The 114,312-nt window shown below is 42.4% G+C and overlaps 7 protein-coding genes and 1 long non-coding RNA gene across 19 annotated transcripts; 5 read left to right on the top strand and 3 right to left on the bottom strand.

Annotated features, from left to right (window-relative positions):
* Window positions 1-9,059: 9,059 nt before the first annotated feature.
* On the bottom strand, window positions 9,060-22,820 carry LOC117424648 (glucose-fructose oxidoreductase domain-containing protein 2-like). 6 transcript variants are annotated; one of them, XR_009307803.1, is made up of 4 exons: window positions 21,824-22,820; window positions 19,691-20,027; window positions 10,663-14,640; window positions 9,078-10,246 (listed from the first exon to the last, which is right to left on the bottom strand). XR_009307803.1 is itself a non-coding variant. In XM_034041238.3 (3 exons), the coding sequence occupies exons 2-3, from the start codon at window positions 19,941-19,943 to the stop codon at window positions 13,745-13,747; spliced, it is 1,149 nt and encodes a 382-aa protein (XP_033897129.1). In that variant the 5' UTR covers window positions 19,944-20,027; window positions 21,824-22,820; the 3' UTR covers window positions 9,062-13,744. The 6 variants fall into 6 exon arrangements, 3 of the variants coding, with proteins under 3 accessions (XP_058848782.1, XP_033897129.1, XP_033897127.1); XR_009307804.1 differs by having other exon boundaries at window positions 10,681-14,640; XR_009307805.1 differs by having other exon boundaries at window positions 9,085-10,246; window positions 10,951-14,640.
* A 760-nt stretch (window positions 22,821-23,580) lies between these two features.
* On the bottom strand, window positions 23,581-46,351 carry LOC117424551 (ran-binding protein 10-like). The gene is made up of 15 exons (XM_034040987.3): window positions 45,992-46,351; window positions 41,827-41,938; window positions 41,523-41,575; window positions 35,751-35,918; window positions 35,371-35,393; window positions 33,891-34,075; window positions 33,239-33,351; window positions 31,845-31,953; window positions 30,220-30,368; window positions 29,495-29,690; window positions 28,874-29,013; window positions 28,341-28,486; window positions 28,130-28,241; window positions 27,458-27,599; window positions 23,581-26,602 (listed from the first exon to the last, which is right to left on the bottom strand). The coding sequence occupies exons 1-14, from the start codon at window positions 46,188-46,190 to the stop codon at window positions 27,469-27,471; spliced, it is 1,836 nt and encodes a 611-aa protein (XP_033896878.3). The 5' UTR covers window positions 46,191-46,351; the 3' UTR covers window positions 23,581-26,602; window positions 27,458-27,468.
* An 86-nt stretch (window positions 46,352-46,437) lies between these two features.
* Window positions 46,438-54,981, top strand: LOC117424761 (translin-associated factor X-interacting protein 1-like). 4 transcript variants are annotated; one of them, XM_058992797.1, is made up of 17 exons: window positions 46,438-46,769; window positions 47,141-47,208; window positions 48,057-48,144; window positions 48,766-48,872; window positions 49,713-49,839; window positions 49,950-50,043; window positions 50,502-50,698; window positions 50,902-51,037; window positions 51,254-51,423; window positions 51,947-52,106; window positions 52,481-52,611; window positions 52,869-52,979; window positions 53,160-53,318; window positions 53,454-53,563; window positions 53,773-53,902; window positions 54,206-54,312; window positions 54,534-54,981. In XM_058992797.1, exons 1-17 carry the CDS (start codon window positions 46,734-46,736, stop codon window positions 54,739-54,741), a joined length of 2,139 nt encoding a protein of 712 aa, XP_058848780.1. In that variant the 5' UTR covers window positions 46,438-46,733; the 3' UTR covers window positions 54,742-54,981. The 4 variants fall into 4 exon arrangements, with proteins under 4 accessions (XP_058848780.1, XP_033897346.2, XP_033897345.2 ...); XM_034041455.3 differs by having other exon boundaries at window positions 46,440-46,769; window positions 47,141-47,193; window positions 52,869-52,997; XM_034041454.3 differs by having other exon boundaries at window positions 46,440-46,769; window positions 52,869-52,997.
* A 43-nt stretch (window positions 54,982-55,024) lies between these two features.
* LOC117424172 (uncharacterized) lies at window positions 55,025-56,794 on the bottom strand. The gene is made up of 4 exons (XR_004547873.3): window positions 56,676-56,794; window positions 56,236-56,341; window positions 55,952-56,057; window positions 55,025-55,285 (listed from the first exon to the last, which is right to left on the bottom strand). It is a non-coding gene; the product is annotated as an uncharacterized LOC117424172 (long non-coding RNA).
* Window positions 56,795-57,228: 434 nt separating this feature from the next.
* Window positions 57,229-60,565, top strand: LOC117424337 (THAP domain-containing protein 11-like). The gene has a single exon (XM_034040578.3). It carries the CDS (start codon window positions 57,610-57,612, stop codon window positions 58,468-58,470), a length of 861 nt encoding a protein of 286 aa, XP_033896469.1. The 5' UTR covers window positions 57,229-57,609; the 3' UTR covers window positions 58,471-60,565.
* A 1,755-nt stretch (window positions 60,566-62,320) lies between these two features.
* On the top strand, window positions 62,321-68,841 carry LOC117424228 (nuclear transport factor 2). Its single transcript, XM_034040404.3, has 5 exons — window positions 62,321-62,433; window positions 65,219-65,340; window positions 66,425-66,496; window positions 66,932-67,030; window positions 68,291-68,841. The coding sequence occupies exons 2-5, from the start codon at window positions 65,242-65,244 to the stop codon at window positions 68,402-68,404; spliced, it is 384 nt and encodes a 127-aa protein (XP_033896295.1). The 5' UTR covers window positions 62,321-62,433; window positions 65,219-65,241; the 3' UTR covers window positions 68,405-68,841.
* A 3,227-nt stretch (window positions 68,842-72,068) lies between these two features.
* LOC117424625 (enhancer of mRNA-decapping protein 4-like) lies at window positions 72,069-92,400 on the top strand. Of its 4 annotated transcripts, none has more exons than XM_034041177.3 (29): window positions 72,069-72,495; window positions 73,270-73,426; window positions 73,963-74,074; window positions 74,179-74,278; window positions 74,903-75,089; window positions 75,267-75,414; window positions 75,704-75,808; window positions 76,058-76,167; window positions 76,606-76,689; window positions 76,992-77,087; window positions 77,233-77,332; window positions 77,452-77,632; window positions 78,066-78,132; window positions 78,394-78,485; window positions 78,938-79,134; window positions 79,279-79,367; window positions 80,574-80,712; window positions 82,772-83,256; window positions 83,427-83,528; window positions 83,710-83,850; window positions 84,000-84,033; window positions 84,425-84,605; window positions 85,290-85,445; window positions 85,915-86,030; window positions 86,384-86,549; window positions 86,812-86,998; window positions 87,182-87,401; window positions 87,846-88,009; window positions 88,567-92,400. In XM_034041177.3, the coding sequence occupies exons 1-29, from the start codon at window positions 72,330-72,332 to the stop codon at window positions 88,757-88,759; spliced, it is 4,275 nt and encodes a 1,424-aa protein (XP_033897068.3). In that variant the 5' UTR covers window positions 72,069-72,329; the 3' UTR covers window positions 88,760-92,400. The 4 variants fall into 4 exon arrangements, with proteins under 4 accessions (XP_033897068.3, XP_033897067.3, XP_033897070.3 ...); XM_034041176.3 differs by having other exon boundaries at window positions 79,276-79,367; XM_034041179.3 differs by having other exon boundaries at window positions 72,070-72,414.
* A 1,109-nt stretch (window positions 92,401-93,509) lies between these two features.
* LOC117424400 (neuritin-like protein) lies at window positions 93,510-111,786 on the top strand. Its single transcript, XM_034040697.3, has 3 exons — window positions 93,510-93,783; window positions 105,298-105,448; window positions 108,389-111,786. The coding sequence occupies exons 1-3, from the start codon at window positions 93,723-93,725 to the stop codon at window positions 108,663-108,665; spliced, it is 489 nt and encodes a 162-aa protein (XP_033896588.2). The 5' UTR covers window positions 93,510-93,722; the 3' UTR covers window positions 108,666-111,786.
* Window positions 111,787-114,312: the final 2,526 nt, after the last annotated feature.

Genomic DNA, 114,312 nt, shown 5'->3' with positions numbered 1-114,312 from the left:
ATTCTTAATGACACGTGAGGAAAGTAAGGGGGTGCGATATTCACAGCCTCCACTCGGACTCACAGTGGGAGACACCTGTCCCCCGTCCCCCGTCCAAGAAGAGCCATGAAACTGAGCTGGAAAAAAAGGTCCCTGCGGAGCTCGAATGAGACGGATGGGAGCAGCTTCCAGACAGGCAGGTGGCCCACTCGAGAGCCCTGGTCTGACCTGAGTCCAGCCCAGGGCCAGAGAACAATGTGAATAAATCCAGCTAGGGAATCTGCAGGTTTACTGCTCGGTTCAGAGTGACAGACCGATCTATGAAACAAAGATGGGCTCAGTGCTGTCAGGATATCCCGATACCAGTCTACAGTATTGTCCTACTGCTGAGAAACTGTTCAAATACATCAGCACTGACATCATGGGCATATTTTACAGGGTTTACTCCAATCTGTAATTAACCTTTTTTTTTCTTCTTTTTTTAAAGTGGTAAAACACCTGTTCATTTTACAAAACTAGAAATAAACTTGGTTACATATTTCATGTCCCCTTAAGCACTCTGAATATGTTTATGTTTTTTATATTGTAACATTAACATGTTTTCTCCTTTCAAATTGTAGGAGTTAATTAAAAGAATGGATGAAATGCTTTGAAAATCTGGACTTTGCCATAAAACGCCTGTGAAGTCCACAGTCTCTCGTTAGTCATACAGGAACACAATTTTAAACTCGTGGATGGAGCTGGTGATATTAATGTGAGGGTCTCCTGCTACACTTTAGTCTATTCACTGCATGCACTGCACCCGGGCACTTTGCTTCCTAAATATACTGTTGCCCCCTGATCTTATCATCTCCTTGTCAAATACTGTGCCTGTTATGCCAATCTCAAACAACTGTGTGGCTCATTCTTTCATTTTACCCCTTCGATACGGTACTTGCAAAAGTTGTGTTGTATTTCTGCGGTGTCAGTCACAGTAAAGTTACTGTGTGTCATTCTTTCTAACACTGTACAGCACGCGACTACGCCTGATCCTCACGGGCTGCCTCCCCGGGGAAATCAGGCAGTGTCAGCTGAAGCAGCCCAGAGAGAGCCTTCAAGCACAGGGTGCCTCTCTGAGATCAGACACCAGACCGGGGGGTTGATCCTCAGCAGCTCTTTCTGTTCACGCAGATCCCCAGACAGGGCACTTATTTATACTAAGACCGCATGCTGGCAGGAATGAATCCCTGGAATTGCTTTATGATTTATTTATTTCTTTGAAGTCTTATTTATTTCAATTCTGTTTATCCAGGGGTTTGTCCCCCGGAGTTGGCAGCTTCTTTCCAAGGGACACCTGGTTTAGATTTGAGGCATTTTGCAGCATGCCTTGGAGTTTAGTATGATGTTTATGCATGGTATGATGAACATGCTTTAATATTAATATTAATAATAATAATAATAATAATAATAATAATAATAATAATAATAATAATAATAATAATAATAATAATAATAATAATAATAATAATAATAATTATTATTATTTTGTATTCCTAGCAGTCATCGATGATGATAGTCTCTCTTTGGGTCTGCACTACTCCACACACACAGGAGAGAAGGTCTGTGTCGTGTGGGGAGTTGTGAGGTGGGCTTGATTAGGAAGAGGTTTGATCATTTAGTGCCAGTAGGCTCCCTGGTGCTAAACTTTCAAAACAGTTTAACACAGATTTTCAAAACGATGTGTACCCCTGGTCTGTGCAGTGTGTCGAATGAATGCGGTCCCCTGAGGGCGTGTCTCTGTGTGAAACAGGTAGATTTCATTTAGGAAATCTAGTAATAGAAACTGGAAAATGCATGTTCTTCCATGGAAGTGAGATGGCACAGTGGGCTAATTCACTAACATGCTATATTGTTCACCTTTGGGTACTGGGTTCAAATCCAGCTGTCTCCTTCCTTGTTTCAAAGAATTGGTTACATGACTTTATAATCATATGTGAAACAAATGATTCCTGTGGGAGCTGGTGGTGCAGTGGGCTAATCCCATGGCTGTGTCTCTCTGAAGACAGTGGTTCAAATCCTGCTTCTGGAGGTGGGTTTGTGAGGTAAGAAATGATCTTGGATATAAGTAATGATGTTGGTTGTGTTTCCACAGATGGAGGAGGTAGAAGATGATGAAGGGTAAGTAGGAGAGGATAGAAGGGGGGGGGTCTGGCCCCCCCCCCAGCAGGTAGAAGAGTGGAAGGTGGTGGTGGTGTTGCTGCTTGAGAGATGAGGAATGATGAACCTGTACTTGTCTCTTAAAGATTATTTTTGTGTATAAAAGTATTGCACTGTACAAAAGACAAATCTTTTAAAGAAACATACAGGCTGTCATTCCTCTTTGATCAGACAGCAACACCAGCATCTTCCTCCTCCCTCCACAGGGTTGGTTGTCTCCTCCTCCATCTGTGGAAACACAACCAACATCATTATTTACAACAAACACCATTACTTACCTCAGGAAGCTGGATTTGAACCGCTGTCTTCAGCAGAGAGGTCGCAGGATTAGCCCACTGCACCACCAGCTCCCACAGAAAATCTTTGTTTCACATATAATTATAAGGCCATTTAACCAGTTATTTGAAAATAAAGGAAGGAGACAGCTGGATTTGAACCCAGTACCTCAAGGGCAACACTATAGCATGTTAGTGAATTAACCCACTGTGTCATCTCACTTCCATGGAAAAACATTCTTTATCCTTGTCTATAAAGGACATGATCCACTTTGAAAATAAATGAAAGAATCAGCTGGGTTTGAACTCAGTCCTCCAAGGAGAGACAGCACAGCCTACGAGTGAGTTAGCCCACTGTGCCATGCTTTTCATTGTCTATAAGGTAAATTAACCGTCTTTGCAAATAAAGAGAGGAGCGCCCTGGTTTCAAACTCAGTCCCACCAAAAGGACCAGCACAGCATGGCAGTGAATTAGCCCACTGCACCACCTACATCCTTGTGGCAGTCTAGCACTCTAACCTTGTATATGAGGTTAACTTCCCTTTTCAATTGAGTTTCCTGCCACAAAAGAGGAGAGATGATCAAACCTTTCACACAGTAGGTCTATGAGGTAAATGCAATAAAAGCTAACAATTCTTATTTTTATTCAGGACTTTTATTCTAATAGATATAGATGTCAAACACACAGAATACAGAATTACTGGTGGTGGGACAGATCTTGTCCACTTATCGCACGCAACACCCCTATTTACTGAATATCTTGGTAAAAACGTTTTAACAATTAAGCCATCTTACAAGTGCAGTGATATTCCTAAATGTTATCCATTTTTAAGAATGTCGAAGGAGCAGGGCGCTGCTTTTTCTGATGTCTTCTAAATATACAGATCTTAAATAATTCATGTTACTTCTTCTATTCAATTGGTGATTTTGTATTATTTTATGTACTGATCTCTCCCCCATGTTTTATTTCATTACATTTTGGTATGCTATTCTTGCATGACACTTTCTGAACTCCTGTATTGTTTTTCCCATTGTATTTTTACATACAACTAAATAAACACCAGAGTAGTGGTTCAGACCTTGTCTGTGTTGAAAATACTATCCAGCCAAGCTCCACCTACATTTTGTACAAATAATGAATTCAAGTACTAGTTGGCATTTTACAGGGGCTTTAATCAGTTCTCTGGCTGGTTCAGTTGGTAGAGCATTGGACTCGGAAGTGTAAGTTAGTGGGTTCAACCCCCATGTTAGGGGCATGCGTCTTCCTTTCTTTTTCAAAGACCCTGTTTGATAGACATAGTTTTACAAAACGGGACACGGAGTTAGAGGTCTGAAGCTTAAAAATAATATAAAGAGGTTGATATAAGATCTTATATGCAATGCATATACAGTTTGTAGCCAAAACTAAGATTTACATCCAATTTACATTTGTGTTCTGTGAATAAAAATGGATTTGGCATGCATCAAGTGACATAAATATAGACCTTGTGTTCTGATTATTTCAAAACTAAAATGGATGTTGCACAGAATGAGTTAACCTGGCTCTGTGCTTTGCTAGCACCTTCATCATTTCTCTCAAAATATGTTACAATATTAGCTTTCAACTGTGCTCGCTCTCTGAGCTGACACATGCATTAGAGGGCACAATAGGAAGGTCATATTGCCACAGGATTTGAATGGAATGAGACGGTACTCAAAGCAGAAAAAAAAGGCATCATAAAACAGAGGGAAATAAAAAAAAAAAAAAACAAGAACAACTTCAATGACATCTGAGGTTACTTTATCTAAGATAGAAGGATAATGCAGGATCACTCTGCGAGAGAAGATCGAAGACACTGAAGTTAACAGCACAACTAGCGACCGGCTGTCGCGTTGTAATTAATAAGGGAAAACTAATCTACCTAGATTACAATCTTTTTTTCTTTAATTACTTCTGTTTTCAAGATAACATCATTCTTAACCCATCGATTCAGATACATTGATAGACGCTGCAGGTAGTTACCGTATTCCTACAAAACACAAAAGCTACAAAAAGATCCCTCAATGTGTAGTGTACTGCTCACTAATATTAATTTAACATCTGATTGGAATACACCCAGTAGGTACAGAACAGCAGCTTTAATTAAATATGCAGTGGGTTGTTGTTTGCTGTTCCCATCCAGTACTGGCCAGGCAAAAGACCTATGACATCATAGAACACAGACATGACCTCAGACCCTGACCGCCCCTCAGCTACAATTCTGAGGGACGCTCGGAGTTTCAGAAGCAAGGTGGAGACGTGTGATTGGCCAGGACTTACCCCTCAGGGAGAGAAAGAGTGGGAGGTTTCCTGTCAAGCATTCCAATATGATCTTGGGCACTGTTCAATTATTAATAAAACTGTGACAGTCCCAAAATAGCCCTCTGAGCCTAGACAGGGAATGCAGTGCCACAGAGATGTCTATCACACACTAACACGCAGTAAAGGCTCATAGGAGCATCACTTAGACACCAGGGCTATAAAAATAGCTAAGAGATTCCCCCAGGCACATATTGCTTTTCTACAAAATCAAGTAGACCAGCTTTTACATACAGTGCTGCAGTTAGCTCTGTGTACATTCAAGAAAGGACTCTTATCATCAGCAAGGTCGTGCTTCAGAACACGTTGAAAGGTGTCTTTCAGATTGCTTCCTTGGGGTGATGCTATAGTAACTGCGCTGAACAGGTGTTGCACAGAAACCTTTCGAGTTTGTATAACAGAACAACTGTAGCTCCCGTAGTGCAGCCAGGCTTGACTTGAAGAGTGCATTGCAGCAATGCTGAAGTTTCACATCCAGCCCTTCTTGCGGACATTAGAATAATCAATCTCTCTAACCTCGGAACAAGATTCATGCACTTAACTAAAAAAACATGAGTATTTAGAATGCTTCCCAGCACACTCTCAGCAGAATGCTTCTTAGTGAAATCTCATTGAAATGCAGACTCGAGGCTCCGCACACTGAAGAGGAAACAACTTAGAGCCACTCAGCCAGCTTGAGCATCACTGCATTTGCATGCACTCCTTAACCTGCTCGTCCCCGTGCAGAGTGAAGTGTGCTCGACAGGGCCAGTCAGGGGGAAGTGCAGCTCTGCCATATGGAAGGGTCATTGTACATAAGATATGTTGCATTCATATACATTGTGTCCTAAATGAACCAGTTGCATTTAAATTATATATATATATATATATATATATATATATATATATATATATATATATATATATATAATTATATATATATATATATATATAAATAAAATCATCTGCAATTCACTGTGCAACTTTCAAGCTTAAACACCAACATTAGTCTACCTAGCTACAGTATTTCTACCACACTACCTGAAGTTTACAGTTTATTATTAAGCTGCTCAAGATCAAAAGCAGTATCCAAACGACACAGTGCCTTAGCAACAGTGTTGAGGCATGCTGAAGTAGAATGAGTTGCAAGTGCAGTAACTACTCAGTCAATAAAGCAAGTGTCCTCTGAAAGGTCAATGCGCTAGTGTGCCTCCCAGGATGACTGTAGCAGTGAATCAGAAACGTAATCAACGCTTTCCTTCTTTAAAAGCTTTAAGAAGTCTCGGACAATCGTCATTAAAACAAAAACAAACAAAAAAAGCGTCAAACGTTGAGTCACGCATTTATTTATCATTTCCTTTCTCACTCCCCCCCCCTCGCTGTGACTTAAATAGAGAAAGCTGTGCAGTGCAGAGTGCAGAGGCGTCGCTCAGGAGCAGAGAAATCCTCCCGAGCGAAAAGGCCTGTCGGTTCACATTGAGCACAGCAGCCAAACAGCGGCCCACCAACCAGCGAGTGCTGGGGGCGCCACTCTATTATGGCTCCGGACAAAGCATGCAGATTACAAAACAACACGGCCCTATCTCCCAGACTTGATTCATCAGCGTGACGGTATGCAGACGTCACCCGCTCGCAGATTCTAGTTTTGGTAGCTAAGGTGTGTGTGGGGGGGGGGGGGGTTCTGGTTTAAAAAACAAAAAAACATAAAAACAAACCCTTAAAGCTGCACCTACTAGTCAACACCATGACAGGGTCAATAGTATCCAAACTATTTCTCCAATGAAATGCCTGAGTTTCTTCTCCAGTTTGACATCTTTATGGGGTGTGTTTTTGCTGGAAAATGTGCTAATGATGATCGGGAGGTACTAGCTTTGAGAATGCAGCCCTTGATTCATTTAAATTATTTTTTACATCTGTTCTGGAGTATGCTGTTTACAGTAGCATTCAGCGTATTCAGTTAGCTGCCAAGCTTTCAAAATCAGTCTTTTTGTACATGAGCACCACAACAGCAATTTCCAGTCATGAAGGGAGCTCATGTATGCAATTACTGTGTTGTCTAAATATACATCAATCAAAGACTTTCTGGCAGTACGCTGGCCCTGCAAAAGTAAAAGCCTGCTGAGTCCATAAGCTCTTTGTCACAATTTAACTAAATATCTGCCATTCACAGTGCAGCTGCAGAACACTTTCTCATTAATACAATGTGACTCACCAGCTTCTAAAAGGGTAACAGCCAGAACCCCCTGACAAGCTAAAAGGAAGCACTCCACAATGCATTACAAACAGACATCACTACTGCACAAGCATTTGTTGGGGGGGTAATACCCTCTAGAAAGACAGAAAGGCCTTACACCACAACCCTTGCCTGGGACACTGCCAGCAGGATCCCTCGAGTTGTCTTGTGAGGGTTCACCTCTAGGTCGAGACCTCCAGAACCTATTGCACATGCTGTAGGTCCACACACTTTCTCCTGCTAATCCATGGCTAATGGCATGCAGCGAGCATGGGGAAAGCACTGTGAACTGCAGCATGATAATACAGTCATGTGCATCCTGAATGTGATAAGTGCAGGGGCTGCCCACATAAATGGGCAGATCAGTTCATTGTTTGAAAACAATTCCAGCTTCTACAGGTTAGTAAGATAATATTTAGTATTAACCTAGCAATCCTTTAACTAAAATAGTTTGATATTCTCATTTGAATGCTAATAACCATCAATTCCAAACATATCAAATGGAAAACATGCAATAATAAAACGGCAGTTTATTACAATTATATAATTTAATTGTAATGTTTTAAAAATAAGTTCATGTAAGCTTCTCTTAGTTCACAAAGCAGTTACTGGTAAATCACGCATTTTGGCATGTGCTGCCCCCTGATGGTATACCTTTAGTATAACAGGTCAATAAAACCAATCAAAAACACACGTGATACTCATTATAACGGGACAAGGGGAGAGGGGGATACGGACAAAGTCATTTTAACCATTGCAAAAAAAAAAAAAAAAATGCTAATAACAATTAAATGTTTTTTTTCCCTTTCTTGAGTTTATTAAGTATGAGAATATACAACTCCTGTTCCCACAAAAATCAAGCTAACGATAATAGCAGCAGTGTGGAGCAGTGGTTAGGGCTCTGGACTCTTGACCAGAGGGTTGTGGGTTCAATCCCAGGTAGGGGACACTGCTGCTGTATCCTTGAGCAACTTTACATAGATTGCTCCAGTAAAAACCCAACCATAATAAATGTGGTAATTGTATGTAAAAATATTATGATATCTTGTAACACTTGTAAGTTGCCCTGAATAAGGGTGTCTGCTAAGAAATAAATAATTCTATGAATGAATCGATTCCCCAATGATACATTCTAATTGATCCAATCAATCCATGCATCCAGAAATAACTATTGCATTAATACAATAGTTAAGAGTCCAGTTACTGAGCTTCCTCTAGATATTCTGTACAAGGGATGCAATTTGAGTGAAGTTTGGATAAGCAAAGGTTACACAGAACATACAGTAATATACAGCCTGAGACTACTAGGAGGTGAATCACAAGCTAGCTCTCATTAGGAGCCTGCAGTTCAGTGCTGGATCCTGACAGGCAAGCTTCAGTTTTTATGTATTTTGTTACTCCTCAAAATATATATTTATTTACGTGCCTGATACATACCTCAATTAAAATATTAAAATGATCTTTTTTATGATCTACCAAACTGTCACAGAACCATCATGTATGCAACATGGAACAACAGATAGATTTTCTTGGTCTGCTGAATGATCATGGTAATCTCTGAAGTTGATGATTTTGTTAAGTATTTTCATCATTCAGATATCATTTCCCCGTCCTTCCCAGACGATATACTACTGTATTGAGTATCTATAAATATATCTCATTAAAGGAGTGGTGTACGATCCAATCTTTACCTTTAATCAGGGTGTCAAAGACTTCGTAGTGTACAGAGAGGCTGCAATAACACATAGAACAGACTTACTTATTAAAACTGCTGTACAGTATTCAGATGTTCCGAATATAATGTCTAGCAGCCCAGTCCTGGGTTTGTCAATTACAGATGATGTTTCTCTGTACTTGCTGATTATGCTTCGGATACCACACCTTGAAAATCAAGTGATGCAAACTATTTCACTCAATGTGTTTCCTTCTTAATGCAAGTCAAGCTTGTTATAATAGTATAAAACACTAGTGGAGACTTTGAGTATATTGTTGATGCTCATAATGCATTAGAGTAGAAAAATGCAACATGTCTAAGACTTTTGCACAGCAGTGTGTGCAGTGTGGAGTAGTGGTTAGGGCTCTGGACTCTTGACCGGAGGGTCATGGGTTCAATCCCCAGTGGGGGACACTGCTGTTGTACCCTTGAGGAAGGTACTTTACCTAGATTGCTCCAGTAAAAACCCAACTGTATAAATGGGTAATTGTATGTAAAAAATAATGTGATGTCTGTATAATGTGAAATAATGTATAATGTGATATCTTGTAACAATTGTAAGTTGCCCTGGATAAGGGCGTCTGCTAAGAAATAAATAATAATATATATATATATATATTTTATTTAACAAAGTTAGACTAATTTGCATTTGTGCTTTATATTTCTGACCCCATCATGATAATGTATTTTATCTTTGAACCAAGGTTGTGGTTTGTAAAAAAACACAATACAGTACTGTGGTTTTCAAAGCCATTTCTTTGTGCGTTTACAGCTCCTGTTTTGCCTTGATTAAATATGCATGTCCAGGAATGCCATTTTCTTGTTTATTTTGAGCCATGACTTCCCACTGAAAAGATACCAGGATATTTGCATGGGTTTGAGTTTGACTATCTTTATCTGCAGACAGGTAGGGTTAATGTTACAGCTCTATAAAACGGGTGATTTTAAAACGAGAAACAACAGAGGAAAGGTCTCTCGTGTAAAACAACACAGATAATTAACGCACCAGAAGTGGGCTTTCACAGGTGTGCTGATAGCAAGGCCTTTAAGATGCTTGCAGACAATCTTATACATTAAAAATGTCACGTACAGCACAGTTTGTATTTCTTGTTTGCGAGTGCTTTTCTGTGATTAACTATGCTTGCTTGTGCTTTTACTTTGTCTTCACTGTGACATGTTCAGTACTGGTCTTGTCCCAGGTTGTGCCAGAATTCGGAGTCTCTGTCTTTGAGAAGCTTTCTCAGCCCTTGCAGGTTTATGTATTGAACTTGCTGATGCTGTGTCCAGTGACATCCCAGTGTCGAACCTCCGCCTCATTTGCACTTACGGAATAGTCCTTGATATCTTACGTTGATACACTCAGACTCCCTTCCATTGTAAAATTGTATTTTTAGACCAAGCTTAACTCTTCTCTTTCTCTCCTTTTCTACAAAGTGTTGATTATTGTGATTTTGTCCTAAATGGTTCTCTCTCATCTTTTGTGTTGTTTGTTCCAGGGGATTGTCTTAATGGCTTTACCCTGAATGGCCATACTGAAAATAAAGGCACAATGGTTTATTTAAATGTTGGTTCTGGTACATGGATAATCAGATACAACAGTGCACAAGTGTCTATCTATGTTGGCATTCCATTTAAAACAAATCAGAAATCAGACTATTCCATAAGTGGAGATAGATTCCCCATGACATGGGACACAGAATATCTAAACATTTACCTGAATGATCATCTCGCAGCTAATCATACATATAATATGACTGAATGCTGTACAGATTTTAACATTGTAAACTTGGAGTCACAACTAAAAATATCAAGTGATGGCACAGCTAAAAATATCGGAAATGGGACAAAAATAAACTGTGTTACGCAACCAGCCTCTTCCATTTATTGCAGATAGACTTCAAAGCGTAAACAGGTAAACAGACAGGTTCACCTGTCCGCTGGGCATCACCTGAGGGCTGGGGTTCACCTGTCTGCTGGGCATCACCTGAGGGCTGGGGTTCACCTGTCTGCTGGGCATCACCTGAGGGCTGGGGTTCACCTGTCTGCTGGGCATCACCTGGGGGCTGGGGTTCACCTGTCTGCTGGGCATCACCTGAGGGCTGGGGTTCACCTGTCTGCTGGGCATCACCTGGGGGCTGGGGTTCACCTGTCTGCTGGGCATCACCTGAGAGCTGGGGTTCACCTGTCTGCTGGGCATCACCTGGGGGCTGGGGTTCACCTGTCTGCTGGGCATCACCTGAGGGCTGGGGTTCACCTGTCTGCTGGGCATCACCTGGGGACTGGGGTTCACCCGTTTGCTGGGCATCACCTGGGTGCTGGGCGTCTTCTCCATGGGATACGTTAACTTGCCAGTCCTGTACACCTTCACGATCTTAAACTCCCTGCAAGGTACACTTCACATAAAGGTTAAACCTGCAAGAGGCGTAAAAGGGAAGTCTTGTGAGAATCGCTAACTTTAATAATGGTCCTTGTACTAAAATGACATGAATGATCAGACTGAAGCTTATTGACAGAATTCTCGTTGATACGTTTTCTTTTGGATTTACTACTTTACAGAAACAAGATGTTGTATCTGAAAGACCTGGTAAAATAATAAGAATAAGAATAATTAATAAGAAGATTATTCACAAAACCTTAGGGACCGTTTAAACCAATGGTTTATTTTTCTGTTTTTTTATGGAACGTTTTTAAATGTTCCCTTAGGTTTTTTTTTAAGGATGTTTTATATTTATGCTGATTGATGCTATGAGGATTCAACCACGGCACACTCCAGGAGGAAGCATGGAGAAACCAAGAGTCACCAACGTTTGTAATGAAACGAGAAAGAGCAGTAAATGAAAGGCCTCTCAATGTTAACTTTTTATGGGAAGTCTGAATCAACTTACTGTAAACGATGGCCAAAAGTTTGACATCACTCTGTAGAATTAACTCATTTTTCTTCATAACGTCGAATGAAACCAGCTGAACAATGCTGTGTTAACATATTGAATTACATACCGCTTTGTAGTTTTCCATATGCTCTACCATTAGTATGGCTTCCAGGGGATGAAAAGCTAGCCCACAGCAGTACTACAACGTATTTATTTGCAGCCTTTATGTTTTATGCTTATTTTTTTGCTTCTTTTGTATGCACCAATTCAATTCAAATTATATATATATATATATATATATATATAAATGTTGGTACAGTTCAATGTTAATATTTCAATCATCGTGGTAATTTCTATACAGTATGTAAGGTTCCTTATATACTGGATTCACCTGGCTATATCACCAGGGTTTTCCAGTGTTAAGCAACAAAGACAGTGTGGCTACAACATGTTTAATTTCCTTTAACGGTTACTCTCAATTTGACATTAAAAATACATAGAATTGTTTTTAAAATCAGGCTTTAAAAACACGAGTCTCAGACACTTGTCATACAGCAACATCACCAAAAAAGATTAATTATATATATATATATATATATATATATATATATATATATATATATATATAATTGAACTTATAACAAAAGCCAAATGAATAAATATCCATCTACAAACTATATACAGCTTTTAAGAAACTGGTCTATGCCTATACAGTGCAAACACTCTTTAAAAATATGTAGCTGAGAAAATATTTTGCCAAAAAAAACAAAAATAAGGACATAAATACAGTGTTCCGCACTACCACAATATACAGTGCACAAATGAACAGCTTTGAAAGTCAAAGAAGCACAAGAGGCAGCAGAAGAGGCAGTGAGCTGCCTGGTCATAGCACACAACTCGGCCGTGTGGGATTCTGAATGTTTGGAGGGAGAGGGGGTCCGTGTCAGCCAATTGTTACCATTGTAAAACTAAGAGCAAACAAGACTGAGCTGAATCCATGCTGCACGGTACATTCCACCAGGGAAAGCAGGATTGAACACTCCGTTAATGAAGCATGCAGTGCCAGGTCCTGCAGTCTTGACTAGGGGCACGCAATAGACTGGGAGCTGCCTCTTCACTTCCAGTACCTGCCTGTTCAGGTTGTAAATGAGGTCCTTCATGCACCATTACACCACAGCACTGATTAAATGAAGGGCAGGCCAACTGTAAGAGGATCATGCCTTCATGCAACTCCTTTGTTTGTTGCTGTTTATTTTGTTTTTAATTATTTACCATCAGTAGCACAGCTAAAGTTAATTAGCATATGGCTTTAAAGGCCATACGAGTCCCAATTATCTCCACTGTAGCCAGTACATTTCAATGTAAAATGCTTATATAAAGCATGAAAAAGGTCATTCTACAGAAATACAAATAAAACAATAGGTAGGAGGCCATCAGTGCATCATCCAAAACCTGCAAAAACACAAGCTTGGGTGCATATTAGCTGCTTGACACAAGTGAGCTGAACTCCAAAAAGACCAAGGCGATACATGTTTGTAAAGTAAACATAACGTGCTAGACTGCACAGATCAGGCTAACAAAGCTTTCATTTAGATTTGAAAACATCTCAGCTCAAATTCATGAAGTACAACAGCCTTATATGACCTAGATAATGTGCCATTTCTACCCTTTTAAAGGCTGTGTATAGTCTTGCTGACCTGAGAACACCCAAACCATGAACACCCTTACATGTAAGGTTCTGACGAAAAACAAAAGGCTTGGTGAAAATCGTCTACAAAAATCATCCTTATAGAACTGTTCTAAGCGTTAACTCACTGCTAAAGTAAACTGAAGCTGTAAATGCAGGACATGTAGCTCCCAGGGCACAATTAGTCAGTCTGAGTCTGTCAGGGTTAAAATGGAGGCTCCAGGGATTATTTAGGTGAATTGAGACTCTTGAGGGAGGCCTTGAGTTGGTGCCTGGGGATGCAAACGTGCAAAAGACTGAATTGCAGTGCCACTCTCGCACCCCTCCAAAACTGAGGTGAATTTAGCTGCTGACTCCAGATAGTGAAACTAATCAATTACATAAATTCTCCAAAGTTTGCAAACATTGAGAGCTTTTCATGGTTCAACAGCCGTTCTAGCACAGAGTCTACTTGCACATGGGAGCTGCAGATCCTACAGGTTGTTCCTCTGAAGGGCCTCGCACAGATTCTGGTTGGCGTCGGGCTCCTCTGTCATGATCTCCACCACCTCCCACTCTCCAGACCTGCTGGACTGCTTGATGGCGTCCACCACGCTCTGCATGTAGAGGCCGTCCTCGAAGGAGGCTGCCATGGAGACCGGCTTGTGTTCCCAGGTCCTCCTGTCCTCCTGCTCCTCGAAGGACTGCCGGAGAGCCTGCACCATGCACACCATGCCCTTCAGGTAGGGCAAGGGGACCTCCCTGAGCCCTTTCTCCACAGCCGTGCCGAGGTGCGAGGTATCAGCCAGGAGCAGCTCCTCCTGGAAGGAGGTGTTCTTCTGGCCGTACAAGTCCGTGCCCCGAGCCACCAGCCTGCCGGCCGACCCCACCACCATGACCTCGTGCACGAACGCGCCCGGCATGTTGAAGTTCAAGGTGACGGTGCTGCAGACCCCACCGCTCATCAGCATCTGGAAGAAGCAGAAGTCGTCGCTGGTGACGTGGCGGATCCCACGGATGGCCCCGTTCTGCTTCACGAAGGTCTTCAAGAGGCCGTGGACCTTCTGGGCCCGCTGCCCGGTCAGGTGGCTCAGCAGGTCCACGATGTAGCTGCCCATGGTGTGCAGGCCCCCCCCGCCCATCAGCTCATCGCAGATCCAGTTGTAGGTGTTGCTCAGCAGGCTGCCCCAGTACACCCGCACGTCGCAGACCATCACCTCCCCCACGTAGCCCTCGTCAATCAGCTGCTTCATGCGCACGAAGGCAGGCAGGAATCGCAGCACGTTTCCCATCAGGCTCATCAGCTTGGGGTAGTAGCGGGCGGCCGTCACCATCTTAAAGGCGTCGACCGACGTAGCTGCCTTCTCGCAGATCACATTCTTACCGATCCCTAGACAAAGACAAAAAAAAAAGGATCAATCACTGTAGATATACTCGCACAGATTCATTGTGTTGTAAACTTTTCTGGGACTGACTGTCAGTAATTTTATTTTTTTGTACTGCCTTTTATTTCAGTGTCATTGCTAAAAATAAATAAAGAATGAACTAGGTTGTTATCTGCACAGCTTACACCAGAGGGCACTCTAACACAAGGTCAGGACACTCGTGCAAGTCTCCAAAAAGAAATAAATACAATATATTTGCCTTAATAACCAGCTGGCTGAAACACAGACCTCTAAATCTAGCATTTCACCTACATGAGCTTTGTGTAGGCTTAGAACATGTGACCTGCCAAACACAAATGAATTAGGATAATAGTCTTGCCAGTAATAATTCTGAATAAAGTTTAACTCCCAGAAGGCAAAATAACAACTAAGAGCTCTGACCTCAACCACTTGGCATGGAGTCTCGTGGCTCAATGGCTCTTTATGGGCGCTTCAGCATTCCTCAACAGTAGCGACTTGTTGGGAAAGCAAAAAAAATAAGATGCATGCCATCTTAAAACTAGCGCTTTGAGAGAGAACGCATGCTTCTGCAGTCAAATGGGATTACGTGTCCCAGCCTCTCGAATAACTTTGCAATAAGCTGCCTTTCCCAGGTTACAATGCTTTAAAAACGCACATGCTTTCTATCAGGCAGAAACAGAGACATCTTTCTTGGTTAATTCTGTAAATGATAACCAGCAGGTACCCTTCAAACTGAATGTCGATTATAAACTGGAGCGCTCCCTGCCCTGTTCAGGAATCACAGCACAACCCAGACCTGAGTGGACAGCGATGCAACATTTATATAAATATGGTTTCCATTGCACCTTTTTATCAGCAATACCATAAATTCTAAGGCGTTAATTAATACAGTTCAATTATAGCTAAACCCCCCACCCCACCCCTACCCCTCTTGGCTAATTCTCAAACGAGGCTTCAATTCCCCCCAATGCCTGCACGCAGAGGCAGGACATCCTTGTAAACTAGGTGTTGCATCTCCATTGACCTATCCGATCCGAGTACCTTCTATTGAAACACAGAAAGCATTGTAATGCAAAAATGAATAAAACTAAACATTAATAAAACGACAGGGTAGTCCAGGCACAGGGGAAGTGCACTCTTCTGCTGAGCCAGCGACTGTTTCCCCGTGTGTTCCCTTCACTAGCAGGACGGTAGGGTCTCTCCTGGTCTCAGGGGACCGTGAACCCTGGACTATCGGAAAGGACTGCGTGAAGAAGCTGGCCCGGCTCGTGCTTCTCCTTCACTGATGCATTTCCGACAGGCACTCAGCGACAGGAAAAGTCCCTTCAAGTCACGAGCTGCGTCCACCCAGCGTGAACAATGCAGATCCCACCAGGGGCCTCCTGTGAATCATTTACAGCTTGCCAAAAGTTTTGCCTTCCTGTTTGTCTAACGGCAACACTTTTCAAAGGGGCTCCTTTTCATCAATCATTTACTGCATTAGCAGCGGTCTCAACAGAACACATCACTGTACCTTGTTGCATGTAAAATGAAGCCTGTCATCAGTCTATATCCTGAACCTGTAGATTGCAGAGCAGAAAACAGCATCTGCCAATGAAAAGTGCTCTCAAAACAGGCTGTTGATGGGGTGGGGTACAGATCATCTTATGTTTGGGATTATAAATAAAAAAAATTGAAAGACCACCCAAGCAGCAATCCCCAGGTCTCCAACACATTGCCTATACAATCGGCAAGACTGTATATGCAGTGTACATACATATAGACGTGCTACAGACTCCAGAAGCGTCCGAGTCGCCTCTCCCTCTGTCTGGCAGCAGTCTGCCGAGTGAAGTATGAGCCAACCCTTTCCGTCTGAAAGAGGAGTCCCTAGTCTCACAGCTGTGGTTTTGTTTGGAGAGAGGACAGAGACAGGGTCAGAGAGACAAGAGCCACACACACCAACCTCTAAAACTGCTGAGCTCTGCAAACAGGCAGGCATTCTCTCAGCAGGTTCAAAGAGCCTACAGAACAGACAGGGAAACATTTACAGATGTGTGGCTGCTTTTTCTTAACAGATTTTGTTTTCATAAAAAATGACAGCTGTCTACTGTAACCTGAACCCCAGCAACTGACATCACACACCACCTGCACGCTCTCCTCACCTCAGTCCCCTCCCTTTTCTGTGCTCTGAATATGCCCTCTGGGATACTGGTTCTGCAGCATTCCCTAGTCTTATTAAAAATACCAGTTTTGACAAACAGAATGCAGCACCTAACTCCGAACCCTCTGGCAATTCACTGTCGCAAATACCAGACATGGCTGGGGAAAATAAACCTGTTTGATCAGGCCTAACCAAGCCAAGCACACGTTGAAGCCAGCATGGACACTTTGCAGAACCTTCAAGGCAAGCCTCCTGGCTGCGAATTCAAAAAGCTGATCTTAGTCAGAGAAAACTCAGACTTTTTTTTTTTTTGAGACCTGACTTATCTGCAGCACTGGATCCTTTAATTCTGTATTAACCCCCTACACTGCCCCCCCTCCCCCCGACCTGGGTTGACCTTTTTTCATAAGAACCTTTCTAAATACAATAAAAAAAAGATGCAGGTAAGAAGTCCCCATTAGAAAAGAAGAAGAGAATAGGACAGGAAATAAAAATTAAAGCAAACAATGGCTTGATGGCAGCAAAACACAGGAAGAGGAAGCCCTGTTATCTGTTCTCCTCTCGGAACTCCTTTCCTGCTGTGGCTGGGTGGTGGAGTCCTCCAGCATGACCTCCGTGAAATACACAGAAAGCAGCTAGCTCAGCTCAAGGAAACCCTGCAGCCATTGTTTGCCATCTCTGCGACAGTCCCTCTTGTTTGGCAGTACACATGCTTCAGGTGCCATTTGATTAGTAGATACCGGTCATGCACTGGCTGCATCTCCAGTCTGCAGATCAGCCTAGAGAGGATACTTCATGAATAAACTGAAGAGCATGATCTGAAATCATTGGAACAGCAAGCATATCTGGAATGGTTTCCCCGAGTGGGATTCTGGACACTGGAATCCTATTTCTAAACTTTCTATTTCAAAAAGTAATGCAGCTTCACCAACCCAAGCACCTCCACTTTTTAGACCCTGCCTCATCTATCTCAATGAACATTTATAAACGATAGGGACCACAGTACCCAAAACACAGCTCCAGATAAACTTCCCTTTCAAAGCATGTGATGGAAATGAGTGTTTAGTGACCACCTTTTACACACATCTCCACTTCCCTTAGCTGGAATGGGGAAATGGTCTCCTTCGCTTTTAACATGTAAACTCAAAGAGCTTTTAGAGAACAAGATAGAACATTCCTCTTTGACACCTCTGACTTGCCCAGCACAGTTCAGCAATGTACAAATCCTATTACAATACGCAATCTATTCACACAGCACCTTGCACAAGGGATGATGGGCTGGACTTACTATATTTTTTAATGCAGTAAGGAAAAAAATGGTGCACAAGGAATCTGGAGAATAATCTGTTAGTGATCATAGCCACAGTATTCTTGTATTTTTATTCTACAATGTTCAAGCGCTGTTGTAAGTATCCACGTTTTGCAATAAAAGTATTTCTAAAGCTGCTGCAATGCATGCTTTGAGTAAGCTATTTGTACACAGCGAACGCAAGTCAGAAACAAGTGGAGCTCAGTGCAGTAACATGCACTCAGGAAGCGCACGTTGCGAGACAGGAATTTACCGTTTCGGTGTATCATTCTTTAGGAAATATACACAATCGTTTCAGGACTGCAGCAATTTAAAACTTGCATTCCACAAGAGTGCATTCAGAAGCAGAACACTGTTAGCTAGTAACTGTTATTCTAGTAGGATTATTAGAGAGCTGGCTCAAAGCCCCGTGTAGAATAATCACAATCACAGTCTTGCCAATCATAATAAAAGGCAGTTTTTGGACACATTCCACAGCAGTGGGATTCTTGCTTTAGAAGCTGGCCCAGTTATAACTGTACCACTGGCAGAAATGTGTTGATGTAGCTCCAGGATTGGAAACACATCCATATAAATCTAATGTGGAAGGCAGAAAGCCAAACCAGTGGTCTGGCATGGGATTGCTTAAAACCTCATCACATGACCAAAAATAGATCCAACTATTGCCCCTGTGATGCTTTGTCACCTCCCTCAAATTACATCATCACGCTGCACGTCCTTCTTCTCGTCACACAACAAAGCAAAATGGCGGACAAACCCGCATCAAGCTGGGCAGCAATTTGTTGATGTTACAGAAAACTGATTACAAAGTATACTACAAAACAAAGATGCTGCAAACATTAAAATCGGCAAAGCCACACTATTCGTGTATTGTAATAGTCATGTAAATAACACCAGGTCAGCTGACTGCTCCGAGAATTCTGTGCCGCAGTGAGAAAGTTATTTATTTATTTGTTCTGTAACAGCAGAATGGACTGCAGACCTCGGCTCTCACTGGGAAACTAAAGGCCCCTTGGGAAGAACTACAGTTACCTCCAGGGGACAATGCCCTCAGCCTCAGGCCATAGGTTCCCTACTATATCTATCTATCTATCTATATTATATTATATATATTAGACACACACACACAGTACAGTACAGCTTCAAGCCTATATACTGTTTATGTTATGTGACATTGCCCTGAAAGATGCTGTACGCTTTGGTGAACTCTGCAATGTGGAATACCATACGGCAGGGCCATCCAGCCAATGGTCCTTCAGCCACATATGGCTCATTGAGCTTGAAAATACGGCTCTTTTGAAGTTTCCCCATTTAATGGTTTGAAAGGACTGTAGCTTTAGGTAGAAGAAAAGGCAGCAAAACTGCTGTTGTGTTTTAAACATGCAAGATGTTTAATGAGCAGAAGGCTACCAAACAGCTTGATGTATGTTGTTGCTTCTTTCTATTCAGCTCTCTTGCAAAGTGAACTTTGATATATTTTTTATGTAAAAAATATATCAAAGTTGTTCTGTAAAAACGTCCTGGTATGGTTCTTTTAGCCAAACAAGGTTGGCCAGCTTTGCTGTGTTGCAGGGTCCCCTCTTACCCAGAGCTTTGACAGCGATCTGCCTGGTGAGGGGGGGTGGGATGTTAATGCAGACCAGCTCCACGTCCTGGTGCAGCAGCACATCGTCCGTCCGGCTGGTGTAGAAGGAGATACCAAGCTCCTCCGCCAGCTGCCTGGCCTCCTCCTCCGTGCGACCCCACACCGCCTCCACTGAGAAGCCCTCGGCCCGCAGCAGGGGCACCAGGACACGGGCCGTGCTGCCTGTCCCGAACACGCCCACTCCGGGCAACATCGCCACCGCTGCCCTCCCTCGCTGTCACAGGAGCCGGGTTCCAGCACACTGCTCTTCAGAGCATCCTTACAGATCCTTCTGTCCCTGCCAGGGAGCAAACAGGGACAGTCAGTAACACCACAGACCATGTATTCTCTATTCCTATATAGAGGAAATATAAAATGTGCATGCAGAATTGTAAACCAGACGGTTCGAGCAGCACTTAGTCATTATGCATGTAGATCTCTGACACACAGTGTAAATAAAAGTAATAGGGCAAAGGGCATGTGTATTAGCAGGATGCAATTTCCAAAATAATTTACTCTGGGATCCAAAAAAGGCGGTAAATGCAATCTGCAGTTATTCCTAATCAGTTTGCCTTTAATAATTAACAAGGAGGGGTAAGGTTCCAGCGGGGTGCAAATTTAACAGCTAAAGCTCAGCTTTACAGTATGCATTTGCTTGTTTTGTGTTTGCATAGAATCCACATGTGCAAAGCGAGAGGTGCAGGATCAGCCTCACACAGCAGCGAGAGATTTTGCAGGACACCTGCACTGCACAGTGTAGCTCAGCAAGCCTTTAAACAGGAACGTAAGCAATTGAAAACAAGGTGCTTTTGTTATACAGGGACCTATTATACTGCGGACATGGCTTCAAGGCAAGACCCTTATCTAACATATGTAAATATACAGGTGTTATACACCTTTTAACCCATAACTGCAGGCTGCATAATAACTGACTGTATGCCTACCATGTGGAGGTATCATTACCTGTCTAAAACAAGACCCAGGATATTCTCTTCTGTGCCACTGCTCCCTTCCACAATGCAGGAGAAAGGTATGCATGCAGATTCACAGGGTGGGGTGACTAACCACAAAGTCAAAGATGGTAGCAGATTGTTACCTAAGCGACGGGGGATGTGTCCCTGGAGCTAAAACGACCTTACAATCAAACCTGAATGCCAACAAGGTCTGCATTCAGCAGAAACAGCAGCATTAACAACCTGTTAAGAATATTTATGTGTTACTTATAAATGGAAAATAAATACTGCCTTTAAAAGTGTAGCTACTTTAGTTCAGGTGGATTAGGGTTTGCAACGTTAGTTTTCTTGTCAAGATTCACAACACCTCGGTCCAGAGTCAACAAGGGCACCCAAGTGCTTATTTACTTTTTAATCTAATCGCAAATGCTCGTGCTGTATTATTGCTGGCGACAGAAGTGGTCAAGGCCGGAAACCAAAGTCGAGTGGGTCAATGTTACACGACAAGGTCAGTACGGCACCTGGACAGAAAGGAAACGTGTGTCCAAAATGATGCAACATTTCTCAAAAACAAATAAGTAAACCGCCAGAGCATCAATCAGTATTATTTAAATCTGGAATTAGTGTGGCTGTTTATACTAACAGTACAAACAAAACAATAATGTATTATTGTCCTGTTAGACACGGTAAAAGAGCGCCCCGTACAAGGTGTAGAGGACTATAAAAATGAAAAATAAATCAATGTAGTATTTGCAACAAATGTTATATTTAAATTATTTTATTTTGGGCCTTCCCATCACACGCATCCTTTTATTTATGTATTTATTTATTTATTTATTTATGTATGTATTTAAATTAAAATCAAAACGGTCAAATTACAGAGGCACTCCCGCACATCAACGAGATACCGGGGGATCCTAATATATTAATTGGAGACATGGCTGTCTTGTCAAAGCATTAAATACCATTCAATATGTAAGTTAGCCGCAGGTAGAGAACGACACACGTAAGCAAACACCTGCTTCACATTGTAAGACACTGCATAAAGACGTTATGAAACCAGTCACCGCCTCCCAATTCATTATTATTTATTATTTTTGTGTGGAATCCCAGTATAATTATTTTTGTTAGCTATACTTACCATACCTATAATGTACCTGCCGCAGGTGCCGAGGTGTGTCTGTGTTTGAGTAGCCGATTTCCTCATCTCATCCCCCGACCAGGGCGTATGAACCAACCATACGAAGCTCAGCGGACTCCCGTCTCTCTCCCACAGTTTCGGTGCCTAGATACAGATCACGACACACACACACACACAATGGGCAGACAGCGAGAGGAATGGCAAGAAAATCCAGCTCGACTGAACAAGCCTGGCAATTAAAGTAGCCTCTATACACACCACGGTACTAGTGCGTCTAATAACCAAATAAACACTGAAGGCATTTGAATAGGGTTCTTGGATAATGTTAATTCTGCAATGTGCGGTGGGAACAAGACCTCCAAAAAGCCACTGTTGTTAAAGCCGAGTTTTCTTTCAGTCTCTCACGGTTTTGTCACAAAAGAACCTGCCTGCCTCTATTCAGCCTCTACAAAGCCCAGAAGCTGCAGCCGCCCCGATGCGCGTTGTTCCTCTCTGGGTTGCAACAGAGAAAAATGAAAATACACACACAGCTTCCCTCGTCAGTGCACGGTGTCTGGGGTAGGCAGCTCATATCAATCTCCCTCGTAAAATACACGGCCTTTGTCCCATCCTTACAAAAATCCTGTGTGCATGTACTGGATCTCAAATCCTGGACCAGCGAGCCACCCCCGACGTCCTCACAGAGCTTCGTGAGCCGGTATAGTGCTGCCAATGCCTGCCCGTTCAACTTCTTAATTTATTTACGCACATCCTGCTTTGCCACGACCGTCGTTATTCTCTGATCAGCAAAACACCAGAAGCGAGCGCATATTTCCTCCGCCGCTCACGAATATCAGTCCCCCTCCCGCTTGCCCGATGATGCTCTCAGAGGGTCCTGCGCTGTGTTATCTCTGTCCTACAGCTCAACCCGACCGGCCCCGCATTGAACCACATTCGATCACACTGCGGCTGCTCGGTACGCTGCTGCAGCTACACACCCATATCTGCACGGAGCTGTCATTCCTTAAAGGAACAGCAACTCGTTTAGTATTTGATAGAGTATTTTAATGAGCCAATCAGAAAACAATATTGATACACTTATAAATATAGGCAGTACCAGGATCTGACTGAATTGATACGTTTCCTATAACACACTGACCACATTAAACATATGGGGAAAAAAATAGAGTATCTACAAAAATGTGTGAAATATCCCTATTAAATACTATTATATTAAATATTACTTACCAAATATAACATGCACGCTATATTCCAGGATACATTGCATTTAGTGCTGGCCATTCATTACTGGCATGTCTTTTTTAACCATTATGTTTAGTAAAATCAACAGGTGTTTTTGAAGATACAGGAGCTTCTTCAAATCTGTATTTGCATGTGGGTTTTGGAAATCCCAGCAAAAGGGTGGATATACATGCCTTATTTGATTATTTGAATATGGAAGCTCAAGCAAACATGACTCGCCTGTGTGTGATCCTGCTGGTGATCCGTCACACAGGTGCTTTAGATTGAATGTACAGCAGAGGTTCACTTGCTGATCTGTAAACTATGCATTTATCCTAAAGCTCCACACGGCCCATGGCTACAGCACACATACACACACATCATTTTGAAAATGATCGCCCCATTTTATTAGCTGTAGCGAATAGGTACCAAGCTCAGGTGTGACTTATTAAACATCATAAAACTTTTGAATAACCCAGAAACGTCAGCTGTGTCAAAGGTTAGCAGATAAAATAAACAGGCAGGACACAGCATGATTTGCACATGGATGTGTATTTTAATAAAAATAATTCTGTCAAAATACAACAGAATACAATATTTTTTTCTTTACCATATTTCTAGTACATAGGTATTTGATTTTTTTATTATTTTTTTTAAAGATTTTTCAAAGGTTCATGCTAGTAGAGGGTAACTTATTTCACAAATACTAAGATCAAAAAAACAAATCAATAAAAAATAAAACATTGTGCACAGCTTGCTTTAATGATTCATCGTTCCAATCCAATCCTTCAGCCCTTTGGAGAATTCCTTTGGGGTGCGCGTTATTTTAATTTTATCCAGACAAATTCAGATCAAAGACAAACGCGAAATTGCAGAATTTGAGTTCGGACCGATAGAGATCAGGATTAAGATATCACAGTTCTTGGTGTTAGTCTGTGGGGTACTCAGAACCCAAACGGATGCAACTGTACTCAATAAAAAGAGGGGCACTGGCTCTGTACACAGCCATGGGCACTGCTGCACCTGCTACCCCCACTTCCAATCCCCTGGACAGTGTTCAGTGCAACACAATCTGCATTCTATCGACATCTGGAGCCTATACTGACCAGGCAAACAGGAATAAGAGGAACTAATTAGACGAGTTTCTCCCAGTGAGAACTCAGAATAAAAAGAAGAACAAGGTTAGGGTTACATAATAAACTGAAATAATACTTTTCCCCGAACAATCAGAATCACGGGTCATTACTCGGTTAACGAGGACATTAAAATGCACTTCTCAGACACGGCAACCTTTTAAATACCAAGAACACAAATGATTAAAAGCGTGTCACTGTTAGTGAACTCTGTATATAACCACATAATAAAACAGGCAGTGTTACCTTTTAGGTTCTGAATTACCCTAAATTAAAAGACATGTTAGACATTTTTACATCAAGTATTTTTTGGGGGGGGGGGTACAAACGAGAAATGCTGAAGAAGAAAACAGTAAGAGTCATTTTTGCACAGCTCCCCTTTTTAACACTGACACCAGCCATCATAAATGGTTATCAACATTCTGTGGGAGAAGTGGGTCTGAAGCAGCTTCATGCTCCCCTTAGCCCCATTGCTTGGCCTGATCCTGGGGGTGGCATTGTCCCGCTGAAATCAGTAAGAGTAAGGGGGGGGGGGAGAGAAGATGTCCAGTTCAGTCATCACATTCCAGACCGTTCGGTGTGAAACATCATGAACACGTAACAAATGCATTGACACGAGCGGACCGCGTTCACAATACTTTCAGACACATTCTACACATGGTGAGGTACGGTAAGTGAACGTTTTCGAATGCTGCCCTTGTGCTAGCATTGGTGGGAGGCAGGCACGCTAAGACAGGGCTGTCCTTTGAGTTTGCTTTCCAAAAGGGACACTGTCCCCATGCTTGGGGAGGAGGGGAGAGGAAGTGAGACTATTTATACAAGAGAGGCCTTCCTACAGACATGCTGCTACCCAAAAGAGGGCCAGTGAAGGAAAGTATACAGGTGGCAGCGAGCCCTTACATCTCCAAAGAGGCCCTGTGCCTGTTATGCAGCAGTGGTCGGGGGTTGTAGGTGGTTGACCAGGACCTGGGTTCTATCAAAGCTGATGTTTCTGCACAGTCTAATGGGTATTTACAGCCTGCCTCTATGAGATGGCACAGGGCCCCCTCCCCTCACAATGCTATGGCATTCTCTGCCAGATCGGGACATGTTCTGGGTTGTAAAAATAACCCCTCGTAAGCGTCTATTCTTGGAATGTAATTATCATTACTGATAACAAAATCACTCAGTTACATGATTTGCAATAGATTATCCACCAACCACGTGGACCACCACGTACTGTGCTGCAGACGGTGTTGAAATACCTACAGCGTACACGCTACTGTCCTGAGCAGCACTGAATACTAAGCCTAATCGAAAGTGATTTCACAGATTTTAACAAGTTCAAATAAGATCCAAGTTGGCCAGGGGACTTCATCAGAAACCTCTGTAGTTTAGCTTCTTCTCCCCCGCTGCACAAACAGATGATCCAGCAAGCAGGCTTGTGGCATGCACGTTTCACACAAGCTTGACTTTTAACCAGTGAACAGAATTTGAAGAAACCTCCACACAGAGGTTATCCCCCCCACAATCTCAAGGTTAGAAAATATAACAAAATTAAAATCATACTAAAGCATGGAGTCTAGAAATCAATGCTGGTAAAAGTAAATATTTTTCTTTCCCACATTCTATGCTAAAATGACATGTATTACATACCTGAGTTCTGAGCAACAAAAGTATGTGCTTGGGTTTCATTACAATGTATGCTTAGATTACAGATACAGAAACCGTATTCCTTCGAATTTAAGACATACTTTTTAAACCTTTTTTTTCTTGTCAAATATCCTGCGTCTTAAATTCGAGTAAACAGATCGGAAATGCTGATCAGACCCCTGTATTATTCGACATGCCAAGCAATACCACAGTTCACTAACGGAGAAGGTGTGAGTAATCACGACAGGAAACGAGAAGCAGCACATCACTGTAATGCTCTGTGTGATAGCAGACGGCCACAAACTTCCTCCATGTGTAATTGAGGTTGTATCTTTGTAAATGCAGATTTATTTGATGTTTTATTTTTTCCTCAAATTGAGGGTGGGAAATTTGGGCTGCGTCTTAAATTCCATGGCGTCTTCAATTTTTAAAAAAATACAGTATGTGTGTGTATTAAGAAGTTAAAATGTTAACCAGGGCTGTTTCGGAACTAAATGTCTAAGATGAGCACAACAAAAAAGACACAAAATAAAAACTCGAAATGACTAGATAAACAGAATAATAATGAATTATCTTTAAATAGTGTCACACGTTTTTGTATTTGATAATACTAAATTAAAAAAGAAGCCTCGTCTTGTATGTCTTTTTCTTTTCTTTCCATCCCCCTCTCTCTCTCTTCCAAATGTCCCAACCAATGGGAATACAGCACACAAAACCAAACTCATGCTCTCCTCCAACTCCAACTGCACGGTCAGCACTTGCAAGTCCTCTTGTTAGCTGTCCTGTACATTGCCTAAAGAAAAAAAAAAAAAAAGTTATGAGGAAAGTGAGCTGATGCACCAGGGATAGTGTGCATGTGTACATAGGTATGTGTCATCAGGAGCAGTGTTATAAAACAGACATGCCTGAGCATTCACAGCGATGCAAGCCCTTTCTGCAATGCCTCAGTTGCAAAACAACTTCTTCACATTGCACAAGGTAAGGATTACAGGGAAAGTTTAACCCTGTATGGACTAGTTTTGGTCTGCAGCCAACACAAGACCAGGCCTGTCTCAAAACTGCACCCGTATATATGGGTAAGATTCAGTGTGAGCCACACCAACCCTGGATGGGAGAGTGCACAAAAAACCACACTGAATCCAAGTGACCCAGACAACACACATGTGAACAGGCCTGTGAAGCCAGTCCTGCAAAAAATATCACTGCTTTATGGTATTAATCACAGTCACTGTTTCATGACATCCTTACACTTCTGAACAATGCAAACACACACAAATCTAGTCCATCTTACAGTGCTGAATTGGAAGGCCGTACGTGACACTGGGGTATTACCAGTCCTGGCTCTGCTAGTAGGTGGCACTAGTGAGCAGCTTCAGTTACACAACAGCCTTACTGTTTGCCAGGAGTATATGACCTGCAGAGAGGCTGCAATACCGGCTATGTACAGGAGGTGGCAGCAAACGCAGATAAAATGAAAACAAACAGTGTAAAGGCAGTAATGAAAAAGGGGACTGGAAGGATGTTTAAACGAAACATTTAACAAAAACGGACTGGCTGAGTGAAACAAGCGAATAGCAAAATGAAGCCGGGGTTTTGTGGGCCTCCCTCTACAGGGAAGCCCACTCCTCACACACGCACGCTGGCCCACCTCAGCCTTGGCTAGTGCAAAAAGCTGTCGACTCTGGCGAAGGAGCAGGATCCGGAGCGGACACGGGCCATCAGCTGCAGGCACTCCGTGGCCTGGCCCAGGGCGAGCATCAGCGGGGGCTGCTTTGGCAAGTTCTGAGACTCTACGGGAGACACGACGGTGGGGGGAGAGTAAACCAGATGAACCCAGGACAGATCTGACACTCGCTTCATTTAACACAGGGGATGGAAATAAGACTCCTTTTGCATAGCAGTTACACCCTTTCCTGGTTTTACAACGAGCTTGATTAGTCACAGTGTGTAGGTAACAAGCTCAGATGTGTCTTGTTAAATTCAAAGTAAAACCAGGAATGGAACTGCTATGCAATGGGAGTCCCTGTAATACAGAACAATACAAATTCAATTCAGTAAAGACTTGCTATTAATGCAGTAAAAAGGCCATGTCTCAATACCAGCATGCTAGAGGTTGAACTAAAAAAAATAAATAATAAATCAGCAAATTAGAACAGTTTCCTATAATATTAATTTTTTGACAAGAAATTCTCTGTCCCTTCAGTAGTAAGACCACCCCCTTATTAGGACCACATTTTGTTGGTCCCTTGACTTGCCTTAACTGCACAGAAATATGAAATGTACCATGGTGTTTGATCAGGACAGGTAGTTCTGTTCTTACCTAGAATAGCACTATTGAGAGTGGCACAAACAGATTCCCTCTGCATGGGGTCAAGCTGCTGTCCCACTGGGCAGTTCCAGGGATCGGAGTAGGCTAACAAGCTAAACGCATCCTGAAAGACGAAACATGGGAAGAGACGGGTGCGTTAAGGTGTCAGTACAATGGCTAAGCTTTCACTGTGGCAGAGAGAGTGAGAGGCGGGGTCTCGCACCTGCAGCATCTGTTTGTGCGTCGCGTTCTTGCCGTACTCTCTACACAGCTGCTCGTTCAGGCCCTGCAGCTCTCTGCCAAACTGGATCATTCTCTCTGTGGCAGCCTGGTTCCCTCCGCAGAGCAGCCTGGGGGTGCAGCCCTCCTCTGCAGCAGCGAGAGAGGGGGAGAGGATGAGCGAGACAGCCCTGCAATGCAATACTGGGAGCACCATGGATTTCAACATAGAATTACAAAGGCATTTGTGCACATCAAAGCTTTGAGATCTGATTAATATAAATATATAAAAATCAATTGTGACCTCAAAAATCATGCAACACAAACATACATATTTTTTAAAAGGCGGTCTTGTTTCTGCTGCCCGTAGTCCGAGGGTTCAGGGGTTCAAAGATGACGTGTGTATTACCTGCAAGCCCATTGCCTACATACAGTACAGCATCAACCTGCTGCACAGACTAATACTGTCCTACCTGCAAGTCCATTGCCTTTATACAGTACAGCATCAACCTGCTGCACAGACTAATACTGTCCTACCTGCAAGTCCATTGCCTAGGCTGGAGTCGTCGGCCTGCAGAATCTCTTCGTGTTTGTAGGTGCCGTTCATTATTCTGGTGGAGGAGTTCTCCAGGACTCCATTGCTGTAGTGCTCTGCCTCAATCTCCATCTCACTGTCACTGAAAGGGAAAGAGTTAATCTGTGCTTACTGTAGCTGCTTCTATCTGTACTGCACAGCAGGGCAAATGGACAATGATTTTACACTTCACCCTTTATTTTAAGTTCGACATCCCAGTGATGCAATTTTAAATTTAAGTTTAAGAAGTAAAAGTTAAATATGACACAGGTGTATAGCATCTTTTCTTGACTTCACTAAATGAAATAAGTCCTGCCTTTCCTTACAGCACAGTGGAAAACAGGGCCATTGAGCCCATGATCCCTAGTGGGGCTCAGTCACACTTCTGCAATGGAATGGAAGCAGGGATGGAAATCGGACTTCTATTGCATAGCAGTGTCACCCATTCCAGGTTTTAATACTTGATTAGCCACAGTGTATAGGTAACAGGCTCAGGTGTGTCTTATTAAACACCAAGTAAAACCGGGAATGGATCACACCTCTTTCCATCCCTGGTTGGCCTGTATCAGCGCTCGGAGCCTCACCTGGTCTCCTGGTTGCTGGTGCTGCTGTGCTGCTGGGACTTGGTGGAGTCTGTGGAGTTGGACTCGGAGTAGTTGGCGGAGGAAGGGGAGGAGGAGGAGGAAGAGGAGGAGGAGGAGCTCAGGCCGGGGTATTTATTGTGGGACTGTTTGTTTTTCCCCGACGACACTCCATTGCTGCAGGTGGGGCTGTCCGCTCCTGCCAACCACAAAACACAACAAGAAGCGCAGCGTTAATGTGTAATCTGATACTGTGCAAACAAACATGCACACACACGCGCTTTCATACATTCCACTACTGAAATGTCAAATGTCAAAAAAAAGGACTGATTATTTACTGCTTGGTTGTGGTCATTTAAAATATCATCGCTACCCTTATAAAAGTTTACCACGATATTTTTAACAGTTTTCCCATGCTTTTCCCTTGATTCTACTCTGCATTTACCATAGTTTGCCCTGTTTATTAACAGGATTTACCACACCTCTTATTTTGTACAGTGCTTACCTATGGTTTAACATGCTTTATTACACTTTGCTATGCTTTACTATGGTAAACTTGTAGAAGGGTACCATAGATTTTTTTTTCAAAGCTTCCAGACTGTCACAATATTCTAGAATGTGGTTCACAAGCGGACACACGGAGTGGAAGTTTAAACTCCAGCTCCAGCTGCGTTTTGTGAATCAGCCGGCCCCGTGTTCTGCCTGTGATTTGGCCCAGGGGCTGGTACCTGTCCCGTGCAGGTGGGGGTTGCTGGCTCCGTGCCGGGGGCTCATGCTGGGGGACCCGGGGTAGCTGTCCTGGGATTTGGGGGAGCGAGTGGTGAAGCAGCGAACCTCGCTGTCCGTGCCATTCACCATCTCCACAAACTGCCGACATCTAGAGAGGAAGAGAGCGGACACTGTGAAAGCAAGAACTCAGGGGAATTCAGGGATGGAAATAAGACTCCGACGGCAGTTTCAACCCATTCCAGGTTTTAGTACAGGTTTGATTAGCCAATGTATTAGTATGAAGTGCAGGTGTGTCTTATTAGACAGAGTAAAACCAGGAATGGATCAAACCGCTGTGCAATGGGAGTCTTATTTCCATCACTGGAGAAACAAGGGAGCTCAGAGGTGGCAGAGCTACCACTCATTTGACTATGGGGGGCGAGCGTGATGAATGTGCTTGCATTATACAGCATGCAAAGCAGGTTTTTTGTGTTGAAGGAACAACGACATCAGCGCTCAACAACCAGCACTGAGGCACTGTCTGATCAAAAACTGCCTGAAGGAAGACCTTCCTTCAGTGACTGGGAGCCTTGATCTTGTTGAAGCAGATGCCATTATCTCCCATATAAATATGCCACTAAAATGACACACCCTGTGCACATGAATATTTTTTTGCTGCACGTTTGCAACCCAAAATAACACACAAGCCACTACTGCAGTGGCATGCAGCAGGGTAAACGAGTGTTAAATGCACCCTTTTGAACCATTTTAGGGGTACCTTCCAAAATGTGCGTGCTCTATTAAAGGCTGACTGTACCAGACTGACGTTTCAGCCTGGTGCGCTTTACAGCTGTGCACAATAAAAAAGCCCCAAATAGAGAAGCAGATCCTTTGGCCTGGGTTCAGGTTTGCAGATCCTCAGCTCAGACAGAGGAGAGCGCCGCTGCCAGCAGTCAAATCCAAATGAGATTGAACAGGACACCAAGAAGGTGTACTTGAATCATTCATCCAGAACTTCATTCACACGTCATAACACCTGAATGCAACACGAAACCCGACAAGCATGTGATTAGACAACAGCAGCTTATGAGATGTAGAACTCGCGTCAGCAAGGACCTCAACCCCCACTAATGTTACCCCCAAACTTTTTAGACAAATTCTCGGCTTCTTTTTTTATATTAAATAAAAATTCAAATACATTCAAATAGAATGCCAAGCCAGTCTGATTTGATAATTGCAGCAAGCCCAGCAGGGTATTTTAAAACAAGCAGGCAGATGGTTTAAAAGGTTCTTTGAAATCCTGCTGCCTGCATTCGTAGCATTGCATTATTGAGTGGAATATTTCCCCTGTGCGGAGTCCTAATTCTAGAACATGGGTCCGTAGTCAATGGCTGGGACAATGGGATGATATTAATGCAGGTAACCTTGTTCCATCCCATAATACTCTTATGATTACATATAGAATGGATGCATGACTGAATGCAGAGGATTCTGCTGTGTTAAAAAAGCACATGCTCGCAGTTTCCATGCTGAGAGCTTGTGCAAATGAGGTAAAAAAAAATAAAATTAAATAAAAAACCATGCTTTTTCTCGCCAACATTATGAACTCATTATACCTGTGCTGCTTTTCCAGGAACACACTTACTTTAACATGAACAGCAAATTGGGGTTGTGTTCCAGGAGTCCTGGATAGAGCTGCTGCGTTGCTTCAATGGCTTCTCCAACTCGGCCTGCTAATACTAACTTCTGTATTCCTGAAAACAATGGGGGGGAAAAGGTGCTGTTATCCCACTGCCTTGATCCTGCGTGCTCTCTGTCACACTGACACAGTCATCACTGTTACACCACTGCCTTGATCCTGCGTGCTCTCTCTGTCACACTGCCACAGTCATCACTGTTACACCACTGCCTTGATCCTGCGTGCTCTCTCTGTCACACTGCCACAGTCATCACTGTTACACCACTGCCTTGATCCTGCATGCTCTCTGTCACACTGCCACAGTCATCACTGTTATCCCACTGCCTTGATCCTGCGTGCTCTCTCTGTCACACTGCCACAGTCATCACTGTTACACCACTGCCTTGATCCTGCGTGCTCTCTCTGTCACACTGCCACAGTCATCACTGTTACACCACTGCCTTGATCCTGCGTGCTCTCTCTGTCACACTGCCACAGTCATCACTGTTACACCACTGCCTTGATCCTGCGTGCTCTCTCTGTCACACTGCCACAGTCATCACTGTTACACCACTGCCTTGATCCTGGGTGCTCTCTCTGTCACACTGCCACAGTCATCACTGTTACACCACTGCCTTGATCCTGCATGCTCTCTCTGTCACACTGCCACAGTCATCACTGTTAGACCACTGCCTTGATCCTGCGTGCTCTCTCTGTCACACTGCCACAGTCATCACTGTATACTGTGTCACACTTCCACAGGACAAGGTAGGAAAAGAGAATCGAAAACATTTATCACAAGAACACTTTGCAAACACTCTGCCAAACTGAGATCATATCAGCTATGCTGATGATATAATAATAACAATAATAATAAAATGAACAATACTTAAAACACCTTCATGCCAATGAATAGTGAGATAAGATATTGTAATCCAGACACCTAAATAAATAGGAAGAGCTGCACTGTGTACTGTGTATACTCCTGGCTCCTGCTTCAGATTACAAACTCATTAATAGCTGGCCTATAAAGTGAGCCCCACCTATAATCAACCCTTGTTAAGCTTTGGCCCCAGGTGAACTCTACAGCAGTTCAGTTGGGTTCCGTGCAATACTGGGGAGGCAATTCTTAGGACTAAGCTTTTTTAGTGCAAAATCACAAAAATAAATTAATTAAAAAAGCTGCTAGTGCTACATAACTGGCACAATTCATGTACACATGGGAGCCATTAAAATTACCATTTATAGCTTTTAGAAAAAAAAAAAAAAAAAGTGCAGCAAAAGCTTTGTAGATCTGTCCCAAAGTGACTTTCCCAGCAGCCAGAGTTCACACACAACGAGTTATCAGCCAGGAGACTCACTTTGTCTGTTTTTTATTGAAGTCTGTTCCTCCTGAATCGTGGTCTCAGTGGCTCTGGCGAAGGAAGTGGCTGTTGCACAGTACCCATGGTGCACCAGGTAGGAAGATACCATACTGGGGAAAGAGGGGGGAGTACATATGAGTGTCATAATGAACAACTTGGAAATAATCAACAACTGGGGATCTGACGATACTTTGAAATAAAAAGCTGCATCCCCTGGCCTAATATACTCCACCACTGAGCCTTTCCATCGCAACTTATCGATCTATCATTCTAACTGTGATTGTGCGATCGCCACTGTTCCCCATCATAATATTCAGGACAACAAGTTCTGCAGCAACTCCATCCCGAGTGCCTCTCAAACCGTCACTGCCAACCAAACCATGCTGGATTGAGCGGTCTCGTGATGCGATGGACTGAAGCTGACTGAGTGCCAGCCTGCAACTACCAAACACTTCAAATGGGACCCAAGCCAGACTACTGCTACTATTACTACATGAATTCACTGCGCAGCTGCCTCGCTCCCCCAGCCTTTTAAATGAGACCCCCCTAGTCAGGGCGAATGATGTGCTAACAAGGGACGAGCCTTGATGGGGCAAAGCGCCCTTCCTCGCTCCCCATCGTGTCTCCTGTTCGGGGGGGGTCTGCTCACTTCTGCAGCACGGACTGCCACTCCCCGAGCCGCTCTGCGATGGGGAAACGCTCGATGATGCCCTGGATCTTGGCCCTCCACTCGCTCATGTAGTCCTCGATGTCGAACACGAAGGGCTGCTGGCCAAAGTTTGCGTCCACAATCTCGCCTGGCGTCTGGAGCCCCACAGTGGGGTACAGGTTCGGCTGGGGGGGGGGGGTGGGGGGGGGGGGGGGTGTGACACAACATTCATCACTATCCTGCTTCAGTACTTACAGCGTTGGTTGGTGGCAGTCTACCCTTATAAAAGTATCTTTGCAGGTTCATGCATGATTTACCCATGGATAGACTATGCATTTCCCATAGTTTACCCTGGTTTGCCATGTTTATTAATATGCTTTTCCATACTTCGCTATTCTTTACAATGCTTTACCATGCTCACGCTACACTTATTACACTTTGCTATGCTATTACCATGGCAAACTTGTATAAGAGTGAATAATGCTGTTGTCTAAATCATAAAAAAGCGGGCACTGGGAAAATCGAATTCTGGAAAAGTGTCTTTAGTTTTGTTTAATATTTAAACAGCAGCAGTAATAAGATCTGCCCCCCGTTAGATCAAGTGAATAGAGCCGCTTGTTATAGTACATTCAAATGCTTTTACACTTGATCAGCCCAGACATGTGGTTATCCATCTGCATGCTGTCTCGCTGACCAGACTGACATCACATTAGCAGCCATGGCCATTCACGAGTACTGCGCTGTAGCATGTTTCAGTTTCACCATCTAAAACAGGTTGCACCTGTTACAGCTGGAACTAATAACCGGACACAGTGATTTAAACACAAGAAAACACTGTCCAGACAGCTTACATCTCAAACACAGAGGAAGACAAAGTTCAAATGATGTGGATTCTGTTGATCAGTCCCAAGCCTCTGTATGTTGCCATGGTGTGAATTGTATGTTTAACACAGTGAAGTGCTACATGTGAGCCCAGACTGGGAGGGATATCATTTCATTCATCCCCGTCTGCCTGTTGTGTCCTCCATTTGTCTTGCTACATTCTCAACGTCAACTATTAACACACTCAGTAGTGTCACATTTAGAAACACTAAAAGAAACTTCATCAATTAAATGACGAACGTTTGGACTAGAAGAATTTTTTCAGTTTTGAAGACAGGTTTATTTTCGTATTTCTATTTTCTGAGCGTCCTACTTTCTAATGGCCTTTCTCGAGCTGAAACACAACCAGCTTTAACATCCGTTATGGATTTCACTGTGGAGCTGCCAGTAGGAATAAAACAATTGGTTTGTCAGAGAAAGAAAGAAAAGAGAAAAAGGAAAAAGAGAAAGAAAGAGAGGAAGGAGAAAGAACAAAACATGAAAAAGAAAGAAACCCCCCCCCCACCCCCCACCATTCGCAGAAAGCCCAATGCTGTTTACAGACAGATAACACAGAGAGAAAGATGGTGAATATTCAGAGAGTTGGTATATTACTTACAGGAAGGTCTGTGAATGCTATACCTGTAAAACAAAGCGAAAACAAACTAAATACTTCAGTCACTACACTCTGCAGGGTCACAAGCCAACCCATATCAAGCAGCAGCCCCACACCCTTTATAAAACACACCCGGCTGGTTTCGAAGTCCCTGGATCTAGGATAACCTAACACAAGCTGACATAAGGTAGCAGATTAGGACTAATCAGTGTGTGAAACCAGCCTGCCGTATACTGTACATGCGGAGCGTTTCAAACACAATTAAGAGTGTGCGAGGTGGTCGTTTTTCACCTTTTCACAGATTCAAATAAAAAATGAATGAATAAGTAAATTTTTTTTTTTTTTTTTTTTTTTTTTTTTTAAATATAAAGGTTGGCACCCACCTAGACTGTGCCCGTTCTTGGTGTAGAAACAGGTATTGTTAATGAGGTTGACGCAGCAGCCAATCACGTCGCCCGTAGTGAAGGTGGGACCGTATGGCTGGCCAGTCCCTGAAGAGCAGAAGGAGTGCCCGTCATCTCCATGGTAACCATAGGAATGTTTATCCCAACCTGTGGAAGGGAAACAAACCAACACAAAAGTTTAGTAACTTGTCAGCCACGTTTGTTTTTTGTTGGTATGTTAAATGATTAAAAAAAACAAAAAAAACAAAACAAAGGCTGTTTAAAAGGCTGGAATGTGCCCTATACATGTAAAACTTATCATCATCATCGACACCAAGAGAGAATGGCGACCATTATGAATTCAGCAGGTGTTTGTTTACAGTCCCTTGAAATACCCAAGCTTGATGGATGTGAAAATACTATTTACAGCCATTTAAGAACACTTGGAGGGTCTGCATTATAATAGAAAAGCACACTGAAGCAGAGCAAAAGAACTCTGTCTACTTGGGGCATTTAAAATGAAGGAAACAGTAGAAGACAACATGTGTTTAAAAAGTGCTACTGGTGTCGTGTTGAGAAAAGAAATATTTTGATATCAAGAGCCAGCACTGCTCTTAATACTGGATCTAGCTACTGGCATATAACTGGGGTCTCCTGACGGAGAACAGAAACCATTAACAAACAGTCCACGAGTTCCATCAGAAGACACTTGAGTTCCCATAGTGGGCGTCCCAGACAGGCAGCGCACAGGGACATGGTTTGGCCAGTGCAGGGTCCACTTGAGCAGCTCCCAGGAAGCTTGCCAAAAGGAATTTCCTCAGCCTGTTTCTGCTAACGGCAGGACGTTGACGTGCTGGGAGAGAGGAGAGAGCCAGGCCTGCACCACTCTGAAGGGTCCTGTTACACCACTCTGTGCAAACAGGCAGGACCTAAATATAGCCCCTGACCAAATTAGTCTCCATCAACTTGGGAGGGGGGAAAAAAGCGGTCTGTTCTTCGCTCAGTGTGGGTGTATACAGTATGTAGTACTACTGGCACCTTTATAGGTTACAAAAACACACTTCAAACCATTTATACTGGCACACAAAGGAATCAGTCATGGTTTACGTGAAGTGCTTCAGTCATTTTTCAAGGAAAACTAAATATATATTTTTGGGTGTAACGCAGAACACCAGAAACGTTACAGTTATGTGTCACTTTACTGGATGAGTGCCTATTGCATGATTCTTTAAAACATAAAAGGACCCTCAAGCCAGAGTCAGAAGGCACCAGATCCCCTTCCTAGTCCACTGAGCCTCCCAGTCCTTTCTCCTGTTAATCTGACTGCACTGTTATTAAACAAACCCTCTGTAGGGCTGTGAGCTGCCAGCTCTGCTCTGAAGCACATACTGTGCCCAAGCATCTGTTTCCTTGTGTGTGTTGCCAGGTGAAACGCCTGCCTGCCTCTCTTTATAATTGGGAACCCCACCCTGAACCGCACAGCACTGCAGAGCTGAACACGTGCCGTTCAGCCAGCAGCCAAAACCTCAGGGATGGAAATAAGACTCCCATTGCATAGCAGTTTGATCCATTCCTGGTTTTACTAGTTTAATGAGACACACCTGACCTTGTTATCTGTACACTGGATAATCAAGCTCATAGTAAAACCTGGAATGGGTGAAACTGCTCTGCAGTAGGAGTCTTATTGCCACCCCTGCTGTGTGTGTTTAGGATCCGGTTGAGATCAGTGTGCTGAGCCCCCAAGCTCCACTGGAGGAGACAGTGGAAATGAGGTAGAGATGTTTCTAAAGATTAAGAAAGGGGACAGTGTCTCTTGAACAGCAGCTCATTGGCTGGGAGACGATCTGCGATGATTATGATGACTAGTCGTGGGCAGACCTTGCATCAGAAAAGCATCCTTGTATCCAAACTCACTGCTAGCAAATCAATGCCATTTAATTCCACACTAACACTAAACACACCCAAACCTGACTTAGCAACCAGCCAAGGGCAAGTGTAGGCAGCATAAACAATTCAATCAATGAACGACCTGTTTTTACTAAAACTAAAGGGGTATGCTGCTTCCCAATGAACGACCTGTTTTATTCTATTGACTCTGTATAGTATACTGTAGGTTTCACGAGGCCCCTAAAGTATTCTCTGCTGTCCTGCAGGGCCTCCTTGTAAACTAGACTGTCAGTCACATAGAATTCTGAAATATTAATAACATTAAAATTACAGGTTATGACTCCAAATTGCAGGATTAAAGTCTGTACTTTGTGTGGATTTTAGGAAAACTGAATAATGAAAAGAAAAAGGTGGAGAGGTGGTCAAATATACATGTGGATTAAGTCCATGGAAATATAAATCAGAGATTATTTTTTGTGACCAATATTTTAGAAACGCTGCTTGTTTTTAGCGGAATCCTTTTCATCAGACCTGTCCCGTCAGTAATTTCAATATTGAGGTCAGCAGTGATTTTTGATGAAATAAATGCATTAAAAACAAAAACAAAAGGCAGTACAGGTTAGATCAGTTTAGAAATCTACAGTAAACATAATTTACAAAGCCAGCTTATAAAATCTGTACCATTGTTAAAATACTAACCGGAAATCAGAGGTAGAAGGGTTATGCAGCTACTATACCAGTGAATAGATACGAGCATCAGTGAACTCATAACAGTTTTATTAAACCACACACTACATTCAAGATGAGTTCTGTACTGCCGTGGTTGATGGTTACTTCCTGTAACCAGAGATTAAGAACTATGATGAGAAAGAGGATGGAGTATTGTATCTGGTAATAAACAAACACATCTGAAATCCTTTTCACTCCCCTGCATTTTCACCCTCATTCACCCCTTTACTGTGGCCTCGGCTGCCCTTTCAGAGAGCCTGGACAAAGCCAGCAGTGTGTTCCAACGCCTTTTCCAAATGCATGCATATTTAAAAAAGAGCCTGGTAACGAGTGTGGGGCTATAATCCTGACAAACACCCTCTCAAACCCTGACTGAATTCATCCTCCAGCGCAGTCCAGAGTGGATGCCTGATACACACTGAAATCATCCTCCAGCACAGTGGAGAGTGGACTCGCAGCCTGACACACACTGAAATCATCCTCCAGCACAGTGGAGAGTGGACTCACAGCCTGACACACACTGAAATCACCCCCTAGTGCAGTGCAGAGTGGATGCACAGCGTGACAAACAGATAGTCAGTCGCACAGCTCTGAACAAACAAGATTCACGTTACTGTGAAGGGATTCCCTGCCCTTGGCACGTCCCCATTTCTCTGTCCTGATTTCTTGGGATCACTGTACTTTACCAGCAGTCAAGCCCAGCTGATCTTTTGCATAGTGGTTATGATGCTTGTTTGAGGTGTGCAAGGTCGCCGGTTCATGCCCAGCTCACAAAAGGAAACACAATAATGAAACGGTAGTGTGTCTTCCAGGTCCTAGACTGGTTTTACAGGTATTATGATACAACTACAGAAACTGCTTTTGGAACTGGATAGAAGTTTAATTGGTTGGAACAAAGACCTGGACTGGATGAGTCATCTTGAGGTGACATTAATGTCTTAAAGCTGGGGGTGTCCAGAGATCTGGAAAAGTAAAGTCTCCCAGCACGATCATTAAACCTCCTTTTAACTTTGTTACTTAACATCAAAAATGCCATGAAATAAGGGGGCATTCCCATTTCACAGGGAAGATACAGAAAACCATCGATACTGCTGAAGGGTGTCTGTGTGCCGTGTCAGCCAGCGAGACAAAACACTCCCGGGGATAAACTGCCAAGACTAATCAAAGCGCCAACAACCAAAATTAAGATATGGATTTATGCGCCTTTTGTTTTTACACAGTGCTAACAACCCACATCGTCTTCAGACAGGCATTTTCTATTAAACCACAAGCTCATTTCATCAATCTGCTCCTAAAGAAACAGCGAGTGCAAGAATAGATTCTCAGCAGCGTGTTTGCAGAGCGTGATGATGCACGGTGCTCAATCCTGACTGTGATGCCAGGTGCATGGGAGGAGTCAAACCCTACACTCATCACATGGAGGCCCTAACTTCGATAACACTGACCTACAGTACTGCATGCATTCCAGTGAGGATCTGATTTTTGTTTTGTTTTTTATCCTAAACTTTTAAGTATAAACACATTTAAACATTGCAAAACATCTAAGTCAATTTGTAATGTTAACAAACAAAAACAAAACTATTTAAAGAATAAGCATGTCAGCATGTTGATAAATTGAAAGCAGCTCTGCCCACAACACTGAGTCCATACAGCGCTGGCCTCTCTCCTGAGACACGGGCTCTTCAACAATCTTACAATTTCCAGAGAGCCGAGCTAATAATGTTAACAAATCCCCCGGAGAGGCTAATCTGCATGTGACCTCCTAGTGACAGGAGACAAAGCCTCATTCGCAGGCAGACCTAGAAAGTCTATACAAGTCTCTCTAAACATTCACTTTTCTTTCCATAAGACAAACCTCTGCTTGAAGGTACATTACTTGCAGATTACTATTATTTAATTCTTAGCTGACGCCCTTATCCAGGGCGACTTACAATTGTTACAAGATACCACATTATTTTTACATACAATTACCCATTTATACAGTTGGGTTTTTTTACTAGAGCAATCTAGGTAAAGTACCTTGCTCAAGGGTACAGCAGCAGTGTACCCACCGGGGATTGAACCCATGACCCTCCGGTCAAGAGTCCAGAGCCCTAACCACTACTCCACACTGCTGCCCTGATACACAACCAAACCAATACAGCCAATGAAAGCGGTACAGCATTAAACACTGTGTTTCTGGTCCACACTGTGTGCAGCCCTGCATGTACATCAGTAATGTAGATTATGGATGCTACAGCCCCTCCAATAAAGTGATACAGACTAGTAGGAACTACAGTAGAAGGTGTTTGCCTGAGGCAATAGATGGAAGAACACATTAATGTGATTTAATAGCCAGCGATTTCAGGGTGGTTTGAGGGGGAGTGGTTTACTATTAAAAGTTGTAACTGGCCAGTTTCTTTCACCTACCATTATGAAACAGTGCAGGGATGGAAAAAAAACTCCTGTTGCATAGCAGTCACATCCATTCCTGGTTTTACTACATGTTTAATAAGACACACCTGCACCGGTTATTTATATGCTGTGTCTAATCAAGCTCATATTAAAACCTGGAATGGGTAAAACTGCTATGCAATAGGAGGCTTATTTCCATCCCCGTGGTGTGTGCATTTTCAGCTCGTGTTTCCATCCCGACAGTGTGCGTGCATTATTAGCTCAATTCAGCAAGGTGTTCAGGAGTTATAAGAGCCACATGCTTTTCATAGAATATTATAGTACATTATAACTACATCAGATTTAACATACTGTAGGACCAAACCTGGTGCAGGGCTGTAAGGGATTTGGTCAATAATACGAAGCATGTTTTGTTTTTTTCCCCCTCAGAGCGATTCCTTGTTCTGACCAGAGGATTGCTTCCTGATCCCTGATTGCTGGAGCTCCAGGGCAATCAGCCTGCGTGTTTCTGTGCTGACTTTGACTTACCAACACTACCCTTAGGAAAGTCTCCCACAGTAAAAGCACAGCACAGTGTAACCAAGCATAATGAAAACACAGATAAGCACTGTAAAGCCCAGAAAGGTATAGTAAAGCATATATATATATATCGACCCACACAACATGGTCAACTATTTCCATCTATTTCCAACTAATTCCATTGTATAACCATGGGAAAACTTCAAAATTAGCCCTGTCCCCGGTCCCCTGTCACTGACTCACCAGGCAGTCTGTTCATGTTGACTCCTTGCGCTGACAGCCCTATTCCCATGTACCTGAAATCAATGAGAAAGTGATGATCAACCAGAGTCTTAATGAAGTAACTGGACACTACAATAAATCAACTGCAGCCAAGGGAGTCAAGGGGTGCTTGGCTGGCTTGGCTATTCCTAGCTGAAGCAGGAGTCTAACCTAACCTGGTGGATGCCTACTGTTCCTATTACAGCGGAGTTGGATCTCATATATAAGAGCTACAGGCACTGCTGTATTGCTGATCATAACTGAACAAACCAAATAAAGCCCTTACCCATCTCTGCCCTTGCTGACAATCTTCACCTCGAAGTAGTAGATCCCACAGGCAGCCGGGATGGGGTGAGTCGCCCGGACTGACGCGGCATCCTTGTGATTCTTCCCGTGACCTGCGTGATCGGAAAACACAAAGCATATGGTCACCTTGCTGGCCACTCTGATCAGGCACAACCTGCACAGCCCAGCTCTGGTAGGGACAGGTGTTAAACAGGGCTGGTGCTGTGTGCTGTGTGCATGGGCACATTGCTAGGGCCGAAGGCGCAATTTAACCAGATCAAAAGCAGGGATGGAAATAAGACTCCCATTGCATAGCAGCTTGAGCCATTCCTGGTTTTACTTTACTGCTTCGTTTCCACTGCCTCTCCCCAGGTATAGCTGAGCTGGCTGGTCTGGGGGAGGTGTAGTTAGAGATGGCTGTCTGTGTTCCAGTTTCATTGTGTCAGGTATAGCTGAGCAACACACAGCTCAACCCCCATGGTAACACACAGCCCATGTTAACACACAGCTCAACCCCCATGGTAACACACAGCCCATGTTAACACACAGCTCAACCCCCATGGTAACACACAGCCCATGTTAACACACAGCTCAACCCCCATGGTAACACACAGCCCATGTTAACACACAGCTCAACCCCCATGGTAACACACAGCCCATGTTAACACACAGCTCAACCCCCATGGTAACACACAGCCCATGTTAACACACAGCTCAACCCCCATGGTAACACACAGCCCATGTTAACACACAGCTCAACCCCCATGGTAACACACAGCCCATGTTAACACACAGCTCAACCCCCATGGTAACACACAGCCCATGTTAACACACAGCTCAACCCCCATGGTAACACACAGCCCATGTTAACACGTTGACCTGCCTTCCCCAGGCTGCGGTGCAGAGCACACAGATCAAATTCTCACACGGACACAGACTTTCCTATTGACACACTAAGTGAACTCTGCTCTAGCATCTCCCCAATGCTTGATTTTCAGGTTTTGGTTCATTCGCCTTGAGTACTCAGAAAGGCAGGGTTTAGTTAGTATAGCGCCACTGTATTGCGTTACCCACATGGGTGTAGCAGTCCAACCCTTCTCTCTCTCCGTCAGTTCTTAGTCATCCTCTACCACTGCTGGGTGACATGAATACACTGATTGGCTAAACAAATGACTGCCCAGCTTACAACAACCGCAACAAAGCAATAGGTTTAATCAGCTTGCGAAGCATCTTAACAGATCCTGAAACCCTTTCATTAATCACTCACAGCTGCATAAACCCAGCTAACTTTTCTGAACAAGGCAGTTTCAGTAACACGTAGTACAGTGGATCCTGGCGAGGGTAAATAACACAGCGCAGCACTACAGGAACACCATGAAAAACATACCCAATCCAGGGTCTACCGAGCAGTGAGACCACAACGCAGAACTTTGTAACACAATGTCCAGGAATCCTGGCTAAACACATTCGAAGTTGGTAAAGCGAAAGTAGGGAATTATGACCAAAAGAATGCCCATGCCAATAGCTGTATGCATAAGCGCACAGAGTGGATCCTCCACCCCCGACGCACAGTCACTGGGTAACAGTGAAAACAGAACAAAATAAACTATGAAAATGGATATGAACAGCAGCCAGAGTACAGTAAACGTCACCACTATCAAAAACGAAACGCTCAAAGAAACATGGAGATCCAGCTTCCTCATAAGTCCCTGGCCTTGATAATCCTCTGCACTAATCCAGGTGAAAATGCATTTGCCAGATCTTCCTCCCTCTGGGGGGAAAAAAAAGGGGCGCCACCCCTTTAAGATGAGCTCCTCTTGTGAATTCAAACATTGAGAGGAATAGCCAACGCAGCCAGGAGAGGAGACCTGGAGCTGCACATGCAAACAACACACACTTCGGAGAATCATTTTGAAGTGCTCCCTAATGGCTGCATAAATGTGATCCCTAGTTTTCTTCGTGTTTAAGGGTCTGCTCTTAAAGGCACAGCAGGTATTTTTCAGATAGCACGTGCTTGCCAACAATCTGTGCTGATATATATGAACACAGATTTGCTGGTACGTTCAAAAAATAATATCCTGCTGTAAAATAATATCAATGAGTGAGAGTCTGAAATTCAAACCCCATTTTGAACAGTACTGTAGATAAATATAACAATGCTACGATATAAAGGCTGTCCATTTAATCCTGACACAGTGCCTTCACTAGAGTTGTCTTTCTAGAAATCAAGAAGAGAGATTGATCTCATCATGATCAAATAAACAAAAACCAGTGTGTATTCAACTGACCAAAACAGCAGTGGGTCTAAACACCGCCAGTCATTAGATCATTAAAATAGAACGCGATCTGTGTAGCAAGTTCAATATAATGTATCAGGGATGTTAATAAGACTCCTACTGCATACCAGTTTCACCAGTTCCGAGCTTGATTAGCCACAGTGCACAGGTAAGCTCAGGTGTGTCATATTAAAAAGCAGGGATGGATTAAACTGCTATGCAATGGGAGTCTTGTTGTCATCCCTGTATCTCTACCAGTGAGGGTGAGTCTCTAGGGTATGTACAGTATTACTGTCTTTAAAAGTCTCTAACCTGACAGTAGGCTGGTGATCTAAATGTTGCAAGTACTGGCAGTGATTAAGCTCAACTAGAACAGTCCCAGTTAGATGTTCATTGATAAATAGTCAATCATTAGCTGATCTCCAGAACAGCTGGATCACCCAAAACAACTCGAATTAAGGCAAATGCACTTGGATTAATGTGAAGCTGATTTGCTTTTCAAAATGCGTCTTGGTGTTTGGGTTTATGATCATTTTACCCAAATGAGGACTCTGAGTAACACTTTTCAATTGAAACAGCCATCTTCAGTGTTCTGTGAGAACTGGCATTAGGCAATCACAAATCACAGTCCCAAGCTAGCTACAAATAGGAGGTGCTTTGAGCGCTCAGAGGTTACAGATGCTAACCCTACCACACTGCTCACGTTAAAACCCACTCAGCAGACTTGTAGCAGTGTGACTTCATTGCTGTTGTAACACAGTGCACACCTGTTCATACACAACCCAGAGAGCATAAGAAACGCAACTTAAGCCCCTGAACAATGTTAATGAAGTGCATTACCTAACTCAATACCGCGTTAGAAAAGAACAGCAGGGTGTGGAATGTTCAAGTTCAGGGTCAGGGTCATTGCTGACCTCGGTTTAACAAAGGAAGCTGTACTTTTACCCCTGATCAGCATATTCAAAACTGACTCACAAAACCAGATGCAACCCACGTTGCCTAAATGTCTTCATCACTTATGCATGTTGCTGCTGATAACAGAAGCCATTTGATATATTTACAGTAAATATACAGTATTAACTCACATATTAAATAATATTTCAGCCAATAAATACAACACAGCCTGATAAACTGCTAAAAAAAAAACTTCCACACAAAAGACATTTAGTAAGGGCAGAATACGTACGGCACAGAAGTTTGATCCATTCCTGGTTTTACTGGGAGTTTAATAAGCTTGTTATTTATGCACTGTGGCTAATCGAGCTCCTAAAACCTGGAGCTACCACAATTTCAACACAATACCAGTCCGCCACAATCACACACTGCCTTTGAGACAATGCACATCTAAACCAGTATGTGTAGCCCTGCAATGCCAAAAACAAGATCGTTACGGATTCCTGTTCTGTCCCCGTAACAGCATACATCATCCATAAAATAAACACACACACACACACACACACACACACACACACACACACTGTTCACATCACTATGCCAGCACTGCTGCATTGTTCAATGCACACAAACGCAAACAGGGGGGCTCGGGCATTTTGTTTTTCTTTTGGACCCTCATTATAAAAACAGCGCAGGCTGTAAAAAATAAAAGATGTCATGTATTTCAAATGAGAAATCTCTTCATTCACAATCCTGTGAATAATGCGGACAGGCTGAGCCGCCACATTCCCAAACACTGTCAATACACACACTCAGACTGCTGGCTGGCATTCCTTTTGTGAAACAAAGCAAGGGGCACGGAGAGCAAGATCAAACTAGATGTGAGCGACTGCATACAGATTATCTCATAAATACCCTGCACAACTCGAAAAGCCCTGTGGACAGTCCTGGCCCGGTTATAGGACTGACCATGTTAATAATGCGACACGTATATACCTTTGTAATGCACCCGCAGGTTGTTCTGTGACAGCCCGATGTAGCTGTATTTATCCTTGGGGCTCCAGGACCGGGGTAAAGGGGTCTCTTCCTCGTTCACGGCCGGGTACAGCCGCTTCAATCGCTCGTTAAGCTCTCGCTCCTGGTAATTGAAAGCGAGATCCCCCCCATGCAGGATCCCCGCTCCCAGCTCCGCCATCTTTTGACTTTAATGTTTTAAGGTTTTTTTTTTGTTTTGCTTTTGTATTTATTTTGTGACTGTATTGTGTCAATCCGCAGAACGAGAGGGAGAGAAATATACAGAGACACAGCCGTGCGATATCCCCGGATAACCAATGCTCTTGGGCAGTATAGGCTGAGTAATGGGAGTTGTAGTTTCTTACTTTGGCGTGTGCAATGCGTGCTAGCAATTTGGGGGAAGTCTGATAACTACAACTTCCACAAACCCTTGCGAGATCTCATCCGTGGAGCTCACGCATGAGGAGGAGGGGAAAATGTAGTTCTACAGATCTGCGTTCCTCTCTACGCATGCTAAACGGGTTAACCCGAGTCGCCCTAATTCACTACAAGCCCCATAACCCCCTGTGGCAGACGACCATGGTCGAAAGAGGTTTTGGGATTTGTAGTCCTAAATTCGAAAAGAACTACATATACCAAGGAAACTGTGCGAGGAAGATGTGTTTTGCGAATTGTATATATTGTCGCGTTTAAATGCAGTGATTGATACCCTTCTCTGAACAAAATGGGCTTCAGTTATAGACCTTTATCGTGTATGAATGTGAGTTTAGCAGATTTAGCTGTGCTTTGACTGTTACGCAATGTTGTCAATAACGCCGTCATTAAAAAATAACCCATCCTTTAAAATAAAAAAGACAATCGTTTTGTTTAAATCATATTAAAACGATTTAGTAAACATTATATATTTCAGTACGATTGGATCTCAAGTCAGAATCTTTGTTTACTTAATATTTCGCTGTGGACACCACAAAGACTCGAGAGGTCCTTCCGAGGGGGTGGGCTTCGATCCCCATGGCAACACACTGTACACAAACAAAGCGCTCAATTTACATCCACATTAAACAGAAGGCAAATGCAAGGACCGTGAACATGTTTAGTTTGTGAATTAAATGATTTTCAATGTTTTCAAAGGACACGATGCAGAGAGATGGCAAGTTACCGACGTTACAGCAAGTGTCGGAAAGGCAAGACTCATTTATGTGAGATTATTTCATTGTTTTGAAGTTTCTTTGAGAAGATTACATTAGCACTGGCTACATCATTCAATTGTACATATTCTATGATTAAAAAAAAAAAAAAATTACAATTGAAAAGTAGTTGACTTTTTTTTTTTTAAACATACAACTCTGTAAAAAGCAGATATGCACCTAACATCCAAATCACTAGATTATTGATAAGAAACTAACCAAGTATTCATGTTTCTTTACATTTAAGAAATTGTGTGTTTATGTATGTATTATAGATTTATTATATATAGGAGGCTGTGTGGTCCAGTGGTTAAAGAAAAGGGTTTGTAACTACGAGGACCCCGGTTCAAATGCCACCTCAGCCACTGACTCATTGTGTGACCCTGAGCAAGTCACTTCACCTCCTTGTGCTCCGTCTTTCGGATGAGACGTTGTTGTAAGTGACTCTGCAGCTGATGCATAGTTCACACACCCTAGTCTCTGTAAAACGCCTGGGATAAAGGCGTCTGATAAATAAACAAATTATATATATATAGAGGTGTATCTTTTGTAATAATTGTTTGTTCAATACAATTTTTTTTGAGGGGGGGTATATGCGGATCATCTGTCTCCAAAGAGCCCACGTTTAAGACAGTACCTTAAGCGTGCAGATTTGACTCAATTTGAAAGCGATTGTCAACAATGCTCCCCGTGCAAATTCAATGTTGCCCGTGCAAATTCAAGGTTGCCCCTGCCTTTGAGGGTGTAAATGCCTAGTACAACGTCCTCAGATTGAAGGTCTTTAATGTAATACAATCAGGCTAGAATTTCTGCTGAAGGTGCTGTAGCTCTTTCTCAGTCTGATCGAAATTATTTTACAGAGAGTCCCCACACTATCCGAGTAGCAGCCTGGTCCTTGGGTTGAGACACCAACAGCAAAGTAACCATACAAAGCTAAAAGGAGCAGTTGTGAGTATCAGGACTAATGAATGAGGATGAAAACAAGACAGTCTTGGCATATGGAATGAAACTATGATAAAATACAGTCTGGAGTTATCTGTGATGTTGGTCTTGACTCACAACGCTCTCACTTGTGAGTTGTTTCGAAAGATTATTTCAAAGTCTTTTTGTTTTTATGAATAAAATAATGTTTGATATCTATGAAACTGTTATTTAATGTTTGTACTGGAACCATCAACAGCCCAAAGGAGTTTCAGGAATATCAAACTTGATTTGATTCATAATGGCAGACTTAAAGAAAAAAAAAATAATAATAGTAATTAAAGCTTTTCCATAAGAGAGTGCTAAAATAAATGTCATTTCTTACTATTCAAATCTGAACATCAGTGCAGATAAAGAAAGTTCTGCAAACATGATTGAGGAAGCTCTTTGCTATGATAATCTCAGAGCAATTTGAGCTACCTTTAGTGGGTATTATTATTTTGAGGCAGTCCCAGAGAATCTAGGGTTCTTAGCTGGTGTAGTCTGATGTAAATCTTAGAGTCAGGACAGACAGTCAGCATTGAATATAGAGAATCTCCTGAATACTTTGGTAGCTAAAGTGAGTTCAATGTGCTTTCGTGTCTCCAGGGGGAATCTTGTACTGGTCACTTGTCGACCTGGCCAGCTCATTTATCATCACAGATAGTGCCGCAAAGGCGCAAGCCACATTCCCCGACAGAGAACAAAATTCATGGGTATGTATACACATTTAAAACCGGGGACACCCCTGTCCCATCCTTAGGGTTAATTAATCCTTCAGATATAGAAAAGTTTAACCAAACATAAGCAGTGAGAAGTGGATCAGTGTACAATGTACAGTTATACAAGACAGATATGTGTTTATTTCGGGGGAGGTTAAAGAAGACTACATTAATGATTTGACTGCAGTGGTTTTAGACGGTGTTAAAGGAGGTAACAGATGCTCGGATATATTGTGAGAAGTGTTGAATTTAAATCAAGGGAAGTAATGTTAAAACTTTACAATGCATTAGTAAGATCTCACCTAGAATATTGTGTTCAGTTCTGGTCACCTCGTTACAAAAAGGATATTGCTGCTCTAGAAAGAGTGCAAAGAAGAGCGACCAGAATTATCCTGGGTTTAAAAGGCATGTCGTATGCAGACAGGCTAAAATAATTGAATCTATTCAGTCTTGAACAAAGAAGACTATGCAGTGATTTGATTCAAGCATTCAAAATCCTAAAAGGTATAGACAATGTCGACTCAGGGGACTTTTTTGACCTGAAAATAGAAACAAGGACCAGGAGTCACAAATGGAGATTAGATAAAGGGGCATTCAGAACAGAAAATAGGAGGCACTTTTTACACAGAGAATTGTGTGGGTCTGGAACCAACTCCCCAGTAATGTTGTTGAAGCTGACACCCTGGGATCCTTCAAGAAGCTGCTTGATGAGATTCTGGGATCAATAAGCTAATAACAACCAAACGAGCAAGATGGGCCGAATGGGGCCTCCTCTCGTTTGTAAACTTTCTTATGTTCTTATGATTAGCCCCTAACTTTGCTTTTGTCTTGCAGCTGTGGCGAGGAGTTCTCGAGCAGCGTGTCGAAGCCTCGGTTTCTGGAGCAGCTGGAAACCTACCTGAGGAAGGAGCTGCAGTCCCTCGACCCCAGCAAACCCAACGCACAGGAGCTCAAGCTTCAGGTCGGAACTGGCACATCACTACACCACTCTCCGTTTGTTAGTTTGCCTCCCTTGCATTTGCAGAAGGGCTTTGTTGATTAGGGATTGAACGGCACATTTCTGTCTTGCAGGCATACCAAGAAGTTTTCGAATATTTCATTGAGGATTTCAAAACCTACAAGCCCTTGTTGTCAGCGATTAAAAACGAGTATGACATAACCTTGGGTATGTAATCCTTTAAAGAAAAAATAGTACGGTAATCAGGATAATACAAATAATTATAATAACACCTACAGTCTAAGAAAGCATCCTTTCATCTTTAAAACAAGAACTGAGGAGCTGTAATTTGAAGTGCTCCTACATGTACTCAACTTCTAAGTTTCCTCTAAAGTTGCACCTTGGATCAATAGCTTAGTAAATATAGCCTTATACTGTCCTCTTAGATGGGGATTTATATTGGAGGCACTACTTTTTCATGGCATTGATACCTTATTGACTGAGCTGTTGAACTGAATTGAAGTAATGTTTTTTTATATTGACAACTGTAAAGTGTGATTTCTTTTCTTGACAAGGAATGTTTGCTACTGACATGCATTTAAGTGATGTAATGTATAGACTGCAAGTACATTAAGGCAGATCAGTTGATAGTGGTTCTCATGTCTTGCATATTTGTTTGGTCTTAGCTTACCTAAGAGACCAGATCCGCACACTGGAGCCTCTGAAGGCAATGGTGGTGACAGTCTCGGAGCAATGCAATCAAAAAATACTGGCTCTGCGAGAGGATGAGAGAGCTGAAATCAAAGCCCTAAAGCAGGAGAAAGTCCAGCTGCTGAAACGCATAGACCAACTGAGGGAGAACCAGCTCGGCCTGCAGGCTCAGGTAGGCAAAGTCTTCAGCCCTCCTTTGATTGTTTGTGTGGCCCTATATCAGGACACATGTCACTCTGTTGTGGCTCACACCAGTATTCTTAAAACAGCCTTTCTGAATTTACTATTCTTAACATTATAGTGGCTGTTACACTCGAAGCCCCTACCCCTATGCAATGTAGTGTAAACTCTCCTTCCCTGTGTGGTGCTGTACAGTTGGCCAGAATGCAGGAAGACCTGGCTCACCAGTACCTGCTCTATCGCGATGAGGCCGACTCCCGTAAGCTGCTCATCTCAGAAATCAATGAGATGAGGTTCCTGGAGGACGACCTGAAACACTTACAAACACAAGGTAAACACTGACTGCTGGGCTGTCTTCCAGACCAATATCAATAGCCATTCCCCAATCTGGATTCCTTGAGAGAATGTTGCATCCCCAGCAGATCTGCAAAGAGGTGCAGTATAGTTTGTAAACTTAAATACAGCTTCGCAAAGTGCAATGTAATAGCGTTGGATAAATCGTGAAGCAAAACTGTTGAGCAAATCAGTAGTTTGTGTCCCCCTCCAGTGGTGGCAGTAGAGGACCCTGTGAAGATGAAGCTGGCTCTGAAGGTGGCCCGGGAGGACCTGACCCGGCTGCAGGTGGAGCTGAACTGCATGAAGGCTGATTATGGCGAGGTTGTGCCCCGGAGGGACTTCACGGCTCTGGAGAAGAACCACAAGGAAGCCCTGGCCAAGGTGGGGGTGCCCCTACAGCAACATTATTTCTGTTCCAGTAAAGAGACACCCTGCACACATATGCATTACTTATGAATCACAAGACGAATACTGTACTCAGGAACTGCTAGTAAATATAAACAAGGGTCTCCTGTGTTCTGCGCACATCTAAACACACAATAAGATTACTGTGAAAATAAGGTAATCAAACTTTACAATTCCCATGCCGCTACAACCCTAGTGTTTTCACCACAATCTATTAGATCTATTACCTAGTTTATTTTTTTATTAACATTTTTTTTTAAATATATAATTTATGATTGATTACAAAAAGTACAGAAAAATAATAACAAAAAAACATGTCATTATTTTGAAAGTTTCTAAGCACAATGACCCATACACGGTTTCATGTTGAGCCTTTGTTTTATACTGTATCAAGTCTGTGTCTATCCATCTTTAATGGCATTTAAACAGTCGACACAGGAGAGAGCTATGTAATGCATGGTTTTGAAGGGTGCTTTCCTTTTCCTTGCCTCTTCCCCAGAAAGCTACCTTACAGAAGGACTTTGATCAGCTGAAGGAGGAGTACGACACACTCCTAGACATCCACAAGCAGGTTTCCGACCAGAGAGACAAAGTCAGCACTCAGCTGGAGCACATCAAAGGCAGATTGACCCCCAGACCCCAATGGCAAAAATGTGCAGGTACTGAGTGCAGAACTAAAGAGTGTGGCGGGCTGGGCATGTTTTAATATTGTAGCATTGCCCTCATCGGGGGATTAGTTTGCAGTCAGATACTGTCTTGGCCCACCTTTAGTCTATACACACACACACACATATAACAGAGAAAAGCATGATGAATGGTGCATTTGTCACTTATGGCACCGAGACCCTTAACATCAGACTGCATTGGTGTGCTATTCTATAAAGGGACACAGCTTTTTAAAGTAGCTATTTTGAAGTTGCAATGGCTCCTTCTCTAGCACATTACTATTAGGGTAGTTTTACACATCCAGATTACATCCGGAAGTAATCCCAAATATTATTCCTAGTTCCTCTACCTTGGCTCTTGTTTATAGAGGTGGTCTCCGGGGGAGATGACCGCTGGCACTTGCTGTCCGAGGGTCTGAGCAGTGACCAGCTGGTGGACGTGCTGCTGGCAGAGATCGGGGGCAAGGATATCAGAGAGAAGGAGTTCTTCGATGGGCTGGTGTGTAAATCATGGTCCTTTTCTACCACTGCCAGGGGAAACCCACTTGTAGGGTGCCCTTGTAAAAAGTCATCTTTCTGAAGCCTGCATGTCCTCGGGGGAATTAAATTAAAAAATAATCAACGACCAAATCAGTGCTGCTCTAGCTGGGGTCTTAGTCTAATATAATGCATGGCAAGCCACCTGGATTGTGCACAATAACATAGTACAGGTACTCCAGACTTGCTTGTGAACAGCACCCTCTTGTGTTTGTCCAGGGGAAAGGTGATGCAGTCCCTGTGTACCTGCGCTATGAAGGCACCATTAAGAATCTGAAGCTGAAGAAAATAGAGATTGTGGACAAAATAAAGGACATCTGGAAAGAGAAGGTGCCTGCAGACCAGCAGGTGCCAACGTACCACGTCTTAAAGCAGATCTTCTGTGTTTTCCAGACTTTATTTTCACTATTTAGACTCCTTTGTTACAACACTGCAGGGTAATGTCAAGAAAACATATATTTTTTTTAATGTATTATTTTATTGAACAATAATTTATATAACATGTTTCAGAAAGGGGAGAGACGCAGCCTGGATGAGTTTTTCCACGAGTACCTTCAGAAGAAGCACGCTGACTCAGCCTCGAAATGGGCATACAGCATCCAGGAGGGCTGTAGGCTTTACAGGGACGATGACTTCATCAACCTCTTCTTCAACATCCTGACAGGAAAGGTGGGTTCATTCCTTCTTTCTTTAATTACCAAGAAACAAAGCAAAGGTGCCACTGTCTTTGCACTTACAGACCAGCCCAGACGGTGACCCTCTGTCACTGTGTTGAAAGATGACATGCTTGCGTGGTTGTTTCAGGTGGATGAAGGTGTGTATCACGGCCAGATTCACCTGATCTCTCACCTGTTAAAAGAATTGATGCACAGCGATTCCTCAGAGAAGGGCTCCCTGAGCAAAGAGAAATTCAGGTGAGATGAATCGGCACGTCTTCTCTACCGAGATATTCCAAACCTTTCCCCGGGCTTTTCTCAAGTGTCATTTTTATTCTGTTATGTACAATATGTCATATCTATCCCACTGTCTTTAACAGGGCAAGGTAAGTCATGCTGTAGATCGAGACATTAGATCTCTGGCTGCCGAGCACTCAAAAGAATACACCCATTTTTTTTTTTTGCAGGCAAGCATTAAGCAGAGCCTTCCCGCTGAAAAATCAGGAACAGATTGAGGAGCTGATCCAAGCCGCAGAATCCCAGCAAGGTCACTTGGAGGATTTGAACACCATTAACTATGAAGTCTTGTTTTCTGAGGTAGCGCATTCTCCCAGCTAAACAGCTTGCAGCTGGACTAAAATTCATTACAAATGACACAATTGCAGTTATAATAAGACCCTAGTTCTGCTAGGATCTTACGAGCACAGCTCAGATCCTGGTCAAATCTAGACAAGCTCTAACCACAATATATATTATACAAGAATATGCAGACATGAACTCTACTTGAATTCAGGTTTAAATTAAAGCCTGCTGTGAAATCCTCAGTAGCACACCCACCACCTTTAATTCCCTGTAAAGGAAAATAAATTAATACAAAAAATATTGTATTCTTCTCTGCAGTTTGCCGAAGATCAAGTCGGGAACTTCCTTACGCTGTTAAGAAAACAGGCAACTGCGGAAAAGCAGAAGTATCTCGCAGCACTCACAAAGGAGCTGGGCAGCAGGACGTAAGTACTCTTATTTAGCTGAGATTCAGTATTTCTACCCTGATAGAGTATTCCTCTTGGATAAAAAAAACAAAAACAAACTTTCATACAAGATGTTCAATATAAATTTATTTATTTAAATAAGAATAGTTTTACGTTTTTCTTCCAGCTAGTATGGACTAGATCAGGATTGAACTGTAAATGTACAATAGGATAGATACTTTTTCTAATTATTTGAACAGGGAGGTTAAAGTCGCTGACCTGAGGACTGCGTTTCAAAGCATCGACCCCACTGTGGATCCACAGACCGTGGAAAGATACATCTGTCTGGCTTTCCAGATGGAGAAGGAGGACTTGGAGCAGGCTGCCCCTGTGGATGTCAACTCAGCCATGCAACGGCTCTTAGCTGCAGACGTCAAGAGGACGGGTCCTGGGCCAAAAGAAGACTAACAAACTCACAGCAGGACTCTGCTCCAGTGCCAGCTGCTTCTGTAAAATGTATTCTACATCTGCAAAACATGCTTCTTCCTGTTTCAGGGCGTCAATAACAATTTCAATCAGACACAATTATATTCTAATCTGTATTGTATTTCCAAAGAGAACCTTTTTTATTACAATTATACAAAATACCATTTTTAAAATACATTTAAAGTAGACAACATAAATAAAGAACTGGGGCAGAAGTAAGAAGTCTTAATCTTATTTAAATATATATATATATATATATATATATATATATATATATATTTTTTTTTTTTTTTTTAAGAAGTCAGAAAGCATTGGCTGCTGAACACCAGCAGGACTGATTGTTACAGGTGTGACTAACAGCTTGTGGATAAAGCCCAACGTGGAGAGATCTGCAGGAGTGAGTTACATCTTGGGAATCGCCAGATTCCCACTGGTAACCACAGGTATCAGCAGCGTCCTGTATTCCATGGGAAGATGGCGCTCAATCAGCACTTTCAAGGGCATCTTGTCAGAAACAACCCTCTGCCTGCAAGAGCAAAGAGAGAACACTAACAGCCACTGCAATTATTTTTATTTTTCAAACCTCTCATAAAATCCTTCACAGGAGCTGGCCCAGTATTAAAAAGATGGGTGTGCTGTATCAGTCTATCTACCTATCTTGCCTTTATATAGCACCCTTCATGTGTTCACATCTCAGAGTGCGTCACATACAAAGAACAAGGGACAGTCCACTAACCCTTATCTATAAATATGTTAAAGAGGGCTCAGCTATTATCATTATTTAGCATGCTATTTAAAATGTTGCTTTTAATTTTTAACATGCAAAACACTCCAGATATCTGTATTAAAAACGAAAGCTTGCAACCCCTGATAGATATTCCAGAGTCCTGCTACGTTCCTGCTGTGGCTCTCTGTGAAGTGAATTACACTTTTCAGGTTGGTAAGGCCACTGATATCCCCCTTATTAAAGACACTGACTATACAATGAAGTTTACTGGCTAGCTGCCAGTTCCATTTGGTTACCCCATTATCAACAGAAGAGGGATCGTGTGTAATATCTCATAAAATATAATAAAAAGCATGCAATCCACAAAGATCCATTTCAAAATGCATGTGGTAGAATGCTTCATGCTATTCACTCAGGAGAACCTAAAAATGCATGCATAAATAAAAATAAAAAAAGAAATGTTACCTTTATCCAGATCTCTCCCGTCCCAGAGTGAACTTCTCCATGCCGCGGGGGTTTCAGCAGTCTTGCACTTCTCCTTTTAAAACAGCCACTCTCCAACTTTTATTCTCTAAAAGGAAGGAAAAGAACTAATGGCCCAGTTGATAAAGATGCTGGGGATGTCTGTGGGGCCTCTGCAGCCGCCGTTTTCCCGTTCACCGCCAGCAGGTGGCGCTATGTTGGAGCTTTGAACCACCTTGCTATGCTGGCAAGCGACAGATTATGACGCATACTAAACGTTCACTCACCTGCGCGTTACCCGCACCTGAGTCTGACACGGCTCTGTACTCATCACACCTTTGAGCAAGGTGCGCACGCTGACATCTTCGTCTGGGGAATTCATTTTGATTCAACCTGAAGATTCAGAAAAAAATAAAATAAAATAAAAAACAAGATAGCGAGTCACACAACGGCAATAGAGAAACTGTGCAAACCAAGCACTGACAGTAAACAGATTTGAATTGTCAGGACAGTCTCACAAGGGTTATCCTAAGAAATAAAAACAGCGCATTAGGACCCAAATGAAGCAACTGGCATAAGCAACAGCGTGACGTGGGACAGCGAACAACTCTTGCCGTCTTCTTAATTCAATTTCAAAACGTCTTAATTATGCGTAAACCACACTGAAGCTGATTTGTATGTCACTTGAGTATAAACAAAGTTACATTAATACACCGCTAGAGCGTACTGTGCATTTGACTGTTGCTTTTAAAACCACGATCCCGCCTGGAACTGCAAGCAAAACCTCGCGTGAGTTCCTTCTGCTGTTTGGCACGCATTGGCTAATTTGCACTTTTTTTTTTCTTTCTCCGCATACACGTATTGACGTCCTTACGTTAGCGTAAAACGTGTTATAGGCTTCTGGTAGCTGTAGTTTTTTTTTTTTTTTTTTTTTTTTTTTTTTTTTGCATAACTAACGTTCTTTACGTCAAATGCAATAATGTGTTGCGTACGTTTCCAGGCGGGTGCATGTGGAGGAGTTTTGACAAATATTCATTGATATATGGACTCTGTTCTTTTTACACTTTAGTGTTCCTTTTACTAAAAAAGACACCATATTTGATAAGTATAAGGGCACGGCATCTATGCAGTTTGGCATAGAATACATGTATAATAATAATAATAATAATAATAATAATAATAATAATAATAATAACTAATTTAAAATAACGATACTAATAATATTATTTTTACTTGTGTAATTAATTGCAAAATTTAAACAAATAGAAATGATATTAGTAATACACATAACAGATTAAAACAAAATAATACAGATAAAATATATATTTTGAGACGTTTCTTTTAGTTTAGTTGGGTGCTGTGTTCGAGGGGGAGAGGCTCGGATATTCACGCTGTGATATTTTCACGGGACTGGAGAAGGTGATTAGGGTACAGCACAGGGGTTCAACGCGGTACGTTGGCAATCAATTTTTCCACCAGTAGTCATGTTCCAAAACCGGAAGTAGTTAGCATTGTGGGACTTGTAGTTCCGCTCTGGTGCTCCTGGGGGTCGATAACAGCGCGCGGAGGAGGAGAAAAACAAAACAAAAAATAAATAAATTAAAAAAAAACATTTTACTGGCTTGCAAAAAAAAAATCCAAGTTAGGCTTTCTCGCTAAGCATGCCTGGCTTCACCTGCTGCGTCCCCGGCTGCTACAGCAACTCCCACCGGGACCGCGAACTGCGCTTCTACACCTTTCCAAAGGATCCCGTGCAGAGAGATATTTGGCTGAAGAACATCTCCCGGACCGGGGTGAGCGGCTGCTTCAGCACCTTCCAGCCCACCACCGGCCACCGGGTCTGCAGCACCCACTTCCCCGGGGGCAGGAAGACCTACAGCATTCGGGTGCCGACCCTGTTCCCGCTACGCGGCATAAACGAGAAAAGGGGCAGGCGAGGGAGGAACAAAAAAGTGTCTGCTCATGCCGCCGCCGCAGCTACTGTTGCTGCCACGGTCGACGTGACAGCATCTTACGCACCCTCTTGCAGCCTCCTCATCGCAGTGAAACACGAAGACACCGGCATCGGTGCCAACGAGCAGGGGGTGAATGACCAAAGCGCTCAGACCGATCGCAAGAGGGGACCCGACGAGACAAAGCCCGTTGACCTGACGGTGCAACAAGAAGCCCTCGGTTTCTGTGAACCAGTGGCAGCGTCCACCTCGGAGGGGTTTCAAGCAGCCCCAGGGGGCGACCTATCATACCCTACAACCTCCACCCTGACCGCCGCTCCGATTGTGGTGTACAATGGTAAGGAGACGTTTGATCACTCGTACTCACTGACGTCCGGAACCACCTCCACGGAGCTGCTGAAGAAACTGAACGAGCAGCGGGATATCATCGCCCTGATGGAGGTCAAGATGAAGGAGATGAAGTCGACCATCCGACAGCTCAGGATAACAGAGGCGAAGCTGAGGGAAGAGGTGAGGGACAGAGACAGGATCATGTCTATGGCTGTGTTAAGGAAGAAGCACGGCGTGTAATTCTGTCTGTCCGTTTCTTTATTAAGAAAATAAAGGAATGGAAATTAGAAAAAGAAAAAAAAACTTTTTATAAGGGATTCCAAAAGTTGTGTGAAACAAAGAAAGTTTTGTACACAGTCAGTTTAAGAGTAAATAACTTTACATTGTCAGAATTATTTTTTTTGCTTAAAAAAATGTTGTTACTAATGTTAGCTAGTTATTGTAACATGTTAGCTTATAATATTGTAAAACAAAGTAGCATTGTTTTTTTTTTTTTTTTTTTTTGCTCAAAAGCTTGGCTACTGCAGAAGCTCGGAATGATTTGATACAGTGATATCCCAAAAAAGTTTGACTGTATTATTAACGCGCTTACTATCACCCTTGGGGTTTACCACCCCAGTCAGACACGTTTTCAATCAACAGGTGATTTAGTTTGTATTACCCAAAGTCTGGATTCTCCAACTACAGTATCATTTGCTCGCGTCTCATACTGTAGGTGACGTTGAAGCTTGCCTCAGAACTGCGGGTCCGGGAAGTCAAAGCTCCACATCACTAGGATGAGCACAGGGATGTCTCTTTCAAACTCTGATTGGTGATGAGAAACGTGGCTGTGCATCGCTATTTGAAATGGGATTCATTTACTTTGCTAGCTAAATACTACAGCTTTTTAAAAAGGAGAACAAAGTACTGAAGAAGGGGATGGTGGTGGTTCGGAGAGCACCCAGCATCTGAACCTGAGCTCTGTGACTGTGTAGATCTCCAGTGCTTGTGCTGTGTCTTTAACCCTTTACATTGTGGCAAGATTGTGTGAAGTGTGCCCTAGTTTGCAGCTCACGATGAAGAAGGGGTGCAGTTAAGGGATACTGGTTTCCGAGATGCTCTTCTCCAGTACGCTGTGCCTTCACGTGCCTTAGTCTCTCCCAGCTATTAAACTGGGTGCCAGCTGGACCCCTGCATTGAAAAGAGAAGCCGCGTCAGGAAGGGAAAGATCTGACAACTCAACTCAAAAACAAGGAACAGGGATACCGTGTCAGCCAAAGACATTTACTGAGCTGCAACTGTTATTACAGGGGTGAAGTTAGACTCCCATTGCATAGCTGTTTGATCTATTCCTGGTTTTACTAGGAGTTTAACAAGACACACCTGAGCTGGTTACCTCTGCACACTGGCGAATCAAGCTTGTAGTAAAACCTGGAATGGGTGAAACTGCTTTGCAGTGGGAGTCTTATTTCTGTATTACGAGGTCCATGCAAAACATGTACTGGCTCTGGCAAATCATTTTTTTATCTCAATGAAATAAAAACATTCCTGTTTGGTACTGGTTTAGTATTATAGATCCATACTTTTATGCTGTGTTAGAAAACTATTGTGAACTGGCTAGGCCTGGAAAGATATTGTTAAAACTAAAATAAACTGTCAATTCAATGGCATATGTTTCAACTAGAAGTCGATTCTATGTCTTCAATCAAATTCAGCACTATTCAGTGTTTAATAATTGTGGAAGATATTATTTTTTTTTTAGTTAAGCATTAATTCCATTATAATGGCTGTAAAGCAGGCACAGTTACAGGTTTAAATTCAACTGACAACCCAGTTATGGTCTCAAGCTCCTGCATGTCAGGATCCAACGAGGGTTTTTTTTGATGTAAAGAATATTTTGGGGTCACTGTGAAATCAAAAAACAAATGAAGACAAGCAGACCAGTCATGGATAACACCTAATTACATGTGTTACCTAATAAGGAAATGCATGAGAGCTGGGACACGGAAGTATTGGTTCACCTTGTCACAGTGGTATCTGTTTGTTTATTTATTACTGTTGTGGTGCATGTCTGTTTTCTGTGTGGATATGTGTGACTTGCATCCTAAAATACACAGCATGTACCTCAGAATTCGCTTACAAGCACAACACAGTGTATTGAGATTGCAACACGCTATTAAAATCCCTAATTGCTGCAGGACAATTTAGATGCCAGTACTTCATATGCATATTTTATGTTAGTTCAGTTTTTTTCTGTAACTGTTGTCTGTGATGAGTTTATTCCCTGGATTCCAGATGTGCATTGCTGGCAGGAACATCTGTTTTGTTTTTGTAATAAACTCATTACTTACTGTTACATCATGGTGCAGGTCTGTTTTACTGTTGTAGGTTTGTTTGAAAACTAAAAAAAAGTTCTGTCGCAACAGCCAGGTCTCATACTGGTTTTGCAGAGGATTTTACTTTGTAAATGGCTGATAGATTCGTCAAGTTATTACATTAAAATGACCTGGTTCCAAATGCATGGCAAGTGAATGTGTCTAGATTAGGCAAAGCCTGAAATTCCCTAAAGCCAAAAAGAAATCTGCAACTCAGTATTTGCTCTGTTGTGCAGAACATCAGTCTGTCCACCAATTTCTGCTGATTGAATGCCCATTCTTGTTGCCCTGGGGCAACATACACTTTGTAACCATTGGAAGTGCAGGTCTTTTGTAGAGGTGTGTTACGAGTCATATCATATTAATATAAATAAAATATTTGTGGTGTTGTTGCTACATGTAGATGTAGTTTTATAATATATAAATCGTGAATTTTTACACCAGGGGGTCGCAGAAGTCATAAGTCACTTCGAAAGGATCCCAGCTAAAAATAAACTTTTAAAACTGCTGCACTAGACAGGCACAAGAAGAAAATCCAAACTGGGTCTCCAGTGCATTGACTCCAAGGCACAAGACTGTACTGCTGGGAGAGGACTGGTGAGCCTCCATCCAAGGGAATGCTACAGCAAGCAGGCCAGTGGAGGAAGCTGCTGTGTAAAAACACATATCCCAAAGCAAGCAGCCCAGTAGCACTTGCAAATAAGTTTCCTGTTTTAATCAAATCAGATAATGTTCCAGTCGCATGTTTATCCCCAACAACACAAGCAACTGTATGAACTCGGTCCTTTTCTTTATTCATAGCCTGCGCAGCTTCCACTTAGTGAATCTGCTTTTTGCATCCAAAGACACACAAGCACACTCCTTAGTGTCATTCAGTCTGCAGATACATAGGAAAACATGTGATAATAACTTACATGAGTGAAGCATTCTATACAAAATGCTTTTATATCAATTAAAATTAGCTGTACTGTATTGCTATTACAAAATGGGGGTGGGTGTCACATGGAGAAATTATTAAATTATGTCCTCATTGTTATTTAAGGAAGATGATGCTCAAATAGATAGCTACAATACCAAAGTTTACAAATAATAATTTATTTCTTAGCAGACGCCCTTATCCAGGGCGACTTACAAGATATCACATTATTTTTATATACAATTACCCATTTATACAGTTGGGTTTTTACTGGAGCAATCTAGGTAAAGTACCTTGCTCAAGGGTACAGCAGCAGTGTCCCCACTGGGGATTGAACCCATGACCCTCTGGTCAAGAGTCCAGAGCTCTAACCACTACTCCACACTGCTGCCCCAGCAAATGCCAGCAACAATAATTACTGTGTAAACCCATGTAAGAAATGTCGTTTTATTTTGTATTGTTACGCATTATCAGTATAAATATACTGTATAGACCAGCAGATTTCAAAGTCGGAGGAAGCGTGTGTCCCAGTATTTACACAAAGCGGACAGTCAACGAGGTCGCTACTGAGAGTGCGCCGAGAGTACATTATGAACAAATGTAGTGAATTGCATTTGAGTGTAAAACTGAAAACGATTGTGTGACAACACTCTCCACAGATGACGCTGAGAAAACAGTGAGCCGGCGCTTTGCATTTCTGAAAATGTAGTTTTTCAGAATCCGTTCTCCGTTGACGCCCGGGATCAACTCCAAACAGAAGAACTGCAACTTAGCGCGCCTGTTAGACTCCCTTAAAACTACAAGTCCCGGCATGCACAAGGCGCGGTTTTTGTTGGAGGCTGCGGGCATGCGCTGCACGGAGGTGGGTCGGCTCGCGGCCGATCTCACTGATCGCCATAACTGGGAACCAGGGGAAGCTGGTGAGGGCGTTGGGTAAGTTGTTACCACTAACTCATAATAAACACCGACGCCTTCCGTTTTAACAAAAAAAAGCAAGGTCCGAGAGAACTGGATATACATGTTTAGGGTTAATTACTTTTGCTGTTTTCCTGGGAAGGGGAGAATTTGTCATTATTTTCACGCCGCGGTTAGCAAGAAGTGTTTAGACACGCCTTTATACTGTGTGAGAGAGACTTCACCTCTCATATCTCCGAGGGCCCCAGCTTTGTACACCCACTACACACTCCGGGAGACAGTCTGCTTCGGGAATGCAGTATTTTTAGCAGGACACGAACTGCACACGTGTTGATTGGAGGGCCTAAATGCTTTTATAATATTAACCAGGACAGTCTTTCAACACAAAACATTGAGACAAAAACGTACTCCATACATTGGAGACCCTTGCGGCTTCGTTGCTGTGTTATGCATGCTTCGTCTATTGTGCTTGTTCAGGATCGAGCCTCGCTCCGTCCTGGTACGCTGTCCGTTGGGTACAATATAGCATTAGTAATGGAAACCGCCTGCTAGGAGAATTGACAGATTTCAAACCGGACCGGGGGGGGAGACTCTGGATAACCGAAACACGCCCACACAAAATAAGTGTCAGTTGGTTGTGATTTTTGTTTGTTTGTTTGTTTGTTTGTTTGTTTTCTCTAAAATAACATTTTTGGTTAGCTAATTTCTACACACGAATCGACGTTTTTACTGTAGGGTATGCACAAAAAAGCTGCGCAAAATGAAAAACGAAAGTTTTTTTTTTTTTGGTCTCTTTTTCTTATATGGGTTCACTCACGCTTGTACATAATGTACCGGTAGTTTCATTTTTAAGTTCAGTTCAACATGATTAAGTGATCGCAGCTGTAGCACATACCGAACGTCGTGTTTGTCGATTCCAGGGGTTTCGGGGAGATTTTCCAGATTCCTCTCATTAGGGGGTGACTGTGCCAAGGCGTTACTAGTAGTATAACACTTGTGTTGTTACTGCTAAGTCGGAGGGGACAAAAAAAAATAATGCATGCTGCCACACAGTAGTGTTAAGCAGTGTGGTTTTCCTTGACGTAATCCAAAGCTTGACTTTCAAAGTTGACTTCCAGCAGTAAGCTCTTGCAATTCTTTGAGTATAACTTACTACATATGCGCATACAGTTTTGCATTGAAACTCTATTGCTGGGCATACAAGCCACCCACTAGAGTTTGGAGTTGCAACGGGCAACACCCATTTCCTAATCTCATCTCTTATTATGTATTAGATGGGTAAACAAGTGGACAATAATCAAAGCATTGAAAACACTTATTCAAATGCATGTACATGTCATGTATAATATATATAGTCATGTTTGCATTGAAAAAATGTTGCGTAAAAGCAAGAAGCTACAAATATAATACTTCCCTTCGCCTCCAAATAGCCTTCAAACATCCATGAATTGATTGGACTTGCTGACTCAAAGTCATGTGCAGTGATCGTCCCACTGCTGGTTTTAGTGTCTGTGCATGAACATTAGTAACACACTTACAAAGATAAAAGGCACACTTGTTGAGTAGTCCTTCTAGGAAGCCTGTGCTATTTTCTTGCATGCAAACAGTTAAACTCGCCCAATCACCTGTTCAGAGACCAGCGCAGTGATTTTTGGGAACATGTGTGCTTTGTGGTCCCTGCCCTTTTCAGAACGGAACAGGAAAGTGAAACATGCATTTTTATATTGGGGTTGTTTGAGCAATTGACATAGGATAGGGGATATTTGCTAATGCCTGCTTGCATTGTTGTTTCCCCTGTGTAAAATAACTGACTCTGCAACTCTCTATCCACACAGCCTGCTTTCTGTATGCCTGCTGGTATGCTGAGCTAATTCCCTGCTTTCCACCAGCTAAATGCAGTGTGTCTGAGTTGTGCAAGTGCTCATAAAGTACAGCATTCCTTCATACTCACAGCAGCATAGACAGACGACCTTAATTAGTACAGGAAAATCATTTATGATGAATTCTGATGATGCAAATCTTTAAAAACACCCAAGGATTCAGAGTTCCTAATTTCTTTGGGAAGGGCATTCCATAACATAGGGGCATAGGAACAGAAGCCCGATCACCCACAGTTCAGAGTCTGGTCGTGGGGACACATAAGAGTCCAACATCAGTGGACCGCAAATTGCGTCTAGGGGTATAAATAGACAAAAGGTCAGTTATGTAAGGGGGAGACACACCCTTCAAAGCCGTAAGTCAATAGCAAGATTTTAAAATCAATGCAAAACTTAACAGGAAGCTAATGTACGGATTCCAGAACGGGGGTAATATGATCACCAGATCGAGACAGAGTCAAAACCCTGGCTGCTGAGTTTTGAACATACTGCAATTTGTTGAGGGTGTTCTTGGAAACCCCAGCAAGCAGGGCATTACAGTAGTCAAGTCTGGACGAGACAAAGGCATGGACCCGTTTCTCCGCAGCAGGCATAGAGAGAACAGGGCGTAGCCGGGCGATATTCCTAAATTGAAAAACAGATATCTTTGTTATATTCTGTACATGAGACTCAAAAGTTAAGCTCAGGTCAGAAATGACCCCCAAATGTATTCGCAGCCATTGCCACCTTGTTGTAATAAATAGCCTCATACACATGTATACTGTTAGTGCTTCTTATGGGTTGTACGAGTGCTTGCCGACATTTCAGATATGCTCCAGTATAAATTTAGGAGATTAAACTGAGTCTGACACCTCTAACCCATAGCACTGTATTCAGGCTAGGTTTTAACAATGCAGTATTAACGGTGGATCTCTGTTTCTCTGCAGTGCCTGTTGCTGGGTGAATCAGAATGGGTGACAAGCCGATCTGGGAGCAGATAGGATCCAGCTTTGTGCAGCATTACTACCAATTGTTTGACACAGACAGGACTCAACTAGGAGCAATATATGTGAGTGAAACACACTCATGTTCCTCACAAAGGAGAGATTTTAAACAAGGGTTTAACCAGAATTCTTTCCTCTTGCTGGCATTATCACTGGTCCCTCTTTTCTTGTTCCAGTCTTCTTCATTGGTTTCTTTCTAACATGTTTTAATTTTGTGATTGGAAGATTATTTCAAATACAACGTTACAGATTAAAAATCACGACTACTTTTGCTTTCTGGCTCCTTATTTCCTTTGCTTGTGGTTCAGCACCTGCTCCATTGGTCCTGCTGCAGTCTGGACAGTGCGACCTACTCTAGCAGCAGTTTGGCTTTATTTATTTGTTTTCTCTTTGGATCTCTAACATTGTATTGGTTAAATATCTAATGCAAGAGAAGGGGGAGCAGTGAAAATGCTGCTCATGTTTATAAGAAGTAGAAAATAGATTTTGAAGCCTTGATTACTACTTTAATGTGGCAACAGCCAGTAACACTGAGTCTATCTGAGACCTGATGACCACATGTTATGTGGTTAGGACATATGTTCTGCCCTATTGAACTTCTACCTGTAAACAGCTGTGATTTCAGAATCCATCAGCATGTCCACTAGGTACAGAAGCCCTTGATACGTCTACAGATTTCTCCACAGTGCCTTTTTTTTTTAATGTCTTAAATGTTTCTCCGTCTAACCTACATGTTCTTCATGTGTACTGAAGGAATGCTCACTAATGTATTCATGAACGTTGATTTACAGAGTTGCTGTGTGGACCCCACTTAACATTTCTACTTCATGTAGGTACCATGTATACAGCTTTAATTCCTGTGGTGTTCTGAAAGTACCTTTTGCATAGAATTGCTAGATGTATTATTTTGTATGATTTGTTTCTCTCCTCCTCACAGTCTTTCCTGCAGTATCCTAGGTATATCACACACTTCTCTGCATTGCTGCCCTGCCTGTGATGCACACACTGACCAGGGGGTGGGTGGGGTGGCAGTGCAGTGTCACTCGCTGTTTTGTGTTTCTCTCTCACTCACGGCACACAGGGTGAATTTCCAGTGCTGCGTTTGTTTCTCGTCTCTTAAATGTGCCCCCCCCCCCCCCCCTCTTTCAGATTGACGCGTCATGCCTTACTTGGGAAGGACAGCAATTCCAAGGAAAAGCCGCTATTGTGGAGAAACTCTCTGTAAGTTTTAGGGAAGTGAAGTTACTTGATTAACACTCGGCACGCTTAGGGGGGTTATTGTCAAACCTGTCCAATTACGAATCCAATTACGAAGTTAACCACCTGAGACCACAGCTTTAATGCCCATTACAGTCTGCTTTGAACCGTGTGGGGGTGAGCTAAGAAAAACTACAGACATTAATGTTTTAGTTCCAATTGTGTTCCAATTTCTAATAAAAAAAAAAAAAAAACACAGAATCTTAAAATGTACCTCAGTAAAGGATTCTATATAAACACTACTGACTAGCGAGAGAAAAGGGGGTACCCGAGGCTTTCTCTACCACCTGTGAGTAACTGCAGCACACTGTAAGAAACGTCAGTAAAGTGTACTGTAGTTGGGGGGGGGGGGGTTACTGCAGGTTGAGTAATCATTTCTCTGTTTTGTGTTTATTACAGAGCCTTCCCTTTCAGAAGATTGCGCACAGCATAACTGCACAAGACCACCAACCCACACCAGACAGCTGTATATTGAGTATGGTTGTAGGACAACTTAAAGTAAGTTCTGTTAACTAACTGTGTTCAATGTCAGTTTCACTTCATCTGGTCTAGTGTATTGTCAGCACCTTTTTTTTTTAAACTTACTGGTGAAGTCCTAAACCATGTACTAGCAAAACAGAAAAAAACAACGTTATTCATAAATGTTCAAAATGCTTTTGTGCTTCTACCTAAATTGGGGTTTCCCAGGGCAGCCAAAGTAGACCCCCTGCATCCCCTCTGTAAATCATTGGACCAGATGCAGGGTTTGTTAAAACTTTTCTACAAAACTGGTACTGTATGTCCTGTTTGTTTAACGCCAGCATACTAACTGGAGGCTGTTTCACAAGCCAGAAGTTTTGGTGGCTAACAAGACTTAATGGACTGGATTCTGTACATACAGGGAAGCAGTATGAGGAAAAAGGACGCAAGCCTCAAACCATGACAACAGTAGTGAAATGGATTGAATGAAAGCCGCATTGCAGTTCTAATTACCAAGCCCATGTAAGAAGGAAATTTGTCAGGCTGGCCTTTAACTACTTAAAAAATGCACAGCTCTTCCTCTCAGACAGTCAGCCTTCACTGCTTGTCAGTAGAGTTAGAGGAATTAATGCAGAGGAAAAAAAAAAAGTTATGCTTTGTTATGCTGTAGCAGTGGCAAATGTTGCTTTTATAGCTGCATAACAGTACACTGATATTTCTTTGGATTTGATTTCTTTGGATGTTTTCTTGCTGGGCACCAGGTGAGCTGTGCCAGGCTTGGCAGGAGTGTGGTAGGGTGCAGCATTCTTGTCCAATGATAGTAGGTAAATGGGCCTTCCTAGATTGATCAAGGTAGTAACACAAGAGAAGCAAAACATCATGAAAGACAATTGCCTCCATGTATGATTATTAGGGTTGTTTTCCTCTACTAAGAACCAGCTATAGCGTAATACCCCCAAAAAATCTGAAGATGTCAATAATCGGTGCAGAATTATTGTTCTTATTTGAGGAGGATCTAATTGCTTCACTACATTGTGTCGCGAGGAAATATCGCTGCGTACAACAAACACTATGATTAGGCAACTTGGGTCTTTTGGAATGATTACCAAAAGAAAATCTAATCATATTACGCATGTAATAAGCCTCTAAGAAATTCCCAGTGCCTAAATCAGAGCTAAATTAAAGATGCAAGGTGGAATATGCATTTCTTGGTCTGATCGCCTAACCCTTTTTGTTAAGGATTTTTTTTTTTTTTTAATGTAATGTTCAGCCTAATTTTCATGTCCTTTTCTCTTGCAGGCTGATGATGACCCCATCATGGGATTCCATCAGATGTTCCTCCTGAAAAACATCAACGATGCCTGGGTGTGCACCAACGATATGTTCCGGCTTGCACTGCACAACTTCGGCTAAGGGCAGTGTGGGAGAAAGGGGGGAAGGAAACCCCCATGTCCATCCACGCCTCTCTTCTGAGACTAACCACCTCTACGGGATTCCAAATATCATACACAAAAAAACCGCCACGCAGAAATCCGCGACCTCTTTTACTTTGCTGAATCGCGGCAGTCTGTGGGAAATCCTCAACTGTTGTGCATGATGTTTGGAAGCTAGATTAGCTGCATTTGACGACGCCAGTATAACCCACCCCCGCCCTTTCTGTCCCTCTTTATTTTTCCAGTCGTGTGTTGTTACCAGCATGCCTTTTATTTTTTGGTTTTCAGTGTACTGACCGGTTACTCTAGCGATCCAAAGAACCAATGCATCAGCTACCTGTAGTTGACATGAACCGTAAATTTGACATAATTACAAAAGCCACGATACACAATAAAACCTTGACATTTTCTTAATAATGGTTTTTTTATTTTATTTTTTATTTATTTGTTCCTGCGCTTGCAATGTATTAACTTATTTTTTGGGGAATTCTGTTGTGAGGTTATTTAGCCCCCTTTCTCCCTTAGCAACATCTATTGAAGACTCTGGTTAGCAAGCCATAATAACGACTTCAGACAATTGACATGCATCCATCCTGCAGTCACGAGCACGGACGGCTGTATAAGACCGGGCTCAGTGACCGGTTGTGATTGCTCTTTGCCATGAAGCCATTGCGGGTGGATGTTATTTTTGAGAAAAAAAAGGACTCTGGTTGTAGCAGCAGTCTCTGGGGGGAACACCGAATGCTATAATTTATATATTGATTGAACTCGTTTTCGAGTTATTGCTACTGTCTGTTTTCCGCTCAGTGTTAAATGCTTCAAAAAAAAAAAAAAAAAAAAAGTGCTACATTTGTAACAGCCAACTGCTCGGTGCAGGTTCTGAATTAGTGTTACTCAAGTTGACAGGATAGTTTCTTTTTTTTTTTTTTTTAAATTTCAGATTTTACACAATGTTAGGTCGACCCCATGCAGTCATTTCTCTGCTCCTAGGTCCCACATGTTAGGGACCGAGGTAGAGACATGTTTTTCGGTTCTCGTCACACTTTTTTTTTCCTGATGCTGGGGTGGAAAGTTGTCGGATTAAGAAGGAAGCATAAGCCTGGAGATACCCTAAACTGGTATCTCCATGCATCTTAAACCCCTAGGCTTGGTTTGTGACTCTACAGCTCTGTGGTGGTAAAGTGCTTGTCTCTTAAGAAGTTATCAGACTAGCAGCAGTTATTACTTCTTACAACGGCCATGTCTTAGTGAAGATTTTTTTTTTTATATAAAGTATACCCATTATATGATGGAACACAGCTTTTCATAAAGGTAGTTTGACAAGTGATTTTTAAAATGGGCTACGCAGAGTTTCTGTTCAGAAGATTTAGGGTGCACATAACTCATATCTGGTGTGCTGCTAAATCTCATGTGGTTTCTCTGACTGGGTGTACTATCATACACGCTGTCTGACAGAGCGATAAAGGGTTACGTTACGAACGCCAATGCAAATCCCTTTGGAGGTTTTATATTGTGTCTCTGCTTCCATAGCTTCCCATTCTGTATTCAACCCTAGTAGCTTTAGGTCTTGTGTTCGTGGACATGCTGCAGGAATCTTCTCAAAGGCAAAGAAATCATTTAGATGAGAAAGGTGTGTTTGTTAATGGTCTGTTGCATAATTGTGTTGGTTTACGTTCAGCACGGTTATTAAAATGCTGAAATGAAGCCGTTGTTACAGCTTTTTCTTTCCCATGTTGATCCACAATGCAATAAATCCTTCACACAAGGATGACACTAACTGTTCATGTAAAATGGGTACATTGACTTCACGTCTAGTGGATGAAGCATCATGGTACACAAATCCTTTAGCTATGTAATGGGTTCTTAAAAGATTGTTCTTCTTATCTACATATTGCATTTCATTTATTACCTGTTTGATGTTCTATTATGTGCTTCTTTTTATGAACCTCTTTTTCTATCTCTTAAAACCGTTGTGTACCATTCTTACTATTCCAGCAAAATTGTTTCTGAAAAGACTAATTGTGTGGAGATGAGATTGGGAAGCATATTAGGGTTGTACAGCCTCAGTGTGCTGTGCTTTACCTGTAGGCAATTCTAAAATACTTTCACGCAGTAAGACTTGAGAAGCCTTTTTAAAAACTTTTTTTTATTTTTACTTTGTTGCTGTAATAGTGAGCATGACAATAATCTAAGCAGAAACAACAAAAAACACCTAATCGGATATTAAACAGTTCATCTGCAACGCTGGGGCCCCTTAGACACAAGCCTAACAACAGCAACACGTGGGGGAGAAGTGGAAACATGAGATCCCCCATTATGTTCCAAGCTTTGGCACCTTTGTGCTGAAAGGCCAGGCTTTTGCATGAGATGAACTGATCAAAACGTACATGAATTAGCAGTATGTGGATGGAAATGGAATACCACGTCTGGGATACTGATCTGCAGGGTCATCACAAAGAATATATTGTGCTGGAGAAGGGTACTGTATGTGGCCCTAGCAGTATTCTTCTGGGTAACCAGGTATGTAAGTAACAAACAAAACCCCTGCCAAGCCAAAGATATCAATAAAACAGTGTGCCATGGCCACACATGCATTACATGTAGACTGGAATATCAGAATGCAAAGGTAGCCAGACTTGGCCCTGTCGTAATAAATGCCCATGCATTTTAGTTTAAGCTAAAGCAGATAAGTGGTTCCCAAGATATAGCCTTAAATAGCTCAGCCAATCGGGTGTAACAACCATGGAAACTGACCTGCGTTTGCGATATATAAATTAACCATTTATATATTTATAAGGAATGTAGTTATGTTAAAATAAAAGTCACAAACAAAGGTAATGTTCATTGAAGAATCAGTATTGGAACGACAAAACTCAAAATAGATGTAAAATGGCATTGAAGCTGCAGTTCATAGCTTTCAGTCAAAAGAGGGATTGCAGATTCATCTGGCTTTGTGAAATTAGAAAAAATGTGTTGTGTGTTGTGAATATGGAGGCAAAAGTAGATCTTGAAGCCCTAAAGCAACAGTGAAGAATGCAACATCAGAAAATAAAAACGGGTGCATATTATTCAGCAATTGGGGGAAAAAAATACTTTCAAAATCAGAAGGTGGGCTGGTGGGGATGGATGTGATACTACTTTTCAGTAGTCTGTACTTGGCTGCGATCGTATCGACTGCACACTGCCCCCGTGTGGTGTCTAAGTATATTTCCCAAGGAAATTGAAAAGCGATGTTAAAGGTAGCACGTTCTCTTGCACCTCTGATAAAATTGCTAGACTTTATTTGAAGTGGTGCTCTTTCTAACGTTTTCGGAATTATTTCAGTGAACATTTTTAAGGGAGATTGCTGTGCAAAGTTACCATGTCTCTACTGTGCGTCTCTCGTCCCAGCTGTGTAGTATTAGTTCCTTTCCATGGTGCAATGAGCCATGTAATGACAAATTCACGCAGATTATTATTATTATTATTATTATTATTATTATTATTATTATTATTATTATTAATAATAATAATAATAATAATAATAATAATAATAGCCATGTTTCAGATATAAATCCCTTAATTTTAGTGTCAACTTGGTTATGATGACATGCTTTGGGGTGGGTTGGTTCAATTAATTTAAACACACGATTTAAGATGTTTGTACAATAGAGGAAACAACGCCAGTCTCTGCGACTCTCTTAAGCAGGTTAAGAAGTAGGTACTCAAAAGAGGTAAGATTTATTATGCGGTGGATCTGGGGAAGGAATTTGAGACAGCGCAGGCCGGAAGTTGAGGTGGTTGCTGATGTTGTCGGCAAACAGAAAGCGAGAAAACGGCAGAAACAAGCAGCGTATTGAAACGCACACGCAAAGAGAGAAATATCGGACTCTTCGCCGCCCGAACTCCCCATTCCGCCTTCCGTCATGGCTTCCAACTCCAACATAGATATCGAGGATGCAACCCAACACCTTCGGGACATCTTGAAGCTGGACCGGCCCGGGCATAGCGGTGAGGAGACAGGGAGGGGGTTACCCGGAGAGGCCGGGTGGCGCCACTGGGCACTAGGCCGCAGAAGATGGGATGGATGTGGTGAGGCTGAAGAAATAGTCAACAAAAGTGATATTTAAACTTTTGAATGATGCTTTTAGAGCGGTGCAAGCTGAAAATGACCTTGTCGGGCCTGTTTTTATTAATAAAGCCTACACTTAACGACAGAAACACAAGATTGACTTTGGGGAAATGAAGTTTTATATCATGGGATAGTTAAGTTATACTAGTGTAGGCACTCTATAGTTTATTAATTAATATTAATATTATTATTATTATGCATGCAGCCCTGTGGGGTTTGGATTTTATTTTAGATAGGTCAGGTGCGTAGTAAATGCAAATTTAAGTTTAGTTTTTAGTGGTATAAAATGTTATAGTGATTACAACGTTATTAATTAAAGTGAGCACATAGACGGTTTTTTTTCCCCGTAAAGTTTTGACATTTACTAACAACTCGTTATGCAACTCAAACATTTCGTGTTTTACGTCTTGCTTCGATACTCGCCTCCCATTTTCACTTTATGCCAACACGTTACAACGCGTTCGTCAGTACGTTTATTTTTTATAATTGCATAGAAGAAACGAAAGTGGTAGCAGTACTCGAGCTTATAGGCGTGTTTCGGTTTGTATGAGGTCAGTCCAAAAAAACAAATGTGGGAGGAAAATGTGTCGTATTTTATTGAAGTATTTTTATTGAAAATGTGGCGCAGTTTTATTGTCTATGTTGTGTTTTTTTGTTAGAAACGTCCCTAACACATCTCATTTGCGCAGTGACCCGCGACTATGAGCTGTATTTATATAAGAAACCCTTTCCAGATACCTCAAGTGAAACCCCAAAGAAGTCGACCTCTTTCAACGGAGAGCTCAATGGTTTGATGGGAGCAGATCTCATAGCAGGGGGAGACAGAGCGGCCATGTCGGAGATATCTATCCATAGCCCAGAGGACATGAACATGCAGGAGAAACAAACCATGTAAGATGTGGTTTATTTTTCCAGGTTGGGGGAATTTAAAATTAGACTCCAGTTGCAAAATAATATAGACTTTTTCATGTGGCCTCAGCCAAAAGACATGCATTTTCTTTGATCCAGCCAAGAGGCGAATTTAATTAAAATAAATGTGTAATTAAATAATTACTATACTACTACTAATACACTTGTTAAAGAAAATTCAGTAAACTGTACGTTTCCCAACCTGATATGACTGGGGAATCCACTGGATTCTCTACCATGTGCTTACAATACCTGGTTGAGTTACTAAAGTCTCTGGACAGTTAAAGCTCCTGCTGTCCACTGTATTCTAGAGCCTATAGTGATATGGTGTAGTTTGCATTTAGTTCTCTTGTATTCTTAAACACCCTTCTATAGAATTACCTGTTGATTTTTAAATTGGCTAATGTACAAGTGCCCTAGATATTCCTCAATCTTTCTGGTAATGTGAATACAATGTGATCTGTATTTAAGTCGGCTTTTATTGGTTCTCTCTCTCTCTTTATCTCTATTTTCTATAGCTGCCTCTCTGGAGAGGACAGCTCCACCTGCATCATTATATCTGCCAGAGATGTGGAAATAGTGGCAAGCCATGACTCCTGCATCAACAGCAAGGCCAGAGGCAGTAACAAGGTAAACGCACTGACTGTGTAGGGAGCATATGACATTTAACTTTTCAAGAGACAAGGCTTTTGTTTTCGAATGCATAAACTTCATGATGTTTCATTCTATTACAGGTAAAAATACAGCCAGTGGCAAAGTATGATTGGGAGCACAAGTACTACTATGGGAACCTGATAGCTGTATCCAACTCCTATCTCGCGTACGCTATCAGAGGTGAGAACCATGACCTGTCTCTAGGACCCTTTTGTCCCTTGCTTTCAGTTGCAGTACAGTTGGGAGGTGTCTAGATGGCGTTATAAGACCAGTTATGAAAGCTAAAGTCAAATATTTGAGTCATGTACAACACTTTGCCTTGTTGCTTGGTTACCATTTCTTGTATTTAGTAACCAGGAAGTATATAGTCATATGTTCTTCTTAATCATGCTGACAGCAGACTTGTTGCTATTTAAGACAGCTGCAACAGCATTACATTCACCAACCATATATTGTGTACTATAGCTGTGTGCAATACTGTAACCACTTGCAAGACACGCATTTCCCTAAGACACATAAGCAATACGTTCAGTTGTGTGCCTTTCTTACTAGAACTCATGGAAATAAGCCTTCTGTGTTTTGAGTTTTCTACTGTAGGTTTTTACTCAGCCTAACCACCAATAACTAGCCTCAGATATGACTTAAGTGCATAGTAAAACCTTGAATAACTCACAGCAGCGATTTTATAATGTTTTTTATTTCCTCTCCAAATCTTTGGTAAAGTAGTTCTTTCCAACATTTCACGCTTGCTTAACCTTGTTTTTCTTTCTGATTTGCTTCTGTGTGTTTTTCACCCTGTGGAAGGTGCAAACAGCATTGCTATGATCCGTGTGCTGAACATAGGCACTGCAGAGCGCACTCTTTTGAAGGGGTTCACTGGCGGAGTGACAGACCTGGCCTTTGCTCATCTCAACTCTAATCAGCTGGCCTGCGTGGACGAGGCTGGAAACCTGTTTGTGTGGCAGCTAACTGAGGAAAATGGGAAGATACAGTATCCTATTCCAGCATTAGTCTTTATATGTTATGCTGTTGGGAAGTTTCCACGAATGATGTAACACATACTTCTGTATGCATGCCTGTCTCGTTCATGTGATGTTGCTATACCAGGTATTGTTCTGCTTGTGCTTGTGTGCGTGTCTTCTGTCTTTATTCTTAACTCTTATCACAGAGATGAGATTATCGTTCACGTCACGAGGCCGGAGAGCACCCCATTGAACGGTAACAGGAGGATCATTTGGTGCCCTTTCATACCAGAGGAGAACGAGGAAAATGCAGAAGATGGATGTCAGACTCTGGCCTTGCTGCATGAGGACAGGGTATTCAGGATTCATTAGTTTTACCCAGATAATGCTCCAGTGCTCTGGCACCCCTATCGTTTCAGCTTCTTTTTCAAAGCAGTATTGAGAGATTTGTATTTCATTTTTTCTTCATTGTAGCTCTTTGTATGTCAGGTGTTTTATGTAAAGATCAAGGATCCAATTTAGTAAAATTTTTAAAGGGGTGACAGAAACCAAACCAAATCCATGGAATAAACTGAATTTGGATCAATATATATAATATATATATATATATTTTTTTTAACTTTGTTTTTGTATCTCTGCCTAGGCTGAAGTTTGGGATTTGGAAATCATTAGAAGCAACAACAGCTTGTGGCCCATGGAAGCAACTGATTTCAAAGAAGGCTTTATCACTGTCAAAGGACACAATGCAGTAAGGAACAAAATCTTTTAAATAGTCTCAGATGTATGCGTGGGTTGGAGTTGGAGGAAATGATTATTGACATTTAAGCAAATGTTTTGTTTATTGACACACATCGAAGTTTCAGATTAATTTGGTAATTCTTTTTAAATGTATTTGATTTCTTTTAGCCGAAAAGCATTTCGATTGTGTAGGGGAGTAAATGCAGTTTTGTTTTTAAAGTGTGCATATGCTTCAGCAGCGCTCTGTATTTCTCCTCAGCGTATCAGTGAAGGTGCCTTGTCACCTGACGGGACAGTCCTTGCCTCAGCCAGTCATGATGGATGCGTCAAATTTTGGCAGATCTACATTGAAGGACAGGATCAACCGAGGTAATTAACAAGCAAATGAATCATTTTGCAGTGACTTGTCCCCACTTTCATGTAGTCATTCTTTTACATTTCTGCTAAAATCTGTTGGGCTTTCTTTAATTGTTTGAAGGCTCTCGGTAACTGTTCTTATAATTTGAGCTGCCTCTGACTTAGCTTCTTGTTTTAAGTGCAATTTTTTTAACTAAAGTCCATTGCACACCGTGTTTTTATTTATTTAATTTGAATATATGCTATAAAAATAACAAATCAGGTGTGCTATGTGGCATTTACATCTACAGTATTTCAAATGATGTCTTTTGAGTTAGATAGTGACTGGAATGTGGATTTCCATGGCAAGCGGTCTGTTTTAGAGTATTCAGGATATTCACTCTACTATTGTAGTACTGTATGATTTAAAATAAATAAAACAATCGTAAACTAGGTTTTCTGTTTGAGTAGATGCCTTCATGACTGGAAACCCCACAATGGTAAACCACTGTCTTGCCTGCTGTTTTGTGACAATCACAAGAAGCAAGACCCTGAGTAAGTACTTCTTATTTTTTATTTTTTGTATGTTAATTCAGCGTGATGCAGTTTGTTTCTGGATAAAGTCCACTGTGGTTTGGGAAGTTGTAAACCATTGAGTCAAGCTATTTATGTTTTATTGGTCTGGAACTTGAGTGTCAATTTTGGATCTGCAGCCAAGAATTCAGCAGAATACTCAGATGCCATATAGCATTATGGGCCTGCCTGAGCTGAATATTTGAATGTTAGGAATACAGTGCTGTTTGTTGTAATTTGTTATTTTTTTAACCCCTTTTGTTAAACTGTGTTCCTGCCATTAGAGTTCCATTCTGGAGATTCCTGATCACGGGTGCAGATCAGAACCAGGAGCTGAAGATGTGGTGCACTGTGTCCTGGACCTGCTTGCAAACTATCCAGTAGGGGGCACTGTTTACTCTGTATTGAGGTTGCAGGATCTAAAACACTGCTTAATCTCTTTGCTGCTACTGTTAATATATACACACACAGTTTTTAAAAAGCATATTTATTATTTTATTTATTTATTTTTGTGTGCGTTTTCAGATTTTCACCGGATCCTTTTAACTCCAGTGTTCTTCCAAGTCTGAAAGCCAGTTTGGACCTTTCTGCTGAATACCTGATTCTGACTGATGTACAGAGGAAAGTAAGTGTGTTAAGTCGAGTGTGTCTAGTATGATAAACAGGTGATTGCTGAGAGCAAAGTGTATGGGAAGGTGTATGTATGCTTGTCCCCTCGCTGATCCCAGTGCATGTCTGTTGCAGGTGCTGTATGTAATGGAGCTGCTGCAGGACCAGGAGAAGGGCAGAGCCAGCTTCACCGCCATCTCGGAGTTCCTGCTCACCCACCCTGTGCTGAGTTTCGGCATCCAGGACGTGAGCCGCAGCCGCCAGAGACACACCGAGGTCCTGCCGGCCGAGGAAGAGAGCGAGAGCGTGACTGTGGGTAAGCACAGCCATGGAGCGCTACTTCACCAGGTGTGCAAAACTCAGCCAATCAGACACCTCGATATTTTCAAGACTCGCAGCTATCGCTGACCCCCCCCTCCCCCAGCAGGAAGGTGTATCATAGCTTTTATACTATAGGGCTATTCCACAATGGTTTGTTACATTGGACAAAGTCCTCAATCTCAGACTACTGGCACGCCCAAGGCTTTTTGATCTACTAACTTTTGTATATTAGGACTCGCCCACTGTAGTATACACTGGGAAGTCCCTCCTCTAGCAGCCACAATAAACCCTTGGTGCAATTGCTATCTGTTCTGTTTCAAGGCATCTTAGCATGCTGCAAGAAGTCCAGTTTATTAGTTCTGCAGCTGGGAGGTACATGCCTTTTTGAGAATTGTTTTTTTTTATTTTATTTTTTTTTCCCAATGCAGAAGGAAGCCAAGGTCCTGTGGAATCTAAAGCAGGAGTCCAGATAAAATTATACTGCGTGCACACAAAGTAAGATTTTGAATATACGCAAATGTATTGCATACATTAGTAACTTGTTTTTATTATTTAAACCCATAACTTTGTGTTGCAACTTTTTTTCATCCAGTATGTAATCAATATTGTACTGGTGTTCTTTATTTGGGGATGTGCTGCACCTGAGGGAATGCAGTGAACCAATATAAGCCTGTTGACTGGAACCCCACCAAACACCTTACACTCTACCAGGTGTGTGCAATCCTTAAACTGTGTGCTTCTCTTTCAATAATCCAGGTCACTCCAAGACGTGCAGATCTGGTTTCAGCCCCACCTGAGTTCTGGGAATTCTACGTTTCTGCCTCCCTCTGGCTCACACGAGGACTTCAGTGAGTTTCTCAATTCTAACTGAATAAAGGGCTCGACCTAGTACCACTTTCTCTTTCATTAGAGCATTTCATATATATAATTAATAAGGCCTAGTATTGCAGATTAAGAAGTGCTTACATTTGAATACTAGGACACAGAGAATTCACCAAGCTCGATGAAAGTCAATTCGTCCTTGATAGCAGATTGCCGCACAGCAAAGTACTGTACATTACATTGAAAAAGATGGAAGCCAAAAAGTTTCTTTTCTTGAAGTGCTTTTTTGTGGGTCTTACTTTTTACATCTAATAAAAAAAGCCCCCAGTTGTTGATCCAGCGTCAGTAAGGTGGAACTCCGGTCATGCCAGCCAAGTGTGACACAAGGCAACAGACACATACCAGTGCTTGGGACAGGATTCACTGATTTATTTAAGCGAGGAACTGGGATGTGGTTAATTAGTTCTTATTGCTTCAGGTTTTGCAGACCAGCTGACAGACGTGAGCATGGAAGGGTTGGGCTCAGACAAGGAGTCGGGCCGTGGCTCTCCGCATGACCTCCGCAGGATATCCGACCTGCCCACTCCAGCTGACTTCCTGTCGGCTACCAGCGACTTTAAACCCAAACTCATGACTCCAGATGCGTTCATGACTCCCAGCGCTTCAACCCAGCAGGTACCTGCGCCCAAGATCTTATCTGTCTTCTGTTGGTCCACGTTGATGAAGATCAGCCAGTAATTTTACAAATTAAATTAAGACTTGATTTAGCTTATACACGTGCAGTTAACTCCCTGTTATGATTCTATTTTGGGTCAGCAGATCTCGGCCTCTCCCGGCAGCAGTGTGAGCACTCTGACCGCAGTAACCGGAATGAGCAGCAATTGTGTCGGCGACAGTGGAATGTCCAGGTAGGTGGTGCTATGCTGTTTTAAACCCCTGAAAAACTACAAAGCTTAATGGGATCCCGAGTGGGGCATCCGGTAAAGGTGCTCCGCGTGGAGTGCAGGATGTGCCATATAGCCTGTATGTAGCCGATTCAAGTCCAGGCTATTCCACTGCCGACCATAGGTCGGCCAGGGTGTCCTCGGCTCACCGTGCACCAGCGACCCCGGTGGTCTGGCCGGGTGCCTGCGGTCTTACCTGTAAGCTTCCCAGAGCTGCGTTGTCCTCCTCCGCTGTAGCTCTGAGTTGGCTGCATGGTGGGCCCTCAGTGTGTAAAAGAAGCAGTGTTTGTCTTCGCCACTCCCGAGTCAGCGCAGGGGTGTTAGCGGTGAGCTGAGCCTAAAAATAATTGGCTATTCCAAATTGGGGCAAAAATTGATCAAAACAATTGGCGACTACTAAATTAAAAAAAGAAATAAATAAATAAAGTACAAAGCTTATACAGATTGCAGCTGATTTAAAAAGGATACAGTTCAGACATCTCAAGCTCATCTGCCTTTCCTGTTTTCACATAATCAATAAATCAACGTGTAACATGAGGTCTGATTTGGTCTGCTAGTATAGGCTCGTTGCCATTTAATGTTTGTTTGTTTGTTTGTTTGTTTGTTTGTGTGTGTGTGTGAGTAATATAAAAAAAAAAAAATTCAGTTTTAATAGCAGCAGATGTGTAATAAAAGCCCAGTACATCGAGGTAGCATTTAGGAAATGTTTTAATCCATCATGGTATTGGCAAAAGTACCCCTTATAATTTCTAACCTTAGCAATGCGAGTGTATTGGGTATTTAACATTTTTAAGGAAGAGTCCTATAAAAGAGAATATGTACAATATTCATATAAAAAAAAAATAAAGCTGTAAAGTAAGACTGTAAAAGTTTGCTAAATGTTTACTTGAACTTGTGCTGTCTTGCATTGATTTATCATTTAAGGGTTACCAAGATTGCACCACCTGGATGTATCATTTTGAATAACACCAAAAGCATAATATTACCAGGTGAACTCCATTAAACATGTGTGATAGCATAACTGTAAAACATGTTTTACAAAAGCATTTTACTGTAATACATTTTACAGCATTTAATATAAACATGTACAGAAATGCACGTAACTTGCTTAGGTAGTACAGTTTTTATTTCCCACAGCTTGAACCTATTGTGTTGCATCCTATTTTACAGGACTGGTGAAGAAATGACAAAGCTTTCCCTGGATAGCAGCATGACTCTCAGTAACAGCACTGACATGCAGGGCAGCCCTCGAAACAACTCTATACTAATCCCTGGACTTGCTGACCAGCTGCCTTTCAAAACTGTCCAGGTATTTATGCGTCTAGGAGAATACCCACAGTTCGTTGGGTTTTGTTGTGATGACTTGGCAATAAATGTGGCAACATAAAAAAAAAAAAACATGATTGCCAACACAGTGAACTGTGCACTTTGTAATTTGTATCAAGACATATTTCATACTGCTTGCCTTTTAAAGGTATGTTGCATAATTAATTACAAAAAGGGCAATGCAAGATCAAACAATTAAGCAGGCAATACATTAAAACAATTGCACAATCAATATTATATTAACATTACAACAAACAAGACATTTAGACAACAATTTATCAATGAACTAGCAATGGTAACATTTGAGTAATTGGTCAAAAACAACTTCTATAGCTTAGCTTAAACTGTAAGTTGCATGCAATTATGATGGAAACTCATTCATAGTTTGCCATCACAAAACAAGAAATAAACATTTTGGCTTGTGTTGTTTAAACGCAATGCTACATTAGTGAAATATCTGATTCCGTAGATCAGATATCAGATAAGATATTCTCTAGTACTGCAGGTGACATAGTATTACTTGCATAAACCATTCTCTAAAATTACTTCCTAATGAATACCACAAGTTACCAAAATTGCAATATAAACTCTCTTTATATAGCAAGATACCTTTATTATTATGTATTTATTAGCAGATGCCCTTACCCAGGGTGGCTTATAGTTGTATACAAAAATACATATCAAGAATTGCAGTAAAAGTCACACGCGTGTAAATATTTGACTATGTCATACCCTGATATGCATTAGCCTGATGCTTGCGTGTACGCTCCGTTGGTATAGTTCCGTTGTAGGTCTAGCAGGACGTCTTAACCCTTTGCAGTCCATTTATTAACTGCGCGTCAGGCACGCCAGGTCTAATTAATTTTCACACGCGCAGTTAATTTTATACGCGCTGTTTAAAAGTATTTTTTTTCACAGTCAAACGGGTTTAAATGGCCCTGCATATCAACAAAGCACTCACTAGGTATCTCCAGCCCCGTCCCACCCTTTCGTTTGCTATAGCGTTCACCTATGTAAGAAATAAATAATAACAATAATAATAGTCGTACATACCGATCGATCATCTCCGGATCACTCGTTTTATCACCAAACTCTTCAATAATGCGATCCAAGTCATTATTTTATTACTATAACATCTGAAAAAAGCTCTGCAAATGTCCATGATAGTCTCAGTGCGCTGACACACTCAGCGAGCTTGTTTACTATGAACGCCCCGTTATCTGATACCTGATACCATGTATGACTATTCATGAGATACGCCTTTTTTTTTTTTTTTTTTTTTTTCCCGACTTGTCTCGGTTCCTGTCGCTCCCACTCGGCAATTGAATGGTTTTCTCTGCTTTTTCCGGAGAAAAAACGACTAAACACCCGTTTATTGCGTTGCTATAATGATGTCGGACCCAGTCCGACAAAGGACCTGTGAGGAATAATTGTAATGTCGGACCCAGTCCGACAATGGACCGCAAAGGGTTAAGGGAACCAGAGTGCATGCCACACCAACGCGACTACTTTGCAGCCATTTCGAAGGACCACTTGAGTAGCTGTACACCTTACTACAACTTGGCAGTCATCTTGAAGGGGCTGCAATTTAAGTTGCTAAATCTCTTGTCTTTTAAAGGGATTTTCAGAACAAAGGGAGGACCAGAGAGTTTCTGATTGGCTAGTCATATCAGGGCCTAGACACTGTTTTTTGAAGTAGAGGGGTCAATTGCTGCCGCCCGTGTCGGCCAGACTTTAAGTAGGTTACCTTGATTAATTGGTGATTACTGGTGTCTCTGCATTTGCATACTGAGTAAATTTATCTTGATTAATTACTACGCATTAGTAGACTTAAACTCATTACTGAGAATACCCATCTGTCTGCAATATGACCTACAAAAACCTGAAATGTATTTGGGATAGGTTTGCTGAGATTCTGGAGAATTGGTCCTTGTATAAACCCATGGCAGATTCCAGAAAGACCTCTTTGTATTCCAGTTTTTGAAGAACTTAGTTTCAGGTTAAATATGCCTCCTTTTGTGGTTTTGTACCTTTCTCTCTAGGTGATTCCTCCAGCTAACCCTCCCCTCTCCCTGGACCTGCAGTCCATTGAACCCATCCTGATGCCCCAGGCCTCTCCAACCCGCGAGCGCTCTCCCGACGTCATTTCCTCCGCCTCCACGGCCATGTCCCAGGATATCCCCGAGATCGCCTCCGAGACCCTGCAGCGTGGACTGGCTGCTTCGGGGGGCCTGCCTGCCGAGGTCCTGGAGCTCACCCTCCACTCGGACAGCATGGCCTCTGCTGCCTCGGCCCTGCACCTCCTCTCCCCCAGGAACCGCCACAACTCTGAGCACAGCCACCACTCCCTGGACATGGGCTCCGGGGAGGCGGAGCGGCTGTCCAGCACCCCCTCCCTCCTGGAGACGGCTCTCTCGCAGGAGAGCGCAGCGGCCATGGCTGCAGCTGCAACAGACAACAGTGGGAGCCAGCCCTGGCCTGCTGCCCCTGATATTACCAGGGAGACCAGGAACAGCCTGATCGACAGGTGAGCAGCACTCCGCAGTATGCTTTTTAAAAATATTTCTACACATGTTTTTAGTGGAATAGAGTTTGGAGGTGGTCCTTATACTGTTTTCTAAGTTTCCCTGAAATGTTCACTTTAACTAATTTGTGTGATAGTGCAACCTGCTTTTACAAAGTAAACCTTTACTGCAGCTCGCGTGAGGATGTGAAAGAAAAGCACAAGTCTTCCTCATTCCACAGACACGCCTACCACCTCCCCCAGCACGACAGTCAGGATGCCAGCGCAGAGCAGAGGTAACCGCAAATACCTAATCCAAGGACACCAGCCAAGCTCTAACACAGCAAGATGTAGATGCATCATATTTCTGCTTTTTTATCGCTTGTAGGTTTCTCAGGTGGTATTCTGATTCTATTAAAACATGTGCCCTGATTTTTTTTTTTTTTTTTTTTTGTGTGTTTTTTCTTCCATTTACAGTGATCATGATGATGAAGTTGCAAGCCTTGCATCCTCCTCAGGAAACTATGGTTCCAAATCCACCCACAGGCTACCTGTGAAAGAATGGAAATCTCCAAGGGGTTCCCCAAAATTAAAGAGAAAGAGCAAAAAGGAGGAGGGGTAGGTATTCAGCGTGTGTCACATAAAATATACAATGTAGATGTTCGGTTGTTCTATCTGGAAGGGTATTCAATGTAGAGTGTCCTGTAGCAATACCCCCACCCTCATTGACTTTATGCTGATTTGTTGTTTTTGTTTTAATTCTTTAGGGATGTTGCTCAGGCAAGGTTATCCGATCATCAGGTAGGCCATTTTTCAGCTACTGTGTTTTTATAATAAAAAAAAAATGCATTAAAGAAAAAACACACACAAAAAAAAGTGTAGAAATGATCTTTTCAGAAAGTGAAAACTCTTGTTGAATTGATTGATGGATGGATATGCATACTGTTGAACCAGTGGCTGTGTGGTCCAGTGGTTAAAGAAAAGGGTTTGTAACCAGGAGGTCCCCGGTTCAAATCCCACCTCAGCCACCGACTCATTGTGTGACCCTGAGCAAGTCACTTAACCTCCTTGTGCTCCGTCTTTTGGGTGAGACGCCTTGGATAAAGGAGTCTGCTAAATAAACAAATAATAATAAAAAGGAAAATCTAAACAGTGTTTCTGACCGGAAGGGCGTCTGTCTCTGCCTTTGCAGATGAGCCCTGAGCTGCAGGAGGAGCTGCTGTCCCTGGTGCGCTGTCAGCAGAGGGAGATCTCGGAGCTGAGGCAGAGCCAGCTGGAGCTGATGCAGAGGCTCACCAACCACATGGACGCTGTCCAGAGCTCCATCATGGGCCACGTGGAGCGAGTGATGATCACCCAGCAAGAACAGGAACGTATCCTTCACACGGCAACAACAAATTAGTAACTAAACCCATAGAAGAGACGTGGTGTCACAAATTCATTCGGAGGTCACTTGCTAAAAAGGGGAAGAACAAATAAAAACACAACTTCCCGTATCGTCGGGGGGGGGGGGGGGGGCTGCCATTAACCTGATTTTGGATTTGTGTTGACTGGCTGGAATGATTTACCTAATGGTCTGTTATAACTTGCTTATGTGACACAAACCCTCTTAACATCAGCTTATTGGACAGCTGCTGTGTGCTTTGTAGTGTGGACTCAAAACATGGCATTTTAAAGACTGACACCATAAAAGTCATTTTTGAGCCTTTGTATGCCTCTGAGCCAATATGCTATCCAGTCTTGCCTTTGAAAAGCAGACTTCACTAATTGACAGTAGCTGTGTCTTATTAGGGTAGCTGGACACCTACCTTAATTTAACTCAAAATGCAATTCAAACAAAACTCAAAGCATTCCCTGGTGTAAAACATTGAACACATGCATTACATTTCTTTATTTGTGAAAGTTATTTCATTGTATTTTGTGGGGATTTTGGGGGAAATGGTTTTTAAAGTGCAGAATTCTTGTAATAGTATGAAAACCTCCAATTCCAGTGTTTTGCGATTTTTTTTTTTTTTTTTTTTTTTTTTTTTTTTTTCCTTGACTGGTACTCTTCATAGAAAGGAGAATGGAGCGGATCCTGGCCGATGGGCATGACCGCAACAGACAGTTCCAGGAGCAGTTGTCTCAGCAGCTGTCGCAGTCTCTCTCCAACACCCTGTCCAACAGGCTGGACAAGACCGTCCGGGACGAGATGAAGAAGACTGTACCTCAGTGTGAGTCTCTGACCAGGATGTGGTTTAGACGAGACACCTGTATAAAATACTACCTGCATTAAATACCCCCTGGTCTCTTACCTACCACAGTGGTGGATTCCAGTTTCGGTTACTCCAGTGCAAATGTGTTATGTGGGAGTGGTGCAGAATGTTTTAGAATGTGCAATAAGAAGTTTCAGTTCAGATGTATGCCTTGCTGCAAGCAGGATTGTTTTTCTTTTCTGTTCTGTAACTTCCCTCAAGTATAGATAGTTATGGAGAGAAGCGTGCCTGTACACTTAGTGTTACGGTTACATGCCTTTTGCCAAGTGCGTCCCTATATGTCCCCCACTTTTCACAGGTGACTAAAGAATTTATGGTGGAACTGGGTAGATGAACGGTTTTCAGTCTCAACAGATTTTGAATACACTGCTGAGTTTTTTGTAGTATTTCTGTCATGCAAGTCTGTCTTTTTTTTTTTTTTTTACAGCTATATCCAAGAGCCTGGAGCCAGTCACAGGTCAACTGAGCAACACAATTGCAGCTAAACTCACCGCGGTGGAGGGAACACTGAAGGAGAACATAACCAAAATGGTGAAGTCAAAGGTAATGTTGTGGCTTAAAGACTGAAACTCACAATCCTGATGCATCAAATGATTGTGTGTGTTTTTAAACAGCGATATATCCTTCTGGGATCCCCCCCCTGAGGTCTAGTAAAGGGTGTCATTATGCAGGACACACAACTGGAATTGTCGTGCTGACTGTAACATGTATGAAAGATGAAGTACAGAAGGGAAATCAATCATCCTGTTTTTGCTACTGCAGAACTACAACTAGGATATGAAGCCCAGCTCTTTATTTAAAGTGTTTGTTATTTTAAGATCTAGTTCACATCTGCAGCTGTTGTGTAGCCAGCATTGATATACATCTTGCTTATTTTAAGCCATTTCTTTCTAAAGAACACTACAGATGCCATTGGGAGAGCGGCAGCAGATGCGTTACAGGGACCCATCCAGGCAGCATACAAGGAGGCCTTCCAGAGCATAGTGTTACCAGTCTTTGAGAAGGGCTGCCAGTCCATGTTCCAGCAAATCAATGACAGCTTTAAGAGTGGAACGCAGGAATGTAAGTAGTATGTGACTGATGCTTCTTAGACTTGGATATTGGCCTATTCAAAATTTTGTAGACTAGGAAAGAAGAGCCCACCTCAGCCCCGGCCACTCCCCTTTTAAAATAAAATTTAAATTATTTTAAATGTTAATCAAGTTGTATAACTTTCGGCTTGCTCGAACTGTACAGCTGCTAACCCTAGGGATAATGGTGAATAGATGTTTAATGTTTTTTGGTTTTGCTTACTTTTTTTTTTTTTTTTGTCTGTTTCACGTAGATATCCAGCAGCTTGAAAACCATCTGAAAAACAAGAAGTTACAGGAGCATGAGGTTCGGCACCCTATGATGGGGCAGCTACAGCAGATGATCGACACTTTCCAGAACTCCACGGACCAGCTGTCTTCCAATATCACAGCCAGCATGCGCTCCGAAGTGCAGCACCAGCTACACATCACAGTTGGAAAGTGAGTTGTTGTTGTTGTTGAAGTAATGCAGCTGCATTAAATGTTTTAATTGGTCTATAAATCATGAAACATGTTCTAGGTAAAATACCTTCTTAACATAGTTCCAAGTAGTTTTGCCCTATCGGGTTTCTTACAATATTGAATTCTTGATGGATTTATTTTTTTCTGGTCCTGTGTTCTCAGCCTGCAGGACTCGATCTTGACCCAGGTCCAGCGCATTGTGAAGGGTGAGGTGAGCATGGCCATGAAGGAGCAGCAAGCTGCAGTCACCACCAGTATCATGCAGGCTATGCGCTCAGCCGCTGGGACGCCCATTCCGTCCTCGCATCTCGACTACCAGACCCAACAGGCTAACATCCTCCAGCTGCTGCAGCAAGGGCAGCTCAACCAGGCTTTCCAGCAGGTGGGTGTAACATCGGGTTCAAGCTGCTCTTGTAGGTGTATGCTTGGTAATACCGGAAATACACTCGGCAATGGCACTTTAGAAGGACCTGTCTACCAGATTGGGTTTGGTATCGCCCTGATGCTGGGCATGTTCTATGATGTCCTTTGATTGGAAAGCCAGACGAATGCCATAGTTTAGTATTTGGTATGCGGACAATGGTCCCTGTAATCCCAGCATGAGTGGATTTGAATACATGTTTGACTTGGTTACTATTCTTGATATGAAAGCACAGATTTATCAAGGATAAGACGACACCTTTCCATCAGTTTTAGGTCGACATGTTGTATGTTGTTCTTGCCAACTGTTGTGGGTGGCTTTGCAGTGGCCTTGATATGTAGACTGCATCCCAGTTTGTTGGATATGGACACACAGTAACCCTTTGTGAATGTCCCTCCTGAACAGGCACTGTCTGCTGCTGACCTGAACCTGGTTCTCTACGTGTGTGAGACGGTGAACTCCCAGCAGGTTTTTGGACAGAACCCCTGTCCACTTATCCAGCCTGTGCTGCTGTCACTCATTCAGCAACTCTCTACTAATCTGGCTACCAGGACTGAACTCAAAATCAGGTATGTTGTTCTTGGGTTGCATTCGGTCGGTCATAATACACAGGAGGGGTTTGCATCATTTCTGTACTGTGGTGCTGAAACACTGCTCCTATGGTTCTTTTTTGTAATAGAGATTGGTTTCACCAGTATTTTAAGTTATCCTGCTGTGCAAATGACAAACAAGAATAGAGTAGTAATAAGCCCTTGTCAGGCATAGAATGCCTCTGTTAGTATAGTCCTTTTCATCTTTTAAGCATGCTACTGCTACCAGCTATCTTTAACTGATCCTCCCTTTTTTTGTAAAGCCTTCCTGTTTAAGGCAAATTAGAAAAAAGATTTGATGTCCTGTTTATAGATAGTTTATAGGTTAATAGCTCTCAAGCCTGCAGATTAACATTCGATAGTTATTTATGGTATTAGATTGGTCTGCAGATGAGAAATAGCAATTGTGCTAATGCATATTACAGTACCATCTGGTGCAAAAACCCAAAAAAAATCATGCATGTATTTTTGTCCCTGTCATACAAGTGTATTTTCAGCCTGCGTTACTGTGTTTTTTTGGGGCGGGTATCTTGCAGTTATCTGGAGGACGCAGTGATGAACCTGGACCACGGTGACCCGGTCACTCGAGACCACATGAGCTCCGTCCTCAGCCAAGTCCGACAGAAGCTGTTCCAGTTCCTGCAGGCAGACCCACACAACGTGCTGAGCAAGCGGGCACGGCGGCTCATGATGATGCTGCAGGGGCTCATCAACCATGGCATGAGCTAAACCAAGGGAACAGCACCCTCTCCGTCTGCAGGAACAGCACTGCTAGACACAAACACTGGAGACAGGGCATGCAGTGCAGTAACCCACAGCTGTAGCAAACTAATGGAGGAAATGTAATCCCTGTTTTATATTGCGGCCATCTTCTTGGCAGCAAGACATGGTGTTCTGTTACGTTTGTTGACATTTCATCCTAATGTCATAGTGAGGTTTTTTTTTTTTTTCCCCCCAGTTGAGTGGATTGAGTTAAGCGTCAAAGACTGTACTGGGTTGAACATGAACAGGAGTAGCACATATTTTGTTTAAGTTATCTGAATTCCTATTTTCCAGCCATGTGCAGTTGTAATTTTTTTTTAATCATACACACAGAATAAAATACCTTTCACATTTTTGCCTCTCAAGTTGCAGTACTCTAAAAGCTGTCTTGCATTACAAAGAGAGAAGGAGAGGTGATACCTTTTATTGGGCTAACTAAGAAAATATTATCACAAGCTTTCAAGACCTTAGAGGTCTCTTCAGGTGAAAGTAGAAAAGAAAGATTGCACCTATCATTACAAAGAGAAGAAGGGTTGCCTCTGTGCAGTGTAAGGAAAATGTCAATTTGGGTGCAGATTGGGCACCAACTCCTATATCCACTTAACCTTTTGGCTTATAATCACTGTTTTGTATGTCCCATTTAATTTGACTTCTCAGACTGTCTCCAATTTCTTCCTCTGATATGCATGGCACAATATTCTGTTTCAAGTACATTACAGTGTCAATGTTGTGATTTGAAGGGTTACTGGTGGTTTTAATTTACTGATTGGAGGTCCTGGCTGGCTGGCTTCCTTTTCCTTGTTTTCTTTGGCCAGAGAGGAGGCTAAAAACATCAACTGTTTCAGCTGTAATGCTTTGGGCAGACACCAGGTGGCAGTTGTTACAGGGCCAGATTTTTTAAAACATCCATTGGGTAGATAACAATGGTGTGTGTGTGTGTGTGTGTGTACCATCCTTCAGCTTTATATAAAGTATCTAATGTTTTGGAGCGCTTGGGTGTACTCTGGCAGTCCAAATCCTGTACATTAGGAGCCTGTATGTGTGGAATTGTGGCCTTGCTGTTAAACACAGGAAAACTAGGATGTAAATTGCATTTGTCATAGTGACTGCATATAAACTCTCCTGAGCTTGCCAGTGCAGTGATGCAGCATGGTTGTATGTAAATTCCTGGGGCAGAGGTCCACTGTGGGCATTTTCTAAACATAGCCCTGCTTTGTGGCCGTATTGTATAATGTGTAAACTTTTAAATTCTCAATTCCTTTTATAATCAGTCAATACTGTTGGTTCAGTCTTGCATTTTTAAATGCTTTAGCAAGTCTTCTGGAGTATTAGTGTCTGTTACAACAGATGGTTTTTCACCCAGGTGCCTGAATCGTGGAGATGCCCACCTTTTTTCCTTTCGTATCTTGTGTACTGCAGTATTTGAGAGTGCTGGCAATTCTTCTGCCCAAGCCAGCAGCATTACTTTGGTTGCAAGATTTCTGATTGCACAGAGACCAGCCTGGTGCTTTTTGTTCTGTTCCAGTTTTTAAAATGTCTTAATCAAAATGGTAATTTTGTCCTGACTTCTTATTTTCCTTCGTTCATATGTAGAAATGTAAGACTTATCAGACATCCTTGATTGACTGACTTAAGATGTTGTTGGTTTTTATAGAATCTCTTTTGTGGCTAGGAACCTCCTAATAGTACTGAATTTAGCAATATTGAAAGACACTGGAAAAGTCATTAAATTTGAGTTTCTTTGAGTATCATTATTTTTCTGAAGCCTTAATGGAGATGTATGTTTTAATCCAAGCAGTGTGACAGGTCCTCCTGTGTGGTGTGTTTATTTATTTTATTTTTTATTTATTTTTTTAAGTATCTTTCTAAACTTCTCTGGTGTTAAAATGAAATCAAAAGGAGATATTTTGAGCAGAGGGGTCAAAGCTTGAAGGATGTTAAGTGTAAGGGTTAAACTAGGTGTCTAAAGTTTTATAAAACAATTTTTATTTGAATCAGTAACGTTTGCTTCTATTTGGGTTTTATTCCCAATAGATTTGTTTTAATGCTGCATTTTTTTGTTTGTTTCATTCCCATATGCTTGTCAGGTCTCCTAAACTGATCCACAGTGGCCATGGCAGAGTGGTGGGCTACTCTAGCAGTGCAATTCTTAGTTCTGTGGAAGGTTTGCTTCAAGTCTGGGGTCGGTCATGGTATCTCTTACCTGTTATTTTTTTTATTATTATTATTTGTTTATTTAGCAGACGCCTTTATCCAAGGCGACTTACAGAGACTCGGGTGTGTGAACTATGCATCAGCTGCAGAGTCACTTACAATTACGTCTCACCTGAAAGACGGAGCACAAGGAGGTTAAGTGACTTGCTCAGGGTCACACAATGAGTCAGTGGCTGAGCCGGGATTTGAACCTGGGGACCTTCTGGTTACAAGCCCTTTTCTTTAACCACTGGACCACACAGCCTCCATCCTTATTGACATTTAAGGGTCTTCTGTTCATGGGGGTGGGGGGGGGGGTTATTACGAGGGTTATTAATGGTGCACTTTCCAGAGTTAATTATTCTAAGTTTTTTATTCTAAGATTTACTGCTTGTTGGCACACAGGTGTCTGGTGGCATTGCATGCAGTTTTTTTTCTTTTGGCCTGTACCACCAGAAAGGCCCATCTCGATATCCAATAGAAGTCTGTTGAACTCTAATGATGTGCCTGTCCTCCAGGTAAAGTCCAGCCTGCCCACAGAGGCACAAACCTAGGCTGGGGGAATCGGCACCTGCAGCCCAGAAACAACATGCTAACTGCAATGCTGTTTGACTTTTCTTTGAAGTGCATACAACAAATAAAGTACAATCTGAATACATGGGGGGACAAATTGGTATACAGTGGATGCTGCTAACCCAAAGTGAGGATAGTGGTTTTTTTTACCGTTTAGGTTTGGGGGTGGGGCAGAACAAACAAACCCCCACACTTGTTAAAAAGCTCAGTTTGTCCATGCTATAGCTTCCATTGGGGTAAACTGACTTTAGGCACAGGCTGTTGTTGCTACTGTTAAAAGGTTGGAAATACCCAAGGTTCTTGTGTATTTTTATGTATATAAAAAAAAGTGTACTAAAACATGTTCAGTTAAGAGAATATGAAGCCTGTTTTTGAGGTTTTGCAAAAGCTGGCAGTCTAGATTTAACCAAATAAAGAAAGTAAACTTTAAAAGTCTAGCATGGTCTTGCATGCCAGTTATCGTGCATATGTAGCACACACAGGATGTTTGTCTCAAGAACATCATCTTCTGTTCCTATCAATTAAAGTTTTATACAGTAGGTACAGAAAGGTACAATTAAAAAATGTAAATGGAGGTGTAGATTTGGATGTGTTTGGAAAATGATTGCCCATCCAAATGCAGTATATATTTTTCCATGTTCAAAAACGCTTGTTAGTTGAGTGTTTTATTCTTCTGTCAGATAATGGCAATCCCATTGTGTTTGAAAACATTTTACTTTTTAGTTTGTTGTGATGGTTTTTGGATTGTTTTCTGTTGTAATTTTTCACTTTTTTTTTATTAATTTTGAAAAATTGTTCAATAAAAAATTTGAAGAAAACAAAAAGATGGTGTATTACAAATCTCCCTGTGTGAGTTGATGTTTGTTTGGGTTGGTGGGGGTCAAATACAGCTCTGCTTACTGTAGCTCCTGAAAGTGTGATTGAATGGCTTCATAAAACCAAAAATAACAAGACTCGATCAAAACAGGCGTGGCCCACTAACACTGTATCTAGATTAATCCCCTATTGTAATCAAACTTGTTTGGAACATCCTTTAGCAGACATTATTGCTGGGGTGGAGTGGCAGTAGTTTTATACTCCCTTCTCCTCTTTGGTGTTTAAGGCCACCAAATCCTTAGTAATGCCACGCCCTGCGCTACACTTACGATTTGAAGACTGCCAGTGACCGACACTACCCGATCGAAGACTGCCAGTGACCCCGACACTGCCCGATTGAAGACTGCCAGTGACCCCGACACTACCCGATCGAAAACTGGCAGTGACCCTACACTACTCGATTGAAGACTGCCAGTGACCCCGACACTACCCAATCGAAAACTGGCAGTGACCCCTACACTATCTGATCGAAGACTGCCAGTGATCACTTTCCCAGGAAAAAAAGAAACCCGGAACCTTTTTCCTGTATGTGTTTTCAGTTAAGAGCACGGGGCATTTAAACAAGAGTGCTGCGCATTTTTATTCTCAGGGGTATCGCCTTACAGCAATTGTAAACTATAATTACAAACACATTTCTGAACTGAGTTTGCATTTCCTTTTATGAATTGGCTGATGAGACATGGTTGTAATTGACACTCGTTGATGCATGCCCTATCCTCATTAACCCTCTTGCCACAGCTTTAGCAGCCATCATGTGATAGCACGACCCAAGGTCCTGAGTGGGTCCGATGTATTAAAATATTCACAGCACTTGTTCAAAATGTATTTTAAAACCTCTCTATGATGACTGGCTGACTGATTTTTGACAGGTTGCCTTCATTTACAGGTCGTTTTACACGGGTAATGCGTGTACGCAGATGATTTGAAGGTTCTTTTGAGGCGCTTAATATTTGGAACCCCGAAAGGTTTTGTATAATCCATCTAAGTGTACAGTGAAGTTGAGCAGAGTGGTTGAATTTACTGTGTGACTCACTGTTTAATACAATCTCTCTCTCTCTCACGCATAGCTCCCCCCATCCCCACGCTGGGGAAGGTAGTGTGGGTTGGCCGATTAAGCTCATTTGCCAATTCATCCCGAACACTAACGCAGTTTCTTACCATCTTCTCTGCAGGCGGCGGGGTTTTTTTTAGCGTTCCAAATGATTTATTTTTTTAAAAAAAACCTTTAAACGAATTATTTTTCAATTTTTTAATTGATTTTGGTTATTTAACAAATATATATATATATATGATGGGGTGCTACCTGAAAAACGCGTATTTTCTGATGCCGGTTGTCGCGCTTCAGTTCAGTAAGTATAATTTAAAAGTGTTCCCGGTGTGGCTGTGGTCAGAAAAATATATATTCGCCTTTGAAATAACTTTAATAGTTGTTGCTTTCTTTAATTGTATTGTTGTTGCTTTTGTTGCGGTAATAAAGGTTCAATTCCAAGAGTGTTTGCATGAAAGTTTCATCTTTTATTTTCCCTAAATGGGTATCTTCCAGACATGAGCGTACAATACTAAGAGATGCTCTTCAATTTCGGTTTTAAAAAGTTGAATTGTAATATAATGCTAAGCAAAATGTGCAGCTGCATTCTCATTCACCTGCTTGTGCAGTGTAACAGAGAGAGTTAATCCATTGGTTTGCATGGTCGTAAGTAATTCTCAATGGAAGAATCGGGCAGGAGGTGTGTCCGAGTCTTGCCGTGTCACTAGGACCGGCTGAACGATAGAATTGAATGAATAATTTCTACCTGAATGGTCTTTTACAGCATGATCTGAATCACGGTTCTGCTTAGTTTGGAGAAGCTGCAACTGATCATTTGTAAAGAGCTGCTTGCGACTGACTAGGTACCGTGGTGTGTGTCAACAAAATCCCTTTTATTATATAAAGTCTGGATAGTTTTATAACCGATAATCTGCGCAGGATATATCGATCGTGTTCTGTGAGCTATCTGCTATCACAATGTATAACTTTGAATCTAAACACATTTTTACGCAAGATTTTCAAACGGGTGCGTGTCTGCAACCTGCATTGTGTTAATTAAACTCGTCGTGACGTGTCGGGTAGCCGACAGTAATTGCGGGTGCGAGTATTCATAGGTTACTACTTACAACATTATTAAACCCTATCATATTAATCACGGAGTGACACGGGCAGCATTGTCCGACAGAACAACGTTTGCAGTCAGAAGCAAGCTGATGTGACACAGTCAGTCCCCCTGGGTCAGATTTAAAACACTTGCATGGATTCTCTTTCTTTTCAGTCACTGGTTTTCTAATAATAATAATAATAATAATAATAATAATAATAATAATAGACAATTTTAGTAGGCGCGTTTTGAACAATGCAACTTGGTACTGTCACACAACACTGCAGTGTATAGGATTCTAAAATATGTTATTAATAATACACTCTGTGTGTGTGTGTGTGTGTGTGTGTGTATACATCTATATATATATATATATATATATATATATATATATATATATATATATATATATATATATATATATATATATATATATATATAAGACCCCAGGTGACCCTGTAGCGGGTTTACATAGTGAAGGGTATTGCTGCATATAATGTAATATACAGATCCACATTTCCAGGAACTCAAGTAACACACAAAGTTGCTTCTGTTGCGTGCACCACATTTTTTTCTTTGTTTTATTAATGCTGTCAGTCATTGTGAAGGAAGCAGGCTCGTAATAAATCTGAGTGTGTGGATTATGCTGTGTGCTAATGCAAGCGCTCACACTGGTGCTGCTAATATAAAGGAGCATTGCAGCAGGAGTGGCAAGGGGCTTGAGTGTGATAAAGGAACGGGTTTGAAGGGATTTCTAAGGTGGGGAGGCTCCTGCATGCTCGTGCAGTTGAAGACTTGATGGGTAGTTTGAGCTATAGCTTTACTTAGAACCTTAGTGCCTTTCTTGGTGAAGTATACTCGACAGGGGTATATTTGCAATGACATTTTGAAAATGCATAGGAATGCAATACATTACCACTGATTTCAGATCAGGTGCCACATACTTCCCCCTCCCCCAGAATTTACAAAAAATCTAGAAGTAGTGTGCAGTATTATTTTTAGCTACAATGTAGTGTGCTGCAGCTGTTTTTCATACGGGGTTGGGGGGGTGTAATCTTGAATCTGTTTGCTTTCCTTTGCAAAACTGTGGATAATAAATTTGGATTGATTAAAACCCACAATGGGAAGGGAGGATGGGGGCTGGCGGCACGCCAGGGATTTTGTAGCGAGGACGTTTCACCGATCCCTCCCTGGGGGGAAACGTGTGCCTCGGAAATCGTGCTCAGACTTCTTTTTTTACAGGAAAGCTTGAATCCTGCAAAAGCTGTGTTCTGTTTGTCTCCAAACCCTGTGATTGCATAGCATTGAAATCCTAAACAACAACATATCATCTTGAGTCTAGTGTGTCTGCATAATTAAGAGAGCGAGAGATGATACTTTGTAAGTGGGTTACCACCCAGTAAGTATGTGCAAGAAGATTCATTATATGCATAATCATGTTCTTAATGTGGGAGGATTACCGTGTTTTTGAATGAGCTGCTTTCCATTATTCAGTGACACACGGCAGGTGACGGAATGAAAGGTAATTCAGGGAAGCAGCAGCAGCAGCAGCAGGGTCCTGTAGGTGCAGCTCAGCTCGGGCACTCAAGGATAATACAAGTGAAAAGGTTTGAGCTGGATGTTGTGAAGAGCATCAGGTCTGAGAGCAATGTGTTCGACAGGGTCTGATTGAGAGCCTCCTCCCAGCGAAGACATTGCAGCCTACTTGTGTGATTCTTCAATTATAAAACTGAAGGCTTGTGAACTCGCACTTCGGTCTTGTGAAGGGTCTTCATTATCATTCTTCCCGTCTCCATGACGTCCTGCAACACGGAGGGATGAGCAGAACATCATGTCACAACGAGCCCAATCATTTCCTTCATTCTGATTAACTCCTGGAGAATTTTTTCAGGATTAGTCAACTGAGATAATAGCACTTGATTCACGCCAGCACCTTTATAAATGTTTCCCACAGTAAAAGCATAGCAAAGTGTAATAAAACACAGTTAAAAGGATTGAAAAGAATAGCGAGGTATGGTAAAACATATTAGTAAACATGGCAAACCAGGGTCAACTGTAGTAAATGCATAGTATTATCATGGGTAAAGCACAGGGAAAAATACTGCAGTAAACTTTTAGAAGGGCAGCCTGACATGCTATAACACTAGATGAGCCAAAAAAAAGAATAATCAGAAAGTTACCATTTTAAAACAATCACAAACAAAAGTCCAAGTCCTTTAAAGCAACATTCGCAATATTTTTAAATCAGGTAACAAATTATTGGATGTTTACCAAAATCTGTTTGGATTCAAGGGACACCTAACACCCTTAAGACTAGAACTGAATTGTTTCTAAGTTTTGCAAAATCTAAGTGGATCTAAAAAATGACAGTATTTCAATGTGCTTTTTAAATAGCAACGCTGATCTGTCTACTGCAGGGATGGAAGTCTCCTATTGCAGAGCAGTTTCACCAATTTCAGGTTTTACTATGAGCTTCATTAGCACCAGTGTAAAGATAACAAACTCAGGTGTGTCTTATTGAACTCACAGTAAAACCAGAAATGGATCAAACTGCTATGCAACGGGAGTCTTATTTTCATCTCTGGTCTACTGTCCTGCAGGAATCTGGGGCACAAGACAGGAACCTTTCCTCACCCCCTTACTTCTTCTAATCAAGCAGGATTTACCTACTGGCCTGGAGCCTAGAGGATTTATACCACACTGGCACTGAGGTTGAGTGATCTCTAACCCCAGATTGAACCTTCCTGAGTTTAACCTTCGTGCAACTCCTCAACATTGACTAAAGATAGCTGTCTGCAGACAGGCAGTATTGGCTGTTTAATACCCATCGTGTGTGATACCCATCATGTGTGATACCCATCGTGTGTGATACCCATCGTGTGTGATACCCATCGTGTTTGATACCCATCGTGTTTGATTTCTATCGTGTTTGATTTCCATCGTGTGTGATACCCATCGTGTGTGATACCCATCGTGTTTGATTTCCATCGTGTGTGATACCCATCGTGTGTGATACCCATCGTGTTTGATACCTATCGTGAGAGCAGGGTGAGTGGCGATGGCTTTCACAAGGGTATTACCGAGGGTTATTTATTTCTTTATTGTGATAGTTTGAAGACTCTACTATTCTCTGAAGTGGATTTAAAGGTTTGCCTGGGCAATCATCCTCCCTGTCTGTGCTGTGACTTGATTGCAACCCAAATCTCCCTTCTTCTTATTAGTACACTGAGGACATGCTGGAGGAAGGTGCATTCATGTTGTTGTTTTGCACGTGGAGCAATATTTATTTAGTAGTCTGAGTGAAGTTATCTGGAAGCAAACTCCTCATCCCCCAGTGATGCTGCTTTCCTAGAAGAAGGAGAATATTTCAGGGGACCATTCTACTTACCTCACTCATTCAGATATTGAGCATATCTTTTAAATAGGAGATGATTATGTATTCAGAGATACCAGGGTGTTTAGTAAGTAGGTGTTCTGAGTGAGGAAACATGGGCCATACAATCCCCAACCCTAGTCTTGCTGTAAATCATTTGTTGTTGCCATAATTTGTGCAGGTACTGTATATAAAAAGATAAGATATTGAATGATATTTTAGCTGGGCGTTGTGATAGGTAGGGGATAGGTACTGTGCAGGAGATCCAAATGCACTGTGAGGGAACACTGTCAGAAACCGGATCCTGTCTCTTTAAGTTCAGCTTATTGTTCTGATGAGAGAATAGAAATTCTCACAGGAAACCAAAGTGACTGTGATAAGTTACGGCCGGTAACTCGTGTTCGGTCAATAAAGCCTCATTAACGGGTCGGACCGGCACTACCTGGCGGTAATTAGCAATGAGAGAGGATCGATGCGCTGCGGGAGGATGATTTAATAAACAGGCTGTGATGAACTCTACTGCAGCAGACAAGAAGAGAACGCTGCAGTACTGGGAACGCTGGTCCCAGACACCCATGTGGGGCACAGACTGGGCACAAAGCGGCGACCACACACCTTGAACACTGCACGAAACAGCCAAGCTTTTTAACTCTGTTCGGAATCATATAACACTGCCTGTTACAACAAGCTTGCTTTTTCATGAATAAAATGCAAAAGGCTATGACCAAAAATACTTCAGAGCAGCAATACTACAGTGCTGTGCTGATTCCAGGGTGCTGAGGGAGGGAGGGTGTCCGCAGGGGGAGGTCACAGTAAACCAGCTGGAGTGTGTAAAGTCTTGGCAGGGAAGAACAATGCAATGCCATCTATATGAGAGAAAAGTCAGCTAGTGTTTTTAGACAGGCCCCTGCAGCACTTCGTTAAGAGAACGCGACAGATGACTGCTTTGTGTCATACTAATTGAACCATCACCTGGTAAAGGTGGTGAAAACCACGTCTCTATTTGGATACTGGTACAGCCCTGATTTGCTGTTTTTTTTGTAACAGGGATGTAAAAATGCTACAGTAAGTAGTTGCTTTCAAATAGGAATTACATAATTCAGCAGTGTGTAAAATATTTATTCACACACAGAACGATGCTAACATATGGTACATTTTGTATTTTTCAGGCATGGTTAAAAGTGCATGGTAAAGCATACAGCAGGTCCGCATTGTGAAGTCCAAAGACGTGTAGTGTATAACCATGGGAAAGCTGCAGAATTACCATGCATTTCATTGGACACGCTACCTGAATTATACCAGTGTTCATGATGCTGCCATAGCTCATAGATATGGTGAGATTCAATACAAATACACCGTGCAGTGCTGCTACAGTGTAGAACAAGGAACAGGAGGTATGCAGCAAACACACTGTTACATTAACAACGGGGGAATGCCACTGTAAACAATCTTTTTTTATTTTAGTTGTATAGTTATCTTTCTTTCTTTTGTTGTTGTTGTGTAAATTTAGCATGTTGTCAGCGTTTTGTGAAAACAGCATCTCACCGTTGTGATCAAAGCTGGAGCCTGGCTCTGAACTGGGGGCTGTGGTTCTAATAGAAAGCTCGCCCCCTCCCTTGGTGCCTGAACCCCACTGGGACGGGGGGAGGGGGGAGCGTAGAGGAAAGGGGCTTGCGCATGCTCAAGTACAGACGAAAAACAAGCTCTTTACATTTCAAATCTGACGTCCCTTAATGAGGGGCCTTGGGGGTTTCTGGCAGAGTAGTTTTCGGTTTGGAAAGTGATGCAACACAGACTGTAACATGTTTTGTAAGAGGTGCTTTGACCTCTTTGAAATCAAATATTAAAGCAGATGCGTCCCGCTCTGTGCAGCACGTTATTTATTTATTTTATTTATAGAAACATCCTTTTATATTAGTATAGCATTGCGACGGCTGCTTGGCTAATAGATCAGTATGGCTATATATAGTAACCACTTTCCTACATTTCCTTCCCTGTGTCAAAAGAGCAGAGCCTGTGCATTATCTGAATGATTTAGATACATTTAAGAAGCTTCTTACTTTAGGTAACCCAATCTGAAAATATCAGCTCGTTGAGTGTTTTATTGTTGTTTTATTTCAAAGAGTTCCTGTTTTGTTTTTCTTTACTAGTGCATTGTAATGTATTCTGATATACATGATAGAACAATCACTGTACACTGTTAAAAATTATCTAAAATTCGGTGAAAATGCAGACGTGTCTATTACTGATATATATATATATATATATATATATATATATATATATATATATATATATATAAATCTTTTGTAGCAAAAGTTTTGCTTTTGTGGATGAGGAAAAAGTTACAAGAAATAGATGTCTACAATTATTTATTTCAGCAATTGTTTTTTTTTTTTTTTAAGCAAAATTCCAAAAATGCTAATTCAAAAGTATTCATACCCTTTGATGCTATGATAGTATTGTCTACAAGGTGCTAGAAATTTCAATATGGTAATACAGAAACTAATTCTAGAAAAGTCTAGAAAATGCTGGATTGCAGGTGAACATTCTTAGCGAGTATAAAAGGGTTAGGCATAGGATGACTGCTGTCATTACCAATAAGTCAATATGGGACAAAGTAAAGGGCTATCTGAAGACCTTAGGCAGAGAATTATTTATTGTCATAAAGCTGGAGAAGGATACAAGAAGATTTCCAAGCATTTGAGTACCCCAATTTCAAGTATTGTTTCTATTATCAAGAAGTACAAGACTCACGGTACTGTCACAACGCTCCCTCGGTCTGGAAGAAAGGTTCTTTCACCAAGAGCAAGTAGAAGAATTGTGAGGAAGGTTAATAACAATCCGAGACTGACTGCCAAAGATATTCAAAGTGAATTGGCTACAAGTGGGACTGGGGTTTACATTTCAACTATTGGTTGAGTATTAAATGATGAAGGTCTCAATGGTCGCAGCCAAGGAAAAAGCCACTCTTAGGAAAACGACACAAGGACAATCACTTAAAGTTTGCAAAACGGCATTTGAATGATGGATATGAGTTCTGGTCAAAGGTTTTGTGGAGTGATGAAACAAAAATGGAACTGGAAGAATTTTGCGTTTAAGAATGGTCAAAAATCACTAAAGAATCATGCCAAAAGCTCATTGACAAATATCCTAATCATTTAAAATAGAAAACAAAGCAGATTTCAAATTTGCTATGAGAATAACCGCTTAAGCTATAAAAGGTTGGTCCCTAGGGCCAGAGCCGGCCTCTGCAGTTAACAGCATGACTTTTCTCAGAGCGGTTGTCATAGTGCTGTGACATTGGAGTCCAGGTTGGCGTGACACCGAGCGGAGCTCTCCAGAGTGCTGAATACCAAAGCTTTGTCTGCTCGGATACTGTACCAAGAGAATATTCTTGAAATGCCAATAACATGGAAGCACAAGAGCTTAATACTTTGCTGGTGATAGTCTTTAAGCATGCATGGTACTGGCAATGTGTCTTATCACATAATCAACATAACTCAGTTCAATAGCCGTCTATTGTTAAAACTGATACCTGCTCATGATGAATCACTGTGCATTTATGGGTTGAAGTACATTCTCACTTATGGTTCATGTTCAAAGAAACCCATTTCGTGAAAAGAACTCGCTTTGAATCACATCACACACACACACATGCACTTCAATGAAAAAGAGCCTGCAAGTGAATTCAGCTACGTTTCATTGAACTGAAACAACTGAACAGAAGTCAGCTTGTATGCCCAGGGAACCTCAGACTGTTTCATGAGTGGGGATTATTTCTAAAAGAGGCATGTCAAGTCGGTCACGACAGCCGATCTGACAGCGCGCTGGGTTTGAGTGAAGTCTCTCGGGTTCAGAACACACGTCACTGCAGATTTCCTGATGCAGTTCTATTGAAGGCTGCCTCATTGGACTCCTACAGTGGGGCTGCATTTTCTTCCTTTGAACTTCCCTTTATGAATTCTAACAAGAGAAAAACATGTGCAGCCGGCCCCTGGCACTCCCTGTACACATAACTCTGGACTGAGTGAACTCCTGATGCTGTGGTTTAGCCGAGCGCAGATTAGCAGAGCTTTGTGGCGTATCTAGGGAGCTGCTGTACAATGGTAACAATCCTAAGGGGGTGGTAATTTGAAGATGGGTCTTCTTGCTAATTGCTAATTACGTGAGCAGCTCAGCTTCACATGTTGTTCTCACGCAATGTGCCCCTGCCTTCATTAATCTTTCTTTAATAACCAGCCCAGCACTCAATTTACATAATCGCAGTGAGGAGGTAATGCTAGCAGGCAAGTGTTTTTCATTATTGTAGTACAGCTTGCTTGCTTCCCCAGTGTATGACGACACCACTGCACTGAAAATTACAAACAAGGTTCATGATGCAACTGGTACAGCGCTATCCATACAAAACCAGCCAGCAGTGTAAGAGTTAAGCACGATGTTGGAAACCAGGGATTTGCAAGTGCTGCAACATACCACTCAATTACATTGCAGATCACACCAAATGACCTTTTCGCAGCCCCTGTGCATTCTAAACAGTGTTTAGATGGTATTGAGACTGTGCATGGGGGTACAAAAAATAAAAAACACAACCGGGTCACAATCGGCATGGTCACAGAATGAATGTGCGGTACATGTTCAGTGAAATGTAAGGGCAAGTCATGAGGGTTCAATGCATTTACTGGGGTCTTGAGCCGGTGCTTACTGGGAACATGTTTCTGCACAATCCTGACCTTTTTGGATCAGCTGTGGGTTCTATTGATATTGTAGTTTTAGAAGGTCGGGTGGGAGTGAGGGGGTGGGTTCTATTGATAGTGTAGTTTTAGAAGGTCGGGTGGGAGTGAAGGTGTGGGTTCTATTGATATTGTAGTTTTAGAAGGTTGGGTGGGAGTGAAGGTGTGGGTTCTATTGATAGTGTAGTTTTAGAAGGTCGGGTGGGAGTGAGGGGGTGGGTTCTATTGATAGTGTAGTTTTAGAAGGTCGGGTGGGAGTGAAGGTGTGGGTTCTATTGATAGTGTAGTTTTAGAAGGTCGGGTGGGAGTGAGGGGGTGGGTTCTATTGATAGTGTAGTTTTAGAAGGTCGGGTGGGAGTGAGGGGGTGGGTTCTATTGATATTGTAGTTTTAGAAGGTCGGGTGGGAGTGAGGGGGTGGGTTCTATTGATATTGTAGTTTTAGAAGGTCGGGTGGGAGTGAGGGGGTGGGTTCTATTGATAGTGTAGTTTTAGAAGGTCGGGTGGGAGTGAGGGGGTGGGTTCTATTGATATTGTAGTTTTAGAAGGTCGGGTGGGAGTGAAGGTGTGGGTTCTATTGATATTGTAGTTTTAGAAGGTCGGGTGGGAGTGAGGGGGTGGGTTCTATTGATCTATTGGACAGAGAGAGGGAGCAAGGTGTACAGAACTCGCTGTGTTACACTAAATTGTCCTTATCCAAAAAACATCCAAAAAAACAAAACACTTGCAAGCAACATGTATGTTTCTTGCATTATGATTAACACAGCAGTGTTTCTATAAGTTTACGTTACCCGACATGGTGGTCGTTCTATATCTGAGATAATAAATATGAAGTAACTGAAGTAAAATACTGTATAAAAAAACACTGTTTTTCAGGGTTGAAGGGAATACTGTATCGTGTTTATCATTACTGAGTTGTGATTAAAGAGAAGTCTTACTGTACTGAATCGGGGCTTGACTGAATCACTCATCTCAGGGCAAACACCCCAGAAGTGAACAGTTTACCCTGCTCAATTCTTCACAGTGGGAAAGGTCCACATGGCTGTCCGCTGCCATCTGTTTGCTTTCCCTCGCTTGCTCTGTGCTTTACACATTCACACATAGCAAGACAGGAGGATCTCAATGACTCAGAGCTCAATCCGCTTGAGTGCATTGCTGGATATTCCTCTATCTGACAGATGGAAACTGAGCAAGGGATTCGATGAGAACATGCTTCAGAGGTGAGGTGACAGTGTCTAGCAGTTTACCCTGAACAAACAAACCAAAACTTATTTTTATTTTATTTTAAATTTGTATACAAAAAGTCCATCTCCTGTTGTCAGTGTGCCTGGAGCTCTGCAGGTAACAGGAGTGTTCATCTCAGCGTGGCGCTTTGAAGCCCCGCTCCTTTCCCCTCTCGTCTTGTTTGCTCACATGAGCCTTCATTAAATTTTCATGTGGATGAATGAAACCAATATTCTTGCTCGCTGCCTAGACCGACCTAACCTGGAACATTTTCGAGGAAATCGATAACTATGCCTGTTGGGAGAGAAATATTCCATCAAATTTTAATCAGGCTTGTCTTGTACTTCTGAGGAGGCCTTGGGTGAATTCCAGATGCTGCCTGATCCAATTAGGATCCAGCTCTAAGTGCGCTGTCAATACCTCTCCCTGGTTTGTTTATTAAGGGGCCGTGGTCCCTTCGATTGCCTTGCTAAAGGAGACAAGTTTACGGCCTCTTCTGCAGCCTTCCTCCTTCGTCCACCAAACCTCCGTACAGCACTGCCATTTATACAGGTATTTCTTGCAGATATTTCTAGGGGAAACTGTTTAAGAAACTAGAAATGTTTCAATAGGAGCTCTTAATTTAGTATACTGCTTGATAATGACTTCTCATCTGTCTACGGCTCACTAGTTTCCTAAATAGTTTTGCAATACTTGAATTTCGAAGTCATGGATCCAAACACAGTATTTCTAGCAGAATAGCCACAGTTAGATGACCTGTCTGTCGGTGAGGTAGGTCAGGTGGCTCCCCAGTGTTTCACAGCAACCGCAACAACACTGGTGCATCAGTAGCATGGGGTTTACAGCATGGACTTAGGGTCACTGAATGTTTCGGCTCTGCTGATAAGGAATAGCATCAGTTTGTTGAGAGCCAGTGCTTGGGGAGGTGGTAGTGTAAAGAAATACAGAACATTGTTTAGTGTTTAGAACACACTATCACTGCATGCATTCACATGTGCTTGTGGCAATTTTATTGTAATATTTGTTTTGCCCTTCTTATATTGCGTATTTTGCTGAAGGCTACAAAATATGTTTGTTTTTTTTGCACACTGAAACTCGACATCTAACAAGCAAGCAGTGTGTAGCTGAACTGCACACAAATTCCCCCATGCACGGTATACAAAGCTGCTACAGGCTTTGCAATCAAAGCTGATTTTGCAGCAAGCCCTGCAGCCATTTCCCTAAGAAGATTTCTGACTGAGGCCCTGTTATGTAGACGCCGGTGCCTGAAATGAGTATTAGCTGGATTGAGCGGGATTACGTTCAGATCGTGTGGATATCTGGTGCAGGCTGCCGTCCAGTCGGCCCCCACACAGGTTGAACAGCCGCCCCTGGTTCTCATTTGTCCTCTTTAATTCCTGCAGTCCTGGCCCCCAGCGCGGTGAGTGCGGCTGGCCGGAAGTGTGGCTACATCTACAAGGGCTTCGCGGAGTGCCTGCTGAGGCTGGGGGACAGCATGACGGAGAGCGTGCAGCTAGGGGGCGAGGAGCTGCTGGAGATCGATGCCGTCTGCAGGTAAGCCTGGAGCCACCGGCACTCACACACACCCCCTCCAGGAGAGTCATACACACTGCAACAGATTGCACTCACTCACACACACCCCCTGCAGGGAGTCATACACACTGCAACAGATTGCACTCACACACACACACACCCTGCAGGGAGTCATACACACTGCAACAGATTGCACTCACACACACACACCCCCTCCAGGAGAGTCATACACACTGCAACAGATTGCACTCACACACACACACCCCCTGCAGGGAGTCATACACACTGCAACAGATTGCACTCACACACACACACCCCCTGCAGGGAGTCATACACACTGCAACAGATTGCACTCACACACACACACCCCCTGCAGGGAGTCATACACACTGCAACAGATTGCACTCACACACACACACCCCCTCCAGGAGAGTCATACACACTGCAACAGATTGCACTCACACACACCCCCTGCAGGAGAGTCATACACACTGCAACAGATTGCACTCACACACACACACCCCCTCCAGGAGAGTCATACACACTGCAACAGATTGCACTCACTCACACACACCCCCTGCAGGGAGTCATACACACTGCAACAGATTGCACTCACACACACCCCCTGCAGGAGAGTCATACACACTGCAACAGATTGCACTCACACACCCCCCCTGCAGGAGAGTCATACACACTGCAACAGATTGCACTCACACACACACACCCCCTGCAGGGAGTCATACACACTGCAACAGATTGCACTCACACACACACACCCCCTGCAGGGAGTCATACACACTGCAACAGATTGCACTCACACACACACACCCCCTGCAGGGAGTCATACACACTGCAACAGATTGCACTCACACACACACACCCCCTCCAGGAGAGTCATACACACTGCAACAGATTGCACTCACACACACCCCCTGCAGGAGAGTCATACACACTGCAACAGATTGCACTCACACACACACACCCCCTCCAGGAGAGTCATACACACTGCAACAGATTGCACTCACTCACACACACCCCCTGCAGGGAGTCATACACACTGCAACAGATTGCACTCACACACACCCCCTGCAGGAGAGTCATACACACTGCAACAGATTGCACTCACACACACCCCCTGCAGGAGAGTCATACACACTGCAACAGATTGCACTCACACACACCCCCTGCAGGAGAGTCATACACACTGCAACAGATTGCACTCACACACACCCCCTGCAGGAGAGTCATACACACTGCAACAGATTGCACTCACACACACACACCTCCTGCAGGAGAGTCATACACACTGCAACAGATTGCACTCACACACACCTCCTGCAGGAGAGTCATACACACTGCAACAGATTGCACTCACACACACCCCCTGCAGGAGAGTCATACACACTGCAACAGATTGCACTCACACACACCCCCTGCAGGAGAGTCATACACACTGCAACAGATTGCACTCACACACACCCCCTGTAGGAGAGTCATACACACTGCAACAGATTGCACTCACACACCCCCCCTGCAGGAGAGTTATGGGATAGCTGCATTCGTAAGAGGTCCCCGTCGTCCAGTATAATAAGGCACCTCCGCACGTGTGGCTCGGGGTGAGTCCTACCATCAGGAGCCTGCTTGTTCGAATCCTGGTCTTGCTGAGTTTTGGCTGGGGCCCCGCAAGGAGAGCTACGTTGGCCTTTGCAAAATCTACTGGGGGGTTAGTTAGATAGTGTAAACCAGTTTTATAATATCCTCAAAAATTATGTAACTAAATAAAAGATCTTCCCAATCGTCTCTGAATATTAGGTGGACCAGAAACAGTCCAAGGTAAAACCTGTGCGGTGTCACACATTTTTTATTTCAGTTTTAGAAATTTTATAACAGTTTGTGCAAACTCTATGGAGTTCAAGAAGAACCATACATGCATTGTAAAATAGATCCACAGGCAGGAAATTTAACATGGTTAAATTGTACACGCAGTGACTGGAGGGGATATAGAATGGATTATTTTTGCCAGTGGTAATGTAAGTTAGTTAGAGAAAGCAGAGACAGATGGCTGATTTTAATGGATCTCTGCAGTGTTGTGGTTCAGCTCCACAATGTTGTTTCTTCTACATTTCTCTTCAGGCTAGAAAGGGGAGAAAATCCCATAATGTTGCTACCTGCTGAATCTCATTCATATGATTTCATTACAAAGTATTACTATGAAATTCAGCTTTCCTTCCCTGCATACATGCATTGCCTTGTATTGAGTCAGCAGGTCTCTTCCTCGCTGTATTGTATAAGGATGCATTCATGGTGTGTCTGTTATATAACAGCCCAGCAGCACACACACAGCAGGAGAAAGCATCGTGAAGCAGCTGCTGATCACAAATTAAACTTCCGCTTTGCATATTCACTGTGTGTTTGTATATATGACATACATGTTATGTGTGTCAGTCCATCTGCCTATCACAATGTGTACACTGGACACATTAAGGTTTACATAGTGGCTTAGCTTTTCCTCTGGAGTTTTTACATCTGAAAAAAATGTCCTTCTCAAATCCAAAGAGGTAATCTTTAACTCGGGATAAAAATACTAGCCTTGTTTCTTATTTTTTAAGATGTGCTGCAGGACAGCATGCAAATAAGTTGCAACTAAAACATTGTGTACAGTGCCCGCTTGATATGTGACCATTCGATAATCTACCAATGTGGTTAAATCACTGTAAGGCTATGTTAACAGTAAATTGTAAAAGTCCTGTATTTCCCTGTATAAGTACTGTTTTTATAAATGGGATGGTGAAATACAGGGGAAGCACTGTACACAAATGAATGAATACCCATCAGTGTATCAATGCAATGCTAATCTACATCAAAACTCAATTTTTTGTCCTTCATTTACTTTTTAAACCATGATTGTTTCAATGTGTGAATGTGTCCTCTTCTCCCCCTCCTCTCCCCTCCTCTCCCCAGGTCCTGGGATGAGTTCCACCGCTGTGCCAGCGCGGCTCTGGCAGGCTGCCCTGAAGAGGCGGCTGTGGTGTGGGAGTCTCTGAGGCAGGAGTCCAGGAAGATGCAGTTCTCTGGGAACCTCTACGACATGTGCAGCAACCGAGCCAAACCTTCCACCAGCGTGCAGAGCCCCAACCAAGAGGAGACCAATCAGGAGTCCCTGCGGGGCTCCGCCTACCTGCCCAGCCCCGCCCACTTCCTGGCGCTCTCGCTGGCCGCGCTGGTGGTCAAGATGTAGCTACGCTCGCTGGGCTGGTCACCTCGGACCCCGAGCCACTCTGGTCGGCTCCACGCCACCGGACAGCAGACTCCATAAACACTCCGATTCGTAGCTTCTCTGCTCTGAAGAACACCCAGACTGTGTTCTTTTATTCAGGAGCCGGGTAACGGACACATCACTTTGTTATCTGCCAGCCCAGTTTCTTATTAGAAGTGGTACATTAATGTTGTCCGACACCTTGCTTCTCCTCACCTCCGAGTCCAGAACTCATTTTATACCGTCTCTCCTGCCCCCAAGACACACTCCACACATGACAAAAAAACACCAGCTCTTTTTACATCTTTATAATTGCAATCTGATTCATGATTATCTGTGGGTTTATTAGTGTCAAGGGAGAACGGGGCTGACTTTTCCATTTCACTTCACACCTTGGTGAGAAATGAAGGTGGAATTAAAAAGTCTGTTTACAATCCCAAACATTGGGTATAAAAGGCATCCTTTAACATATGGTCTTCAAGGGCACTATGATGGCAATGCAATGGTTCAGTGGTGGCACAAAGGGCACCCTGGTGGTAAGAGTCATTGGTAGAATGGAATGGTAGAATGGTACTAGAATACTTACCAAAGGCATCCTCATCCCAGGGGTGTACCCCAGTAGATGGTGGAAATCCATTGCAGTTTCATACCGTTCCAGTACAGTAGTTCTTCCAAATCCATTGTGTTGCCATTGCTGGTACAGGATATCATAGTAGTAGAAAAAGTTTTCCATATTTCTCCATAATAACTTCCAGGGCTGTTTAATATGACGTGAATGTCCACCTTTATATCCGGCTATGGGAGTCTGTGTAGGCCGGTGGGCCCCACAGCATTTACCAGCTGCTTGCCATAATAGAAATCCAACAAAAATGGGCAATGCAGTTTCACTGAGCAAATAATAACAAGGCCTTTTCTGTTTATTCAGATCCTGCAGCTGGTCGACACTCGCATGTTTGTAATAAATATTAGGAAAGGCAAGCCCACACAAGAACATGGTGGGAATGGATAGCACACGTTTATTATATTTTAATACTAAGTGGTACTGCATTGTTTCCAGCCACCCCTGGTTATAACAGTTGGTCCAGACAGCATCTTAAAGCGATCTTGATAGACAGGGGGGTCTATGGGGAGCAGGTGAAAGAGGTGAAAGGTCGCAATATCACATGATTTCTCAAGTCAAGGAAGCAAAGCTTAAAATGAATATGCCACACAGGTCTGTTAGCAGGATGGCAGACAGTTAGAGTGAGCTTCAGAGGAAACCAACACAGATCTCAGTCTGAGAGAAACAGAACTCAGAAACATTCAGAATGGTGGCGCACGTTGTAATGTAAATCTGGTGTATGGGAGGGGGTACAAAAGATATATTTAAATGGAGTTTCTAGATATGTACTTAAAATATACAAAATATAATTATTTATTTTATAAAAAACATTGATTAGGAAGTTTTATAATCACTACAAAACAATAACGAGGGAGCGCTGTAGTGAGACAGAAACTAGATTGAGAAAACGGGTTAGTGGAGATCAGAAAATAGTCCCAAGCATGCTCTCTGCCATGCACCTCTGTTCAGTGTTGGCCCTACACATGAGACCTGTGTACCAATGGAAGAGCAGGATGGGTAAGATGGATGGACTGGTTTTCTTAGCTACACTGATAGATTTTTTAGGTGCCTTTGGGGATGTAAATGTAAGGTTTGCATAATGTTTACCCAGCACAACGTATATCACATGGAATGTGGGTTACATCATCATCATCATCATCATCATAACTGCGTTACCTGTCCTGGGGCATCACAATAAATAAGTAAATAAATAGTGTGCTATTGAAGCGCTGGCACTGAAACCGTTTTTTTTTTTTTTATTATTATTCTTGAGCAAAGCACATGTGCAGCACCTCTGGCATTAAAATGTAACTGTCGAGGAGAAACAACGTGAGGAAACATCCCAAATTATATTTTTGATATCAATTCTTTTTTTTTTTGTATCAGTTGTTTGTATCTCAAACTTTTTTTTAAATATGAATATCTATATAAAATATCGATTTGTTTATCAGTTATGTCATTTATATATTGTATGTTTTGCAGCGGCACGACAAAAGTATTCATAAAACTTCTTAGCTTTAATTATGTTTATTTATGTTGCAGTTCCAGATTTACTGAAGCGTAGGAGTGAAGACTTTGGACAGGCAGTATATTAGTAAATCTACACTCATAAATATATCTATTTCTTTATCTATAGCTCTATATTGTATCATACTTTGTCTTAGTCAAAACATAGTGGAAAAGAGGCTGAAGACAGATAATACATTCTGTAAAAACTCAATTTTTCAAGGAGTGCATGTCTAAACAAGGCCGACAGCAGCGGTGCTGTAGGAAGAGAGATCCATTGATCCTGTGTTAGGTTTGCACCCTCAAACACAGGATAAACGCGAAATGTGATTATACATCATATAGCCTGAAAGCTGGCTGCTCTTTAAGAGATGATCTCTGTTGGTGGCGATTTGTGACTGCAGGCATGTTGTGCAGTGTGCAGCCAGATATTGTCATTGTTATTACTATTATTTCAGTAGACTAAGCTCTGCGTTTTTATTACCAGTTCTGTGTAATTCCTGCGCTCTTTTGGAAATGCTGCAGAGGATTTGACTAGGAAGTGGAGTCGTGGTTTTTAAGAACGCGTAGCGTCACACAGGATTAGAGTCTCCAGCAACAGAGCAGGATCACAAGGGCTGGTTAGAGTGATACACAACATGGTGTCATTTGTGTTATAATAAACTCAGTACGACTCACTGTCGCTTCCTTGTGTGGTCAGTTTTATCTGTTGTGTTTAAATTAAAATAGATCTTTTTTGACATGATTGGAAAAACCCATAATTAAAAAAATACTATAGTTTTCCATGGCCAAAACTCTCTATCTATCTTACTCTTACTACAATACCCCCACCCTCCACCCCTTAGGGATGTAGTGTATGCAAGGTTAAAAAGGAATTCATTATTTACTTACATGCATGTATGTAAAGACATAGAACTGACCTACAGTTTATGTATAAGCACAAGAATTGTTTTCAGTTAATATCTGTAAAAATAATAAAGTCAATTGAGTATACATTAACAATCGTCTCATGTCCACTATTTTAGGATACTGTGATATTGTTTTTGGTTTTTGAAATACTTGACTGGGAGACCATTCAACCCATTGCATTATCTCTTTACCCCTGGAGTCTGGCTTTGAGTTCAGGATTCAGAAAGTTGTTCCAGAGAGCACTGTGGAGAAGCTCCTGTAGCGTGAACTTCAACCACCAGCTTCCTGTCCCGGGCCTTCACCCAAAAGAATCTCTTTCACACTTATATCCAGGCTGCCTCTCAAATAACGTCCTACAGTCTCAATCCAAAGGGTCTCCTGCTGCTGGGCTGTCCGGTTACAAGAGCCAAGAGGACTATCAGGGGCAGGCAGGAAAGACGGCTCCTGCGCTCACTGCCCTGATGCTCCAGAGCTGGCAGTGACTGCAGTATTGAAGTGACCTGTCTTTATGTTTTGGATCATGTTATTATTTCCCCGCTTGCCCCTACTGCCTGGCTTCATACATTTTTCATATTCGACAGCCGCTCTGATAAACAGCAGGGCTCTCTCAAAATAACATTTCCATCCAACAGGTTGTGAGAATCTAATCCCACTAATGCTCTCCAAACAGTGTTTATAAGAGACAGGGCAGCAGCACCAGAAGCTCTTTATATATGAATTGGTTTTCTTAATGAAAATATGTTGTATCTGTAGATTTTACGATCTGTATTAAAGACCTCTAAATATATTTTGTATCGTGGAGGAAGAGTCAGTTTCAAGACATCTTCGAGTGCTTTCATTCGATTTACCTCATTAAATATTGAATCAATCAGAGATGCAATTAGGCTGGCTCCTAGAGAAACTGCCACAGCTTTTGTCGCTCTTTACAAATGCGTATCTGAGGCCATCTGGGGTATGGGGGGTCGTTCCTGGAATATCAAACAGAAAAGCAGGATAAATTGGCAGATCTGCTTGTGTGTCATTATAATTTAAAAATATTGCTTTAGGATCATCCGATTACCTTAAACACACAGAGCCTGGGTACCTGAGTCCCTGAAAGACCCAGAATGGCTTGTATGATGTGAATGGCTTGTATGATGTTATTAGTGCATCTCAGGTGAGCCAAGGGATGCTTTACTCACACAAACCTTAATGAAAGGAAGCTTTACTCACACAAACCTTAATGAAAGGAAGCTTTACCCACACAAATCTTAATGAAAGGAAGCTTTACCCACAGAAACCTTAATGAAAGGAAGCTTTACCCACAGAAAACTTCATGAAAAAATCGTGTTTCATTATTCTGCTGCTTTGTTTCCCATTCCTGCTTGGACTGTGTGCTCCCGGGCTGGGTTGTGTGCTCCCGGGCTGGGCTGTGTGCTCCCGGGCTGGGCTGTGTGCTCCCGGGCTGGGCTGTGTGCTCCCGGGCTGGGCTGTGTGCTCCCAGACTGGGCTGTGTGCTCCCGGGCTGGGCTGTGTGCTCCCGGGCTGGGCTCTGTGCTCCCGAGCTGGGCTGTGTGCTCCCAGACTGGGCTGTGTGCTCCCAGACTGGGCTGTGTGCTCCCGGGCTGGGCTGTGTGCTCCCGGGCTGGGCTGTGTGCTCCCGGGATGGGCTGTGTGCTCCCGGGATGGGCTGTGTGCTCCCGGGATGGACTGTGTGCTCCTGGGCTGGGCTGTGTGCTCCCGGGCTGGGCTGTGTGCTCCCGGGCTGGGCTGTGTGCTCCCGGGCTGGGCTGTGTGCTCCTGGGCTGGGTTGTATACTCCCAGGCTGGGCTGTGTGCTCCCGGTCATGATTTATAAAGCCCTGGCATGAACACTAATTGGATTCTTGCACGCCAGTTTATTCACCTCCTATAATGACACAGGGGACCAGATTCACAAAGCTCTCTACTCCACATTTTAATGAGCACAGATCATATTTTTTCTGAAGGGAAGGGAAAAAAATAACATATAAGTCAATTCCCAAAACAAATCAGAAACAACTTCAGACTGCCCACAAGCCTCCACTGTACATCGCATACAAGGGCTGCAAAACACCAGTGTTGTGGCCAAAATCTGCATTTTACACCCGCTATCAAATTAGCACTTTGCCATCATTAATCAATTTTAATGATATTGAAATTTATTCAAATGAAGAAAAGAGCATGGAATTGGGCGGGGATCTGGAATACTAAGCGGGAGCCAACATTCTATTGAATGGGCAATTGCTGAACCTCCAAAAACTTTGTACCTCCGCTTACAAGGTGCAAACCACTGTAGAAGCGAGTAACTAAGAGCAGTATGAAACCACACACCTTCAGTTATTGGCCTCAGGATGGCTACTGTGGTGCACTTCCTGATGCGGCGACGCTTGGCTCTTGTTGAGGACAGGCAAGAAAACCTTCTGGGCTGCAAGTGCAGCCACTAAATAGACCGACGTGCTCATTGAAACCCTCATTGCGGATCATTATTTGTGCGTGTTGAGTAATTTGCATTGCTCTTAAGCTTACACGGGCCGCAGTGCAAAATAATTGTCTGGCCGCAATGCAATTTGGATTTTGCAGCCACAATGGTTTGCACTGCGTCTGTCCTTACATC

The sequence above is a fragment of the Acipenser ruthenus genome, chromosome 19 (assembly GCF_902713425.1).
Source record: "Acipenser ruthenus chromosome 19, fAciRut3.2 maternal haplotype, whole genome shotgun sequence".
Classification (NCBI taxonomy): Eukaryota; Metazoa; Chordata; class Actinopteri; order Acipenseriformes; family Acipenseridae; genus Acipenser; species Acipenser ruthenus.
Note: the sequence above shows the minus strand (reverse complement) of the source record. Positions and strands in the feature narration are given on the sequence as shown.

Excerpts from the sequence above, each read along its gene's own strand:
- LOC117424551 (XM_034040987.3), bottom strand. The coding sequence starts at position 46,190 with ATGGCGGAGCTGGGAGCGGGGATCCTGCATGGGGGGGATCTCGCTTTC. Across the intron at positions 35,919-41,522 it reads CAACATGAACAGACTGCCTG|GTTGGGATAAACATTCCTAT; the intron begins GTGAGTCAGTGA and ends TCCCTTCCACAG. Across the intron at positions 29,014-29,494 it reads ACCAGCAACCAGGAGACCAG|TGACAGTGAGATGGAGATTG; the intron begins GTGAGGCTCCGA and ends TTTCCCTTTCAG.
- LOC117424228 (XM_034040404.3), top strand. The coding sequence starts at position 65,242 with ATGGGTGACAAGCCGATCTGGGAGCAGATAGGATCCAGCTTTGTGCAG. Across the intron at positions 66,497-66,931 it reads CTATTGTGGAGAAACTCTCT|AGCCTTCCCTTTCAGAAGAT; the intron begins GTAAGTTTTAGG and ends TGTTTATTACAG. Across the intron at positions 67,031-68,290 it reads TGGTTGTAGGACAACTTAAA|GCTGATGATGACCCCATCAT; the intron begins GTAAGTTCTGTT and ends TTTCTCTTGCAG.
- LOC117424761 (XM_034041454.3), top strand. The coding sequence starts at position 46,734 with ATGGGCTTCAGTTATAGACCTTTATCGTGTATGAAT. Across the intron at positions 52,612-52,868 it reads AGGAGTTCTTCGATGGGCTG|GGGAAAGGTGATGCAGTCCC; the intron begins GTGTGTAAATCA and ends GTGTTTGTCCAG. Across the intron at positions 53,564-53,772 it reads CTGAGCAAAGAGAAATTCAG|GCAAGCATTAAGCAGAGCCT; the intron begins GTGAGATGAATC and ends TTTTTTTTGCAG.
- LOC117424648 (XM_034041238.3), bottom strand. The coding sequence starts at position 19,943 with ATGTTGCCCGGAGTGGGCGTGTTCGGGACAGGCAGCACGGCCCGTGTC. Across the intron at positions 14,641-19,690 it reads GATCGCTGTCAAAGCTCTGG|GGATCGGTAAGAATGTGATC; the intron begins GTAAGAGGGGAC and ends GTCTTTGTCTAG.
- LOC117424400 (XM_034040697.3), top strand. The coding sequence starts at position 93,723 with ATGATGGGGTGCTACCTGAAAAACGCGTATTTTCTGATGCCGGTTGTC. Across the intron at positions 93,784-105,297 it reads GGTTGTCGCGCTTCAGTTCA|TCCTGGCCCCCAGCGCGGTG; the intron begins GTAAGTATAATT and ends TAATTCCTGCAG. Across the intron at positions 105,449-108,388 it reads GAGATCGATGCCGTCTGCAG|GTCCTGGGATGAGTTCCACC; the intron begins GTAAGCCTGGAG and ends TCCTCTCCCCAG.
- LOC117424337 (XM_034040578.3), top strand. The coding sequence starts at position 57,610 with ATGCCTGGCTTCACCTGCTGCGTCCCCGGCTGCTACAGCAACTCCCAC.
- LOC117424625 (XM_034041176.3), top strand. The coding sequence starts at position 72,330 with ATGGCTTCCAACTCCAACATAGATATCGAGGATGCAACCCAACACCTT. Across the intron at positions 77,088-77,232 it reads ACCTGCTTGCAAACTATCCA|ATTTTCACCGGATCCTTTTA; the intron begins GTAGGGGGCACT and ends GTGCGTTTTCAG. Across the intron at positions 83,529-83,709 it reads GATGCCAGCGCAGAGCAGAG|TGATCATGATGATGAAGTTG; the intron begins GTAACCGCAAAT and ends TTCCATTTACAG.